Source organism: Glycine soja, chromosome 2 (assembly GCF_004193775.1).
Source record: "Glycine soja cultivar W05 chromosome 2, ASM419377v2, whole genome shotgun sequence".
Classification (NCBI taxonomy): domain Eukaryota; kingdom Viridiplantae; phylum Streptophyta; class Magnoliopsida; order Fabales; family Fabaceae; genus Glycine; species Glycine soja.
The window spans coordinates 42,299,884-42,411,711 of NC_041003.1; the positions used below are offsets into that span (position 1 = coordinate 42,299,884).

Sequence of the window (111,828 nt, forward strand, 5' to 3'; positions counted from 1 at the left end):
TCATCTTAATTCATTTTTTTATTTCACACTAATACCAAACAATTGTTTTTATAATTAGTACTCCCTCCATCCTTTTCTATAAGATTTTTTCATAAAATTATCTGTTTTTTTATATAAGACACTTTTTCTAATTATTAGTTGTATTACTATTTTTTTCTGTCTAAAGTACCTTTAAATAATTAAGAATGTTACTCTGCCTTAGTTTAGAGTTGCTTAAATTATTATTTTTAGTATTTTTTCTAATTAATCACCTTGTAAGTATTTTTAGTACTAAGTTTAGAGTTGCTTAAATTATTATTTTTATTGAGTTTAGAATGTTACTCTGCCTTAGTTTGATTTTCGATATTAATATTTGATAAAATCCGAATGTCAAAGGAATCTTAAACTTCCATTAAATTGCCTTGCCTTACTTGTCTTTTTATTTTCCTTTTAAAATCAAAACCCTTAAATTAATCTCACAGCTCATACTATAGCTGGAGACGATCCAGATCCAACGCTCCCATACTGGTGCAACTCTTTCAAAACAAAAGTGAAATATATATCCTTTCGTCATGCTTTCAGTGTTCTCTGGCTTCTTTAGTCGGTGTTGGTTAATTTTCTTCATACTAGTACACCACCACCATCTATATTTCCTTAATTATAATTAGCATTTGCTGATCTATTATTCATCACATTCAGTTGATTGCTTACGATTTGGATCGAGTAGTGACAAGTAAAGACAAATCACAACTTACGGTCATCCAATTTCAAAGAACAAATCGATCAGGTTAATTTGTTTCCTTTGTATATTATAGCTTAGATTTTAAGAAATTTCACTAATACAAAGATGAATAGATACCGTGCATGTTTGGATCTTTCAAGTTTCGACTGTCATGACTTTACAAATATTACGAAGTTACCAAAAAATAATACTGTATATTATAATTTAAGCCACAATTTCTAGAAATGCATTTAATCCAATAATGAGTTTTACATGGCAGCATCTTCAAAAAGAGGGGAATATTTAGAAGGGGGAAGAAAATACGAGGTGGGACGTACAGATGCAAATCATACAAGGAGGAAAAAGAAATGAAAAAGTGGAGTAGTTGCTGCTGGCGAAGAATAAGGGCTCATTGATTTCTTAGTAAATTTGTCTCACTGAAGGTAAAATCCTTATTACACCCTTGCTCATCTTCAATTATGTTTACAAGTCAAACTAAGTTTGTTATTTGGCATAATTAATTGGGTCATTTTGGATCAATTGGGTTAAAAAATAATTGAAGATTTGCTTAGGCATTCATTAAAAAACCAACAAATTCTTCAACCTAATAATTTCATGTGAAACTAATTATGTCCAAGGGTTAATTAATTGCTTGCGGTGTTTTAATGGATCCATTTATGAAATAATTTAATTTTCTTTTGAACTAAGGGGAGGAAGGGATCAGATCTATATCTATAAGGAAAGGGTGTCTTAGGAAATAAAATTTACTAAAAGTCATGTGAGTTACACATGATATGGACTGTCAACATTTTTAACAGTGTTAATTTGTGAGGGAGCAAAGTGTAAGGATTGTTTAACATTTAGGGAGGATTTTATAGGGGTTCAAAATAGAGAAGAAATGTGTATAATTTCATAAAAATTTGTGTAACTTACTTCTTTTTTTTTTTTTTTTTTTTTAACAATTGCACATGCATTTTCGGCTAATAGGTTCTCCAACGTACTATTAGGATCCATGTTAGTTTTAGAAATTTTTTATCATTGTATTTAATAACTAATCAAATTTTCATTTTATTTTGTTAATTAGAAAATTTAAAATCAACAAAAAAGATGTGTGTATATATATATATATATATATATATATATACACACACACACACATTATTGACTTTTGAATTTTCCTTTTTAAAACTATTCTATAAAATCATATAAAAAAAATTAAAAAGGAACTAATGTTATTTTTGCATTGATGACCTAAGCTGGAAGTTTATTTTTTTTTTTTGTAATTGTTATTATAATTCTCAACTTAATTAATATTATTTTATCCCATGTAATATTATACTGTCATATAGCATCTATATGTTTTATAAACAACAATAATATTTAGAAATAAGAACATGCATTATACTACTATAATTTGAAATTTTCTATATTAAAATATATTTAATAAACTATTTTAAAAATAATAAAAATGATGATGTTGTTTTTGCATTGACACTTAAGTTGGGAATTTTTTCTTAAATTGTTATTATAATTAAAAACTTAATTACTATTGTTTTTTTCTTATATTATATTATATTGTCATATAATATCTATATGTAATAAGCTATTATATTATATACTTTGTATTAGTTTCATGATTATTTAACTAAATTACATGGAAAAAATAACAGTAATAATTTTTTTAAAATAATATTTGCAACTGATATTTGATTTCAATATTTTGGTTTTAATCTAATTACTCTTTATATTTTAAATTATTCAAAGTATTATTTATAAATCCAATTATTTTTTATGATTTATTTCCCTGTAGTGCAAGGTTGGAAATCTAATCATAAATTTAATAAACATCATTGTATATATATAAGGGTAATTTTGATAAAATAATATAAATTTTTAATAAATTTAATATTATTAACTATATTAATCAATTTTCTTAAAAAAATACAAATTAGTTAAGAGTCTTATATTTATGGATGGGGTGGGAATATAAATGTCTCATGTGTGCTCCCTAGTTAGTGATAGCAAAGTATCGGAAAGTATTACATGCTATACAATGAGCAGTAACTCCATTGAAAGAATAACTCCAAATCATGGTACAAGACTATCTTACAGTAACTTTATTTATTGTATAAAAACATTAAATGCTTCTAATGTTTCCATAAATATTAATCAATTAATTTTTATTTGATACTTTCTTCGTAAAATATTAGAAAGATTTGGTAGATAACTTGTAAAAAGACATACATTACTCTAATGATTTAAAATTTGAAATAAATAATAAGGGTTTTTAAATTGTCAAAATTACATTTTAATATTTTTAATTATTACCTTATCATTTAATTGACGACAAAGATAAAAAAACAAAATTTTTAATATATCAAGAATTTAACATAATTTATTTTATTAGAGATCTAAAATAAAATTTGATAATTTATTAATAACTTAAAACATATTTTAGTGTACAATTTATATATTTAGATAAGTATTTATTATAAATTTTAGTTTTATAAAATAAAAATGTGTATAAGATATTAAGCAGGAAGATTTTCCGCCCCTTTCCGTCATTGTTGATTTTATTATAATAAATGTACTTGTGATTTTTTATTGATGAAATATCATTTATTTTTCTTAATTAGTTGTTGGGGGAAGAGATGTAGTCGTAATATCACAAGAAAAAGCTTGAAGAATGGAGTCTGCTTTGTCCACAGTAGTGGAACGGGTGATGAATTTTGTGTTGGACCAAAGTGTTCGGCACGTGGCTTACATTGTACGTTACGGGCAAAACGTTGATGAACTATACCATAATGTTAAGGATCTTGGACTTGAAAAAGAGAGGATAGACCATCAACGTGACGAAGCGGAAAAAAATCTACACAGAACTGAAGGCACGGTTAAAGAATGGTTTCAGAAAGTGGATGAGTTTGAGACTACGGTGGAGAAGTTTAGGAATGACGAGGCTCACTGTTATGGAGGCAGTAACACTAAGCAAGTTCCACCACTAGCCTTGTCTGCCATTTGCTTGTGTGTTTTCAATCCTGTTAGGATATGTTAGAACAGAATTACAAATTCTGTTATTTCAATTATCAGTATAAATATAGCAGCGGTGTAATAAGGTAGGATACACTACTACAAAAGCAGCTTACTACGTCAGCAATTCAACGACGGTTTCAAAGAAACGTCGTAGAAGCTCAACCGGTGGCATATCCGTAATTAAGGACTTCAGAACGACGACGTTTGCCGCTACCCGTCGTAGACATCCAGCTGTTGTGGCGATTCGTATTTAGCTGGGTAAGTTACAAAGACGGTTTTTGTGGAAAAAACCGTCTTTGTATCGTAAATGGTAGCACGTGGCAAGCATTTGAGTGGGCCGACGAGTATACAAAGACGGTTCACTGGCGAGACCGTCGTTGTTTTTAAAGTACTTTCACGTGGCAGCCACGTGATTTGAGGATTTAAAATCCAAAGACGGTTTTATCCAAATACCCGTCTTTGGATTGTTGGTGGTTTCACGTGTAGGCCACGTGATTGGAGGCGTTAAAATACAAAGACGGTTTTTGGCTAACACCCGTCTTTGTATGGTTACAGTATAAACACGTCATCAAAGACGGTCCTACCGCAACACCCGTCTTCGTATTGTTTGTGGTACACGTGGATTGCACGTGATTTAATGCGTTAACATACAAAGACGGGTTTACCCAAAGAGCCGTCGTTGTATGTTTAGTATAGACACGTGGCGGCCCCCTGGTGGTTGTTGTTGTTGTCATTCAAAGACGGTCTTTGGTAGGACCCGTCGTTGTATCCTAAATTGTATCACGTTTACGACACGTGCTTCTTACTATCTCTTACGTTGGCGCGCCGTATCACTTCTTTTCTCCATTTTTTCGACTACTCATTATTGCTTTGGCGCCCTAGCTACACAGAGCATCTTCTCCGACAAAGACCATCGTCTCCGACAACCACCATCTCGTGTCCGTTGCGTCTCGTTCCGTTTGAAGCCGCCGCCGACAAAGGTATGGGTGCATTTAGCTCTTCTTTGTGTATCCCTTCATTTGCATGTGTTATATTCCTTCATTCATGTTATGATTCTGCTTCGTTTTCGTCTCAGGCCCTTGGTTGTTGTTGGTTGTCTTCATCGTGGTCTACATTGTATTGTTTAAGGAAGATAAGCTGGTTCCATAAGGTAAGATACATTGTGTGTTTTGTGAGAGAAAGTACGATTTTTGTCTACCTTCTTATGTAATCTGCAGCTATGGGTTGTAAATTTTTTTTTTTTTTTGCGTTTCAGTGGGGTTTATGTGGGGCTCGTTGATGAAGCTGACTTGCGGGCAGTGAGTGAACGACTTTCGGGAACAGCCTGCTGCCATCCTTCATCAGTGGTGTGTCATCCTGTGCCACATTATCAGTTTCGTTGAGCGTTTGGTTTAAGTTAGTACACTGAACTTGATGAAACCCATGATATTTAATTTGAGCTTCAGATTTACTGTCTTCATGTTTAGTTGTGTCTGTAATTGAATAAACTGGAGAATAAATTATATATAAGTATGTTGTTTGTAAAAGTTTTATTTGATGAATTACATAAGTAAATTGATTTATTTTATAATTGCCGTTAAGATGAAACATTTTGGTAGTTGCAGTAGCTTGTATGAAATGTTATGAGTACTGATGGAAAGAGTTGAATCTCCCTCTGAACCCCTTTTCAACTCATCCCCTAACTAACTCTCTAATTATTCAACTAACTATGGGGGTTACATATTAATACTGGTGATTTCTGATTCTGATCCTGGAAAGGTACTTGAGCCACTTCTAGAAGTCCTAGAATTAAAACTGAACATCTTAACTTCATCAAAAGAAGGGTAACCACTGTATGGTAAAGCACATTCAGCTCTAGACCACGTAGTAGCTGATCTTATTTTTCCAAGCAAACTCATTTCCATGTTATCTTCATCAGACTCAATGCTGTCAATTTCCACCTCCAAAATTTTCACAACCTGCCTCATTGTTGGTCTAATACTAGGGTCTGTATGTGAACACAACAAACCCAAATGAAGCAATCTCTCACCTTCCTCTATGGTGTATCCCCCTTTAGCCTTCAACCTTTCATCAACTGCACTGTGCAATTGGCCTTGCACCATTAAGGACATCAGCCATTCAATTAGCCCCGGCTTATGTTCTTCAATAGGTCTTCGTCCGCAAATTACTTCCAACACCAATATTCCAAAACCAAACACATCAGACAAAGTTCACGTTGTTCCTCTTTGAATCACTTCAGGAGCAATGTATCCTAGTGTCCCTATTACTCTTGTTGTGCTGACCACTTGTCCCTGATGATCATGCATACGAGCCAATCCGAAATCTCCCAGCCTTGCATTCATGTCCTTATGAAGAAGAACATTGTTTGCTTGAATGTCCCTATGCAAGACCTTAACTTCCCAACCCTCATGCAGGTATAGAATCCCTGTGGCTACATTTTTCAAAACTTGAATCCTCTCTTCCCATGTTAGCATCATTCCCTCTTCACACTCAAATATCCATTTGTCTAAACTTCCATTTCTCATGAAGTCATAAACTAGAATCAAATTTCCCTTTTCTTTTTTGCACCAGCCTCTTAATCCTACTAAATTTCTGTGCTTCATTCTGCCAAGGCTTGAAACCTCGGCCAAAAACTGTCTCATCCCTTCTTCCCTTTCTTGAGGAATTCTCTTGACTGCAACTTCTACCCCATGCAAAACCCCTTTATATACCTTCCTGGTCCCTCCTACAGCAACCACATTCTCTTCAGAAAACCCCGTTGTTGCTGCATCGATCTCATGGAAACCTATCCTGTGAGGCCAATACTCCAGTTCCCAATCTTCAACTTCTTCTTGTGTCTTTCTTCTGCGAAGAACGAAAAATGCGACATAACCAAAACCAATGATTAACACAAACACAATACTGGTGACACCTACCGCGAAAGCTTGTGCTCCAGGAAACCACTTTTTATGATGAACAAATGAAGGCAAATTTTCTGTCACTAATGCATCACCAATTGAAAAATTTGAATCACTAAAACTCCAAGCAAGAATCTTAGCACTGTCTATTATCCTCCCTGTTGAATAATTATTTGATATCAGTAGTGATGTTTTTGTTCTTCAACTGGGTGTTGACATCAGCCACAAACAGTTCACTTTTCCTGGTTCCTGATGCTGTAGTAGTCTTCGTATTGTGAAATTTGAAATTAATATTGTTGCAAAGGCAGAACAATGGAAATTTCAAAATATGAAAGTGCGAACTCACATGTGGAAATCTATCAATGAATTTTGCTGCATTAGCAACTTCAGTGGCAGCTCTGATTTCTTCATTTGTTGCCCCATCCTTACCATAGGCAATGTTTTCTTTGATGCTGCAACTGAAGAGTATTGGTTCCTGACTGACAAGGCCTATAAGCTTTGGTTAAGGATTGACCCTAGGCCTAAACCAGCAACCACTCCATCTTGCATTGCAGTCCTGTAAGCTTTGGTTAAGGATTGATTGTATTGAGCTATAGCTTGACTCTCGCCTGTAAATGATGCAACCTGCATTGGAGGAATGTGTATCTTTTATATTCTACTGTCTACAAACATGTAAAAGAACAAGATTGACAAGTTCCATTATGAAGATTGGCATACTTGTCGAATTGAATCAATTGTGCGCTCTACTACAGTTGCTGCTTCAGAATAAGCTGCTTGTCCATGGGATGGCAACTTTGCAAAAGTAAAGCTCATCATGGAACCAGAGATTACAAGAGGTGGAATACAACATAGAAGGACAAGGGTTAGAAGCCAACCCTTGATGAATGCTATGACTAAACGTCCTAAAAAACATGCCACACACTATATGAATTTTCCTACTTGGTATTATCACACAAAGGATAAAGAAAAAGTTAATTTTTATTTTTATTTTAATTTTGTTGTAGAGGAAATAGTGATGATTTGGTAGTTGTAGCTTTTCATTAATACCTTCTCTCCCAGGGCTTCTTGAATAAGAAGTGTGTCACCTGACATCCTTCCAACAACCTCACCAGTATTGGTTTCCTTGTCAAAGAAGCTGATATCTTGCCATAAAATTGCTCTGAGGTATAAGCCTCTTATTCTTGCTGCTTGTCTCTCCTCGGTGGACACCCAACAAGCAACCTCTGAGTAATCGTTTACCCAACATATCCAACCATGAACACTCCTTCATACTTGATTCACTTCTTGTTTGTTCTTTTAATTGGTTACTTTCATCCGATAGTCTTCATGATGCAAACCATTTACCTTTCAAAATTTAACCTATACCTCAATTTTTTTCTTGTGTTTTTCGTGTAATTATATAATGAAAAGAGAATTTATCTCTAACTTAGAGATTTTTCATTTGTTGTTTGTATAAATGCTGTTAATAAAAATACAGAATATATATCCCTAACTTTTGGCTTGTTGTTTACATAAATGCTGTTACGAATCGAACGTGATTGAAATGAAGACAGTAAGACACAAAAATACTTTGTATAAATACTGAGGCTTGAAATACTCCTTGTGATTATTATTAAGAGAGTGCAAACTAAAGAAAATATTACTGAACTGAAATGGAACAAAACACTTTGGTTAAAAAACCTTAGACTTGATTTCAGCTGCTAGCCCTTATGGGTAATCCATTATTCATTATAGTAAATGTTAGTTAGTATCTTATCACATCATGCTAAAAATGATTAGGTTGCTCTAGATCAGTATTTGTCTATGATCTATGGTTCCGATTTATTTTATATGCAACTTATGAAATTATAAGACTGACTTGGTAGGGTTGAATTGTCGATCTAAATAAAAAGAATTTTGTTTCAACTTGAATCTAATTTAGGAACATCTCTAATAAATTATAAGGTTGTATAAATGAATTAAAATTTATATATTCTCTTTTATGATCTCTAATTAAACTATGAAAAATTAATAAAATAACAACTAAGAAGCTGTCTATACTAGTATATTCAATTTTTTTCTTCCTACCCTTAAAAGTAAGAATCTGTCTTAATTTATTTTGCTTTTCTCAATACATCACAGGACCTATTTTTATTCATTATACCATGTGTTTTTTTATACATGTGTGTGACTTGCTTGGTCGGCTTTTCACTCAATGAACAATACTAGTGGCACTGTTTTTTTAACAGTATTTTTATCATTGATTGAAAAGGTTTAAAATTTATTAGGTGATGAGTACTACTTCTAAATATATATACAAAAAGAGTTATTATATATACAAAAAGAGTTATTAAATGGCCTGTGTGATCCATCAAAATTCAAGATTTTTAATAATAATATATTTGAACCAATCATATAGATAATGTTGAAGAAAAAGATCCAGATAAATACAGTGTTACTAAAATGATCTTCATTCCTATTAATTATTTAAGAACTTCAGTTTAATTCTAAACCATCATTTTGTTGAAGTTAGCAAGAGAAACAGAAGGGTACAGCAGAGGGGGCTTGGTGGGGGCTTGTTGTCTATTGTAGGGCAGGGTGGGGGCTTGTTGTCTATTGTTTGTTTTTGTTCCTGCTAGTACATGATTCCTTCTATGTATATCTTGAAGTACCTCTGGTACTTTTTATTAATATAAATTATCTTTGCATTTCAAAAAAAAAAATTTACTATTTAATACCTTCAACAACTAGAAAGAGTAAAAAAAAATAATAAGAACAGAAATACCAAGATATTAATGGATGTATAAAATTATGAATGATTCATATATTACTAGGATGTTCTTATATGATAGTATTGATATACTGTTATACAATGTACAAGATTTATTTGTTTAATCATAATAAGTGCAAATTATTGTGATTGCTTTACTTAATGGATGTCTTACGATTGAATTTCATTGTGACACACAATATGTTATGCTTAATTTTGGACACCTTGTGGATTTTGCATTAATTTGTTGGATATTTTGTGCAGTCTGGATGCTGTAAACCTGCAGAAGAATGCTAGTTTAGCTATGTGAATCCAACGACATGGACAAAGCCCACAAATGTGACTAATCAGAGCAATCCAATTGACTCTTGAATTTGATATTGAGTATTGAGGTGATTATTACATAACTCTCCTCATTAACCCGTGCTTAGGACAAGCTATATATAAGACCATATAGGTATATACAGTTCGCTAAATATCTAAACATAGCAAATGATTACTACCTTTTTAATAAGTTGCTTTTTGACAATATTTTAGCTTTTTTTTTCTTGTTATATATGCTCTGATCTAATATGAAGTGGAAATTGAACTCCTGGTCCCAGAAAATCCTGTATTTAATCATCATAATAGTATTGTCTATGAACAAGCTGTTTTGCTTTATTTTTTTCTGGGTTGATTCTGATATGAAAGCATTGACTTGAACCTACTGATTTCAAAGTATATTATGTGCTTAAGTATAGTTCATGTGATATTGAAAAATAATAAATTTGGTAGCTTTGTGTTTAATTTTCTTATAATCAGCAGTATGCAACTTGGATTAAAAAATTAAATTTCAATTTATTGTTGGTTGTAATTGATATGGTTAAGGACACTAGCATAACTCCTATCTTATAACTGTGAATTCAAGTATCCAAAGCTACCTTCCTCAAATAAAGTGCCTCAGATAAAACAACCCCAAATGAGTACACATCTGATTTCTTGGTCAATTGATGCCTCCTGAAATATTCAGGATCCAAGTATCCAAAGCTACCTTTCAAGGGTGTACTAACATGACCTTGATTGCGGATTTGATCTTTTGATAGCCACTTTGAACCCATTATCAATAACACCCTTGTAAACCTTTCCAAACCCTCCTACCCCTATCACATTTGGCTCATCAAAATTGTTGGTCGCTTGTTTCATCTCTTTTAAGGACAAATAACAGCACAATCCTTGAGCCATGGCTGATATGTTGGCACTACCAACCCTCCTACCCCTATCACATTTGGCTCATCAAAATTGTTGGTCGCTTGTTTCATCTCTTTTAAGGACAAATAACAGCACAATCCTTGAGCCATGGTTGATATGTTGGCACTACCAACTAACTAAAAAAGGTGATTTTTCCTTAATTCATTCAGAATAATCGAATCATTCATTTTTAATAGGATTTTGATCGAAAACCAAACCAATTTACCAATAGGTTCAGCAAAAGAACCTACTGAAGTCAACATTCATGCTCATCTAAACAACTACTTTCCAGCTTTGCCAAATACTTTACAACTCCTACGCAGAGGATTCAGGATGGCATTTATTGACAGAACATGACCAATATGAGATTATCTTATATGAGATTATCTTATATATAATTGAAACATATTATTCCTATGACATGAAGGACCAAATGCCTTAGCCAAACCATATACTTCAAGACTGCTAGTCACTTCAATAGACGATAGCAATATATCAACATAATTAATATTCATGGAGTCTATGATGCCAATTTTAGATTTCAGTTTAAAAAAACTAATTGACACTAGATAAAGTAGCTCAATAGATATATAAGTTAAACTCAAAGAATTGGAATAATCTATGTCGGACTTTTTAACAACCAAGATATGATTGATACCAGAAAATACATGTCTTTCAAGTTTCACCATGATCCATATTATACTCAAGTTTAGAAAATAAAATATATGTTTCATATATGCATAAATGTTATGCAACCACAGTTTTTCAATTTCAGGGTTAGGTTCATTCTTATATACCAAAAATTTGTAGATGATTAATAAAGAATTCATCTCGTAGAGGCAACCACAGTTTTCTCATTACATGATGAATAAAGAAATAATCTCATAGAGGAAATCACACTTTTTCGATTTCAGGGTCAAGGCCATTCTTGTATATTGGAATTTTGCAGATTATGTGTGTTTCTGTTTGAGAAACATGCTTTTCAATTTCAGAATAGGTTTCATTTTACTCTCTGAATGCAACAATGTGTGTGTTTCTGTTTATGTGTATCATATATAAGTGCTGCATAACCACTGAATGCATAGAGAAACAATGCTAACAATTTGTGTGCAGTAATCGTTACTTGGTGACTACTTAAGACTGCATGTATTTTTTTTCAGCAGGGTCATTCGAATGACGACACCCCCTCCATCTCCCACACAGTCCGAGATTCCTTCTGATGGGACGTCTAGGAAAACTAGACAAGCCACTCGGCTAAGAAGGTTGACAGCAAGAACATTGGAGCAAGCAAGGGCAACAGTCAGTGTGAATCCAACGACTGGTAGAGGATCCGGACCTCACAAGGATCAGTTTCACAGTTACCTTGGAGTTGTGGCACGAGACAAGATTCCAATTGTTCACGCTAGCTGGAATGATGTACCTGAAACACTGAAGAACATGATATGGGATGACATATTGGTAAGTCCCTCATGCTGGTCATTTAATATTTGTTACACACATTCATGTTTATGCTTTTTTGTTTGACACACATGTTTTGTAGGTAAAATTCGACATCCCCGAGGGTGATAATGCCAAAAAGCAGGTGATGTCAACTGTGGCAACGCGTTGGAGGCAATTTAAGTCGGCGTTGACAACTAAATATGTGTATGGTAACACTGACGGCCAAGCAAAAGATGATCCTTTGGTTAAATATGGCATTAATGAAAAAGATTGGGCCGAGTTTGCAAAAATGAGGCAAACCCCTACCTGGCAGGTTATTTCCAATTTTAATGTTTTGATTATGTTACAAACTGTTAATGCTTTTCCTTGGAATAAATGTTTTGCATCATAGTTGACAAATGCTTATTTTTTGATTTCAAGGGGATACGGAAAAAGGCACAAGAAATTCAAAAGTATAATGACTCTCCGCACCTGTTGTCTAGGGGAGGCTATGAGCTGCTAGAAAAAAAATTAATGGCTGAAAAAAGGAAGATACGAGAAGAACAAGCCGCATTTACCGAGGACCCTTCATTGTACCTCCCACCATCACCAATTTCTAGACACGAGAAATGGAAGAGTGCACGCACAAAACAATATGGCCAGATGACATCTCAAGCCGCCAAAGAAATTGCTGACAAAATTGTAAGCAACTCTTATCATTAATTGTTACTGACAAACAAATCAAAGTTTTAAATGACAACTTCCTTTATGCCTTGATCTTGTTTTGTGTTATATGAACAGGACTCTTTGGAAGAGCAAAGCAGGCAGGGCAGCATTGTGCCTTCCGGACGTGACGATATTTTGAACATGGCTATTGGAAGACCGGAGCATCCTGGTCGTGTACGTGGGGCTGGGACAGGGGTTACAGTTACGCAGTACTTTGGTCCATCATCGCGTCGGTCTACCAGTTCATCAAACATCACTGTAGAACAGTTGGCTAATATAATTGGTAACCTAAAAGAAGAATGGCAAAGACAGGCTGAACAAGAAAACATTAAAAGAGAGGAGGTGTGGATGAGGAGGGTTGAAGAGGAAAAACAGCGCACTATGGACACATTTAAAGGACAAATACAAGAAGCTATCAAGTTGGAGTTGTCACAAATTGTATCACAACATTCAGCCCCACTTCAGCCAAATGATATACAAGTATTAGCAGCAAGGGTAAGCACGAAGGGAAGCTGTGCAGCAGCAGAGACAAATGCATTAGCTAAAAAACCCTCTTTGTTGAATGGTGACAATGTCAGCCTGCATGTAACCGTTGAGAACTCCAACAAATTAGTGGCAGTGGGCAAACGGTGCGACAGTTTTGGCACCATCCACAACGTGCCCTATGCTGATGATGTTGTTCGCGTGAGTGTGGTGGAAGTTATTTTCGGTGATGCGGAGGTTCCAATCCCTACATCAGAAATAAAGTTTGTCAAAGAAGCTTTAGGTAGTTTTGTTCCATGGCCAACACATTTGGTCAAACCCATCTTGCCTGAGGTACGTAATAACATTAATTCCTATAATTTAAAATGGTTACTTACGTAAGTCTTTTTTAAATGTTTTGTACTCCTGTAGGAAGCAGAGAAGGATGTGAGCTCACCATTGAAGACTGTTGAGGAGGAAAAGGCAGCTGAGGTTATTGATCCATTGGGAGAGTTGGTGAAGAACTTGTTCGACATTTACCAAAGGCCTGTTGAGGTGTCATGGGATGGTGCTAAATTTGGGATCAATAATGTCAAAGATGGCTTCTTCATCACACACGCTGATGTGAGCGAGATAATATTAGGAGACAAGTGTTTAAACATCTCCATTCTACAGCTATGGCTTATGTAAGTGTATACCCATATTAGCTCAAACATTTGTACACTGTAGAATTGAGTTAGCTACCTTAAATAACCTATTAACTGTATTTTATGACACCATGAATTTTACATAGGTTTATTCATGATTGGAGTGCGAGCATTGGTTATGGACCATTGTATGGGTTCCTTGAACCTCAGTGTATCCACAATGCAAGCAGTAGACGTCAAGAGTGTGAAAATTACATTGGAAGGTGGTTGAAGGAAGCAGGAAAACAAATTTACATAGCACCTTATTTAAACCAGTAAGTTGAGCAAATAATGTTGGTCGAGTACGGTAATGTTTAACATATTGACTTAATGAAGTATCTTTACCTGTTCAGGGCCCATTGGCAGCTCGTTGTATTGTGCCCAGGCGACAATGTAGTGGTTTGGTTTTGTTCTTTGAAGAAGAAGCCGGATGCTGCCATCAAGGGTGCAGTAAACAGGTTAGTGCTGCCTCTACCGTGCCTCAATACTCCTACAGCAAACCACCAATGATCGTAATGCTTTGTTTCTATTTTGAAATTAGTGCAATGAAATCAGTCACCAAAACTGCAGAGGGAAAGCCACCTCAGCATGGGCCTCAGTGGATTGAAGCAAAGGTACATGTTTATTTAAATTCCAAATGCCATATGGATGTCATTTCTGTTTGCGTTGACTGAATTCACAACGTAATGTGTGTGCGTATGTCGTGTAGAGTCATGTTCAAACAGGAAATTACGAGTGTGGATACTATGTTATGCAATGGATATGGTGCATCGTAAGTGGTGGATTGAAGGATGACTGGATTCACGTATGTTTCTGATTATTGATTTACTTGTTAATGTAATTAGACGTCATTACTTTTTACCTGATGCTATGTCATTTACTAATAAATTCATATATACATGTGCAGTGGTTTTCTGATCGATCACCGCTAACAGAAGAGACCATGACCACACTCCGGCATAAATGGGCGGCCTATTTTATCCAAATAAAGAAATGCGAACCAAGAAAAAATTTGATAACTTAGGAACAATTTTCGTGTAGGCCAGAATTTTATTTGTCTGCTGAGAACAGTACATTGTTTAGATAACTTGAGTTGTATATTTAATTTAATTTTCTCTCAGCTTGAACAATTTCCTATCCAACCCTTCAATGTGGCCGTGTGCCTTGAACAGTATATTGTTTCAGTTAATGCTTGAGTTGTATACTGAATTTAATTTTCTCTCTGCTTTTTGTTTCACTTAACATTTGATAACTAACTTTTTTGCTTGTACTTAATTGTCTATCATAATATTGTCGTGTCATTAACTTTTACTGCTACAATTGCTGACTTTAAACCCAGCTAGGTAACTTACACTCAGGGTGGTGCTGACAAGGACTACAAGGAGTGTTATGAATGTGGCTGATTTAGAGGTTCAGCTCCTCCAGAGCAAGAAAGGAAGACCAAGAGAAGAAGATCTAAGATAAGGAATTCCCAGCTTTTTCATTATTAATCCTTCTGTTATTTACATAGTATTTATAGATCCTAGGAAGGAATAATTTGCTTCTAGAATTGGTATAATCCTAGGAATATTACATAACTAATTCTGTTATGGCTGCTTCCCCTCAGATATGCAGCATCAGCAGGAGGATTGTGGAAGATTGCGTGAGCTGCAAAATTCTCACTAGATTCCTTCAGACGAAATCCTTCAAATAGGTGGGCTTTTTGACCTTTCTTTTGAGTATTATTTCCTTCTGCACCCCTGTGTTTGTGAGTTCACCCTCTGTCATTGCTGTTATGTCTCTGCTGCCCTCCATTGAAGCTTCTCTGTTCATAACAAGGAGGTACCCCCATGCCACCTCCTTTGTTTAAACCTGCAGGTGACCTGAAATTACCATCAGGGTGGTGGTCACTTTGTTGTTCCTCTAAATTACCATATTTAAGTCTATGATCTATTGGGTTTGTTTGTTCTTGTTGTTGCTACAGGGGGACACATCAACCAAGCTGTGACCTTCAACAGATCTTATTACAAGGTAATCACTTCAATGAACAAATGGTTGAGTCACTAGGGATCCTTAATTAAGCTCTGTGTCTTAATTTAATGACTTTAAAATCAACAGACATTATATATCATGCATGTATCCTTCTAAGAAGCATTTTCATCTGCTTTTACGATTTTCAAAGTGCTTATATCATCTTTTTATTCCTTAATTATGTGCTCTTATCATTAAATTTGACTAATTAAATGTATATTTCTCCCGATTATTATGATCAGGTTCAAATTATAGGACAATTGTGCACGTACTATAACCTGAACAGCCATCCACAAGGCTTGGGTTAAAAATAAAACCGTGGAACCAGCACATTATTACTGCACAATTTGCTGTTAAAAAAAAAAAAAAACATTCCACGACGGTTCTAAGGAAACTACCGTCGTAGAAACGTGATGTTTCTAAGACGGACCTACAAAGCAAACCGTAGTAGTATTAATACAAGTCTACGACGGTCCATGTCATACAACCGTCGTAGAACACGTTTATCTCAACGACGGTGTTGTTACGTGACCGTAGTAGTATTAACACCGTCTCTTACGACGGTCGTCCGCAACAAAACACCGTTGTAGTGATAGGACCCTTCTACGACGGTTCTGGGAAGACAACCGTCGTAGTCTGTTGTTACTTCTACGACGGTGGGGTCCCCATGCCCGTCGTAGTCTGTTGTTACTTCTACGACGGGGCTGTTGACAGCCGTGTTTGAATTGTGGACCTTACTACGACGGTCCTTTGGAAACAACCGTCGTAGAACAAGATTATGTCTACGACGGTGTTGTCCTTATGGCCGTCGTAGTCTCTAGTAAGTTCTAAAGATGGGGCTGACCGACAGCCCGTCTTAGAATTCTGTAATATCTATGACGGTTTTCTATAACCGTCTTTGAAAGCCATCGAATTTATTACGTCGTCGCAGACAACGACGGTCTTCAACCGACGTAGTATACCCATTTAAACCGACGTTGAATTCTGCTTTTGTAGTAGTGATATGAATGAAAATTTTCTTGAGTTTTCCCTTCTTGTCTCTAGAGGTACCGGTCCTCGAAGCCAGCTTCTTTTCCATCGTATAACAATTTGGTGCTTTCATTGAGCTCTAATGACTGCCTTCCATGGCTGCCATGCCAGTGCAAACCATCTCTTTTCACGACATCCTCTCCACACAGCCATCCATCAGCAACTACTTCTGCCGGAACTTCTACCTCTACCCCTGCCATCAACCATGTCCTCTCATTCTAGCCACCAAACCACCATGGACCGCCTTGAAGAGGCTGTGTACCACCTCACCCAGAACCTATCCACCATGACCACCAAGATTTTGGAGATGAATGCCAAGCTCGATGTCATCCTTGACCGCCTATCCGCTTTCACACCCACTCCATTCCCTCCCAAATCACCCCCACCTGTGGAGACCATAATAATGGAACCACAGAACATAGACATCAACCTCTCCCGTCTTAGCTTCGATTTCACCACCACCACGTTCCACGTTGACAACACATCTTTGCAACCAGTGGACACCATGAAGTCACCGCCAACAGATGATTCGCGAAGGTCACCTAAGGCTTCCGCAACACCAACGGCAAGTTTTTGCAGCTATGGGAACTGTAAACTTAAATTCCCATAATTGGAAATATTGATTGTGAAAGAATGCCCCAAGATAGAAACATTCAGAGAGTCGCATAACAACTCCAAGGTTACAACATATACTTAAAACTGATAAAGGAGAAAAGGATGTGAGATGGCAGTTGGAAGGTGACTTGAATGCCACCATACAAAATGTTTTCCAATACAAGGTACTTAATTTTGTTCATTCTTTCAAGAGTAAAGTATGTTTTTGTTCCATATAAAATGTTTCGTCCCATTTCAGTTCCTAAAAAAATTCTAGTTGTTGCTATTCATTTTCATTCAGTATGTTAACTCTGTTAGTGAATCTGCTTAATAGCAGACATGGTTGAACATGAAAGTTAACAGTTCAAACAAATTTGGATGTTATGAAAAATTAAATAAAATTCTAAATATCAATCCTTACCGACCCTCATAAATAATTAATTTCATATCTTTATTTATTATTTTGCGAGTGCAGATTTCGGCAAATGCAAGTTGTGTATCAAGACTTGAACTTGACTGTGACCCACTACTACAAAGGATATGGCACGGCTCACTGTCGATCCCAGACTTGTGCTTCAGTAACTTGACACCTTGAATATGTATGGGTTGGGTTTCTTATCAGATGTATTGCAGTTCGATTTACTTACTCTGTTACCTAAATTGGAAACATTGGATGTTCGAAGATGCGATCGTGTGAAAACCATATTTGATGTGAAATGTACCACCCAAGACAGAAAAATGAAAACAATGGAACCAGCAGCCCTCTTCCCCCTCCCTTTTCACCTGAAGATATTGACTTTTAAGTGGCTGCCTAATCTGGAGAATGTCTGGAATGAAGATCCTCATGGAATTCTAGGAATGCAACTTCTACAAGAAGTGCATATAGAGAAATGTGAAAGCCTTACCAGTTTGTTTCCTGCGTCAGTCGCCAAAGATCTTGTGAAACTTGAGGTGCAAGACTGCAAGGAATTGATGGAAATTGTTGCAGAGGATGATAATGTGGATCCAAATGGAACAAATCTAGAGCTTACGTTGCCCTGTCCCTGTGTGAGGTCATTAAAGCTAAAGGGCTTGCCAAAGTTCAAGTATTTTTGCTACTGCTCTCTGTGGTGTGACATTTTGAAGACATATACACTTCTAGAACCGCACACTGAGGATCAAGTCTGTATTGAAAAGGTACTATTGTTTTGCTAATTTGTCTTTGCCTGCAAATTGAATTTAATTGCACTACTTTTATGTGAATTGAATTGGCATCATTATGTTCAATATCAATGGTACGAACATGCTGTTGGTACACGTTGCAACAATAATATTTGAGGTTTGAGTTTTATTCTCATTAATACAGTCAATTACATAGATTCTCACACACACCATTGTACTTCATCATATATCATGTATTAATGGTTCTCAAATAGTCAACTCTTTTTAATCAATCTCCTACCATCTAAAGGATTTTTTAATTATGATCTTCTCCATACGAACCACTACAACCTTCCTAACGGTCTCATTTATCACTTTTTCCATCTTAAAAGTTTTAAACTCAATAATTTTTTTAGGCATATATGATATCAAATTGATTTGTTTGCACCTATGCATTGAAATAGTTAATTTGTTACGAATTATCAGGCATATGTTAGCTTGAAAGTTTCGTTATTTCATTGTATATAAAAGAGCTGGATCTTTAACTTCCCTAATTAACCAGCTTTTGCTTGTGCTTTTTTCTTGGTTATTGCTTTCTCTTCGAAGCCTACTCCCAACTTACAGTGCCTGTCACTCAGGGAAAATGGACTGAAGATGATTCGTCATGGAGAATTTCAGAGAAACCACTTACACAAGTTAAAAGTTCTTACTCTGTGCTTTCATATAGAGTTGGATACTGTATTTCCATATGAAATTCTACAAGAGGTGCCAAATATAGAGAAGCTTGGGGTGTCTTGAAGTTCCTTCAAGGAGATTTTCTGCTGTCGAAGTCCTAATAATGTGGATTATACTGGACTCCTATTACAGCTAAAAGCATTACACTTGGAGTCCCTTGAGGATCTCGTTTCCATTGGGCTTGATAACTCTTGGATTGAGCCCTTTCTCAGAAATCTAGAAACCTTGGAAGTAATGAGTTGTTCTGGTTTAAGAAACTTGACATCATCGCAGTTATGTTTCTCCAATCTGAATAGTTTGATTGTAACTGGATGCCATGGATTGATAAACTTGTTCAAGTCCTCAACGGCCAAAAGTTTGGCTCGACTCAAAACAATGAAAGTAGAAAAGTGAGTCAATTCAAGAGATAGTGTCTAAGGAGAGGGGTGAATCTGATGATGAGGATGAACAAATAATAAAATTTGATAAGCTCCAGTTTTTGTTTCTTGAAGAATTGGATCAGCTACGGTGCTTTTACCCTGGGAATTTTACTTTACACTTTCCATCCTTGAGGGAGTGTACTTAATCAACTGCCCCAGGATGAAAACTTTCAGTCCAATCAACAAAATAAATTCAACTGAGTGGTTTTTTTGACATATACGACACCCAAACAGGAATGCGATCTTAATCTTGCTGTGCGCAGGACGTTTGACGAAAAGGTACGTATCAGATCATTATCATTCATTTTGTTTGTGTGAATTCGTATTTCGTGAAGCACCTAGACAGACAATTGCTCCTGATTTCTGTCAAAGCTCTAGTTTTTAATTTTCTTTTAAGAAAATTAATATCTGTCGAATGATTTTAAAACAAGTGGATTCATTCTAGCTTCTTGCAACAACTTAGTTGTTTTATTTATTCTTCTGCATGTGCAGATTTCAGCGCATGCAGGATTTGTATCTTGTCTTATACTCAGAGATAATCCGCTACTACAAGAGATATGGCATGACTCACTGCCTATCCCTGACTTGTGCTTCAGATACTTGCACTCCTTGATAGTGGACGGGTGCCAATTTTTATCAGAGGTACTACCGTTCAATTTGCTTCCGCTCTTACCAAAATTGGAAACATTGGAAGTTCGAAAATGTGATTCTGTGAAAATCATATTTGATGTGAAATGCACTATAACACTAGACAGAATAGTGACAACTATGGGACCAGCTTCCTTCCCTCTCCCTTTTCCCCTGAAGAAATTGACTTTATCTGAGCTTCCAAATGTGGAGAATGTCTGGAATGAAGATCCTCGTAGAATTCTAAGGATTCAACTTCTACAAGAAGTGCATGTTGACAAATGTGAATGCCTTGCTAGTGTGTTTCCCGCATCAGTAGCCCAAGATCTTGTGAAACTTGAAACTCTAGTTGTGCAACACTGTGAAGAATTAATGGCAATTGTTGCAGATCCAAGAGGAACAAATCCAGAGATTAAGTTCCCCTGCCTGAAATCATTGATGCTATTGGATTTGCCGAAGTTCAAGTATAATGGTATTTGTTGCATTCGTGACGCCACAATGACATTTGAGGTTTGGGCTTTACTCTCATTAATACAGTTAATTACATAGATTATTACACACACCATTGTACTTTATAATATATCATGATCCGTACGAATTGAAGACTGGTATTAGGATTTATAATAACTCAAGCACCTTGTTCAACAACAGAGACCTCCTTAGTGCATAGGGTTCTCAACATTGTTTTCACATATTTTTGTTGAAAAAGTTGACTTCGTTAATTATTGGACATCTTTTAGCACCAAAGTTCATTGTTTCAATTATATATAAAAGAGCTGGATCTATATAGCTGCTCTAACCTGCTTTTGCGTGACTATTGGTTTCTCTGTGCAGCTTATGCCAAACTTGCCGCATCTGACACTCGTGAAAATGAACAATAGATGATTTTACCTAGAAAATTTCAGGGAAACCTCTTCCACAAGTTAAAGGTTCTTACTCTGTTCTTTCATATTGAGTCCAATGTATTTCTAGAACATGTGCCCAATATAGAGAAGCTTGTGGTGCACGATGGTTCCTTCAAGGAGATCTTCTGCCTTCCAAAGCTGAAAGTATTATGCTTGGAACCCCTTGGAGAACTCATTTCCATTGGATTAGAGAACTCTTGGATTGAGCCCTTCCTAAGAAATCTAGAAACCTTGGAAGTAATGAGTTCTTTTAGTTCCATAAACTTGGTACCACACACAGTGTCTTTCTCCAATATGACGTATTTGGAAATAAGCAGTTGCAATAGCCTGTTATATTTGTTCACATCCTCAACAGCCACAAGTTTGGTTCAACTCAAAAGAATGGAGATAAAATGCTGCAATTCAATTGAAGAGATAGTGTCTAAGGAGGGGGGTGAATCACATGAGGATGAGATAGTATTTCAGCAGCTAAATTGTTTGAATCTTTGCTAATTACAAAACCTCAAAAGTTTCTACATAGGGAGTTTAAGTTTCCCATCCTTGGAACAATTGTCAATAACCGGTTGCAATAGGATGGAAACTTTATGTCCAGGTACAGTAAAAACGGACAATTTGTTTGAAGTTAAACTTCAGAAGGAGACAATGGCTATCACATTGGAAATTGATCTCAACACGACGATGCGGAAGGAATTTCAGACAAGGGTATGTGTTTAATTAGTTTTTTATATTGAACATTATTTTTTTATATTGTTGTCATAATACACCATGGTCGGTAAGTCAATCTTTTGGATTGAAATATAGGATGTGTTTGGTAGACAGGAAAGAAATTGGTGAGAGCTGAGAAATAGAGTGGATCGAAATAGAGAAGAGAGAAAAGGAAAATGGAAATAGCTAAAAAATAAGATGGAAATAGAGGTATTTGATATGAGAGAAATAAAGAAGAAATGGGAGAGAGAGATAAATAGTATCACTAAAATTGAACTTGGCACACAGCAATTGACTATTGCATATTATTACATTTTATGGCAGTTTTTAACTGCCAAAAAACACTAAAAGCTCACCACAAAATTTCACTTTCTGGTTGTTAAAACCATCAGAACAAAAACTGCCGCAAAATGCGAAAATCAGCGCCTCACCTCCCAATTTCTGTGCTGAACTGCATGACAAAAAGTAACGCGCTTTTCTCCATTTACTATCAAACAACCCTACCTTCTAATTTCTCACCTCTCACCCCTATTCCCTATCAAATTGATCTCTGCCAAATGAGCTGATAAGTTTTTGACGAGGAAAGGCCACTGAATCTATGAGTTTGCCTCTTATATAATTCCTAAATATATTGTGACTAAGAAGTATGTTAAATTAAGGTTAAAAAAATTACTAAATCAAGTTTTGATTCATGAGAAAGTTTCGTGGAAATCAGATTTTTTTTCTTCATTATTTTATAAAACTGACACAGTTGTTATTACAATTTGTGTAGGCTTAAGACCACATTATTGCCGTAACAGGAGATTGGTGGCAAAGAGAGTTTGATGAAGACAACTAGACAAAGTGGCCTTGTTTTACACTTTTATTAAGTTTGTTTGCGTGAAAAAAAATATTCTTGTGGTTTTTTGTGTGTAAAAAAAAAGTTATGTGTGTGGTTCTGTGAAGTTGATGATGAAATACATTGTTCTATTCTATATATTAGGTTAGGTGTGAGAATATAAGTGATAAGCGTTCATGAAGAACAAGGATGAAATGATGAACTGTATCGCTGAGTATTGACTGTATTGTTTAATACACAAATCAAAATACAAAAATAAAAGAGTGTTGGAAGTTATATTTGTTTCCCTTATTGATTCAAAAATTACAAGGAATATTCAAATTCATTCAAGTAATTTGCAGCATGAGATCGCATCAGGTTACATCAGGCATCCAATATTTCGAAGAAATACATACATACATATATATATATATATCACTGGTGTAATTTGATCCTCTATATATCTCTGATAGTTAGATGATTCATTATTACCAAAATTATAGGTTTGATTTATAAAAAGAAGAAACATGTGCCTTTACAATTGACAGTTTCTGTCACCGGTATACTTTTCCAGATTGTGCATCAAAATAGTATTCTGCACTAATTCTATTAGAATACTGACTCATAATTATTAGAACTTGCAACCAATAGCATGACAAACAAAAGAAACCACAGGAGGGTTCCAGTGAAATGTAGATAAAGCACACAGATTATTTTTAGTAATGAGACCAGCAAGGTGATAATTTTGTTTTGGCCTTCCACGGTTCAATTAAATATACACATATATGGGCTTGATATGTACTAGAAAGAATGGCCTCCAAGGAAAGGACAAGATACAGCTGAATCGCCAGCAGCCAATTCCTTTATCCTGTCATGGAAACATATGTGCATTTTGAAGAAAGACAAACAGGTAATAAGAAATATGGAAAATTTAAATTTGGAGTTTCTAAATCCAGATGTGTAGTAGAAAGCAAATGCAATCAGCACAATATCTTCCCACTTCAAAAGCGTCATGTTTTACTTCTCCACAAGGGACACAAAATTAGTGCAGTCCTTTTGAAACGCTGAAGCTCTCTGGGTCCGCAAATTCACAATCCTCTTCATAAGCATTTAATTTCAGATTTCCTGATGGTTAAGAAGAATAGCTTAACCATGTGAACCATCTGATATATAATCAAATTACTACCTAGAAAATACCAAGGGATATTAGTTTTATTTTATGTCAGTCATTATATGGAAAGCAATCATTTGGAGGTTATCAAGTATGAAAGAACAAACTATGGTACTGGAAGTACACTTCAGGCATGCCCTTTCTAGTTTCTTCTGAGTGCAGTAATTCCTATCCCCTAAACATCCACACTCACCGATATGTTTTGGGTGCAGTAAATATAAAATTGCATACATGATAGTATAAGACTAGCAGTGTTTTGTACCAAGACAGTTGCATCAGGGGAGCTAGCAACAGATTATACGAGGGAAAATGCTACTTGTTATGAAAATGTTTTTGTAAATCAATATATGACGGAGCTGATTGGTTTTTTTTTTGAAATTATAGTGTGCCTTGATTTCTGTTGGTTGTAATCATATGCATGCTATTAACATGTATGTGTTCGTGCAATTCATGCGTGAAAACTTTCGTACGCAATAGCAATGCTCTTGTACAAGTCATCAAACCCTGAAGATGATGAGGAACTCAGGATGCTTAATATGCACTTCATCGATCCCAATCAAGTTGATTAAAAGAAGCAAAGGTTGCATAGTAGAGTTTAAATTTCATAAGGAGGGATTTAGTACACACTCATAACATTGAAGAACACTTGCCGTAAAAGAAAATTTGGGACTTCGCCTCTAGGCCTCTACACAAATGGGCATACAGCTCTCTGACAGAATGTAACCTTGACTTCCTTCAAAACAAAAACAAAAAAAAAATTAATTTACATGTCAACATATTAATATGTATGTGTGTGTAGATTATTCCGATCACCGTCTAAAGAAAATGGCAAGGGCGATTTTATCCTGTTAGTAGTTGGATTATGGGTTTAATGGGATACGGCTTGCTTAAAGAAATATCATTCTCTTCACCGTCTAAAGTTTCTTCCAATAATGGGTACCTCATTTCCAAGCCATTTTGATTTTTGATCAAATATTACAACCTGAAACAGTGACTTCTCACATATTTGGACACCAATAGTTGGTTTGATCAAAGAATAAATTTTTGCTAATCTCTTCCATTGATTGATGAACCAAACGTCAACATAAACTTTTTTCCAATTCACTTCTCATTTAGGACTGCTAGGATTGGAAAAAATCTAAGTTTCATATTGGCTAAAGATAAAACCAAGTTAGAGTATATAAGTGAGAGACAATCCTTATCCCTTGAGTTAGCTTTTGGGGTTGAGTTAGATCTAAACTCACTTTCTAAAGATTCTTAGATGGTATCAGAACATATCTTTGTGAATAAGACTATGTTACCAATTCCTTATTTCAAATGATGTCTTCCTCAATCTTATTAAAAAAATGAATCTCACTGCCTTGAGAAGACATTGGTTAACGATGAACAGAGTTCGGCGCCTCAAAGGTATAGTGTTCCAGCTTCAAGACTGTGCCGATCTTTAAGTCCAAAAACAAATTAGTGCTTATTTCGTTATGAATAAATTAAAAGAATACTTGAAAACGGAGGTGAAGAAGTCAAATGATGACCCAATTAATGCTTATATGGCATTTGTCCACCTTGTTAGATCACCTTGCAACCAATAGTATGACAAACAAAAGAAACCTGCAGGAGGTTCTAGTGAAATGTAGATAAAGCACACAAATTATTTTTAGTCATATGAGACATGCAGCAAGGTAAGAAATTTGTTTTGACCTTCCACTGTTCAATTAAATATACACATCTGTGGTTTATCCGGTGTGCTCGAAATGAAGTTATCTTAAATGACTACAACTGGTTCGAGATGAGTTTGGTAATTGGATTATGGGTTTCATGGGATACTGCAGCTTTACTACTAACATGACAGCGGAGTTGTTTGGCATCTTCAATGGTCTTAAGATTGCAAAGTCTGCTGATTTTTGCACTGTTATTTATGAGACAGATTCTCAAATTGCCTTGCAAATCAACATGCACCAATCATCTCTTCTATTCAGTCCTTTCCTGACCACGACTGGGATTTAACTTTCAAGCACCCTCTATGGGAAGGAAATGCTTGCGTCGATTGGTTGCCTAAATCTGGAGCCAATTCTCAAGATCATTTTCAATTGTTCAAAATTTTGTCCCACACCCATGTATCACTAGTTAATTACTGATGTCATGGGTTCTGTTTGCGTTAGAGTTTAGCTGCTGTTGTTCGTTTACTTTCATACTCAAAAATAAAAAATAAAAAAAATCACCTTGATCAATTTTTAAGCTGAATCACTGGCTAGCTAGGTTTCTTTTAGGCTGAGATTAGGCCATCCAAACTACTTAGGGAATTTTGATATGTTTTGTAACCTTTTATAAGTTTTATTCAAATGCTAATTCCAACACAACAAACAAGGAAATCATACATTAATAGATTTGTATTCTACATTATAATTAAATAATAAATTTGGTTTCAAACTAATAAAACTATCCAGTATATTAATATTAATATTTATATTGTTGCAACAGTTATTGTTCCATATATAAAAAAAAATTGCGTCTTGCACGGTGACAAAACTAGTGCAAGTAATCTTTTAGCTTGTGCAATGCACAGAATTCACTACTACAAATGTGATGTTTTATGACACTGGTTCTAAGGTGGTTCTATGAGAACCGTCTTAGAAAGTATTACAGTGGCAAATTTTTAATTAATGAAATGAGAAAAACTTTTTACGACTGACATTCTAAGGCGGTTATTAAAAACCGCCTTAGAATGTATGTTAGTGGCGATCCTGTGCTTTTGTGAAATGAAATTACGACGGATTTTACTTAAAACTCGTCTTCCTTCACATTCCCAACATTAAAGTCCTACATACCTCTCTCCACCTGTTTGTTTTCGCATTTTCGCATTAATTCTCTCATATCTCAATCTCTTCTCTATACTTCAATTCCCCCTCATGTCTCCACTGCAGCCCAACCGCGTCGACCCCAAAATCTGGTGGGCATGTGTCGGCGCCGCTGTCCACATGGAGCATGCCTCTCCCTCGCATCACCTCAGCCCTCTCATCCGCAGCGCGACGGGGAGAGTGACCGCGGAGGCCGTGGCTAGAGCTTCTACAGTACAGACTAGCTTGAGCTCAGTGACTGGAGTTCTCTTTCACTAGCTCGCCCAATTTCTCTCTCGTTGGTTCGTTTCTCTCATCTCTACAATTCCTCTTTAATCCGTAATCTAGGGTTTATTGATTCACGCATTTTTTTATTTTGTTAACAGAAAATAATAAAGTTGCAAATAACTCTCTCCCTATCCTTGGTTCGTCTCTCTCTCATCTCTGCATTTCTTCTCTAATCTAGGGTTTAGTACGGTTTTCATGGTGCACAAAAGATTTCATATGTTTATCTTGACCCACTGCATTTAAATAAGTATTTTATTAAGTCTGTATCTTTTACTTGTGACCTACTGTATTTGTTGATATTATACAGGTCATGATTCTATGATATATTTTGTTGATGATGTTGGTCCTTCTCCTTTGGCCCAAAACGTTGTGCTCCATGATGTGGGTTAGCATTCACTCTGGCTAACCATTTTTAATTTCCCATGGCCTTTTCACGGATAATTTACTGATATTTATGGAACTGGTGGATCATTGTATTACATGTTTTCAGGTATTATTTGTTTCGGATATTTGACTGTAACCCAATGGTTTTTGCCACAGATGAAAGGGGAATTTGGTATGTTCAAATTCACATTTTGGTTTTCTAAGATTGGCGTTATCGATGTGACTTGTCGAATTTGTGTGCAATATCTAAATAATTGTGCTTTTAATTATCTTTCTAGGTGGAAGAAAAGCGATTATTTTGGTTCCTCATTTATTTTTCCTTCTCTTTTGATGTGTTTTTTTTAGGAGTTTTGTCAGATATTTGGGAGAACGAAAAGCAGCATCTTCTAGACCAAGATACGGCTCACAGGTAACTGAATTTCATGCAAAAGATTCTTTAATATTGAGCTATGAGAAACATGAATTTCCAGCTCGAAATCAATTTCATTAATCTTAATGCCTGACATGGAAATAATCATGGAGTTGTAGCATGGGTAGCTTGATATAGAGAGAGTTCTTGATCTCCGTAACTCCTTAATACATTTAGATTTGACAAATTAGAAAGATCAAAGAGAAATATCAGGGAAAAATAATTCTGCTAGCTCAAGGGGACTATAACTTCCATTTTGATGTCTAATGAATATACTCTTGTCATGACAACATTTAGTAGAACCCCACTAACCATGAATTTTTTTTAAAGAATGTACATGGATAGGTATCTATAGTTGAGATTTGCTGATTTGGCTTCTAGTTGTCCTACTCCCTACACAAGGCCTGACATCACTTCATTGGTACTTAATTTGTTGTTTTCACAATTACTACATTCTTTTCTTCTCGCATTTACCTTCCTTCTCTATTTATCCCCTGTTTTGGTTGGAGGGATCTTTTTAGGAATAGCATTTAGCATTGTCATTTTGATTTTAATAGGATGAAGGAGATACTATTTTAGAAGGTTGCAGACACCCTTGTGTAGAGCCACAAGACTGGGTGAATTTTATACCAAATGATTGCAAGCTTGTAAGTATTCGTGACTCATGAGATTCATGGAAAGTAAGCATTTGTTCTTACCCAAGTATGTAGAATTATTAATTTTTGTTGTTATCCTGACTCTGGAGATCTGCAGTTTAACCATATGTTTTATGGAATTGTTCAATTACAACATAGTTCACTTTTTAGTAAATATTAAAATGAAAGTCTACTTGTTTTACAGAGATAAATAGATGTTTTGCATGGTTGAATTTTGTTAATTAGTGTGAGCTTGAAGATGTATGCTAAAATGACTCTGTTACTAGTTAAATTTGGCAAAAAATAAAAATAAAAATCAGCATTCTACATCTACATCGGTTGTAGACCAAAAAAATGTAGAAACTCTACATTCTACATCGGCTGGATCTCATAACGATGTAGAAACTTCACAATTCTACATCGGTTGCACCTCAGAACCGATGTAGAAACCTCAAGATTCTAAAACGGGTCTCACATCATGCTTGTTTTCGTAACCATGCCCTTTTAAGACGGTTTTTCAACCGATGCTGTAGGGCCTAGCATTTTCAATGACTCCTATCTACGACCACGCGTTAAAACCGATGTAGAAAGACTCTCAAAACCGATGTAGAATACCTATTTTCTAGTAGTGATTGTACGAGTTTATTTAATTTTTCACTACTTTACTTTTATAGTCAACAAAAAGGAATTTGAAAAAAAAAATAGATAATAATATATCTCATGAAATTATAGATTATATTTTTTAAAAAAAGAAAGAAAATATGGATAAATTATACAAAGTATTAAAGAAGAAAAGAAGCAGAAATAATGGATCGAAAAAAGGAAACTGTATATGTGGATTAATATTTGTTACTTAATTATTTAATTTCAACATGTATACTGTTGGAGTTAGAAAAAATATTCAAAGAATGAAATTAGTAATTAAATAATTAAATTTATATTTACTAATTTTAATTATTTAAAACATTTTATAATTGAGTAGTTCTTGATATTTTAAAAATACTATAAATACTTTTAAAACTGAAAATAGTTGAAGTTAAATTAGTAATTATAAGATCTTATTATTAATAAGCAATTTTGATTCATATATCCAATATTTTTTTCTGATAATTTATATCCAATATTTTTAAACTGACTAAATCATTTTGTTTATATATTGTTACATATGAATTCAAAAATGTATTTCATATTTCCCAAAATAAAAACCCGTCATGCATCTCACGGAATACACAAGACAATAAATTTCGGAGTTAAAAAATAGAATTGCAAAAATTGACAAAAAAAGAAAACATAATATAAGATGTGTAAGTTTCACAGTTTAACAAAAAAAATGAGAGGAGGTGGAAGAGTGTGTGGAGTGGAGCAATGAAAACACAAATAGACTTATTCATTTATATATCAATTAGTACATTAATATATATAAAAGGAGATTTCAACAACAAATGGCATGAGAAATTCAAAATAATGATATGCTTAACAAGCTTTTACATATTAAAACTATTTAAACAAGGGCTAAGATGGAGAAGACATCTTTTCCCCTGTTTAACCTACTGACCACACCAACTTGGACTTCACGATTTTTGCGGTCTCAGATTTAAGTTTGTTATGAAGTTCGTCTAAGACAGCATGACAAAATCCTTTGATCACAACAGTCAATCCTGCTTCAGAGTCTATCCCCCTTTGTTGAAAGTAAAATAATTGATCTTGTCCAAGTTTGGATGTAGTAGTATCATGCATATGTTCAATTCTTGCTGTTGGATTTTTCACCTGCAAAATATATAGTTTGTGATTTCATGATCAAATTAAACAAAAGTATCATGGCAATTTTTCTGGATAATAGGGGAAGCAGGGAGAAAATAAAGAAAAAGTGAAGAAAATTGGGGTTAAAACTGCACAATTTCTTATCCTCTTGCATGCATTCGCACCTTCCTATACATTTTTTTTGTTTGTCAAACAACAAATGCCAACAAAAGTCACTTTTTGAGTTTTGAGCATATAAATGATATAAATAAGAGTTGGTTGAAACTTATACTATTACTATTATTTTTATTTTTACTGTCTCCGTCCCTTTTTTTTAATAAGAAATAAGTTTTAATATAATAGTACTAAAACTTGTTTCTTAGAAGAAATATCATAGGCACAACCAAAAATTCTTTTAATCTTAATTCAAACTTAAGGAGACAAGCAATCATGTAGCTCATACATTAGCAAGAGCTTTACGATTCAAAGTTGGGTCTCTTAAAAAAGAAAAAAAAGAGGGAGTATTATTTTACCACGAGACTCCTCTCCTCTTAAAATTATACATATATCCCACACACATAAACACAAGAAAAGAAAATGCAAAACCTGGATGTAAGGATAGGTATTGGCAGTTGCATTGTCCCCAATAAGCATAGAGTCACATTGCGAGGAGTTAGTTAAATTCTTGACTATAGAGTGAACCTGAACAAGCCCTTTGTAATAGTTCTTAGAACTCCCAGCACAAATACCCTTTGCCACAGTCCTACTCCTGGTGTTGTTCCCTTTATGCATAATTTTTGTCCCCATATCCACTTGCTAGTGGTTATCCATCGCCGCCACGGAATAAAAGTCCCCAACACTCCCATCCCCTTCCAGAACCATGCTCTGGGTACTTCCACGTGATTGTCTACCCAACCTCCGCCTGCACCTACAATATCCTTGACCCTGCCCCGCCGCACACCCCTCTCTTTGTCACAAAGTTGTACACTTGCCCTTTCCACTCCCATCCCAGGGGTAACAATTCTGCATCGTCGAGTACTTAATCTCCGCCCCCTCCCCGCAATAATACATCTCCACCATCGCCACATGAAGCGGGTTAATGTCGTGAGAAGTCGTCGTGCAACTCTCGTAATACTCCACTGAGCTCTTGTCGTCAGCAACAACCAGTGTATGGTCAAACTGCCCGGTGTCCCATGAGTTGGTCCTGAAGTAGTTCATGAGCTTCATGGGGCACCTGGTGAGAGATATAATGTTGGTTTGATAATAAAGGGTGAAGGAATTGAGAGATACGTCACTGCTCATGGGTTCAAATTTCTCACTAAAAAAAACTAACAGACTAACTAACATTGGTTGATAAAAAATAAATAGGACACCTGGTGTCCTTGGGCAAGACTACAGAGTTCAACGTGACGAAGTAGTTGTCGCTGTTGGGCATGACCTTAGCTATGTACTTCCTAACCAAGTTGGGGTACAGTTTGATAGCCTCGGAGATGGAGCAAAAGATGACCCCGACCTTTTTAAGGGTTTCTTTAAAGGTGGTGGCGATGGAGACGCTGTGGAAGACGCAGCTTACGGCAAAGTTGGTGTCGCTGTTGAAATTACTAAAAATTTCTAGAATATTCTTAAATATAATATGTATGAAAATGGTAGAATATCCTAGAACTATAGTGTGTATGAATATAGTAGAACAATCTAAAACTATAATGTGTATGAATATGGTAAAACAATCTAGAACTATAAGTGTATGTATAAGATAGAAGAACCTAGAACTATCATGATACTAATCTATCATGAAAACTCTAGAAAGACCTAAAGTAATGTAGAAACATTCACCACTATTGAGAGGTTGGTGACTTGAGCCTATAAATAGGCAATTGGTATGTTGTAATTGATCATCTAAGAAATCAATGACATAGCCTTCTTTCTAAAACAATTCTCTAAAACTATCAACTATCATCTAATCAACTACCAACAGTCGCAGTCGAGTGGGACGCCGAGGTTTTCAAAGGCTTTGCGGATTTTGGGGTTGGTAGATTGGTTCTCGTTTTGGTTCTTGGGCGTGGTGTAGTAGCACAAATCTTGGAAGTCGATGGGGGGAAGGTGTTGTTGGACCAAATGGGGGGTTTCATGGCGAGGAAGTGGTCCAAGGCTTTGAGGCAAAACTCGAGCATCCAGTGAGGTTCATCTTTGAGTTTCGAGGTGATGAGGTGGATTGTGTCTCTATAGAGGCCTTTGGGGATCAAGAAAGAGTCGATGTTGATGGTGAAGCCAAACTTCTTGTCGTAGTCACGGTGATTGCGATGGAGGCTTTCGCCGATGTCATCATCGCTTGAACCTCGATGCCATCTTTCGAACCGTTACAAGGCGACGTGAGGGTTTTTTGGGGTTAGGGTTTGGGAAACTAGGTGGAGAGAGAAGGAGTTTGGAGGAATCGCGAGTGGGTTGTAGAGGAGGTAATGATAATGAGCATACCCCGTTGCAAATATCGAAAGTTAAAATATGAAAACATGAAAAAAAAGTTAAAATATTCCAAATTTAAATTTAAAATATCATGTAATAACTATTAAATCTAAGATTTATCAAATAAAGATTAGTTTATAAAAAAAACTTTTTTAAAGGCGATATATATATATATATATATATATATATATATATATATAATCTTAACTATTATGTTAGAGAATATCACAATTGAAAAAAAGTGGTCTGATGATTTAGATATTTTAAGATATCGTTGTTGAGATCTTTTAAAATGAATATAATTTGAATAATTTTTAAAATTATTTATTGTACTTCTCAAAATAAAACAACAAATCTTTTTGGATATTTAATTTATTTACTATTGCTGCATTTTTTTAAATATGAGAATTCTTATTAAAAATAAGTTCATTATTATGAAAAAGTATTTTTTTTATCTTTTCATTTTATATATTCTTATCTGTTTAGTTCAACTGAAATCTCTTAAAAAAAAAAGAAAAGGTTAAAAAAAAATAATCATTTATTCCTAGGTATCATCTTCAACGGCTGTTTTTAAAAAAAATCAGCGAAAAATATATTGATAAAATAGGTACCAGTAGTACCAAATAAAATTTTTTTAAACATCCAAAGATTATCAAATATTGTATAACCGAATGAATTCTAAACAACATTGAATCACATTGTTTCTAGTACCCCACCACTCACTAAACTATCCCAACTTCAGTTATTGACAAAACAGAAACAACAAAGCACCTAATACCAAAGTCAATCTAGCATCATTATTCTACACCAAAGCATGCCATAAGATTGTGTGCCCAGAGCGCAAAGGAACTGTTAAAATATGAAAAAAAATACCGATGTAGAGTTTAGGTTAAAATTGATGTGGTATATGACTTTCAACATTAATTTTGGCAAAAATCGATGTTGTATATGACTTTTAACATTGGTTTTTAGGAATCGATGTAGAAAGCGCTTCAGAATACACAATTTTGGTCATATTTCTACATCAATTTCAGCCAGAACCAATGTAGATAATAATTTTTAACATCAGTTTTAAAACCGATATTGAAAAATGTCTAGTTTTAATGGCGGTCAATTCAACATCAATTTTAACACCGATGTTGAAACTCCTCTAGAACCGATGTTAAAGTCCTTTTATGTAGTAATGATGAAGGGGGTGAAAATAGGTGTTTTGTCCATGTTCTTTGTCTTCACATTTTTTCTTCTTTCTTCTTCTTTTATAGGTACATATTAGTGGGCTTCTTGGACTAAGTCCGTCTTTACTCTCCTTAATTAGTTAAGTTTTCCTTAATTATTATGTTTTCCTTAATTATTCTTCTTTCCTTAGTTAGTCTTGCTTTCCTCAATTAGTTTTTTTTCCTTACTTAGTCTTGCTCTCCTCAATTAGTCTTCTTTCCTTAATTAGCCCTACTTACTCATTTAACTGTTTTCCTTAATTAGCTCGCTTTCTTGGGCTTTATTTTACTCGCTAAGCATCATAAATTCATCACTTTTAATATTCTTTGCACAAAAACTGATGTTAATTTAACAATTATTTGCTCAAAAAGAAAAAATTAGGAGAAAAAAATTACAAATTCCTATATAATTTAACCACAAAATATACTCATAATTGACAATTATCAAAAATCAATCAATAAAAGTTTTTTTATCCTAATTTCTTAGATAGAAACAGCCTTAGATAACTCCTCTAACCAAGATCCCTCAAAGACTCGAGGAAGGCCCTAATTGTAAGCTTTCTAACCATAAGATTACCAAAAAACTTAGTTTCATTCCTAGACACTAAGCCTTGTGGATATTTTGTTCAATTCAAGATAATAAAAGTGCTTCCCAGCATCATTCACATCCCAAAATCGTGCCCTTACTGACCACTCCACAACAAGCATTAAGAAAAGACAAAATGCAAACATGGAACATAAATATGTGAAACATATATATCATTTATATCAAAAGATACATGAGAGTTCAAAACTGTCTACATCTACCCCTTACAACAATGGAAATCATGGAGGTTAGTAGCTCGAATTTACACATGAAAATGTGAGAAATGGATGAAGAACACATGAACACTTAAGAGTTTTTCTCCCCCAATAGAATATTACGAAAAACTCCAACCGATACAGTAATGATACAAAGAGAGAGAGGAAATTAGAACATATTCACAAGTCAGGCTTAAAAATACAAAAAAAGCAGTATTTTCATTTTGAGTGCAAACTTGCTCAGCCATGGATCCTGGCTTGACCAAATGTCAATTTTCATTCCTCTTGAATTTTTTGTTGTCCAAGTTGATCATATTGGAGCTTCTATACTCCAAACTTGCTCTTTGAGAGGATTCTTCCATTTCAAACTCTTTATCTACACAAGGATGAGATAAGTCACTACAAAGTAGCCAAGAAATCAAAATATTAAACTAGAATTCATAAACTAATAAAAACAACACAATTAGAGTCAAACCAATGCTCTAAGTCTAAGAAAAGTAAAAAAAAAATGGCTTAAATAATATCTTAAGAGTACGTGCATTCATCACTTAATAATTCTTAATTTAGCAAACCAGATCATACTAATTGCTCTAAACTATCCACTTTAATAGAAATAAGTGTCTTACACAAAAGATATAGTATTTATAGACTTGAGAGAAATTGAATCTCTACTTGTTTCATTATCATTTTTTGTTCCATAGACCCAAGTTAGTAAACCTCTTTTAAAGTTCAAGATAAACATAAAAAAGGTTATCCTCATTCAAAAAGTGGATCATTTAGTTTGAGGAGATTCTTTTATTTTGATCTACAATCCAAACCTATACCTTTTTTTTTTCAATTCCATATTTTCTTGACAAATTAGATTTACCTTCTTATGCAATTCCACATTTTCTTGGTGTATGAGGTTTCCCTACATAAAATAAAAACAATATTTCATTCATAAATATTAAGATTATTAGTTTTTTTTTGTTTAAAGATTGTCCTTTCAATTTAGCTCTTGTATTTCATCAATTAAGAGTTGATCATGCATATCATATTCCAATACCATGTTAAATATTATGTCTTTATCTTCAAACTTGAGCATTGCATTTTTGGAAGAAAATACAAACCTTTTTTCATAAAAACAATCCTTAATTATGGTAACTATTGACTATATGAATCCATTGATTGATGAACAAGTTATTTATTTGTTTTATCCAGGCTTGATATTGTTGTTGGTATATTTTTTGCTTGCATTGACGTTTAAATTCATGTCACAATAGTATTTATTTTGCTCACATGTTACTTTAAGTGTCTGCTCTCACACATTTGAAGCCCAGTAATAAATTTTTGAGTTATTTTTTTTATCCTTTGGTTATGAGGTTTATAAAAAAAAGCTAACAAATTTCTTGAGGAAACTTGAGAAATGCTGAAACAACGTAGCATTACGAAAGAAAAAGTTTTTGCATTGCTACGTATACAAAGTGCATTGTTGCAGTAATATTTCTTATCCTAGATTGTATATTTTGTAGTTTAGGAGAAGCATTCTTCTTTAATGGCGTGTTGCATTGCTATGTATATTATTATTTCAGTCACAAATTACATGATAATGTGTCCAGTCGCTAGTTTGATGATGACATCTTTTATAAAAGTTACTTACTACTTAATTTGTAAGGGGATAATTTTGTCCCAATGATATAATTCATCTATCCCAAATTACAAAGGATTAAGTGTGACAAACCTATATGTGATAGAAACAATTCTTCACAATTTGTGAGGGATGACACTTCACAAACAACAAGGATTAGTTGTGATGAACTTATAACTTCTTGCTATCTAGTATTTGCAACGCCAAATAATTCATCACAATTTCATCACAAAAATTCTTCACAATTTGCGAGATTTTTTGTTTGTCACAAAAATTCTTCACAAAGTCTCGCTATCTAATATGTGTAAAGTTGTTCATTAACTCCATGAAGATTTGCACTGTGTGAGCAATTAATATAGGCCCATCTCTTAACATAGTATTTACTTAGGCCATTGAGGAAGTCCTATAGTTGATGTTGTAGATGAAGGGTTATTTTATCGAAAATAAATGAGTGTGAGTATTAACTTATCTCGATAATTAAGGCTTGTAGGTACCATAACCTCAATAGGAATTCAATCATCTTAATTTCTATAGGAGTTTGCTCACTCATCTATTCTATAGGTCTATTCAATGTTAGTCACCACAAATTCACCCAGCACAAGGTTGAAGGTCCACCAACACCCTCAAGTTACATACTTGTTCACAAACACCAATAGCTAAATGCCATACTTGGATTCCCTATGGTCCTAGATATAACACCTTCATGCTTACCATCTCCAATGGCCTAATTAAGGAACCAAGTTTCACTAATAACAACTATGCACCATATAGCACTTGGATTCCCTTGCAGTCCTAGAAATGGCACCTCTATATACTCTCCATTTTCAATGGCATGACTTTAGGATCCAAGTTTCACCACCAACAACAAGAATCATCCCTTATACATTTAAATGAGTCAACTTCAATATTTATGAAATATTTCACCACTTTAGAAAGCCATTAAAGTCTAAAACGTTGATACTTAGGAAGATGTCTGCTAAGTGAGACCCTTAGGTCTCTTAGTGGATCAAATTTCTGGCGCCCAATGAAATTCTTCTTCCCTTGGTAGCTATTTCTAAATTTTTATCATAAAAGATTTATTCACAATAACACATTTCCTCACCTCAACAACAATAAATTCACCTCATCAATATACAAGTACTGAACAACAACATAATCACTTCGTTAACAACATGTAGTCATCCAAACATTAATACAATCACCTCATCAAGGATATGATCTTCTCAACAACAAATAATGTTCTCAACAAATAATATAAACATTTCACAACTTTAAAATAACACATGGATATTGGAAACAACAAGTGCAATTTTTTTTAATATATATATATATATATATACAACATCAAGCTCAAATCGTGCTTTTAATTATTTTAGCTAACCTTCAAAGCCTTAGAAACCTCTTATAAGTTCATATTAAAACTCTCTAATGCAAGAAAAGACAATATAGGCTAATACTCAATTGAACACTTCTCCTTGCTTAAGTGAACACTAATTTTTTTATTAGGTATATGTTTTTCCTAGCTTAAGTGAGATGAAACTCGCTTAAGCAAAAACTAGATAGAGACTCACCAAGTCCCAATATCCTTCCCCTCACTTAAGCAACAAACCAAACTTGCTTAAACACCTTTCTTTGCTTAAGCAAAAATCAACCTCGCTTAAGTAGAAACTGAATAGAGATTGACATTTTCTTGCTTAAGAAAAAACCAATTTTGCTTAAGTGCCCCCCCTCCCCTTTGCTTAAGCAAAAACTGGACAAAGGCTCACTCTCCCTTTGCTTAAGCAAGAATCATCTCTTGCTTAAGCGAGTGAGCAATTCAATTTTGTAAATGCTGCGTAATCGCTATCCCAAACCACATGACTTCCCAACATGCCCAAACCCTCAAAGAAACATGTACATACAAGATTTTAATCAACCAACAAATTCACAAACATTTTAAGATCTCAAACACAAATCAAAGTTAGGTAGAACTTCTCTTACCTATGGATTTCCAAGCTTAGGTCTTTGAGGAAAAGAGAGAAAGGACAAATTGAGCTTAACAAAAGAGGGTTTTCTTCAACAACAACACCACCTCACCTAAACTCACGAAGAACAAAAACATCCAACAAAAGAGTCACAAGCTCAAGAAAATGACGAAAAACAACTCGTCTTAAAGGGAGATTAAGTTCCATTCTTGAGATAGCTTCTTGTGGGTGGACGAGAACTTGAGAGAAGAGAAAACCTTGAGAGAAAGAAGGAAGTAGAGCACCAGGGATCATGAAATGAAAGTATCTCATAAAAAAGATAATGAAAAGGGGGAAGTGAACCTTTCTCACTAAAGTCCAACCCAAAGCCAAAACACACCTTTCTCTCACAAACATTATAAACTATAATTCATTAGATTTCTCTTTTTTTTTCACTGATTCTATCTTATTTTTTAACAACAAAAAATAAATTTAATTCCCCTTGTGATTTAATTGAAATCACTTAATTGTGCATTAAGAAAATTACAACATTAAAGAAAATGTTTGTTCGAATTTGCACAAAAAAAACTTTAACCAATACAAAAATAGCATTGATCAATCAAGGTAAGAGTTAGACTTAATGAGCAAGAGAGACAATTAAAACATCAATTTTATCTTACAAATTTTGTGTTTGTAATATTTAGCATATATATTTTTTATTAATCCTGCCAACCGCATAGGTAACTATTAAAGGATCATCTAGCTCAATTAACTGAGTATTATGTGAGTTATTATAAACTCTGTAATACTTATTTTTGATTCATATGGATATAAAATAAATTCACTTAAGTATCTATGATTGTATGGCTATAATGAACAAAGGCATAAAGCTATAGTATCTTTATTATATTTCATTGTGTTACTTTCTGGGTTTGTCATTAATATCAGTTCTTTTCTTTATATTTAGTAAAATTACAAGTTATTTTATGATATTTATTATGTTTACTTTAGTTGATAATAAAATGACATTATTAACATTCATCAAAAGTTTTTGGATTTTTCTTTTTAAATATTTTTTATTTAGAAATTACATTAATTTTCAATTAATGCACCTTAAGTTAGGTAAATTAATTACTCAATGATGTTTCGAAAAAAAAAAAGTTCACAAAGTTTAAGTCTGGATTAAATTGAAGTTTGTAAAAACAACTCAAATCTTATTTTTATAAAACTAAATTTTCAGACAATTTTTTATGGTCATTCCATCTTGATAGGTGATGGATTATGGACTATGATTCCTAATCATTAGATTAATCTTTGTATTGTAGGTAATCTCACACCAAATTCCCACCCTTGCCAGCAATCGTCATTTGTGGCGATGAAGACGTTTTTTAATTCAGCCACTGCACACCCAATCCCCACTCCCTCTCAACAATTCTCGAATAAACTAGGTCATATGAACCATTCCCCTCCCTCCGCAATGTCTCCCTAATTAACGGTGTTTCTGTCCAAGGCAAATGGGTATGGATTTGAGTGACAAACAAGTTCTTCAATGAAGGAAGCTCTATCTCTATTGAACATGAACGTGCCATCGGAGCTCAGGATCCTAATGTGGTCTGTGCGACGCTTTCAAGGACTCCATCAATGAAAACTGAAAAGCGATGTTGGCTCCAATGACAAAGATATGTTATGTTGTTATGAAAGCAATAAAGCAACAACAATGAACTTAACAATCGAATAATACTAAAACAAAAATTGCTAAAGGCAGATACAAGGGAGACAAGCACAAACCAGAGGTTAGAAGGAAAATCATCAATCCTTAGCATTTGAGGGATTTTTATAACTAATTCGACAAGGAGCTGAGCTGACAGAACTTAATTGGCCAAAGGAGCATGTGTTGTCTGTCATTTATGCTTTTTCTGTTATTTGCCAAATTCTGTTAGTGTTGTTTGTTAGAATTTGCTAGAATGGGATAACAACCTTTAGTATTTGATACTTATATATATGAATGAATCATGTAATAGAATCAAGCAGAAAATAATACAAGTCTTCCCTTCCTTCACCTTTCTCTTAGGAGGTTTCTAGGCCTTGAACACTAGGAAAATTCACTGAGTTGATCTCAGCTCATAACATATGTCGTCAACGATGTGAAGGGTCCATCGCTACTACCATCTCTTAGTTGGCGGCCACCGTAGAAAGAAGAAGTCCACCAATGATGAGAAAGTGATGAAGGCTTTTAGGAGAGAAGAGCGGTGATAGGCAGGGAGAAAGAAAGAGTGCACAAAGAAGTTGGAGAAGAAATGCATGACTAAGTTGTTCTCTCATTCTCTTTCTCACCAGAGAAGAAGGTGGAGGGTTAATGCTGTTGCCAAGGTGATTTCCAACAATTGTTGGGAGGGGTAAGGATTTGATGTGAAGTAACCTACAATTCAGAGATTAATGTAATGATTTAAAATGAACCACCTATCAAAATGCTCCACCAAAACAATGACATTTTTTTTTATATGCAAACATATTCTTGAAGGTAATCAAATAAGTCAAAAATTAAGTTTATTCTCTAAACTCAGTTTGGATCACCCAAAAAGAAAAATCATGTATAGCCCTACATTGACAATTTTTTTTCAACGTTTAGATTTTTATATACCAAATTCGAATATAGAACTTCCTTTTTTAAAAATATTAAACTCGTTATCACTTACATTTGGTTTGTATAGTAACTTACATTGAAACTTTAAATACTACATTACATTAAAAAAGTAGAGAACGTAAAGAGAGTTTTTTTTTTTTTCAGTTAACATAGAGTTAATAGTAATGTATTGTAGGGTGAATAAACAAATAAAATAAACCATGTTGCTTTTTGGTCAAAGATTGGAACATTAAAGTGGTTATTAAACATCAAATCCCATGGGGCATGCTTATTGGGCCTGGAGTGGGCAAGCCTCGTAAATATCACCATCAACCTGGTCACTTTTCAATTTTCCCTTTTCCTGAATCAAATTGCTGTCTTGTCCTTCTCCTTCCCTCAGCTCCTCTTCACTCCCTTTCATTTTCCCTCACACTCATCATTCTCAAAAAACACGCCCAAATTCTAATCAAATTAGGGTTAGGGTTTTCAACTCCCCTCGAATTATCCCTGTAATGCAGTGCGATTCCCGGGTCCTACCATGGAGCCATCAGCAATGTACGGACCCTCCCAGCCCCTGAACATCCCCTCGCGGATCGGCGCTGGCGAAAGAGACGACGGCTCCGGCAACGAGCCCGCCGTCGACGGCCACCACCACCACATTCAGTACGAAACGCACGCGCTCGATGACGGTGCCGCCGGTGGCGCCGTGGTTGTCGAGGATGTTACGTCGGACGCGGTCTATGTCTCCGGCGGTGGAGGCCCCGAGGAGTCCAGCCAGCTTACGCTGTCGTTTCGTGGCCAAGTTTACGTCTTCGATGCCGTTACGCCTGATAAGGTACCGTTTCCCCCTTTTCAAATTTATTATTATTCAATTTTCTCTTATTTTTCGTTGTTTAGGCGTTGCAATTGGATGAATACATTGAAGATAACGTGAATTATTTTTTTCGAAAGTGTTTATTAATCTGTGTTTGGCTTCACGTGACAGGTTCAAGCGGTGTTGTTACTTTTGGGTGGATGTGAACTATCTTCGGGTGGTTCGCCATGTGTGGATCCTGGGGCTCAACAGAATCAAAGGGTATTTTCTGATAGTATAAGGATGTAATATTAATGTTATTCATACACATTTGCACTTGCATCTCTTTACCATTTATTTATTAGTATCACCTGATGCAGGGTACTTTACCCCACCACCAGACATAATAAAGTGAGAGTTTGTAATTTTTATATTCATCAATTGGAGTTAGGTAGTAAATACTAAATAGTAACTTTGGTGTTGAGTGATAATTAACATCAAGCTATGTGGTGAGCATACCTAGTTTTTTTTTTTAACACCCTTCACCCTTCCCTGACCATTGGACCAACCTTATATCTCCTGCGAACAGACCTAGGTAATACATGCTTTCCCAACTTTAAGGCTTGCTAGCATTGGTTGACAAAGTTTGTTAATGTTTGGTCGCTGGTAGTAGATGTATCATCAGGTGAATCATGATTATTATGTTAAAGCTACTTAGCCAATGATAAAGTGACGTGAGTGGAAGTAGTTGTGAATAGCATTATTCATGGTAGAACTTTATTAATGTTCAACTGTTGTGTGTTGAGTGGTATTTTCTAATTCTTTGGGTCTTGTTGCAGGGTTCAATGGAATTTCCTAAATGTAGTCTACCACAACGAGCTGCCTCATTAGATAGGTTCAGGCAGAAGAGGAAAGAGCGATGCTTTGATAAAAAAGTGAGATATAGCGTACGGCAAGAAGTTGCGCTCAGGTTTGATAATTAGCATCTGTAATAGAAACTTATGGGGATTTTTACTTGTTCATTGTGGAGGAATCTCTAACCGACACTGTACTGAAGCATGTCCTTTTTGGGTTGTGGAAGAACTGAATTTAATGTCTAATCTTGTCAAGCTATGTTTACATATTAATGAAAATCAATGTCTAATAAACTTTTCAATCTCAGAATATAATTTAAACACTTAAATGTAATAATAAATAGTGTGATTTTTTTCCCTTCATGTCATTTATTTTGAATATTACTATGAACATATTTATTTCCTTGAAATTATTTTCCTTTCAGATTTTCAAATTTTAGAAAGTGTAGTTGGTTGATGGGGGAAAAGAGGATTACTTTAGTACCCCATGTTTCTTTACAAGGGTATTGGTGTTCAGGTTGATTGTCAAACATTTATTGTCTGTTTTGTTGTTGATTATATGGTTTTTGTCAATGTGAAACCACTAACCAGCAATTGTCTGGTGATTCACTTTGGGTGTGGTACCCTTATGGGTACTAATACTGTCCCTTGGCTCATTGTTTTTATTATGATTATGAAGTTGTTTGTGTTTTCAATTTCCTGTTTCCAGAAACTATGAAAACTTCCTTTTTAAAAAATGTTTCATAAGCATTTTCATTAAAAACTGAGGCAAACACATTTTTGAGCCTGTTTTCTATTTTTATTGAAAATGAAAGATTTATATATACAGCAAAAATTTTAAAAGCTACTTCATGGTGTCTCTTGTAAATGACTGATTTTCATGTAGAGATTTGAAATTCGGATGAAGGATTATTTTAATCTTATGTTTGTATTGTTGTGAGACAAATATTGCATAGTACAGTTAACGAGAAACTACGGCCAGGGCATTAATGTTCTCCACTGTAACAGCATCATCCATCAGTACATTGGAAATATTGGATAGATCATACATTGATAGTTTAAATCTGCTAGAGTGAAGGCTGAATAGTTCCTTGTGATTTGCTAGGTATATTGGTATGTATAGTTGCATGCATTGTTTTAACAAATGCCTTGAATTCAAATTTAACATATATTAACTGTCTTAGTGTGAACTTTTCTCAATAATTGCTTCCATTCCATATGTACCTAAAAGGAGTCTTTTCATAATCTCATTAATTTTTCAATGTTGTCTATGTTTCACTTTTTTCTTGTTGCTCATCGTTTTAGCTGTTATATTTTTTTGTGTCAGTGCCTATTTGTTACTTATTTGATGAATATATGTAGGATGCATCGTAACAAGGGTCAGTTTACTTCATCTAAGAAACAAGATGGAGCTAATAGTTATGGTACTGACCAAGATTCAGGACAGGATGATAGTCAATCTGAAACCTCGTGAGTTTTGTGTTGCATTTTCTTTTAGCTAAATGATTTGTTTCTTTCTGAAATTTTGTAACTTATTTGTGAGTTTCTAGTGTTTCCTTTTTAGTTGCCATCTATTCTAGCTTAGGGTTTATTTAATACAGTTTTATAGTATTTCACCTTATCAGAGACTTGCATTATGAAGTTATTACTCGATGAATCTAATTTCCCTTGGCTAGGAGGTCTCTAACTGGATGTTTTATCATCCTCTTTTTTATTGCATGTTTCTATAGATGTAAACATTGTGGCACTAGTTCAAAATCCACCCCAATGATGCGGCGAGGGCCATCTGGTCCAAGGTCACTTTGCAATGCTTGTGGGCTTTTTTGGGCAAATAGGGTATGTATTTTCATCAAATGGCTTTTGTTTTTGGGAAAATATTTATGTGAGTTTTAATTCATTTTTTAGATGTATATATTCCTATAACTAAATTTATATATATGACTGACTAATGAGTAATGACTAATATATATACTTTTCTTAAACATGCCATTTGTATTGCAATTTGGAAGGAGTTGGTTTATAAAAAAGCTACAATTTCAATTTGTTTCTTGTTTGTGTATGCCATAAGGTTTTTAAAACCTATTTTAGCTTTAATGTCCATATTGGAGTGTTTAGTTTTATCTGCATAGAAGTATTTATGAGTTATGTCTGTTGGTTTATTATAGATGTTCTAATATGTACTGTAGTTACATGCATGAATGATCCAATAACCATGCTGGATATGATGTGAAATACATATGACCTGAAGCTGTGCCTTTTGTGTTCTTGATTCTATTTCCTCTCCCTGCTGCATTGTGGACTTGACAGTGTGGGGGGGGGGGGGGGGGGGGGGTGGTTGATACATAATATCTGGAGTTTCACTAGAAAGTGAGGGAAATATTGTGTGTGGTCTTTTCTGGCAGTATTTGTGAATACCAAATTCTTGGGAAGTCTTGTTGAAATTTCTTCTAAACTCATTTTGAACTGTTTTATATTAAAAGTCATGGGGTGTAATTTAATTTTTTCCCCCTTTATCTTCAAGGTGTGTTATCTTGCCCAGAGGGAGGCGCAAATATATTCTTCATTAGCATGAATTCAAATTTGCTCAATTGTGAATTTGCAATTTCTTTTTTGCTGATTGCCGAGTTGTTAGTGTTCCACCTTTTGACAATGGTATTCTGCAGGGTGCTTTGAGAGACCTTTCTAAGAGAAATCAGGAACACTCTCTTCCACCAGTTGAACAGGTATGCTTTCATTTACTATCTTAATCAAAATGGTAATATGTGCATCCTTTTAACCTTATTTTTTTTTTGCACCTGATAACCAGGTTGATGGAGGTAATGACCCAGACTGTCGGACTGCCGCTGCCGACCCTGCACAAAACAATCTTGCTGCTTTCTCAGAGCCTGTTAATCCAGCTTTGGTAGCTGATCGTAAGGTTTTCCAATCTCAGAAAATGTTGGAGTAGTTGACTCTGGCATAAGTAGGTCTATAGTTATTCCATTCAGATTGACCAATAGGAATGTACAGATATAACAATACTCCCATCAATGCAAGAACTTTGTTTTTATATGGTTGGATCAGTGGCATTAACCATTGATCTCTGGATGTATCACCTGAAACTTAAATGATGACTTGGTGATGGTCTCACCCAATACCTTGAATTTAATTTTACATGTAGATTTTTTGTTCACTGGGTTTCTGTGGGTTGCCACAATTAGGACATTTGGCAACACGAGTTTTACAGATGCTAAGCAAAACCCAACAATTTCGATTCCTTAATTTTACAACTGTCTGAGGCTATATGCAATCTATAGGGTACATATGATGTCCGAATCGTAGACGATAGATATCATGGTTGTTGGAGAAGTTGCTGCAAAATGTTAACGATGGAAGACAGCCCTTGAAGTATTTTTTTTATATTACGCAGGGTAATAAGTTACGCTGTGTTAGTCATGCTAGTTATTTGACAATCTTACAAAAAACAAATTCTCTCCCAAATTATTTTCATCTTTCCTTTACAACACATCCTTAGTAGTGTACAAGGCTGAAGTTAAGTACCCAATCTTTATCTTACCCAGGTAAGACCCCTAGGAAAGAGGAAAATATATTTTATTTTAGTTTTCTTTTAATCTTTTAATTTTTGTTTTCATTTGTCATTAGTCAAGTTACAACATCAATTGATGGCGGACCAACAATGATATCATGTAGGAGTCTAACAAGGTAATCATATATAATTGTTTTGCTAAATTTTATTTTTGATTTTCTAGTTAATTAGTATGATGTATCAACTGTTTTGAATAGATGAAGATTTAAAAATATAATTTATTGAGTTATATGTAATTATTTTATTAAACTTCTTGATTATATATAAATCAATGGATTGTCAACGTCATTATTACGTTAGGTATAATCAATACAACAATCTTTAAAGGATTATTTAAGTCTATAAAATATGTACTTTATAAATAAAGTTGAAGAATATTGTAGCAGTATTTAGAATTATTCTTTAGGAAAAAGAGAATAAATTGCTCTAAGTTCTTTTTATTTTGCATTTTTATTCAAAACTCTTTTAAAAAAATTATAATCTCACAAAAAAAGATATATAATTTTAAATATAAATATGATGCACTTAAATTAAATTTTTTATAATATAAAAAAGAACCGTTTGTCAATATTTAGCATAAAAATATTTCAGTGGATAAAAACGTTCGAAGATAACTTAATCAATCCGCAGGTAATTGTTATAGAGAAAAAAAAAGTTTAAAGAACAGAAGGATTATATTACTAATCCACAGATAAGCTCTTATTTGTTTTGGATTTTACCCTTATTTTCTCAAATATCATTTGGCCTAGACCTTAGTGTGTAATTTATCTTGTGCTTAATCAAGATAGTGTGACATAATTAATAAATAATAATATGTTTTTAAGCTTTTAATTAATGTTTTAAAGTACATTATTATAAAAATATCTTAAAAGACATCAACTTCTTAAAAGAATGTTACATTTTGAGAAAATAATTTTTAATTTCTAGTAGAAGGATACCTCGAATCTAAAAATAAAAAAAAAAGTTGTCTTGCATTTTGCATTGTGCTAGGGGTGGAAATGGGATGGGTTAGGCCAAGCCCCACCTAAGCCTGGCTTTCATATTTTTATAGTCCAAGCCGTTATCCATCACCCACCTATCTTTAGGTCCATTTAAATGCATGTTTCATAAAGTAATTTTTAAACAAAACAAAAAATTATCATTAAAAAATAATAAGACAATTTTAAATCACAAGATATTGACAAAATTTACTTACAAACCATACATGTGATATATTAGCAAAGTCTTTTAAGTTTAGCTAAAAGCAAAGAGTCTATATTCATTGCTACTCATTTATATTAAATTAACTAAAATTATTCAAATTGTTAAACTATTAAAATAATTTGATAATTTAAATAAAATAATTATAATATTATATATCACATTAATAATAATATTTTTATTATAATATATTATTGTTAAACAGGTTAGCCTGTCAGACATAATAAATTTTTCTTAAGGTATGTGGCTTGACTTATTTAACTAAATAGATTTTTAAAAAAAAACTTACACTTGACTTATTTTCTAAATGAGTTGAACTAGACCAAACTTTACCTTAAATGAGACAAGCCATAGAATCCCAAAGGACCACTTGATCTACTTCCACCCTTGTGGTGCATAATACTTTGTGGACTTCAGGACATGTAGAACAAAAGGAGAAATATAAAGAATAGAAAAGAAAAAAACTAACTTCTGCCTATTGTCTCCATTAGGCATTTCATTGAAATGTTTGTTATATTTTTTTTATGCATGAGAATCGAGTGAGAGAATTTATAATATTGTACACATTTTTTTTCCGTCAATTGAGCTAGATTCTATTTTGTCATTTTTAAAGCAATATTGATAATTTAATCAGGTTAAAATAATCACTACATTTGTGACATAATTATTATACAGAATATTTTCTTGAAATACATTATGCATAAGTAACAATATATGGTATGCACAATGTTATACCAGCTATTTTGTAAAAAAATAAAATGTGTCCTGTACCTATATATTTTATTCGGTTTTCTTGGAGCAAGACATATTTATTTGATATCAAACAGATTTTAAAACATTTAATTTATTAGTGCACTTGCTTTTGCATATTTGTTTTGGTAACTTTGGCTAGCAAAAGGAGATGATAAGATTAATTGCAAATGGCTTATAAAAAAAGATTAATTATATATCTGGCATCTAGTATCTTATTTGCAATTTTTTATTATATATTCTAATATATTTTGAAATTTAATGTTTGCACTGCATATTAAACAGAGATTGGTTTGGAAATTTGGAGTTAATGGACTTCGGTATATTTTTCTCATTCGTTGGCATTGTGTGCTTCGAAAAGGCAATGATATATAACGTCACCTCATGCAAGACACTGATGACGTTGAAAGAAATAAATGCATGACGCGTACAAACACAATTATCGAAATAAATGAAAGGAGGACGAATTTTTGCTGAATATTTTGAAGCCACTTAATGGATATTTATATATATTAATTAAATATTTATAAATTCTAATTTTTAGTCTCTTAAGATTTTGTTGATAATTTTTAATTTTCCATTAATATTTTTAATACTTTTAGTCTTTTTTTTAAAAAAAATTTCTCCATTTTCACCTTTATTTATTTTTATTGTTTAAAATTAGTTTACATTTTATCTATTTTTAGTCTCTCATTTATTTTATATTTAAAACTAATTTTGATCAATAAAAATAAATAAAAAACTAAAAATAAACACAAAATTTTATAGGAACTAAAAATATATATAGAAAAAATTAATGAAAGAATAAAAATTGTCAGCTTTTTTAAAAAAGATTAAAAATTAACCCTTATGTCTATTTTAAAAATAAACAAGGAATCGGAATGGAAGGAGGAGGTTTCATGCAACATTAGGTAGTGATATAGAGACAAACTTGAGAAGCACACACTTGAATATATCTCTCCTTGACCGCTATCTTGGTAATTACATTTATCACTTCACTTTCATATACAAAATTTTTGGAAGCTATTTAAGAAAGACTATGACTCTTAAAGAGATGGATCACTCATTTTAAAATGAAAAAATATTTTTTCACACACTCTTGAATAACATATATAGGATCTTGTTTTGAGTCGAAAATATTTCTGACAAGTTTTATTTGGTAACAGTGAATTAAATGTGGACCTTTTATCAACGTGAATTTGCTTATGATTTTATTGAATAAAATAGTTTAAATTAGATTTCGTATTTTATATGTTTTTCTCATTTATATGTGATAACTACTAATTATGAGTATATTTTGGGGTTAAACTATAGAGAAATTTATAATTTTTCTCTCTTAATTTTTCCCTTTTGAGCAAATAATTATTAAACTAATATCATTTAAGTTTTTGTGCAGAGAATATTAAAATTTATAAATTTATGATGCTTAGTAAGTAAAATAAAGCCCAAAAAATAAAGATAATTCAGGAAGGCATGAATAATTAAGGAAAACAGAGCTAATTAAGGAAAACATGACTAATTAACGAAATTAGGCTAATTGAGGAAAATAGACTAATTCAAGAAAGTAAAGATGAACTTAGTGCAAGAAACTCATGACTAATCTCCACATATAAAAGAAGAAGAGAAAAGAAGGAAAAAACACACACAAGTTCAAAGAGAATACAATTCCTTATTAAAGACAAATGCTAGAAGTAGCAAACATTATGAGTCATTCATTCCCTCCATTCCCTTTCTTGTCTTTTCTCCCTTTACTAAATATTCTCCTCTTGCAATTATAAAGTCTCTCTTACAATGAGAGGCTAAACCCCATTTGCTGGGATTTGACAGCCAACTACTATTGATGTAATTTCTCTTCCTATCTATTTATGAATATTACATTCGTATTATCTTTTCCTATGATTAATATTATTATTTGTGACTTAATCATCCATTTGCATGGTAAGTTTTAGAGGTAGTGTTGGGAAATGTTATTTTCTAATAGAACCTGGAAAGGATATTGTTAGTCATTATTTACGACTAACTTTTGTATTAAATAACTTCATTAAATTAACATCTTTTTTTTCCAATTTATGGTTCTTTTTGTAGGAGTTGTACATATTTTTATGTTTAGTTTGGTTTTACTCAGCAGATACTCCAATTTTGTGAATTAATGTTAATATCACTTTAGTTTCAAGCCAAAAGAAGAGAAGGTCTAGCAGTTGGTGTCTTGCTAAGCGAGGCATATGCGCTTAGCGAGTGATATCCGCTAAGCAAGGTACTCAGCTTGCTTAACACATTGGGGAATCCTAGAAGAAGATCAGTCTTAGATGCCCACGCCCAGTGCACCATCAGTTCGCCCAGCGAGTCATTTGTCCCTTCTCGCGCTTAGCGCGCCCAGCTCGTTAAGCCAAAATTCACTTACTCTTGCTTAGCGAGCCAATCTCGCTAAGCGAGCCTTCAGAAGCTGAAATATCCAAGTAGCCTTTAAAACACTGAAGTTGACGAAAATCAAAAGAGGAGTCAAAAAATAGAGCCAAAGGAGAAGCTAGAGCGACAGAAATGAAGCCACCAAGAGAGTTTAGGTTATATGAGTGAGATTAGGGTTCTAGAGGTTGAAGGAGACATTCTTAACCCTTCTTTGCCATTTTTCTTCACTCAAAATTTGTTCTTCTTTGTATTAAAAGCTCATTACTTGTAATGGAAAGCTAAACCTCTTGGTTGGGGAGTTCTGCTGAACCTTTGATGTAATATTCTTTTACTATCTATTTAATGTTATTTTTATGTGTTCATTGCTTCTATCCATGCTTATTTTTACATGCTTGTGGCTTGATCACCCATTTGTATGTATAGTTAGAATTTTTAGCATTGGAAAGCACTTTAAAGCCTTAGAACTTGATAGAACAAGCTAGAAAACTATATGTCTAGGAATGGAGTGCAGCGATCTAGTCCATATTATGCTGTAGACTTAATGTAACTCTTTTAGACTAAGTTTGTTGAGGGATCAATGACAAGATTTAAAGAGAGTTAGGCCCATTCACTCGAGGGATCTTGATTTGGGTAATTTCTCAGCATAAGAACACTAGTATAACATTAAATAGAGAAAAATATTTAACAACATCAAGGTAGAGTCAGTAGAACAACCCAACGTTTTTCACTTGACTGTTTTTACTTCTCAAACCGCATATATTAAGTTTATAGTTAACTAGATTTCCACACAAAAACCCAACTTGATATTTACTTGCTTTCGTTATACACAAAATGTTTGCTCAATGAATATACATTTTCTGAGTGAAACAAATTCCCTATGGACTCGACACTCGGTCTTACCGTTTTATATATTACTTGTGAACTCAGTACACTTGCCAAATAGCAGAGAGCGTAACAGATATCTAAATAAAATCATCACTAGGGATAGGTTGATATTTGTTTAGTCTTCTATACATCTTTATACTCTTAATGTAATTTATTATTTTAGCTCTACAAAGGGATTTGACAGAGAAAATAGATAAATTAAGCTCTTTGATGTGGGGGACCAAAGTTAGAGTATACTAGTAAATGCATGCGTAAAGTAAAATAATTATAAATAGAGAAAAAAATATTAGCATTACATAAAAAGTAACTCTGGTAAGCTAAGTTTCCAACATTCTCATCTTTTGGATTTCCTTCTACAATAATATTGGATTTTCTCATCTTTTATGTCTTTAATTAATTAATTTAAATTCTTTTTTAATTTCTTCTCTTATTTGATTTAATTTTCTATCAATTTAAATTACTGTTTTACTATAATCTTTCCAAATATTTTTCTTAATCAAATATTCATCATAAGTACAAACAAAGTCTCTGTGAATACAATACTCGAACTTCTATTTTAATTTTACTGCTTGAGATAAATTGATACACTTGTCAATCCATCAACTATATGCACGTTGGGGTAGAGGGTGTCACACTCTCCGTAATATTTTTTTTGTTAATTACAAAGGTAACAATACACTATTTAAAAAATAAAAAAATAAAGCTATTTTTTATTTTTTTTTATATTAATATAAGTTTACTATAGTTTAGATGCATCCCAATGTAATTAATTTCTAATAAAAAACTATGATGCTTCATGGGTGGAGGCTTCATTTCCACCTTTCTTCATTCCTTATATTTTTTTATGTTAATGTTTTTAGATCACTTTTAGTTTTATTATTATTATTTGATAAAACTAAATGTAGATTTCGACCTATTTCGTGTCAATTAGAATTAGGTTACCCTTATTTTTCTTTAGTTATCATTTAGAACTCTTGATGTTCTTTTGTGCGGTTTTAGACTTAAAGGAGGTTTGAAACTCGGTATATCTTGCTTTAAACAACTTGAAAGATGAAGGCTTTGAGTGATTAAGAGTCAAGAAGTCAATTAGGACCTTGTTTGGAGCTTTGATCAAGTAAAGGGAGTGGCCATCGCCTTGTAAGCATGAGCACACCTTTTAAGAAATTAGTTTTTTTTTTCAAGTTGCCTTCATGTTAGAAATTGGAGTTCTCATAAAAATCATGTTTTGTATTTACTACCAATTAAAATGGAATCTCATCGATCGTTTTTCTTTTACTTTTCTTTGAGATAAGTTAGCGACCCGAAACCACAAAGTTGTTAGTTCCTTGTCACATAATAATGACATGATTAAACTAAATTGATACTGACAAAACACACAAACATACAAAACAATAATGATAAGTATATAGCACAAATGGTTACACTACATACATTTCTTTCTCCTCTTAAAAAAAAAAACATTTCTTCCTCTTCCCGTCACCTCTCATTCACATTACATGATAACGTTCTAATTCCTTTCTATTTATTTACTTTCATAATAATTGTTATTGCCAATGTAATCCGTTTGTCTATAGTAAATTTAAGAGCCTAAAACGTAAATTTAAGAACACATAAATTCACAAAAAGAAAAGACGACATTCTTAAATCTCATGAAAAGACGACATTATGCATAAGTAACAATATATGGTATGCACAATGCTATAGCAGCTATTCCGTAAAAAAAAAAAAAAATGTTATAGCGCAGCTATCCGGTGTCCTGCACCTATTTTCTTCGGTTTTCTTGGAGCAAGACATATTTTTTGATATCAAACAGATTTTAAAACATTTAATTTATTGTGCGCTTGCTTTTTGCATATTTGTTTTGGTAACTTTGGCTAGCAAAAGGAGATGATAAGATTAATTGCAAATGGCTTATAAAAAAAGATTAATTATATATCTGGCATCTAGTATCTTATTTGCAATTTTTTTATTATATATTCTAATATATCTTGAAATTTAATGTGTGCACTGTATATTAAACAGAGATTGGTTTGGAAATTTGGAGTTAATGGACTTCGGTATATTTTTCTCATTCGTTGGCATTGTGTGCTTCGAAAAGGACCTCATGCAAGACACTGATGACGTTGAAAGAAATAAATGCATGACGCGTACAAACACAATTATCGAAATAAATGAAAGGAGGACGAATTTTTGCTATGAATATTTTGAAGCCACTTAATGGATATTTATATATATTAATTAAATTTTTATAAATTCTAATTTTTAGTCTCTTAAGATTTTGTTGATAATTTTTAATTTTTCATTAATTTTTTTGATTACTTTGTCTTTTTTTTTAATTTTTTTTCCATTTTTTACCTTTATTTATTTTTATTGTTTACAATTAGTTTACATTTTATCTATTTTTGTCTCTCATCTATTTTATATTTGAAACTAATTTTGATCAATAAAAATAAATGAAAAACTAAAAATAAACACAAACTTTTATAGAAACTAAAAATAGAGAAAAAATAATGAAAGAATAAAAATTGTCAGTTTTTTTTTAAAAAAAGATTAAAAATTAACCCTTATATCTATTTTAAAAATAAACAAGGAACCGGAATGGAAGGAGGAGGTTTCATGCAACATTAGGTAGTGATATAGAGACAAACTTGAGAAGCACACACTTGAATACATCTCTCCTTGACCGCTATCTTGGTAATTACATTTATCACTTCACTTTCATATACAAAATTTTTGGAACGAAAGACTATAACTATGAAGCTTGACTTAAAGATGGACACTCATTTTAAAATGAAAAAATATTTTTTGACACACTTGAATAGCATATCTATGTTTGACCCCTATTTTGATAATTACATTTGCCGTCTCTACTTTACTTTGAGGTATATATATATATATATATATATATATACTTTGAGAAAATTGATTTACCGCAAGAGTTTAGAATTACTATATTTTTTAAAATATAATAATTACAATAAATAATTAATCTTATATCAAGAAAATGAATTCTAAAAATAAAAAGTAATTCTAACTTAAAATAAGTACATCCCTCCTTTTTAATATATATTATAACACAATTTTTAAAGCTACTTAATGAAGACTATAAATATTAAGCTTAACTTAAAGATGACACACTCGTTTTAAAATCTAATTGGGAGGAATTCATTGTGAAAGAGTGGGTCTCATGCTTCCAAAATTAAAAAGTGGTCTTTAGAGTTTTGCTAGGTGCACCAGCATTATTACTTGTGCATCCAGAAATTTTATTTAATTCCCAAAATGCCCATGTGTTTTCTTTTTCTTTTTAAGTTTGTTTTAGTTATGCTTTCTTTGCTTTCTCCCTTTCCTCTTGGTTTTTCATTGTTGAGAGACGTGCCACTTCGATCGAGGTGAAAGTGTTACGGAGGTTCGTTGGTGGTGACTTTTGTGACAGTTGGTTCGGTTGTTAAAGGAGATACGTCGGAGGTACACCGTAAAATTTTTGTGTTTGCGTAACATACAGATTATGTAATCCGTTAGTTCTAATATAACTTACGAATTAAATAATCCATATAAAACATACAGATTATGTAATTTACGAATTACATAATCCGTATGATTTATATGGATTACATAATTTGTATGATTTATACAAATTATATAATCCGTATGAGTACATCAACCTCTTTGGTGGCATAGACAGATTTGTGAAATTAAAGATGTCCCTACATGTTGATGGATTGTCCATGGTATGTAATTTATGTTTTGTTTTTTTTTTTTTTAAATCTAGTTTACATAAATGTAATCTGTATAGCTGGTTCATGCAGGTTACTATGGATAAGTGGATGGATATAACCAACATGGGATATGTCATTGCATCAAGGTATAATGTTATCCATGTATCGTTGTCTTTGCAACAAAGCATGACGTTTTTTCCGCTTAGAAGTCAACCACCAACAGATTCTTCTGTGCATCACGTAATATGTATTGCTCACGTATTTGACAATCATTTTGTCCAGGTACACTCATTGTGTTCATATTTTTTAATTAATGAAATTAATTGTGTTATCATAACTTGAAATTGTTTGTGCATGTGCAACATGTTTATTTAAGAGACCATTGTCCCCTACCGCCTCTAGCTTTGTTATGGTCTATGAATTATCATCCTCAAGCAAAACAGTGACCAACTCCATATATTAGTAGAATGCAATAGTACAAAAATTCGATGATGTTCAAAAGAGACTACGTTGATTTAAGCAAACAGTGAATATGTAGATGCCAATGACATTGTAATGTACTACATTAATATATAATTGTTTCACTGGAAATTCACGTAATTATGTATTATACCTTACGTTAAAGTTAACTGTTTAGGGATACTCCTTAACTTAAGGTTTAGTCTTATGTGCATTATTAGAGTTAACTGTGACGTCAAAACCAGGGTTTAGTGTTACACTTTAGGGTTAAATAATTTATGTTTCTCAATAGTAACATAAAAATGTTCAAATAAAATTGGTAAAACAAAAATGTTGTCAAATACAATAAAATGATAAACATAGTCTAAAATTTTTCCTTAAAAGTTGTAAATGTCTTCAAGCGTGATTCGTGCGCCGCCTTTGTCGTGACCTGACATAAACATGGTGCTCTACAGTGACACCCCTAGCGATCCTTAGGCAGTCTTGTATGACATTGTGTGCTTTTGTGCCTTCAGTCATTATCCTTAGGTTGAGCAACCGCTCCAACCTTTTTGTAATTGCTTGGCAAGCCTCATATGACTCTGACAACAACATATAAGGTATTACCATATTGCATAATTAAATTAAATGAAATTAAAAATAACATGAATATATATGTTACCACTACATGTCTAAGCTGCTCCACATCAGAACATGTGCAGGTACTTCCTCCATAGCTGCTGCCACCACCGAGAACTTAGGCATATCTAGTTCCACATATGTCTCATCTTGCATGACAGGTGGATGTATGAGTGGATCCCTGGGTTGTGTCAGCATCATGAATGGATGCAAAATAATGTAGAACTAGTGGATGTAGTCTGGTGCACATTGTCGAGGCACAACACAAACCTAGCCCACCGGTGCAAGGTATTCAGAGAAATGCATTCATTTGTCATCAATATATTTGAACGATAACCTTGATCCCGGAAAGTGTGGAGAAATGGTCTGAACATGCCCAAATTGTCGCACCACCCTCTTTGGTCGGTGTATGACGACAATGGAACTCCATCAGATATATCCAGAAAACATGAAATGAGGTCAAACTCTCAAACTGCACGGTGATCACCATAAGGCATCCAACAAACATCAGCAACCGTTAGTCGATCTAGATGCTTTCGATACGTCGATGCTGGTAATGCCTTCGTAGATGTCCAGTGACAGGCACGTGGTGACCTTTCATCATAGTTTGAGTCCGTAAAAGCCTCAACAATAGATGAAAAATCCTCATAAATTCAACACTACACAAATTTGATCAGAACAAAAAAAATTTCAAATAAACATATTAAAATCAATTAAATAAGAATCATTGACAATTACCTGTAATAGTGTGATATACCCAACAAGTTGTTTGTCGCCGCTCTTGCAAGCATAATTCAAATTATCGTACATATGCACTAGGGCGGTAACTCCCCATTCATAGCTTCCACTTTGACTAAGGTCTCGGAAGGCATCCAAGAACACGACATGCACATGTGTTGCACCCTTGTTAGCAAAAAAAGTGCAACATAACAAATGCAGCAAATAAGCTCGAGCTGCTACAGTCCAGTGTCTTGCCTCACATTACTATGATAAATATCTCGTAGCCACAATAGGTGTAGGTATGCCTCATGACACTGTACTGTCTCAGCTCTAGCTTCATCTCTAATGACTTTAAGTAACTCCACTAACATCAACACCACTTCGTCGACATGAAGAATGTCGAAGCTGTGGAATGTGCCTATGATGGGCAGATGAAGCAAAAAGGCCACATCATCGAGGGTGATGGTGACCTCTCCTACCGAAAGATGGAAATTGCTCATTTCCTTATGCCACCTCTCCACAAAAGCCAATATAAATCCTCGATTACCAGTGTCCAATGAGCATGCGATCACATGACTTAATCCTGTGGCAGTGACTAACCCTTTAATCTCAGCAGCAGGCATCCTGAATTTCTGAACCTTCCTTCCATGGGAGGATAGCTTCAATTCAGGACGTTTCTAAAAAAAATTTAAATAATTTTAACAATTTTAACAATAATAACAAATACTTATTGAAAGACTATAAATATCTCTCCATTCCAAACAATGACTGCAACATGATAAGCATAGACAGTCAGCACTGATGCGTCACGCGGCACGCCTGGAAAATCCTGGGCATCAATACCAGCTTCTTAAACAAGTTGAAAGACCTCTTCAGTTGCGTCATCCACGTGAGGAGTATCCTCAGCAACAGCAGCAACTTCCCGTTGCCTATGTGCGGATGTTGTGGGCCTTCGTCATTATGGAGCATCATTTGAATCACAATTATCTTCTCTTTCAAGGACTCTTCCTATAACTCTGCCCAAGACACGACCTAAACCTCTAATTCTAACCATAATGTGCAAATTTGCACATACATACAAATTTATGTCAAAATTCAAAAAATACTTAAAATCAATTACAATACAATCATTCATAAATAAAAAAATTATTTTAGAGTTAAAAGAAAAGAAAAATAAAATCAATATATTTAGAATTAAAACAAATAAATATTTAAAAACGTAATTCAAAATAAACAATTTTTTATTTATCTAATAAACAATAACTATTTACAAACAAATAATAAAATAATATATTTATATTTCATACAAAAAAAACTATTTAAAAATAAATACAAAATTAGCATATTTACAATTAAAATAAATAACTATTTCAAAACACAATTCAAAATAAACTATTTTTTTTATTTAAAACACAAACAATACCTATTTCTTTAAAAAAAATTAAAATTTAGATATTTACAATTACAAAAAAAAACTATTTAAAATCATAAGTCAAAATACAATATTTTTTATTTATAAAATAAAAAATAACTATTTACAAACAAAAAAGAAAATAATATATTTATATTTCATGAAAAACCTATTTAAAAACAAAAAAATAATACTTTTATATATAAAAAACTTTTACTATTAAAAAAAATTTAATTCTTTTTTTAATAATTTAAAAACAACATGATTATGTAATTCGTATGATTTATACAGATCAGGTGAGCCATATAACTCATACGGATTACATAATCCGTATGAGTTATACATATCACTTGATCAGTATAGCTATATGGATTATGTAATCTATATGAGTTATACGGATGAGGTGATCCGTATAACTCATACAAATTATATAATTTGTATGTGGCATACGGAACCCAACCACCACCCAACAACCATTAACAAAGGAGAATGAAGCTTACCTCGATGGTGGAAGCGACACAGTGCGATGGAGACGTCCTCAATGCCGACAACAGAAGCAGCCAACGGCAATGACGCAGAGGAAACCAAGGAAGAGGAAGCAAGAAGAAGAAGGCTCGACGTGAATGAAGTGGAGACAATGGCGTATGGATGAGGGACGAGGAACAGTAGTGTGCAGGAAGTAAAAATTTTAAATTTTAATTGATAAACATTTTTGTCACTTCACTTAAATTGTTGAGTGCACCAACAATAATGCTGGATACACCTAGGAACACCCTTGTCTTTATCATATAGTTGGATTGTGATTGCAAGTCACAATATTGATTTTTTATTTTTATTTTTTTTACATTCATGGAGAGTACTTTTGTCCTACTTTGGACAAGGTTATGAAATAATGGAGAAAAAGTTTTCTTGAATGTGAATCCACAAAAGTGAGTCTTTAGCTATGAAACCGATATAAAAAAAAATTGAACCAATTCAGAGTTGATGAAAACCAGTCAATAATCAGTATACAATTGGTTAAAATCAAATCGATGTTAAATTAGTCTTTTTAATTTTTAATTTTTATTTCATCTAAAATATTTTTAAAAATAAAAAAATACATTCTTAAATATTCCTCTTGAGTATAAATTATTTTTCTCACCTATTCTTAATTTTTATGTTATGACACATATAATTTAGTCATTTATTTTGTGATTCTACATTATTTATCATTTAAAATATTATATAATATTAAAAATATAAAACTAATTCAATTACAACTAAACCATTGTTTCAATCATTCTATCTGTCCTGATCATTTAAAAACATTTTCTTTTTACTCATGGTTTTCTCTTATAAATATCCCCTCCTTTCCCGTTAGTTCTTCACCACCCTTCCAACTTTATCTTTTCTCTATAGCTCCGTCCAAACATGACTCTCCGCAACCACCAAGAGCTCTTGGTTGCTCTTGCAATTCTATATTTTCTTGCCACCTCACTCCCTTCAGTTTCAGCTCATGGCCCATATGCATGGGATGGGGAGGCCACATATAAATTCACTACTTACCACCCTGGCCAAAACTACAAAGGTTTATCCAATGTCAAAAACTACTTCCACCATCTCGGCTACATCCCCAATGCACCACACTTCGACGACAACTTCGATGACACCCTCGTATCTGCCATCAAAACCTACCAAAAGAATTACAACCTCAACGTCACCGGCAAGTTCGACATCAACACTCTTAAACAAATCATGACACCCCGGTGTGGCGTCCCCGACATAATAATCAACACAAACAAAACCACATCGTTTGGCATGATCTCGGACTATACCTTCTTCAAAGACATGCCGCGGTGGCAAGCTGGAACCACACAACTCACCTACGCTTTCTCCCCGGAGCCAAGACTTGATGACACTTTCAAAAGCGCGATTGCAAGGGCCTTCAGCAAGTGGACCCCAGTGGTGAACATCGCGTTCCAGGAGACGACGTCGTATGAAACAGCCAACATTAAGATTCTTTTCGCGAGTAAGAACCACGGTGATCCGTATCCTTTTGATGGTCCAGGTGGGATATTGGGCCATGCATTCGCTCCCACTGATGGGAGGTGCCACTTTGACGCCGACGAATATTGGGTGGCGTCTGGCGATGTCACCAAATCGCCGGTGACAAGTGCGTTTGACCTTGAATCTGTGGCAGTGCACGAGATCGGGCACTTGCTCGGATTAGGCCACTCGTCGGACCTAAGAGCCATCATGTATCCTTCTATACCACCTCGAACTAGGAAGGTGAATCTAGCGCAAGATGATATAGACGGGATTCGAAAGCTCTATGGTATCAACCCCTAATTATTATAGCTAGGTGTTGTTTGTACTAGAACTAGAGTTTTATTTCGGTAATTTGCATTAAAGGATTTTGAAAGTTATCGAGGTGAAATTATTCTAATTCAAGAACAACAAAAATAGCATGTAAGATATTGTATTTTAGTTTTCTCTTAATTAAGAATAAACCAGCTGATACTAGGTGATGCATATATGATAATGAATAAATGTGACAAATTTACCTTAATTTATCTAATCTATATAATGTTTTAGCATTTACATTAACAATTAATTACTGTCTATTGATCACTCTTGCAAGAAAATATCCTTGTTAGAATGCTAGCTACAAATTTATCTTTTCATTTAACAGTATTGGGACAAATAGTTATTGTTGTCCTTAAATGTATGCGCTGACAAATTTCTTTCTAAAAGATGAAAATTCAAATTTTAATTTTTGAAAATAAAAAAAATACAACAAATTCATTCATTCGTTAACTTTCGTCCATTACTGTTAATGAAATAGCCTAGATGACACATTCAAGGACGAATTTGTCAGCGCTCTACATATTCAGGGACGAAAATAATTATTTACCTAAAATATAATTTAATCTTCATCTTCTCCCTCATTTTTAATCGTTCCAAACATAACATTACAATAAATACTTAAAAAAATAGGAAAGCAAGTATAAGTTAGAACAAACATAATAGTAAACATAATATTGATTAATAAACATAATCTATCTGTTGTTTTGAAATTTTTATTATGACAACATTAGGTAGTGACAAAATCGAGTTGGATCTTATTTTTTTTTGTAATTAAGGATTAACTTAATAACATTGCATTTTTGTTTGAGTCTCATATTTTGAATAATGTATTGCACATTAGAAATTTTAGAGTAATAGACGTGTTATGTTCATTAATCAATATTATGCTTATTATTATGTTTGTTCCAACTTATGTTCGTTTTTCTATTTTTTAAGTATTTATTATATTGTTACACTTACAACGATTAAAAAAGGGGAAAAGATGAAAGTTAAATTATATTTTGGGTAAATAGTCATTTTTCGTTCATGAATCTGTAGAGTGTTAACAAATTCGTCCCTAAATGTGTCATGTATGTTCTTTTATTAACGGTAATAAATGAATAAATTTGTTGCACAATTTTTCACTTTCGATGACTAAAATTTAAATTTTCATCTTTCATAGACGAATTTGTCACCACTCTACATATTTAGGAACAAAAATGATTATTTATCCTTTTTTAATTCTATGGAAAGTTGAAAACAACTAAGAAGGATTAGCCAAATCTGTCCTTGAGTTGAGAAGGATGGTGTAGGGCACGAGGAGGAACATTCCACGAGCACAGAGGCTGGGAGATTTCCGTTTAACAGTTTAAACAATTAGTGTTAATTGAATAGTTAAAAACAATACTATTTGTGCAAACTTATGCTGAATATGATTTTATTTGTTGTTTTTTTAAATCAAAATTAGATTTTAACTTTAGTCACTCACCAACCCTCAATATTAATTTTTATTGCGCAAACTATCACATTTTTTTTTTGGTGAACTGAAGGGCCTAAGGCTCCCCAGAGAAGAGATATATTGAAGCTATATTCACGATGAAGCTAATATATGGTTTTGATAAAATAAAATCATTTAAAATAATGAACCTATATTCACGATATAAGGCACTCTTGATATGGTTTTGAAAAAATCATCATAGTTCACTAATTTTTACTGTGCAAACTATATTCACGATGAAGTTATATACGATATTGATAAAATAAAATCATTCAAAATAATGTACCTATATTTTATCATAATTGATGTACATTGAATTCCTTATATTTGATAGTATATATAATGCTTTATTTACTCAAGTTTATTGTTGCTTTTTGGGAAAATGCTTTTGAGTTTTGGGTGAAATTCTATTATCTTTGGTTTTCTATTTGAAGATTTTAGCATACAAATTAGAAATATATATAATTAATATATTAGAATCCTTTTCAATACACCTTTATCTATCTATTTATTTATTTATCTATATTTTTTTTAACATCTCACTTTTCATAAAATAAATAAAAAAATTATTTAAAAATTAATAGAATTTTTAAAATTTAAATAAATGAGAGAAAAAATTTTGTTAATTAAAATAAGGGTTTGACAGTACTAGAAAATAAATAGAGTAAAATGATGTTTTAGAAAATAAAGGAATGTTTTAATTGATTATTTATTTAATGAAAGAATAGAGTTTCTTTTTATAAAATAATAAAGTAAAAAAATAGAGTAAATAATAGGTTCAGAGTAATCCAGTTATAAATAGAGACATATTAAGTTAGTTTTTATATTTACGATATTTTTCTCTCAAATTTGTTCACCTTTCTTCCTTTCCCAAAACACTCTCTTTTCTCACATACACTTACACCTATTTCAGTAAAATTACGATCATGAACCTGTTAATTGTTCGATTATCTTGAAATTTATGATCATGAACCTGTTAATCGTTCGATTATCGTGAAATTTGGACACTCTCTTCGGAACTCATTTTCACACATTTTCATTGTTGGAATTTGTGAAATAATGTCTGTAGAGAGAAAGAGAAAGAGAGAGAGAGAGAGAGAAATCCCCCTCACACAAAGATAGTGAAATTGAGGCTCCAATCCCTTCTTAATGCTTGGAGACCCTAGCAGAGAAACCAGAGGAATAACTTGAGAAATCTTAGGTAACCATTAGAGGCGCCACTATCGCTGTCAAACTACACTCGTGAGCCCGTTTAGAAGTAAAAGATGAGTTTATCACAATTGGGATTAGAGTGAACATGTGTAGGAATCCTTAGAGGATCAAATTGAGGTTAATTTTGGGGTATTTTATGTGTTTTAATTTTGTTTGTACAATGATAATTATAAATTGCTCATGTTAGACAGGTCAATTGATGCCCTGATGCAAATAGGATAGTTCAATTGAGTGTTTGGCTTTGAATGTTAGAAACCTAGAAATTTGGAAATTCTTGATTCTTGCATGTTTTGTTGAAATTGATTGAGGGGTTTTGTTCCTCATGATGTGATCACATGTTCTATGCTATTTGTTTTGAATTTGGGTGTGTTTTGAGGTTTGAATTGTGCCCTTTTGCTTCACAAAATGGAGGTTTTTCGCAAAGCATGATTGTGCTTGATGAGAGCACGTCCATGCTTAGTGCAAATCAATTGTTTTAAGCTCGTACTATTTCCTAACAACGTGAGTTAACTTGTAGCCTAAAAATGACTAAGAAAATGATTGAATTCAGTTTTGTGGTCTTCATAAAAGTTGTATACTTAGATATTATCTAACAAATGTCATTGGTTTCACCCAATTTGGAGTTGTATAGCCCCCTAGAGAGTCAAATTACTGAGCAAATGTTGAACTATCATGATTAAGCAATGATCCAATGTTTACCTTAGGTTTAGACATAGTTCATAGTCCAAAGGGTTTTTGTGATTAACATAAGAGTTGTAGATAATTGTCTTAGCTTTCAAACAAGATAAGTAGGAACTGTGTGTGGGGGGAAGGGGGGTGTGTGTGTGCGAGTGGATATGTGTGTGTGTGGGAGGGGGGTGGGTGTGTGTGTGTGAGAGAGAGAGATTCAAATTACTAAGCAAATGTTAGACATAGTTAATGGTCCAAAGGGTTTTGTGATCGATAATTGTCTTAACTTTTAAACAAGATAAGTATGAACTTTGTGTGCGTGTGCGTGTGCGTGTGCGTGTGCGTGTGCGTGTGCGTGTGTGCGTGTGTGTGTGTGTGTGTGTGGAGAGTTTACATAGAATCGTGAGAGTTCCATAGACTGAACTTGTAAAGTCAAGTCTACTTCATATAAAAATAATAATAAAATATTTATAAATAACATACTAATTAAATATTTCAATAATATAATAAAACAAAACAATAAATCATAAAGTTCAGAATATTTGAATAGCCAAGTCTAGTAATAATACATAACTACTAGATAATAACTTGCAAAAGTTATAGTAGTGGTAGATCATTCTTATCGAAGGTTTGATGTTATTGGAGAACAAAAGTTTGATATTATTAAAGGTGGGAATTTTGTATTTGAGAATAACACACTAAATGAAGGTATGTTGAATGGTAAACAGACAGAAAACAATCCAAAATGACTTAGATTTTGGTCTAATTTTTTTAACTTGCTAACTCGTTGACTCGGTGGTAAACTTGAGAGTCTACCAAGTCTACTTAGAGTTTGTCCAGAGTCTACTAAAAAAAGAGTTTATTTAAGAGTCAACTCGTAGAGGACAAGTGAACTCGTAAACTCGTAAAAGTTAGCGAGTTAACTCGAGAGTTTGATAATCATGTGTGTGTGTGTGTGTGTGTGTGTGATGTATGAAAAGTGATAATGTGTTGGTGAAAAGGTGTGATGAGACATGTGTTGTGAACAAGTGTCAAATTAATATGTTCTTCAAGGTGATTATACATGTTATTGTGAAGTGTAAAGTGATGGCGTTGAGTTGTGAGTTATGAACTGTACAATCACACAACTGTAAGACCCTTTAAGGGCAATGAGTTAATGTACGACGAGTATTGTGATGAGATCCACTATAGGAACTCGACGAGTTGAATCACTTTGAGGCATGACAGGTTAAAATGATTTTGAAAATAATTGAGTAATTGTGTGTATTGTATAGTTCAAACTTCAGTGACACATACATGATTTTAAATGCCTATTTTAATGAGGTGATTAGTCATATGAACATAACATATTAATATTATTAATGTGTGATATATATATATATATATATATATATATATATATGCATAAGGTGTGATAACATGATGTCTTGGGATTATGTGTGATAAATTATGTGTGAGTGACAAGTTGAGTATGTGTTAAATTTTGAGATTACACGTGTATTGAAACATTATGTGCATTGAGTTATGAACCGTACAATCACACAACTATAAGACCCTTTTAGGGTGACGAGTTAATGCACGACGAGTATTGTGATGGGATCCACTATGAGGATTCGACGAGTTGAATCACTTTGAGGCACGACGAGGTAAAATTATTTTGAGAACAATTGAGGAGCGCGAGTCATGTGTTTTGTATAGTTCATAAATAAAGTCTGCATGCTAAAATATTTTCTGGGTTGAACATAAATCAAGAGGGAGAAGCCCTAATAGACTATTCGAAGTCTAGGACTTGGAGGTAAATACACCTGGTTTGAGTGCTCCTTTAAGCCTGTGTCGATCCCACATGGTTGGAGCATTCTTGCAAAACAGCGTGATCATGACTGATCTCTTTATGATTTTACCTACTGAGTGTGACTTGACTTACTAGTGTATGATCTGTGTTGTCATGTACTCTCAGGCGCTCGACAAGGTTTTTCATTGACATGATACCACATTACATATATGATTGAGTTTTAGTGTATCTATTGCATAACGCCTGTGTAATGATCATTGTGACTTGCTATATGATGTTGGGTAATGAATTGTGTAAGTGTGAGATGTAGTATTGTATTTGAAATGTGTTATCTTGAATATATGATTAATCGTGAAAGCATGTAATGTGATTTTTGATTAAATTCTAGGACAAGTGATGTTACATGATGAGTGTTGAAATGATTCGAATTGTGCCAAAATTAAGCCTTGCTATACCTATATTGTTGTTATAATTATATTATTCTCATAATTATATCATACCTGTATGCTTTCATTTATTCGTCAAGGAATGTGATGACTTACTCCCCGTGTGTTATTTGTGTTTGGATCCTGTGATGATCTCGAACCTTGTGTTTGTGGGAATAGATGACTAGGTGGATTACTTTAAGGAACTTTGTGCTTAAGGATATTGAGACACTTGCTCTGATAGGATATGACATTGGAGTATGAATTTCTGTTTAAATTACTGATGTTCTGAACATGTTATTTTACTTTATTTTATTCTAGTGCTTAACTCAAGTTCTTTTGTAAACTTGAAGGACTTTGTTTTGAGTCAGAAATGTTTCTAATAAGTTTTATTTGGTAACAGTGAAACGAATATGAACTACTTATCCACGTGGATTTGCTTACGATTTTGTTGAATAAAATTGATTTAATTAGAATATGCAATTTACATGTTTTTCTCATTTATATGCATTTTACATGTTTTTCTCATTTATATGCATGTTGAGATAGAGGGTGTCAACCTCTCCTTAATATTTTTTTTGTTAATTACAAAGGTAACAATACACTATTAAAAAAAATAAAAAGAATTTTTTTTATTAATACAAGTTTACCATAGTTTAGATGCATCCCAATGTAATTAATTTCTAATAAAAAACTATTTTGATGCTTCATGGGTGGAGGCTTCATTTCCACCTTTCTTCATTCCTTATATTTTTTTTATGTTAATGTTTTGAGATCACTTTTAGTTTTATTATTATTATTTGATAAAACTAAATGTAGGTTTTGACCCATTAATATTTCGTGTCAATTAGGATTAGGTTACCCTTGTTTTTCTTTAGTTATCATTTAGAACTCTTGATGTGTTCTTTTGTGCGGTTTTAGACTTAAAGGAGGTTTGAAACTCGGTATATCTTGCTTTAAAAAACTTGAAAGATAAAGGCTTTGTGTGATTAAGAGTCAAGAAGTCAATTAGGACCTTGTTTGGAGCTTTGATCAAGTAAAGGAATGGCCATCACCTTGTAAGCATGAAGACAACTTGAAGAAATTAGAGTTTTTTTTTCTAAGTTGTCTTCATTGATTTGTCTTCATGTTAGAAATTGGAGTTCTCATAAAAATCATGTTTTGTATTTACTACTACCAATTAAAATTGAATCACATCGATCGTTTTTCTTTTACTTTTCTTTGAGATAAGTTAGCGACTCACCAAAAACCGGAAACCACAAAGTTGTTAGTTCCTTGTCACATAATAATGACAGGATTAAACTATATTGATACTGCCAAAACACAAAAACGTACAAAAAAAATGGTTACACTACATACATTTCTTTCTCCTCTCAATATATATATATATATATATTTCTTTCTCTTCCCGTCACCTCTCATTTCCATTACATGATAACCTTCTTATTCCTTTCTATTTATTTACTTTCATAATGTTATTGCCAACGTAATTCGTTTGTCTATAGTAAATTTAAGAGCCTAAAAGGTAAATAAGACCACATACATTCACAAAAAGAAAATACGACATTCTTAAATCTCATGAAATCATCACCGGACGTGTAAATCAAACAGAGTTATTCTAACTTAATTAGTCTATGTTTGAGTAAACATTTGCAACCTCAAAATTACTTCTGCGAACGAATCAGGAGCGTTACTTTTGCTGTGGTCCTTTAGATTAGTATTTGAACGTGTGCTGCGACAAGTCGGACGACAACACAATTCGACAACTCAAGCATGTCTTTAGTATTTTTGAGTTTGAATCTTAGTTGTGGTCTCTAAAAAAAATCTCACGAAGTCGCATTATATTCTCTCGTCCTGTGAAATATTAAGGAGCCCAAAATTGCAAATTTTACCTAGATACTAGAAGAATGCAAGGCTCTTCATCAACAATGATTGAGGTTTCCAGAGAATAATATACTGAATAAAAATCAACATCAATCACACATTATCCAAATTTTAAGTCCAAAGTTCTATTTCTTCCATTTTTGGTGTCCCTACCCTCAAGTTTTTCTGTTAATTTAGGTGTTTATCTGAGGTACGTACCTGCTGATTTAGTGATTTAAGAATAAGATAAAACGTGCTTCATGATCAACTGAAAAGTAAGAATTCCTTTAGATAACCTATTCATGAAAAGCTTCATCATCAGATGAGGATCCACTTGAAGAATCACTGTCAAATGTAATGGTCTCCTCTTTTGATGATGGTAGTGCTTCTGCTTGTTGTGAGGAGGAACCTGTAAAACATTTACTATTCAGTCCTTGAGCTATTAAGTCATGAAGATTTGAATGGCTTACATAAATCAGCAAGATTAGAAAGTAAATTATAAAAAAATAAGTCATTTGATGGGATTTATTTTCATAGGTACAGACAGATAATGCCGGCTTGTTTTAAGGGTTAGATTCAAGAAGCCAATATAATCCGAATCTTATGGTATTCAAACTACTCAAGTAAATACATAACTCGGAAAAGAGAAAGTTAGATCGAATAGATAACCAAAGTAAGTTAGTGGGTAGAACACATAGCAAACAGAATAAAGGACAATCCTGAGCTGAAATACATTAGTGTTAGGGAGAGATTAGATACGTTATTGAATTCTTAAGCCATTTTGACTTGCTTTTATTTTTTCTTTGAGGAGGATTGATTTCCTTACCTCACAAATAATATACTTTTGGCCTAGAACTAGAAGTGCATTATCTTTTTGTCTTGCTAATGCTAATTTTTTAATCTTATCCAAATAATTAAAAATTATTCACAAATCATAATGAACTAAGTAGTCAAAAAACAATAACATGGAAGTGACTCTAGAGCAAACCTTTTTGTGCTTTAGACTGCAACTTCTTGGTGTGCTTCCTAATAAGCTTTTTAGCTTGTGTGATCGTGAGCTGCCTAGCAAAAGGAGCGATCTGATCTCCATCATTTTCACCAGAATCCCCTTGAGTTTCATTCTCTGCTTCTCCTTTCTTTGTCTTGTGCACTAATGCCTTTGCCTTGCGGCGCTGATTACTAAATATTCCTTTAATGGATGTTACAAATCCATCACCTGCTCCTTCATTTGGACGCTTAGGCCAAGCTGGTGGAAGCTTATCAGATTTTCCTGCTTGGCCTTCATTGTCACTCAAAGTAAGGTCCATTTCTGGAGCACCAGCACTAGGGAGCTGAATCTGACCTTTGTCTTTAAATTTCTTACCCTACATGATCCACGACAATAGGACATTTAAACGAATTAAGCAAAATCAGTTAAATAATTTCACCAACTTGAGTATAAAGGAAATGAAAAAAACTAAATATTGCTCCTTGATACTGAAATTGTACATAGCATTACAACACATTCCCTCCGTTCTGAATTGATTGATGTTTTTGTATTAAAAGAAATCATATTGACTGATATTTTCGGTTTTTAACGAGATATTACAATATTTATTTTAATTTTATCCTCTAATAAATACTACTATTATTTTGAAAGACTTAATAATATATTTATTGAAATTAAGAAAGAGAGTCAAGATATTTTATTAAAATTGCCCCCTAATAAATATTATTGTGTTGAGATACTTATTTTTCTTAATTTGTGTGAAAAACCTAAACATTAGTCATTTTGGAATGGAGGAAGTATAAGATAAGCAATCATAAGTAAGATTCAAAATGTTGTAACAAGGTCTAGCGCAGAAGCAGAGTAGGAAGCCATGGCGTCAGTCAATAGTGATATTGTCTAGCTCAAAGAGTTGCCTAAAGAACTAAAGTTTAGGAATACTAATTTGTGATAATTAGGATGCCTTGCACATTACTTCATATTTGATATTCCATAAGAGGACTAAGTACACTTAGGTAGATTTATCATTTCGTCACAGAGAAGATTTTATTGGGTGATATCACCACTAATTTTGTCAATTCCAACGAATAACTGACAGATGTCTTCACCAAGTTTTTGAGAGATCTTCAAATTGATTATATATATAACAAGTTTGGTGCATATGATTTATATGCTTCAACTTGACAGGGAGTGTTGGATATCATTAGATATCTCTAATTAAGGAAATCATAGGATCTACATAATTTGGTAACTAAGAAATTAGAATATTTGTAGTTTTGTTGCGCGTGTTCTTTTCCGCTCAGCAATTGGCAAAAGCCATTTTAAAGGGAGTCACAAGCAACAATTTCACTCAAGTTTGTTTTAGAATGTCGTTATAAATTTGCCGTGGCAGTTAGGTATGAATAGTTGTCTACAAAGATAAACACGATGGGTATACATTCATTCTTGTTAACAACAAATTGAAAGGAGATCAGGAAACAGTAAGTTGTTCATTACCTGCATTCCAGTCACGGATTTCAGGACTCCCCATATAATGTGCTTCTTAATTCGAGAGAAGAGTCTCCGCCAAGTCCCGGTAAACTCAACTCGGTGAAATTGATCCATCAATAATTTCATATCACTCACAACAAATCTTGACCCTTCATAGGTAATACACAATTCCACCTGCAAGAAAGAATATGTGATTCATAAGAAATTGGAATTATTTCAACAAAGTTGATGAAATGTGATGAGTGACAACTTCATCAAATGGTCCAGAACTACTACCAACCTGACTAATTTTGATGTTGTGAAATTCCATTATTTTTTGTGGTCTAGATTTCTTCTCTTCAGATGGCATAGCACCTTTGCAATCTTTTAGTTTATTCTTGGATGCTTCATCTTGTGAGACAAGTTCATCGGCTACAGATTCTGCCACGGTATCTTCCTCTGTCTTATCAAAAGAAGATGCCTTTTTCAACTCGGGGGTTATACCAGTACCAGGGTTAGCTTTGACATTTTGTGTTTTGGATGCCTGCAAGCATGTTACCAAACTCCTTGTGTTAGATCTATCTTGTTTCTTAAAATGTCATAAAATTGGATGGTGAGAATAAAATAACAAAAGTAGAAGAAGCTATATATCTTTCCCTAGCTTTCCTACCAATGTAGTATAGCATTAGCCTTCTCAGGTTCTTTTATTATTAGAGGAATGCTAGCAACACATTTCTTGACAATCCCTTTCCAATACTTTCTCCACTATTAGGTGAAATCTTATGCTGGCCCCTTTAAATATCATGCGTCCATTCTCTATTTGTTGGCCAAAATGAGATTTCACCCAATAAAAAGTGTTAAAGAATGCGTTACTTGCATTTCTCTTAATATTATTACTTGAAAACCATATACTAGAGAATGGACTCACTTGGGCAGAATCAACTTGAGCAGAAGACTGATTGCTTGAGGGAAATAGCATTGCAGTGATGGTGGATTTGGATGGGGCTTCAGACTCTTTCGTTGCACTTGAAGCAGAAGCTTCATTGACCGATGAACCTTTTTTCAAACGCCTTGCACCAGCTGTCGTCGAAACCTTCCAAACCTCCTATATGAGCAATCATAATTTTTACTTAAACACATAATATCTATGAATTTTATCATTGTTGTGGAAATAAGTCAATGAGCACATTGAAATTCTAAATTAACCTGTCGGCGTTGTGACTCCTTTTTTTCTTCCGGGAAGAAATACCCCCACATCATTCTGTACATCGTTTCTGTCAAATGGATCTTAAGGGGATAAATCTCTACCTATATAGAGTAAAGTATGTTCATGTTAGGAAACAAAAGGCACAAGTATTGGCTTTCCCAGCAAATATCTCCAGTAATATTTTTACTTCACTCATTTTCTATGATTCCCAGTTCTCCAGACAATTTCTGAGTTCAGTTGTATTACTGTTACTGTATAATAACAATTTCTGATATTAGAAAAACAAATTTCTTCACTTTATTTTCTTTTGTTTCTTAGAAACTGTCTCATTTTTCTCTCTCATGAACTTCAATAGATTCGCTTCCGTAATTATTGCTCCTTAATATTCTGCTCTCTCCAATATGTAGAGACATTGTACATTTGTAATCAAATACACATAAAATATTAATTTATATTTATAATCTTGGGCAGGGTCTGCTTAACAAAACTCTAACATATTACACTTGGTCTCAATTATTATAAGCATCAGACATAAAAATATGAAAAACCCAAATTAGAATAAGAGGTGGATTCTATTATTCTGTACTGAACTTTACTAATTTTAATGAGAAAAATAACCATAAGAAATCACTTACCTTGAAAAGTTCAAAGGGAGAACTTCCATCCTTTGGAGCTCCCTGTCTCGCATCAACTTGAAGCATCACTTTTCTGGGAAAAAAAACAAAACCATAAGCAAACATGCAATATCATGATACCCAGAAGATAAGGAAAACATAGAAAGACACTAATCTTTATTGAAATAGAAAAGGTAATCAATCTTATAATCAAATAAATTATTAAGAGGTCCTTTTTTCCTCCCATTTCATCTACATCAATAATTTCAACAGCACATGTAAATTTTATTATTTTAGTTGTACTTTTCCAGGTTATCTGTATGCCTTTTCAGTTGAAGCTTAAAGAGAGGAAGTAGTATGGAAACCTAAGGGGTGAATGATGCAGTTGAACTTGAACTTAACAACTAATCAGATTTTAATTAGCAATTAAGAAAATGCATGTAACATCAAAGCAAAAAATATCAGAAAATCAACTTGGAAGCACCAGTATGTTGAAGAAAAATGCCTGGAAAATTACATACTTTCCCCAATCGGGTGGGGGATTCCATGCTGACAGAATTGTATCAGATTTGGCATTAGATAGGCAATTTTTGAAAACAATATATTTTGTTGTGAACAGAGAAATGCCGACATCCTTATAATCCCGGTCGAAGTCGTAGATCTAAGTGATTAGCAAGATGAAACTGAATTAGTATATTCTTGCAAATTGAGAGAAAAGAAATAAAAAAAAAAGTTAGAAAACTAGGAATTAGAAATGAATCATTATAAGCTCAGGTTCATAGAAACAACGACAAGAAAGAACAACTAAACTAGAAAGAAAAAAAAAAAGGATATGCGCTGATATAGTATCTTTACACTATTGTCTAATCACAAGTTTATTAACTTTGATAATAACAGCTTGAAAATTCATATTAAACATGATTTCAACTTAATTGATAGTGTAAAAACTTTTATATTAACACTGCATATCATTAAACTTAACTAGAAAAGATCATGGTAATTTTTTCCATTGTCCCCCATAACATGCAGGGATAAAGAAATTTGCAGATTCAATTTTTTGGTAAATAAATATATTGATATTTATTAAATGTGTATTTTAAGTTTTTATAATTAATTGAATTAAGTAAATATTTTGGGGTGAGATATTAAGTTGAAATTGGGTTTTTAATGATTAGTCATGTGAACCACAAATTAGTAGAGTTTTAAAAAAAATTAAATAAATGAGAGAAAAGAGTTTTTGTTAATCAAAATAAAGATTTCATAATATTAAAAAAATAAATAGAGTAAAATAATATTTTAGAAAATAAAAGAATGTTTAATTGGTTATTTATTTAATAAAACAGTAAAATAAAATTCTCTTTTTATGAAATAATAAAATAAAGAAAAAATATAATAAATAATAGACTCAGAACCCTAGCTATAAATAGAGACATATTGGGTAAACCTTTACAATTACGATCTATCTCTATACTATTTCTTCTTCCTAAATTTATTCTCCCTTCTTCTTCTCCTAAAACCCTGCATAAACCCTCCCCTAAAGAGATATGCCCCTCGCACAGAGACAATAAATTTGAGGTCATAATCTCTTCTCCTTCTCTTTAATGCTTGAAAACCCTAGCATAGCAACGGCTTGAAGAATCTTAGGAAATCGCTAGAGATGTCGCTATCGCTGCCGGATTACATATGTGAGTCCACTTAGAGGTAAAAGATGAGTTTATCGTAATTAGGGATAGAGTGGACATGTGTAGGGATCCTTTGGGGATCAAATTGGGATTAATTTTAGGATGCTTATGCATTTTAATTTTGTTTGTACAATGATAACTATGAATTGTTCATGTTTGACGGGTCAATTGATACCCTGATGCGAATTTGATGGTTTAATTGAGTGTTTGGTTTTGAATGTTAGAAACCTAGAAATTTGAGAATTTTTTATTCTTGCATGTTTTCTTGAAATTGATTAAGGGATTTTGTTCCCCATGATGTGATCACATGTTTTGCGCTATTCATTTTGAATTTGGGAGTGTTTTGAGGTTTGAATTGTGTCTCTTTTGCTTCATGAAATGGAGTTTTTTTTCGCAAAACACGACCGTGCTTGATGAGAGAACGCTCGTGCTTAGTGAAAATTAGTTATTTTAAGTCTGTGTTACTTTCCTAACAATGTGGGTTAACTTGTAGCCTAAAAATGACTAAGAAAATGATTGAATTAGGTTTTGTGGTCTTCATGAAAGTTGTAAGATCCTTTAACATGTTGTTTTAGGATTATGAAATTGTGATTGAGATTGAGTATATAAGTGACAAGTTGAACATGTGTTAATTGATGAGATACACGTGAACATGTGACAGTGGATTGTGACGTTGTGAGATGTTAATTTGTGAACATGGGATATGATTGTGAATAAGTGGTTGGTTAATACTTGATGCGATATTACTTGTGTTGTGAATTGTGAATTATTCAATAACACGACTGGTGTTTGCCTTGAGAAAAATGTTTATGCATGAGGTGTTAAAAGAAAAGTGTAGGGGTTTCAAGTTAGGAACCTAACATGTTAAATTGTAGCACAATGTATTAGACGTGTTTGAAAACAAGTGTGAGGTCATGGGTATTGTATAATTCATAAGCAGTATTTGCCTGCAAAAGTTGTTTTAGGCTGTTGGACCTGAATCAGGAAGGTGAGACTCTAACAGATTCTTCGGAGTTTAGGTCTTGAGGGTAAATACACTCAGTTTGAGTGCTCCTTTAAGCTTATGCTGATCCCAAATGGTTGGAGCATTCTTGCAAAATAGAGTGACTCTGACTAATCACCTTATGATTCCACTTAGTGAGATTGATCTGACATACTCATTGTATTGTGTGTCTTGTTATGTACTCCTAGGCGTCCTGATGTTGTTTTTCACTAACATGGTACCATATTGCATATAGGTTTGAGTCTTAATATAATTGTTGCATAACATCTGCGAATTGTTTATTATGAATTTGGTGATTAAAAAAGTGAATTTTAAATGATAAAGTGGTGAAGTGATGTGGATTGTATTAAGTTGAACTATGTCATAAATATTTTCATAATGTATTTTGCTTATGTCTTTGTTTATCCATATTTTATTTAGAAATGTTATAACTCACTTTCTATGTGTTGTTTGTGTTTTGATCTTGTGATGATTTCGAACCTTGTATTTGTAGGAGCAGATAACTAGGTGGATGACTTTAAAGAACCTTGTGCTAGAAGACGTTGAGACACAATTCTCTGATAAGATTGGGGCAAACATGGATTTTTATTTCAATTACATGATGTTCTCAACATGTTACTTTATTTTATTTTATTTCGCTGTTTAACTTAAGTTCTTTTGTAAACTTAGATGACCTTGTTTTGAGCCGAAGATATTTTTTAATAAATTTTATTTGGTAACAATGAAGTGAATGTGATCTTTTTACTCATATGAATTTGTTTACGTGATTTAAATAAAGTTAATTTTATTAAATTCTATATTTTTATATATTTTTTTACTTATATGTATGTCGAAATAAAAAGTGTCATATTACAATGCATTTTATAAAAAGTCAATGGAGTAAATTTGGGCCATTAAGTTCGCAATTTTTAGAACCTATCTAATACATATGAAGTCAGACTCAGTGCTGAGAATATTTGATGCTGGGACAGCAGTTCATACTTTGTCAGAAACAGATTTTTCAGGGGACTGGATGAGCTTTGAAAGGATAAACAGAGAGGAAAATAATTCTTACCATGTCATTGATCTCAATTTCAGCAAAGGATTTACCATCAAGGAGCATGCTCCAAACAACTTTGTTAATTTGCATAGATATTCGCATAGCATAAGAAGGACTTTTGTTCTTCTCCTTCTCCATTAACCGCTGCTGTGCAGCTTTTTGCATTGCCATTCTTAATGATGCATATGCTTCTTTCCTAGATTTTCGCGCATTTACAACTTCTCTCTTCAGTTCTTGGACCTGCCAGTGTTAGACAACTTTTGATTACACACGAAAATTTGTCGTATACTAAAATCACCATATAACTTCTTTTTTTTCTTATACTTTTTCTCTGTTAATAGTTTTAGTTGTTAATGACGTTAGCAGGCCATGCATTATAAATATAAATAGTTCTATTTTACTAGTTGTGGGGTTAAAACAATTTATGTACAAAAAAAATGACATGTAGTTGTTCCATTAGACTCCTTGTTGCACTATTACCTCATTAGTTAGTGATTATAATTGACAGCAAGGACTAAAACTAAAATTATTAGCAAAGAAAATATATAGGGATCAAAAATATTAAAAATCTTGTTTAGCGACTAAAAGTAATATTATAAAATGTATAGGAACCAAAAACATAATTATCTCTATTTGACGTTTGTAACAAGTTGTGCGTAATGAACAGACATGATCAATTTGTGTTTATTAGGTTATTGTTGAAACTACAAGGATTTTTGGAGGAAGGAAAGACAAATAATCTGAATCTGATATTGACAAATCTAATTCAAGAATGACGATTCAGATTTATAATACATGAGTGGATGTTAAAAAAAGAAAAGAAAAAAAAAGACAGTGTCTTGTTGATTGATCTTTTTTCTCTTTTCCAACAATGGACTTAAAGTATCCATTTCCCAACTTGTTCTCAACTTCTTATTAATTAAACATTAGTTTGATCCATGTTGTCTTACTTGAGCTAATGAGTCTAATCAAATTGTTCATGAACTTGGTCTGAGCTGAACTTGGGCAACAAAAATGTTTCGTATCAAACTGAACTTGAGACGAATTTCAAGTTAAGACTATTTTCTATTGAGCCATGCCAAGCAAGACTTAGCTAAGCTGAGCTAAGACTCATGTCCAGACCTAATTGTAGCCATTCAGCTACTGAAAGAAGTTCTCTCTCACACACACAAAATAAATAAATAAAGCTATAGGAAGAAGTTAACCCAATAGAAGAAATTAACTGTGAGAATGTCAGATATGTTGACAACCTGTAGAATATATGAGCTAAATTAATTGATGATATCCTCATACAATTAACATTTGGGCAGCATAAATAATGAAATCATGGAATTCCTACTTTTAATCAGTTTCATACTGTAGAAAGCATTGCTATTTCTTAATGGTAACAGATTCTGTATCAATAGTTTCGATTGTACTCAAGGTGTAAGCTTTAAGAAGGCTAACTTGTGCTCTTTTTCTTACACACTACTTTCCTTCTAAAAGAAGACTATCTTTTTATCATCAATTCACTATTACAGCTAATAAGCTTATCAACTTCTGCCAGTGGATACAAATATTTAAGTACCACAATCATAAAAATATCACCAGGCAGAGCACTAGCCTAATCTGTTTTTCGCAGATACAAACAACTTAATTCAAAGAACAAGCATCTATAATTGGACTCGAACCATCCAATTACATACATTTAAAGGATTTTTAACAAGATTCATTTCTTACCAGCATGGCTATTTCACCGTCTATCATCCACAAGTCTGCTTCCTTTTCTGGATGCGGATTTCTAGAAAGGTCATAAGAAAGAGACAGTTTTCTTATATCATCAAGAAGCAACCTTAGTTCCCTCTCTTTCTTTTCAAGGTTGATTTTTTCAAGTTCCACCTCTTCAACACCATCAGGTACCACCTCATCGGCTTCTTCTTCGACCATTTCATCATCTTCAATAGAAAGTGTCTGGCTACTTTTTTTAGGCCTAAGTTGTTTATGATATACTTAGTTAATTTAAAGAACTATTCATATTGAACAGAAAATCTCGAATTTAAATTTCTTGAAGGGAAAAAAGAAACTGCATCAAGGTAAGAATCATATAATTCAACTACCTGGATTATCTAAATTAAACCAAATTCATGAATATGAAACATATCTGCCTGATAAATAATTTCAGAGTAAATGAACAATAATTTTAAATAGAAATTAGAAAACTATTGCAGCATCAATTAACATCAAACACTGTATCAGGTTACTATCCACTGATTCACCAAAAAAAAAAAAGAGGCTACTATCCACAGTAAAAATGTAACTCGGAAATTGAAAATATATAGAGGTAACGAGGAATATGTGACTTGACCATGCCAAATAACAAGACTGACAAAAAACCTGATTGATCTATCCATATATAACAGCTAAAGAATCTGACCCCTGAATCTCCGAGAAGAAATTATAGTGGTCCTAGACTCCTAGCAATGTAGTCATTTAGATGGAGTAACCAAATTTACCTGACACTGTTAAATTTGATAGGGTACTAAATGGTGTAGACATACAAGAATATCTGATGTAGGCAAACAGATACAAGTAGATTTTTAATCAGTGTAAAGCAAGAATGGTTATCCATACTTTGGAACCCGTGCAAGGAGAAGATTGCACAACACGTCCAGCATGACCTGAAACTGGCGAGATGTCATTGTTGCTGTTATATTATGAGAATTGAATGTGAGCTCCTTCAAGGGTTTCACCTGCAGTATTAAATTATGAATTTGACAGAGATTATTGACCACCACAGCCATGACAAAAGACTGCAAACTGGTGAAAAACACTCATAAAGATATGCATTTACTAAGAAAGATTAGGGTCATTTTTTTTTATAGAAAAGGTAATTTCGTTAGAAGGGAAATGTCTATACATAGGAGAATAAGATGACATTCAAAATAAAACTAAGAAAATAAAAATAAAAATAAAACCAGCAAAACTTAAGAATAGCAGTGCACATTGATAACCCAAACTCTACATAATAAATCTGAAATGGAAATACCATGAGCCAAGCACCAAAGAGAAGCCAGAAAATAAAAATCTTATTCTTCTCCATAAAATTTATAAAGAAATAGTGAAAACTGCACAGTTCATGACCTCTTTTCTTCTAACAAGCCCTTTAAACCTTATTGTCAAAAAGGTATAAAAAGATTTAGCACGAAACCAATATTCCCCAAAACACTACAAAAGAAATTAGCAATAAAACAATGTAAAAACAGATGTTTAATTGATTCAAAATTGTCCATGTACGTAGCACAAATATTATGGAGATGGCTGTTTCTATTATCCGAATGTGCAGCAAATCATTCACCACAGATAAAAAGACTTCATCTTACAATGAGCTTTGGATTTCCCAATAAATTGATCACAGGCTAGGATATGATAGAAAAAAATTACCTTCATTTCTGGAGTGCCTCCTTTGTGCCTTGTGAACTGAAAGTACATATCACAAGGCATAAAAACTCTCTCAAGAAGAGCACCTGTACGCATTACTTTTGGAGAGCCTCTGAGAATTTTTGGTAGCCACTGCACTCCAGCCCCTGGATCAACATCTGTTGGTGCAACATGGGCCTGCACATGCTCCAACATAACAGATAACTCCCATCTTTTCCATGCAATTTCAGGCTGGTATTCACTACCATTTACATCTGTAGTACTAAGAGCTTGCTCAATCATCTCGTAACCAACATGAAGGACTGAGTGAAATGACTGGGCTAAAATGCGGCCACTTACAGCAGCAAGCAGAAACCTACCCTATAAAAGCATGAGTACACACATAATCTTGGCACATTCTTTTGCAAATTGATAAACAAAGGAGAAACAACACATGAAAAAAGATAAGGGAAATCAAGATACAAAAAATGTGTTAATTGTTGGATGGCTGTCTTAATTCCAGTTATTTGCGGCCTATTAAATTTTAGTGGAAATTCACCTTAATTGTTGTCACCCTGACCCGCCTTAATTGTGGCCTGCTAGAATTGGTTGTAGGGTCTTGGAAAGGGATAGCTATGGAGGGCTGACCAGAAAGGCTGAGTGAAGATATGGCATAACTAGTGCTTATAAGGCTTGGACTGTTCTCCTCTAACAAGCCAGTTTTGTGGAGTTGAGTTATGTCCTAAGCGCAAATTCTAAGAGAGTTGGTTGTCAATGTCTTTGGTTTTGTAGGATTGAATTAGGTTCTATTAGAATTCAGAGAAAATATGACACATGCTCTTCAGAGTTATACAACTAATTATCCTAACACAAACTAACAGGAAACAGAAAACCAAACTGTCAGCTGTTCTCAAAATAAGATCTGTTGAAAAAAAATTGAATAAAAGGAAATTGTTTTAATCTAGAATCAAGTTACCATATAAAAGGCATGCACAATAATTAAAATGCTCTGTGTCTCAGCCCATAAGCTCTATTTAAAATGAAAAAAAAAAAAGTATTCTATAACTTACATTTGCGTCCTCTGAGTGAAGATTAAACTGAGGTTCAATAATATTAACCATGAAGTGTCGAATCCCCTCCTCAGTGTCGTCAGCATTCTCATTTTTAGCTGGCAGGAGACAAAAAAGGGAAATAAAAGAGGGTAAACAAATCTGTCAGTAAAAATACTCAAGAACAAATGGTGCTTACCAAAATTACATCAACGATCTGGCAAGCAGTGAAAATATTTGTTGTGACACAAGGCATATTAATTGATGTATTTTTTTTATTTTTTTGTGTGTGTGTGTGTTTGTGTGTTCTATTTTACTACTTGCATGTTAATTTCCTGAAGCTTATGGCACATACTAGATGGCAAGTTGTCCGCATTATCCAAATGTGGTGGGGATGAAGGTAATTCAGGATTCTTGGCAGCCTGAGAAGAGGGAGAATCCGAGATGCTGTTAGTGTTAAGGGATGTTGAAACTTCATCTTTATGTGTCTCAGCTCCTTCATCTTGACAGGTTTCAGCTCCATCATCTCGATGGGATTCAGCTTCATCATCTTGCTGGATTTTGGCTCCATCATCTTGATGGGTTTGACATGCATCATCATCTTGATTAGTTTCGGCTGCATCATCCTTTTTGTTGTCCTCATGTAATTTTCTCTGTGCATACTGCCGAGAAGGAGAAGGCTTGGCAGGTGCAGCGGCTTTGGAAAGAGCAGCAACCCAGAAACAAACAGCATTTCTGTTTTCAATATTCCATAGAAGCTTCATACCATAGACAAACACGCGCTGGCAACTGTCAGCTATCACCACATTGTAGCCATCATCGTCGTCGCTTGGGTCTGATTGCGTATGCTCATTAGTTTCGCTCTGTTTACCACGCTCAAACTGTACACACGTGGTCTTCTCAGGATTTATTTTTCCCTCTTCACGCCAGGCTCCCAAAGTATCAGGATCGGCCTTTGCGGACTGTTTTCTTATACTGAAGTAATCACAGGATAAAATAAATCCATCATCAGGATTTTTCTGCGTCATGCAACCTTTTTCAGAGGGAACGTTATCCTTGGATGCAGATTGTGAGCTTTTTGTTGCCATGCTAATTAACTTAGAAACACTACAGCAGTCTTCTTTACTTAGGAAAACTTTGGGCATATGAAGGTCAATACCTTGGTAAACAAGATCAAGAAGGCCACGGTAGCTTTCAAAAGTAAACTTTTGCTTACCCCTGCCAAAACATAATTCAATCTTCAGCTTTGTCATCATGAAGGTCAGTCCTCTGGCTGGATCATCATCATGTAAAGGCATGTTCTTTATACAAATCGGTGTGGAATCTATACGAATCATAAACTCGGTCATTACTTTATCTAGTGCAAGATTGCCTGATCTGATAATTCTTGGAACACCAAAACGAGGCCAGCGTGAAAACATCCGCAGTTTATGTGGGGGAAGGTACATCAAGTTCCAGAATTTTGTAATCCATGCTAGATCATGAGCACCAAGTTTTATTGTTGGGGAAGCCGGTGAAACATTCTGAGAAGTGTGAGGAGGCTGAGATAGAGTAGCATATCCTTCTATACTATCTCTTGCAACAGAGGGTGGACATTGTTTTTCTGATGAAGGAGGAAGGGATCTAAAAGATAGGTTCCATCGAAGTGAAAGAGCAGTGGATCTGAAGGGATCAAATACGAACTCACGAGGTTTTCCTTCATCTGGAAGTGAAAATAAATAATGATTCAATGGTTTGCCAGAGTCACAATCCCAGTCCATTGCAACTTCAAGTGTAAAAAGTGGGACTTCAAAAAAAGCACTAGAAACACCCGGCGGAATTTTGGAACCACGCTTTTTTGCCATACTCTCCAAACTGCTCAAAAAAATGTTGAAATCTTTCGCGGAAAGAAGAATGCGACCATCTGACTGGTGAATTTCCATAGATCTAGTCAGAAGTATAAGTTTATCAAGCTTTTCATAAGGATCTGTACTTGCCAAAATATGCCATCTTGTTTCAGAAAATAATAAGGAAATTCTTCCATGAATGTAATTTCTCATGTCATCCCACCATGGCAAACTCTTCTCCTTTTTTGGTGGCACAATAAGTGGGCCGGGGTTTATAACACTTAGATTAGCCCTCCGTAGCAACACAGTGAAAGCATAACTAATATCAGCAAAAACTGGTTCATAACTCACCCCAAATGACACTTCGCCTTTCTGAAAATGCAAGGACAAATCTGTGTATGTCTTCATTGGCGGAGTAGTACCAGTAGCAGATCGAAGCATGCATACCTTTCTCCATGCCCCAACATAGACATCTTGAAGCATTTGAGGCTGAAAGCTAGTTGCCTACTTGAAATAAATAGCAGAAATAAACAATAATGACCAAGAAATATTATCAGGTTAATCATCATTTAGTAATACCCCAAATAACACAAAAGAAACAAATACAAAGTTCAATTCAAGTAACATGTAGCTTTTTCTTAAAAGCAACAGGAAACCTATAAATTCATGAGCACATGTATGAGTTACGACCGAGTTTTATTGGATCCTTTCAAGATCATGATTCTATATTTTGATAGGATCTTCATAACTTAAGGATGACCACAATATGTAAACAAAAAAAAAAACTAAAGGTACATATATGAAAGAAATTGGATTCTTCATATTACCTGCTGAGCCATCACAAGACGACCTTCACATTTACCAGAACTTCCAGCAAAAAGAGGATATGTGTAATCTCGAATCTGGGCCACAAGAGAACCTGTGTTTAAGAGAATATTTGACCCATACAGTCTGGAAAATGGTATGTCACATTCAAGACAAACAGGATCAAGCTTCCTCAGAACTTCAATCATCCCATCATCTCCACCATCAATTTTTGTCAAGCTTACATCTAAGTCTAATGCAGATATTGAAAGAAGAGAAGTCCTTGAAGTACTAGGTTTGAAACCAGCTTGAAAGTCATCATCAATACAAGCACCTGACCCTTCAGATAACACTAGGTTTTGGCATGCCTGGTAATATGATCGGAATGATTTTTTATAAATTTCTTCTCGCATTGATTCAATAGTCGAAGGATTGTTTACATCAACCTCAACATCATTAAAATAAACCTTTTTTTCTTGAGGAGAATTATTGGTGTCATCAGTAGGTTTTGGATCTTGCTTTGCCTTGGATATAAATTCATCTAAAAAGTTTAACCGGACAGCTAATTCACCAGCTTCCTTCTTCAACAAATGGTAGTGTTCATCAAGCCATCCCTGAATTGGTTCCTCTTCAATATCAAAAGTTAACTTGCGTACGAAAAGCTTTACGCATCCAAATTTTACTGAACTAGGCTTTTTCGCTTTAGAACTGTCTTTCTTCACAGGAAAAATCATATTGGTCTTTGCAGCAACAATAAGTTTCAATGCACGCAACATATCCTCTAGAGCATCATCAATAGCACGCAATTGCAATCTGAATGGCAAACAAATGTGAATATCCAGACCTTGAATTACCCAATCCCATATTGTGGCTACAGGCCCCTTTGCATCAGATGCACTAGCAGCAGATTTACTAGGAATTCGTGAAATTTGCATCCGGCTACTCTTGATGATTCTGGCCCCATTAAAATAAAACATGAGTCCTTCAAGGAGCACTCCTATACGAGCATTCTCAGAGAAAATTGACTGCACCTGAACCATAGCATCAACTCCATCTCCCAGCCCAGCAGATATATTTAACATTTCTACATCAACAGCAAAAACAGATTCTTTCTTCTTTTCTGAATGCCCTGATTCCACAGTAGCTTCATTTTTCCTATTAGTATCTTTTACATTAGACATGTCTTCGACATGTTCATCATTACCATGCTCCTGAAGCTTCGTATTGTGTACCACTAATTTTAGCTGGAGAACCAGTTCAATTAGTGATAGATGCACATCAGGCTCCCACCTCATTGTAATTTCTGTAGCACTGAAAAGAGAACAGGCAGCATTCTCTTTAAGGCCGCCTAAACGTTGTACAAATTTAATAGTTTGCATATTAAACAATGCCACTTTTGATACTGGCCTATTTTCATCCATATATTCCTGATAGATAGATCTAGCCCTTCCAAGTTCTACCTGTTTGGATCTTTTCTCCTTGTTCACACTCAACTTAAAATGAAAGATTTCAAGAGAAATACAGTACTTTAGCTTCCGGTAGTCATCGGAAACGGTGGAGATTATGTTTGCAGTGCGCGGGGTACCATCTGCTGACACATTTATTATAACTCTACCACCTTGTGAACCAAAATTGACTCGCTTGGGATCAGGAACAACTGCATTTTCTATTCCAGTCTCCCCCAGTACATATACTGAACACTGTTCAACATTGAATTTCAACATTTGAGTTCCCTTCCCTGAACTTTTTGATGATCGAGCCCGGGTTTGCGTTGTTTTTTTCTTTGAAGCGGAAAGGCTTTTGAATAGAACTTGAAAGGATATTGCAGTTGATATGAATGATTCTACTCGCTTGAAAGTTAGATAAACTCCCATGCTGGTCATATTAACAGATAAACCTAGCACACACTTAGGAGCACCTTCTTCAGAGGATTTCAAGTCCTTTTTGCCCCAATCCAAACTAACTTTAGTAATGTGCAAAATGTAGCCAGACTTTGACTCAGCACCAAAAATTCTTTCTTTCAAGCATTCTTCATTTTCATTAGCCAAGTTGAGGTTTAATTCACCAAGTTCTGTATGCACTGTAGTCCCCATATTCGAAATGTTGTTTGCAGATAGATGTGTTGATTGTAAGCAACCCTAGATTTGGAAAGCAATAAATGGATGCTTTGTGGTAAATGTCTTTACTCAAAAGCATTTGAATTAACATATAAGGTAACTTCATCCAATAGAACTTAAAATGGTCAAACATTGGAGATATAATCACTTTAATAAAAGAAATTTAAACAGTCAAAGAAAGCAAAACAATCCATTCATAGCTTTCATTTGATGGAAATGATCAGTTTAGTGCCTTTCCAAAAAAGACTCAACCAATAATTGACAATGATCCTTTGAACCTCAAATCTAATCCAAGTAGCTGTCACTCTTTTAGTAGTTTATAATAATAATAATAATAATAATAATAATAATAATAATAATAATAATAATAATGAGCATTGGTTCCTCAAAATGTTGGTTTTAGTCCCTAGAAAAACAAGTGTTTAATACGTTTTTAGTTCCTGCATTTACCTAAGGTGATATGGTTGTAGTCCTTCACCAAACTAAAAGCTGTGTTTTTGGGTAAACGTAGGGACTTAAAATGTATTATATTATTATTGGGACTAAAACCAACATTGCAAAATACTTTGAGGGAACAAAAGCATATTTGATCCTTTTAATGATTGTACATACATCATTATGCAAGCGATGAACCTATAAAATTTGGAAGCTTTTAGTTTGTTATTTTCATTGACATGTTTTCATTAATAATTAAAAAAAATGTTACCTAGTTTTTACTTCATTTCCTGTTTTCAAGAATAGGCAAAGGAGAAACGGAGTGGAAATAAGGTGACATTTTTGAAATTATTTGTAAAAATATATTACATAAAAATGAGGCCAAAAACAAACCAAATGCACCCTTTTAAGAGCCAAAAAAATATACAATTATACTCAACTAGGCTCTTTTTCATTAGTAGACCCCCAGACTGTCTTGGTCCTCACATTTTGCTTTTTCTTAAGGTGTTAGAGGCAGCAAGGTTATAAACCCGGCAGTACCACTACTCAAAGCCCAAAGTAATATTAGAGATTTATTGTAAAATAATAAAATTTATTAGAGGGAAAAGAAGCGAAAATGAGAGGGAAGACTGAAGAGCAATAGCGATGCAGGATTAACTAGCACCAAAAAGGATAAGCTTACAGATCAAATGATCTGATCAATATTTGGACTTAGTTTTGATTTTGGGGATTATTGTATTCTTCAATAATATTTACTAAAAGCTGTTAAGATGTTATTATATCAGACTAATACTAGTATTTAAGTAACTTCTGCGTGCAATATTTATTCTGTCATCCCAAACTAATAACTAGAACCAATATTTTTTTTTATTCTGTGCATAGCATCATTGTTGAGCTTGTTTTGGTTCATAAATAACGAAAGTATATATAGTTGCCAATACTTACATGATACAGTGGAGAATCAGCCATATTGAAAAGAATTATTGTCATCTTAGGAGCTGAGAAATTACATGTCCACACGATGATCTTACTACTATCAGTTGTTGGTTTTGGTTTTACAACAGGAGCTTCTTCCCGAATAACCATTTTTTTCTTCTTAGATGAATGTAGGAGCAGCCAAGGCTTTAATCTGCTTATTACGATGTTGCATTGTAAACCTCCAAGCTTGAATTCTATGTCAGCTCTAATAGGCATAATTGTCTAGAGGAGGGGACCCAAAAAATCAAAGTAAGTTTGCAGAAAATACAATAAACAATAATTATAACTAAGTCTAATAGTCCATATCAGGCATTCTTGATTCATATTATGAGTGCATTGTCCTTTAGATATAAACTTTTGCAGAAATTCTATTATAAAATATTATGGCTATCAACAAACAACTCTCCTAAAAGCTTAAGTTGTCAGGTGAATGCTTAAAATTGTCATAAATATCTCCAAAACAAACCACTAGGAGTTCTGTAGGCTTGAAGCATGAACAACGTGCAAGCACACTATCTTGTGCTAAAAGTTGAGTTTTGTCAGAAGTATGAGATGGAAAAGATCAAATTCTTCACCACTATATCAAGAAGACTCTCATTCCTTATCGAGGACTAACCCTCCTAAAAGCTTAAGTTGTCTAATGGTGGTTTTGCAAGATAGTTTCATGAATGTCACAAATCAATGTGTAGGCCCCCAAAAATTACCACCTGCCGATTAAAGGCTATGATGCACAGATTCAATAAGCTGACAATATGTATTCGATGCGGCAATATTATTATTTTTAAAATATATAAGATGTGAAGATTACATATGTAGATATGTACAAAAATTAATAAAACATAATAAATATATAATTTCAATTCTGCAAATCCAAATTAAGAGAGAACTTTTTTGACATTATTAAATACTAAATAAACATTATAAACCATTGTCATTATAAATCACTGCCTATTAATAACAATAGTATCAAACTCCCTTGAGCTATCATCCAGAAAAACCGAAACTTCTATTTTTGGATCATCTAGAGACAATGCTTTCATGTTTCTATCTTATACTTCTTTGTTTCATATCCCTTTATTTATATCAAATTTTCACAACATTTTTTTAAATGCTTAGATACTTTATAGATATATACATATTCGTGAAGTTTCTAAGAGTATAAGACAGGTATCCATATTGGATATGAGAATCAAATGCAAGTATATGTGCTTCATAGGTTAAAGGTTATATGACTTCAACAGGAAGATTGCTTTCCAATAAATTTCTCCATATAAATTGTATTTTACCCTTTTATTGCTCTTAATATTAAGAAAAGTTTGCTAGGTTGAGAAAACACTAAATGATACCAATTATACAAAGATGCAAAGGTGTGTTTTATGGATGGCAAAATAACTTACCTGTACTGGGACATACACAAAAGTGACCAAATTCACCCTCAATATCTCCAGGATGGAAGAACCAGCTTCTCTAAGAAGCTGTAATATCAATAGAAAAAAGTTGTCAGCAAGAAGAAAATTGCAAAAATGGAAATCATATGAGCTTCAAAAAGTCAATAGACACACTCCGTACATGAATTTCACTAAATTCAAGTTGAAAATGAAGACGTGTACTCTCCCCAGCATCTTTTGAGGGTCGTGATTTGATGCTTTTGAATTGGATGCCCATGATGTTATTTTCAACAGAGAGACCACGTTCACGATGCACAAAACTCACATTTAGCTTTGGCAGATTGAAGCTGACCTACAATAAAAAAAAGCATAATTAACAGCTGAAATCAAAACTATTTGAAAAACCTGAGAACAATTTCTATCTTTGGTTAAATATAAACAGAAAATGTAACAGAAACTGATTGTCCGATTAAGTACCACAAAGTTATCATAATTTTGTTTTCAATAGTGGCCTACAATTTTATATCAAATTGCCTGACAAACCAAAAATCACCAAGAACATGAACAAGATATTCAGAGAGACTTACAAGTGAAGGAATCACATTAGCCACAAAGCCAAATTCTAGTGTTTAAGAAAATTGAAAATGCCTCTAGAACTATCTACAACAAGGCATCTAATTTCTGATGTGCCATGAAAAGAACTTAAAGTTGGTGAAAAGCTCCACAAAGATGCATCACTATGCCACACAACCTACCAGCAAGATAAACTGAAGATATAATGCACTTTGCTAAGATGGACCAATATTCACCACAATCAAAGAATAGGACCTAGCAACATTCTTAATTGATAACACTAAATGGAGATAAAAGAAATAAGAGGAGTGCTAAGAACTCACTCTCTAGCACACTCTCTCAAACGCACTCCCCCTAATTGGTTAAAATATACTGAAAACTACAACATCAAGAGAGAAAATCATTAAATATAATGTGGAGTTCACAAAATTTTGTAATTTTTAATAAATTTCAACCAATAAAAAAGAGTATGTTTAAAAGAGTGTGTTCTTAGCATTTCTCAAATAGATAATAAAGAACTACTAGATGACAATTAGACATAAGTATTAGAATCAAATTAGGCCTAACTCAACCTCAAAACTCTGTTGAAGAGAGAAGGATTGTCCAAATCTTATAAGGAGTACTTTGACCATATTCCTAGTCAATGTGGAACATCTTGTTTGAGTTATAATCAGTATTGTGTGGGTTCTGTTGTAAACAGTATATTTTATGTTATTTTGTTATGTTTTAGTTGTTTCTGTAACTAAATGTTGACTCATGAGTAGTCAGTAAGACACCTATCATATAAATACCTGCAACCACTTGTATGAACACTTAAGAAATCAGTTTTGCATTCACTTGAACACACCTAGCCAATAGTTCTGGCTACAACCAACATGCAGCTAGTTAGTTAAGACCCTACATGTGCACGCATACACCATTGTATCATAAATATGATGATGAAATAAAATCAATTCTCTTCTGAAAAAGTTCTCCCTCTATTATTTTTCATCTTATCTCTGGTTTTTTCAAAGTATGACTACAAATATGGCAATATCTTTCAAAGGAGAGAAGGCCTACTATAAGAGATGCCTTTTCTCAGCCTCCTCAATAGCATCCAAATTAATAAATTTCAATCAAGTTAGATTTGTTTATTTACTGCTATAAGAAATAGAATTACAAAGAACAAGAAGACATAAGTCATGAATTTCAATAAAATACATGAAGTGATGCCCTATCCTTGGGGAGGGTTAGATGAATCATGAATACTTCCTTACCCAAATAAGCCAAGCTATTTCAGTAACTTGAACACAAAGCCAACACAACTCAACTACCCTATCGTTGCACCAAGGCTCGGGAAGAATATGTGATGATTAGAAAAACAAAGCATGTTTAATTTTGCAAACCTTTTGAGGAAACTTAGAAATATAGCCTATAATTTTTTCCCGCTTCTTGGGAGGCTCTTTTGCGCTCATAGAATCAACATTTGACCCTACACTTTTCTCAGAGCCAGAAGAAGATTCCACTGAACTCTTTTTCTTCACAAGCAACCCCTCATTCAAATTCACTGTGACTTCCCCAATGGAAATGTCCACACTCTTTATAAGTATACCCACTTCCCTGCATCCAAAAAGAAGAAAAACAACAACTAAGAAGCCCTAGAAGGATAAAAAAAATGAAAATAAGGAAAGGATGAGGGTGTCCAAGTCAAGTAATTTTGCAGCAATGCTGCATAACACAAGAATAAGTAATTTTTTTCCTTTTAAAATACGAGGACATTTATAGAAACTGCAAAGGGGAAAACCAGGTATAATTATAAAGATTAAAAAGCAAGTTCCTTTTGACAGATAATATTATTTAAAATATATTCTTAGGAACAAATGGTGCACCACCTGAATTGTGAACCAAAGCAAAAGAAAGTTTTCATTGGTTTGGAATTGTCAAATTCGGGTCCAAGAATGCAACATTTATCAAACTAACAGCCTATTTCTAATGGATTAATTCAGAGATATGCACCATGTGTACACAAGATCTGTCCCTTATAGTTGAATCTTCTCACTTCAAAATTTCCATTGCCTTCAACCATAAGCTTTACATTATATAGCTTGTTAACATCTTGCATACCAATTCACTTCCTTTTCTCCAACAACCACTCAAACAAGTGGTGTGCATGATTTATATTATAAAAAAAAATATACAAGAAAGATTAGTACCTATCATGGCCAAATTCACATGAGACACAGAATTTTTCACAAATAAAAAGTGCAGGAGCCTTTTTTATTGTAGCAATAGAGGCCTGGCTAGAAGCACTGCATTCTCCACCACTTAAATCAGACAACTGATTACAACTAACTTGAGGCTCACTAACAACAATGGGTAATATGTGTACCCTAACTAACAAATCTGACTCGGATCCACCAACTTTAGATATATCCACATTCAACTTCCCAATCTCAACAGTAGCTTTAGGTGTCTGCAATATTCAAAAGAGATTCTCAGTGACCAAAAGAAAATTTTCAAATAAGATCTCAGTCACAGTAGAATCAAAAAGAAAATAAATACAGATTAATTCAAATATATGTGTAGCATATGGTTTTAAATTTTGGTTGTGATGAGCCAAAAAACCTTTACATCGCAGGCAATTACGGGAAAATGCGACTGATGTGGTCGCAATTGCGGTCATGATGCGATTGCAGGAGTATCAAAATACCTTGACGTTGTAACCGCAATTTAAAACTGTAAAGATATGTCGTATTAAACTTTGTTTTACTCCTCAATAATGATAACATACTACTATCTAACTATCATTGTAAACATATCTATTTTCTATCTGTTAAGTGTTATATATTAAAAACTATTAACCTTAAACATCATTGTCATTTTTAATGGCCTCACACGTGTTGACATCTAGTTGTTAAACAAACAAACAAGAGATACCAGTGTTGGAAGTTGGAACTTGGAAATACTAAAATCATGCATGTTTGGCCAAACAAAAAAATTAAAATGATATAGAGATGCATGCATACCTTCAAAACAAGATTTGTCATACAAACTGACAAATATCGTGCAATGTTGCTTATAGTCTTCCACTTTCCCTTGCCGGAAGATCGGCCACTAGATTTTCGAGTTTTCTTCTTCTTCTCGGAACTTTTGTTTGAAGGCCTAGTAACAACTTCTAAGTTGCATACTATTAGTTGCAACTTTGGATCCCAAGTACTAAAACCCACACCATGCTCAAGCAAGGAAAGGCGTAAGCTGAGTTTAATCTCACCAATAGATACATATTCAATAGGACCCTGTACATGTCATATATCAATAGAATATATTGCTATGGCACATTAGAGATAGAAACAAACATGTCACATATATCTTTTCTCACTAGTACTTAGTAACCTTTTGTAGTTAGTCAATTCGTATTTTCTACAAACTTCATGTGATAGTCATTGACATGATCCAATCTAAATACTAATGCACATCAAACAATCACCAGAACAAGACTCTATATGAAGACAAAGGCCATTTTCAAATTATGGGTTTTACGTATGCATATTAAGTTGGTTTTCCCTCAAATAATTGATCAACTGTAGGCCATTAGGTACTAAATAGAGGCAAGCTTATATTGTGAATGTGAAAGAAATAGGATGTTGTTTTTAGATCAAGTACAGAAGTAGAATGTCAAGACATGGCAGCATGTTAACTTATTTGGAGATGTAAAGCCGACAGTGAATTTGCCTGATATTTCTTCAATTTTCATGTTTTATAAACAAACCAAACATACAGAAGTGGATTGGAAATTTATTCGTGAAAAATTGTTTGGATGCATTGTTACCAATTTTGTCAAATCTAATGATCAATTGGTATATGTATTCACAAAAGCTCATCCAAATCCTCAAATTCATTATATCTATAGGAACTTGGATCGTATGACTTATCAGCTCCAGCTTGAAAGGGAATGTAAAAATAGATTTAATATACAATGTACAAGTTACTAGATTTATTGGTTATTGCAAAGTAACTAGGTTTTATTATCTATGTCCTGGATTCCTTATTTACGATCATTCATTGTTGTGTAAAATCAGTGTACTTTATTGTATAGATTTAGTATAAAATTATAAATATGATATTAGAGTTCGGTGTTTTTCATTGAACCATATTCATGTAAATTTGGACCATTTATAATAATCCTTCTATCTTTGCAGTAGTAATCACAACTTTTTTTATTTGGGTGTTGGGCAAATGGGAATTTGAGACAAAAAAAAAATCCTATTCAACACGAAACTTGTAGAAATTTTGTAATAGAAAACCATTTACTCATGTATTGTACGCCAATTACCGTTATAAAATCCAATTAATGAATGAGGGAATTTTAATTACTACATCAAGCAGTTGGCAGATAGCATACCAGGCCCTAATTCCCTTAAATTTTTCCTAAATTCAAAATAAGGAAGTGAATGAAGGCAAAGAAAAACCTTTTTAAACTTCACTTCCACGTCTCTTAAACTGTTACATCCACCAATGCAAAATCCAACGGATGCACCAAGTACCCGGCTCAAAATCCAAGACAGCAATGCAAAAGAAAATCTAGTATATAATATGTGTAATCAGAATCAATTAAGTAACAAAATGGTTCAAATTAAATAACAAATCTCTGTAGCACTACCTATAATGAGAACAAAATAATTGCAACATAAAAACCAATCTTAAACCACAAATCATAATAAGTTTTTCTACATTCATAAAGCATTATATGGTATCATCATTTGCACCTAGGCAAACAACACAGTGACAATGAATCATCAACGGGTGTATAATTTGATAACAAAATTTTGGGTATTCTTCCAACCAGGGACAAAACTAAAAAAAATAGTTAGGGGATAAAATTTTAACATGATATAAGCAATAAGCAAACTTAATAATGATTTATAACATAACTTTACTCATAAATTAATTTATCTACTATAGTAAAAGAAATTTAAAATCTAACTTATAAATGCATATTGTACAAAAAAATACCATATGATTGCTAAAATTATATAGCAGATGAAATAAATAGTGTTGTCACAATTAATATGAGGTGAGAACTTTGATTTTTAGCAAACTTTGAACAAGATTACTTTACCAACATCTAAGAAAAAATAGTGTCTTTGTCTAGTATTTTTTTATGCCTTTTTCTTCTCTATTATAAATAGTCACCAACATCTTTCTTTACGTTCTAATACCACTTCACCTTCTCATTGTTTCCAGGTTAACATTCTATTTTTTCGTAAAATAAATAAAATAATTTTATTTAAAAATTAATAAAGTTTTTAGAAATTAAATAAATGAGAGAAAAGGATTGTTATTAATTAAAATAAGGGTTTCATAGTATTAAAAAATAAATAGAGTAAAATGATATTTTAGAAAATAAAGAAATATTTTAATTGGTTATTTATTTAATGAAATAGTAAAATAGAGTTTTTTTTATAAATAATAAAATAAAAAATAGAATAAATAATAAGCTCAGAGTACCCTAGATATAAATAAAAACATATTAGTTTTTACATTTACCATATGTTTCTCCACTCTCTCTTCCTCTCAAATTTGTTCTCCTTCTCCCTCTCGCAAAACTCTATCTTTTTTTTGCATACACCCAAACTTGTCCCGATAAAGTTATGATCTTGGATTCATCAACTGTTGGATCGTCATGAAATTTGAACACCACTTTTGAAACTCATTTTCGCACATTCTTACCGTCGAGATTTACGAAATATCTGTAGAGAAATATATACCTCTTGCACAAAGATAGTGAAATTGAGACTTAAAACTCTTCTCATTCTCTCTAACACTTGGAAACCCTAGTAGAACAACTAGAGGAAAAGCTTGACAAATCTTAGGAAACCACTAGAGATACCACTATCATTGTCGAACTACACACGTGAGTCCACTTAGAAGTAAGGGATAAGTTTATCACAATTGGGGTTAGAATGAACATGTGTAGAGATCCTTAGAGGATCAAATTGGGATTTATTTTGGGATGTTTACTGTATTGTAATTCTATCTATATGATTATAATCACGAGATTGTTATGTTTGATTGGTCAATTGATGCTCTGATGCGAATTGGTTGATAAAATTGAGTATTACTGGTGTTTTCGTGTTTTGAACCTATGATTTTGATATGATTACATGAAATTTTTTGAGGAATTTTAATCCTCATGCTGTGAAAAATATTTTTGTATAATTCATTTGTGTTTTGTACAAGATTTACTAGATTAGCGTAAGAATTAGATTGTTGGAAATCGTTTTTTGTCATGTTTTGGTCTCACAAGCTTATTACCTGTTGATGATTATAACACATATATCTGTATGTGAATTGTTAAAATAAATTAGGAATTAATAATTCAAATAATACTTTTAATATATTAAGATTCAATGATAAATACTTTTAATATATTTTTAGTTTAATTATTTATTAACTCTTTTAATTGAAAATAATATAGTTCGATTTAATATATACATGTTTTGTGTCATGTAAATATTAATATTGTCTGATGTGTATATGATTCATGGGGCGTGATAACGTGATATATTGGGATTATGAAAGTGTGATGAACTGTGTGTAAGAGACAAGTTGAGTATATGTTAAATTATGAGATCACGCGTGTATTGAGATATTGTGTGGATTAAGTTATGAGTTATGAATTGTACAATCACACGACTGTAAGGCCATTTAAGGATGATAAGTTAATGCGCGGCGAGTATTTTGATGGAATCCACTGTGGGAACCCGACAAGTTGAATCACTTTGAGACGCGATGAGTTAAAATTATTTGAGAACAATTGAGGAGTCATGTATTTTATATAGTTCATAGATAGAATCTGTGTGTTAAAATATTTTGAGTTCAACCTGAATTAGGAGGGAGGGGCCCTAACGAACTCTTCAGAGTCTAGGCCTTGGGGGTAAATATCCCTGGTTTGAGTGCTTTTTTAAGTCTATGTCGATCTCACATGGTTGAGTGACCTAACTTACCAGTATGTGATTTGTCTTGTCATGTACTCCTAGGCGTCCAACGAAATTTTTCATTGATATGGTACCACATTGCATATAGGATTGAGTCTTAGTATATCTGTTGCATAACGTCTGTTTAATGATCATTGTGACTTGTTACGTGATGGTGAATAATGAATTGTGTGAGTGTGAGATATTGTGTTATACTTGAGATGTGTTGTTCAGAACACGTGATTAATGTGAAGGTGTGGAATGTGATTTTGGCATTAAATTCTTGGGACAAGTGATGGTACGCAATGAGTGGTTAAATAATGCGAATTGTGCTAACTTGAGTTTGTGATACTTATATTATATGTGTGTATGTGTGCTTTTGTTTCTCTCTACATGTTTAGGAATGTGATAACTCACTTCCTGTGTGTTGCTTGTGTTTAGATCCTGTGATGATCTCGAACCTCGTGATAAAGGACGCTGGAACACAATGCTCTATTAGGATGTGACATTGGGACATGGATTTCTATATTAAATACATGAAGTTATAGACATGTGGTTTTTATCATTTTTGTTTAACATGTCAAGTCTTTAGTTCATTCTCTCTACCTGTTTCGGAATGTGATAACTCACTTCCTGTGTGTTGTTTGTGTTTGGATATGTGATGATCTCGAATCTCGTGCTAAAGGACGCTGGAACACAATGCTCCATTAGGATGTGACATTGGGGCATGGATTTCTGTATTAATTACATGAAGTTCTAGACATGTAGTTTTTATCATTTTTGTTTCATATGTCAAGTCTTTAGTTCATTCTCTGGAGTTTTTGACGGTCTTATTTTGATCCGAAAATGTTTTTATATCCTTAATTAATAAGTTTTTAATTTGGTAATTAACGCGAATGTGAACCTTTAAACCACGTGAACTACTTTATGTTTATTGAATAAAATCATTTTATATAATTCATCATTTTCATGTATTTTATTATATAAATATGTGCATCGGGGTAGAGGGTGTCATAAATGACATCTCCTTCGATGTCCCTTTGTGACACCGTGTCACATCTTTACACAAGGGGCTTAGTGAATAACCGTATTAGTGGCCTCACCACCACATTATATTTTCAAGAAAAGCACTTTTGTATAATTAAGGAAGAAGGAATTTTCATAGTTATGTCCAAAAATTTGAGTAAAATATTTGGCTACAAGATAAACTATAAGACAATAGACACTACCTTCGGGACTAACTTAGTTTAAAAAAATGGTATGATTTGATTCCAAAACTTGCATTTCCTCAATAATTTCGTAACAAAATATTGGATAAGAAAGAGCTACCTAGATAGCTTTCAAGAGTAGAAAACATACAACAAAGCATAACTGAAAGTATATTGGACTAAATAAAGGTGGTGATAACATAAAAAAAAATAATGAGATGAGGATAATAAGATAAGTGACTATCATTATGAATAGTAATCCCTCTATTCTTAATTATAAGATCATTTGTATAAATGTGTTTATCCATTTTTATAATATTATTTTTTAATTTTTAGATGTATTAATTATTTTTTCTCTTATATATATATCCTTACTTAATTATTCTATCCCCAAATATCAATCAAAATCAATTAAATAGATAAAGAAATAAGAAAAGAATAATTTTAAAATGATAATATAAATAATTTACAGATTTAATAATTAACTAAATCAACTATTTCTCTTAAGGAGTTTGAATTAGTTAAAAGGGACTTATAATATAGGAAAGAAAGAAGTAATTGAGAAGTGAGACAAAGGTGATAACTAAACTAAAGCAAGTTAAGATATTAGAAAAGGCAATGAAGCATCAAAAGATTTGTCCTTCGAAGGAGCAAGTGATTTTCAAAATTAATGGTTAGAAACTACTTTACTGTATCAAGAAAGACAAATGACTCCTCTAAAATGCTAAAGTCACTACTCTAAATCTGCAACACAACATGATATATAGTGAAAGAAAAGATGAATATAACTTTCTAACTTTTAATAGTGCACACATATATAGATCAGAAGCACGAGCCTTATGTGACCTACGAATTTTTTGTAGGTCATTTGTGTTGATCCTATCAGAAGCCAAAGTTCAAATATGAAAACTTAAATTTTAGGTGCAGCTTTGACCTACCTAACAAAAGTATTAAGTACATCTTGAATCTATTAGATAAAGCATATTTATCACATGTTTCAAGTTAATAGCTTATTGTATGTAAGTAGGGCTTAGATTCAGCATCACATTTGTATTCAATGTTTACATATTTTAAATATAGTATGTAAAAATTGATTAGTCAAACAACTTTTCTATATGGTATTAGTAAGTCACCCATCCGACTAACTAGTGGTGCTCCATACTGTACATAGCCACCCTTTTTTTAGATACCACCACTGTCAACAACCTTTTACAATGAGTTGCAACCACCACCAAACTTTTCAAATGGCTTTCATGGTGAACCTCGATGAACAAGATTACTTTACCAGCATCTCAGGAAAAATATTGCCTTTGTTTAGTATTTTTTATGCTTTTTTCTTCTCGATTATAAATAGTCATCAACCTCTTTCTTTACGTTCTAATACCATTTCATCTCCTCATTGTTGTCATCTTAAGTCTTAACCTCTAATGGCATCTCCTTCAATGTCAACTTCACCAATGTCCCTTTGTGACACCACGCCACATCTTTACACGAGGGGCTTAGTGAAGAACAATATTAGTAGCCTCAACACCTCATTATATTTTCACTTACATGACCCACACTTGGACCATTCCATACCAATAGGTAACTTTCTTCACTCACACCCTCTTTTACTTAAATTCCCAATAATCCAAGCAAACCTTTTACTCTTCAAATTGATTTCAACCAAAAATGTCTAACAAGTATTCAAAAATCAATCTTACCCTCTAACATTTGTTTACACCATACATTCTAATCAAAATTGCATAAAAACAATAATAATTGAAAATCAACACTGAATATGTTAAAATTCAATACGAGAAACACATTTATCAATAAAATAAATAATGGTCGAAGACTTACATGAATACGAACAACAATATGATACAAGATAACGTGAAACCGTAGAGGAAACTGGCCGGAGAAATTTCCATTTTTATTCGATGCAAAAAGTCACTTCTATGTCAAAAAGGACAATGAAAATCAAAACACCTGATCACGTTCAGAAAATGGCACATTCCGAAAGAAGAACATGTTTCTTTAATCATGTAACACCATTGCATAGTGCACCAAAGAAAGTACCATGGAATGAAAAGAAATATAAAGTAATTTTTGCTTGAAAAAAAAAAGTCATGGAGACCAGACTTGGTCTTTAAAAGCGTGCAGTGTGTGTTTTAGAATTAAGATCCGCTCCGTGAGGTGCTCGATGATCAAAGGCATGCCACTAGTGTGTTGTTATAATAATATGAATTTATTTTTATTTTTTAATCAAAAAAATATTTTTTTAAATAATTGAATAAAAATTCATTCACCTTTAATTTAATTTAAGTTACATAACAATTTTAGCTTGCAAATAATTTAAGAGTAATATACTACTATTTGTTTATATTACACATAAGATCAATGATGAATAACAATAATAGAGAATATTTTGGCTTGTTTATTTCATAGTCTCAAGTGTGTATATATACAATAGTTTTGAATCAATTTGATTCTACAGAATCAATGCTATTTAATTCTTGATTCTACAGAATCAATGCTATTTAATTCACATAAAGCTATTACTAAAAATATAATAGACAAGGAATATTACAAAGAATATTTTATATTCTAATACACCCCCGTAGTCGAAACGGGAGGAGGACGAATGTTGAGACTATCTCTGAAGTCGCTGAATAGCTGCAGCGGAAGGCCCTTTGTGAAAATGTCAGCTATTTGGTAGCGTGAAGGAACATGTAGAACGCGTATCTGGCCACGAGCAACCTTTTCACGCACAAAATGAATATCCATTTCAATGTGTTTAGTGCGTTGGTGTTGAATGGGATTTCCTGATAAGTAGACAGCACTAACATTGTCACAATATACTAGTGTGGCTTTCGCAATAGGACACTGAAGTTCTAAGAGTAAATTTCGAAGCCAACAGGATTCAGAGACAACGTTAGCAACACCACGATACTCTGCCTCTGCACTAGAACGAGAAAGAGTTGGTTGACGTTTGGCAGACCATGAAACTAAATTATCTCCAAGATAAACACAATAACCGGACGTGGACCTGCGGGTGTCCGGACATCCCCCCCAGTCAGCATCAGTATATGTGGTGAGTTTGTCAACTGAGGAGGGAGAGAGATGTAAACCTTGAGTGATGGTGCCTTTGATGTATCGAATGATTCGCTTCAAGGCAGTCATGTGTTGTGTTCTTGGATCATGCATGAAAAGACATACTTGCTGAACGGCATAAGAAATATCAGGTCTTGTGAAAGTAAGGTATTGCAAAGCACCAGCAAGACTTCTATATTCAGATGGATCATGATATGGGTTGCCAGAGGTTCCACTGAGTTTTGCTTTTGTATCCACTGGAGTTGAAACCGGTTTGCAGGAGGACATGGAAGCTCTCTCAATGATTTCTTCAGCATATTTATGTTGAGAGAGAAACATACCACTGGAATGCCTGGTAACTGAGATACCTAGAAAATAACTAAGAGGACCCAAATCTTTCATAGCAAATTCGGAACTCAGTTTAGACATGATAGATTGGCGTAGAGTGTCAGAGGATGCAGTGAGAATGATATCATCTACATAAAGAAGGATGTAGGCCGTGTCATTGCCATTGTGGTAGGTGAATAATGAGTTATCACATATACTATGAGAAAAGCCCAAGGTAGCAACAAAATCAGTGAAGCGTTGGTACCAAGCACGAGGTGCTTGTTTAAGACCATAGAGAGACTTCTTCAACAAGCATACATAATCAGGGTATTGCGGATCGCGGAAGCCAGCAGGTTGGTACATGTACACGGTTTCATTGAGATTACCATGTAGGAAAGCATTTTTGACATCCAACTGATGAAGACCCCATGATTTGGAAAGAGCAATACTGAGAACCGTTCGAATAGTTGCTGGTTTAACTACGGGACTAAAGGTTTCTCCGCAATCGACACCAGTCTGTTGATTCGAACCATTACCTACTAGCCGAGCCTTGTACCTTTCAAATGAACCATCAGCTTTCTTTTTATGCCTGAAAATCCACAAACTTCGGATAACATTAGCATCAGTTGGACGGGGCACTAAGTCCCACGTCTTATTTTCAATAAGAGCATTATATTCGTCGGTCATGGCCATTTTCCAATTAGGATCTTGTAATGCATTAATGGGATTGGTAGGCAAGGGAGAAATTGAGTGTGAAGCTGATGCGTGGAGATTGAAAAGTTTGCGAGGCTTAAAAATGCCATGTTGTGCTCTAGTGGTCATTTGAGGGGAAGGGGGTGATGGTGATGATGAGCTGATTGGTTCGGTAGTTTGTGTGGAGGAAGGGACAGAGGTTGATGATGGCATATGTTGGGAGGTGGGGGTCGTAGTAGTGCGATTGGGTAATGAGATAGGTGTTGGTAATGGGGTAGTATTTGGATGAGGGGAATGTTGGTTAGGCGTTGGTGTCATGAGGGGTGAAGAGGTTGGGTCGGTGTTAAGAAATGGTGTGTCGCTTGTATCCAAAAAATCATAACTAGAGGTTGGAGGAGCATTCAAGGCAGAAAACGGAAACGTATTTTCATCAAAAATAACATGCCTACAAAGAATAATTTTACGACTCGACAACTCATAACATTTATAACCTCGGTGATTTGAAGGATAACCTAAAAAGACGCATGGAGTTGAGCGAGGCTGTAATTTATTTCTAGTTACAGAGGGAATAAGAGGGTAACAGAGACAACCAAAAACTTTAAGGTGAGAATATGACGGATCTTTTTGGTAGAGAATTTTAGTAGGGGTTTGTAGGGCAAGCTTTTTGTTAGGGAGTATGTTGAGGAGGTAAGTAGCCATCTGTAGTGCATGATGCCAAAAATGAGATGGGAGAGAAGCATGGGCCAGGAGGGTGCGAATGATATTATTGATGGTGCGAATTTTTCTTTCGGCTTTTCCATTTTGGGGTGAGGTGTATGGACAAGAGAATCGAAACATCATTCCATTTAGTTCACAAAATTTATGAAAATGTGCATTGTCATATTCTTTTCCATTATCACATTGAAAACATTTGATTTCTCTTTCAAATTGTGTTTTAATATGAGCACGGAACTGAATAAAGATGGAATGGACTTGAGATTTATTTGCAATTGGAAAAGTCCACAAAAAATTCGTGAAGTCATCTAGGAACAAAGCATAATAACGATGTCCACCTGAGCTGAGCACAGGGGACGTCCAAATATCACTGTGAACAATATCAAAAGGCATCATAGTATAAGAAGAAGATTCATAAAAAGGTAATTTTGTGTGTTTTCCAAGAAGACAGGAATGACAAAAAGAATGCTTTGGAAGCTTATTACATAAAATAAAATTGTTTCTTTGTAGAGAATTAAAAACTGGAATGCCTGGATGTCCTAAACGATTGTGCCATAATTCTTTGGATAAAGCGACAAAATTGGATGGGTAGGTAGTGGTTGGTCTTGAGGTGAGTGGATATAGATCGCCTGAGCTATCACATCTCATTAAAATAATCCCTGTCTGAAAATCCTTCACAGAAAAACCAAATGGATCAAATTCAACAGAAATATCATTGTCAATGGTAAATTTTCTTACAGAAACAAGATTTTTAATTAACTGAGGTGCATGTAAGACATTATGTAGGGTTAAGGGGTGGTGAGAATTTGGGATTAATGCATTTCCTCGACCAATAACTGGAATATTATGACCACTACCAACGATAATATTATTGCTCATATTGGAATAAGAAGTGAGATTACCTCCATTTGCAGTCATGTGAGAGGTGGCCCCGGTATCCATGTACCACTGATCATCAGGAGGAGCCATAGAAAGAGTATGCATCGCAGCTTGAATGTCGGTTGATGCATATGATGGTTGAGCATTATTTGCTGATGTGGCTGCCATATGAGCTTGTGGAGGCTTTGGTCCAAGAATTCCTTGCTGGCGAGGAGTGGATTGATGTTGCCAATTTGGCGTAGTTGGGTACGGACATGGTGGCGTGGCCCATGGTTGCCACGGTGCAGCCCAAGGTGGAACAGCCCACTGTTGTTGTTGCGGATATTGGTAATATTGTGACCGATTATTGCGGCGCTAGAGATTAGGTTTGGAATGAGAGATCAGTACCAAACTTACTGATACCATGATGAATAACAATAATAGAGAATATTTTGGCTTGTTTATTTCATAGTCTCAAGTGTGTATATATACAATAATTTTGAATCAATTTGATTCTACAGAATCAATGCTATTTAATTCTTGATTCTACAGAATCAATGCTATTTAATTCACATAAAGCTATTACTAAAAATATAATAGACAAGGAATATTACAAAGAATATTTTATATTCTAATAATCAATTTAAAGGAACCATTTCTTAATCAATATCATACATCATGATGATTAAGTTCTTATCAAAACATCAATATTTTTTTCTAAAAAAACTAAAAATACATTAAACAAAAATGGGGCGTAAGAGCATATTTTTTCTTAAACCAACATTGTCTCGCATCCCAATAGATTAAAACCCAAACCTACTTAGAATATGTAAGATATAAATATATACACACTCTCTCAAACACATGCATACATATAACGGTATATCTAATAATATGATCATTTTTATAAGAAAGTGAAAAAAAATGTAAGTAATACGATCAAACATGAATAATTAGAATTTAATGTCATGTTGTTTTTTAAAAAAACATACCAATTTATATTTTAATCTTGATGATTCATGATAAGATCTAATGATTAAATTTATTCCTCTCACACACATACAAATATTAGTCACATATATTTGAGAGACACCACACCAAAGGTGTTCAATTTGATCAATTTGAATTTAATTTTATCCTAAATTCAAACTAATCTGTTAATACCCATAGTTGGACTAATTCATGTGGAGATATACAAATTATTTTAACTCGTATATAGTAATTTTATATTTAATATTATACAATAATAATAATATGATTTAACTATATTATGGATCCATGCAAATATAGAAATATTTACTTCAGTATCTGAAAAAATATAACACTTAGTCATCTTTTATGGGAAAGTATCATATGTATGGTCATTGTTCATCGGTGTCTATTTGTAATCTTTTGTTTGTGAAAATATACGTATTGCACATTTCCATGATCAAGAGAATAAAAGAAAGCATTTTTTAATTAAAAATAAAATAATTCTATCACTACTAAAAAAAGTGTTCTTTACAACGGTTCTGAGAGATTTGTTATGATAATTTTCAACTACTGTTGAAATTATCATCATAAAAAGTTAAGACTTTTATCGACGATTTTCAAATTGTTAGAAGGATACAATTTTTAAGATGATTTTGTCCCAGAACCTTCTTAAAATGTTTTTTTAAAAAATTTTGAAAAAATTGACAATTCTAAGATGATTTTTAAAAAATCGTTTTAGAATGTAGATTTTTTAAAATGATTTTTCAAATAATAATCTTAAAATATATTTTTTTAAAATTTTAAAAAAATTAAGAATTTTAAGACGATTTTTTAGATAATCCATCTTAAAATGTCTTTTTTTAAAAAAAGAAAATATTATTTTCCTTATAGATATAATAAAAAAAATTATTATTAAAAAATTATATAAATATAATAAAAATATTACTTTCTTTATATTTTTAAAACAAGAAATAAAATAAAAATAAGATGATATTTTTAATAATAAGGAAAAATAAAAAACACTTTCTTAATATGTTAAACATCTCGAGTTGAACCTCTTGACTGCACAATACATGAAGACGAACATAGAGTGATTAAATAGAACCCGTCAATTCAATCACTATTCAATGCTCATGATTACTCAAGAAACTACATGCAACCCCAGATTTAAATGTTATCATGTTCCCTTTTAATCATACTTATGCACCTCCTCATATAAGTCCAGATGTACAAAAAGTTTCCACAAGTTAAGTACATCAAAACAAAATGAACTTAGACACTATTGTTAATCAGTGACCATATAAATAAAGTTTAAGCTACAGCTAAAATATAAATATTCCACCATTTAAGGCAAACTCAATTGTTGTTGATAAACTATAATCAACAAATTGACAATAGAACACAATTGATGATTGATGTCGTTCTAAAGTTGAAAAACCTCATACCTTTCAAATAGCATCATGAAATTTCGACTTAAGGAATCTGTAATGGGTATATATCCATCACCTCGGGTCCTCTAATCTTGTTCAACATTAGCAAAAAGGTCTCTCACATTCTTTTCAGTTTCACCGACAAATTTGCTCAAAACTTCAGGACCATTTACAATCAAGTACAAGTCATAGAAAAAGAAAAATTAAGACCACAAAAGAATATTACCGACTACCAACCTACAAAAGGCACACACTTTCCATATATCAAATTTGAAGCTATTCAAGCATGCCAATTATTTAAAGAATCTTGAACAGGACAAAAAGTAAAAAATGTCAAAAAAATCTAATAAGTATAGAAGGCATAAATGCAACATGAGAATTGATAACATGTAAGAAAGTCACACCCACCCCAATTAAACTCACACAAGTCACAATATCACATTAATAAAAATAGAGAAGAGTGGACCACAAACAATGAGATTCAAATTCAATACTGTCAAATCAAGCACAAATTCATTATCGATAACATATGCATGATTTCTTTGATAACACATGAAAACAATCATGATGTAAAATTTAAGTAAAAAGAAGATAGTAGATCTATAAAGTAACAAATAGTGAAAACAAAAGCATATTCCAGGCCAATTATTATTAGCCCACTAATAACAATAATTAGGAGACTAAATGATATTAAAAAAAAAAATGTTTGATCACTAAACTAGGTAGACCTTAGACCTTAACAGCATCAATGTAGCAGGGGCACCTAATGTTGCCATATTGAGAATGAAGGAATCTATAGCAGTCAAAAAGAAGGTCCACTAATAAAAAGGTTGTTCCAGCAAAGAGTATTAACTGATTGGCAAGTGTACCAATTTGCATAAGTAGTAATTAAAATAGTAAGTCTGAGTATCGTGTCCATAGGAAATTTGTTATACTTAGATGTCGCATATTCAATTTGTAAACATTTTCAATTATTATGCATGTTTCAAATTCTTTAATTAATTTTTCTAAACTTAAAAACGCATAACAAAATAAACGCAGAACTGTATAACAGAACAAATATCAAGATAAAAACGTCGGAGAGTATTCTACTGAACTTTCTCTTGACGTAACTAAATAAGTTTTTCTCTATTTAATATTATTCTAATGTTCTTGCACCGTCAAATTACTCTAGCCGTAATTCCTCACATGAAAGAACCTAACCCTCTTAGTTTTGTTCTTGATTCCTCGACAAACTCATTCTAAGCGAGCTACACTACGCACAAGATGCAACATTTACTAGATTACTGCACATTATTCCTATAAATGCAGACTTCTAGCTGCTTTACCAAGTTCCAAGGACTTTAAGCATTTTCCAATACTCAAAACCTAACAAAGCATATAAATGCGTGATCAAGCCACAAATATGTAAAATAAACACAGATAAAAGCAAAGAACACTAGCAATAACATTAAATAGATAGTTAAAAGTTTTACATCAAGAGTGCTCACTAGAAAAACTCTCCAACAATGAAGTGTTTAGCCCTCCATTAGCAAGGAGGGCTTAATACAAAGGTGAAATGATGTTGGAATGAAAGAAAATGGTAAAAGCATGAAGAAAATGTATTCTTTGTAGCCTTGGTGCCTTCTTCCTTCCTTCTCACGCTGCTTGTATGTTCACTTCTCTCTATTCTCAGTGTTTTAAAGACTTTTGGGTTTCTCAGCTTACGAAAGCATGCTCAGCAAGCATGTCTCGCTGAGCGAGAGTAAGTGGTTATGTGCTGAGCAAGCTTGGACTTGCTAAGCGCAAGAAGAGACAACGTCCTCGCTGGGCGGGCTGCACTACTAAAAAAATACAGTTTAGCGACCGAAACCACTCAGTCGTTGTCCATGACCGAAATAGTGACCGAAAGTACTCAGTCATTGTCCATGACCGAAATAGCGACCAGAGTAATGTTGTCGCTAATTGCGACATAATTTGCGGCCGACATTATAGTTAGTAGCTAAGTTGCACCAATGACCGTATTGGCCACCGAATAAAAACGTCACTGAATATGTCGGTCGCTACTTCCGTCGCTATGCAAACATAAATTCAAAGGCATTTTAACGACGGAATTAGCGACCGATTAGGACTTACGGTTAGCCATCGAATATGTTTCGGTCACTATGTTATGCTGATAGCGACCGAGTACTGGTCGGTCGCTATTACAAAAAAATATTTTGAAGTTAGCGACCGAATTTGAGACCAAATTTGTTTATTTTTCTAGAAAAATTATGAAGCTAAATTTTTAATTTATTATAAATCATAATAAATATGTAATATTTTTAAATACTTTTGTTAGATTTCATCTTAAAACCAATTGGCATTAAGTGAAGTTGCCCAACAGATATATAAGCTGCACTCCAAGGATTGAGGCAGTCGATGTGGGACTTGGGTATTTCCCAATACACCCCCTTCACGTCCAACACTTATTGGGCTTGATGCGTGAACAACAAATGATGGGTGCTCGTCGCAGAGGAAGCAAAGGCGAGGTCCCAAGTCAGAGCCTGCTCTGATACCATGTTAGATTTCATCTTAAAACCAATTAGCATTAAGTGAAGTTGCCCAACAGGTATATAAGCTGCACTCCAAGAATTAAGGCAGCCAATGTGAGACTTGGATATTTCCCAATACTGAAAGAGTTTGAATCCGTGCCTTTTCTCATTAGTAACGTGAGAATATATACAATATACAAGAGCATAATTAGCCTAGAAAGTAGGACACTAATTAACTAAGAATCTGGACAGAATATGCACAAGATTAATTACATAATCAAAATAGGAGATATACATAAATATAGAATATATGTATCATATATTCTAACACACCCCGCAGTCGAAACGAGAGGTTCACGAATGCTAAGACTGACTCGAAAATCTTCAAATAAAATACGAGGTAGGCCCTTGGTAAAAATATTGGCAATCTGATAACGGGAAGGAACATGTAGAACTCGTACGTCGCCTTTAGCGACCTTTTCCCTGACAAAATGAATGTCCATCTCAATATGCTTGGTACGCTGATGTTGTACCGTATTTCCTGATAAATAAATGGCACTCACATTGTCACAATAAACTAAAGTAGCTTTAGGAATAGGACAATGTAGTTCAAGTAATAAATTTTGGATCCAACAAGAATCAGAAACAACATTAGCTACTCCTCGATATTCAGCCTCAGCACTGGAACGTGACAAAGTTGGTTGTCTTTTGGACGACCATGATATCAAGTTGTCACCTAGAAAAACACAATAGCCGGAAGTAAAACGTCTAGTATCCGGGCATCCTCCCCTGTCAGCATCAGTATAAAAAATGAGCTTGTTGAAAGAGGATTTATACAAGTGTAGACCATAAGACAAAGTACCCTACAAATAGCGCAAAATACACTTAAAAGCACTCATATGCTCGTTCCTGGGGTCATGCATGTGAAGGCAGATTTGTTGAACTGCATAAGAGATGTCAGGTCTAGTAAAGGTAAGATATTGTAAGGCACCAGCCAGACTGCGGTACTTTGTAGGATCCTCATAAGGTGGATCCTTCGATGCACTAAGTTTTGGTTTGGTGTTAATAGGAGTGGGACAAGAGCCGCAATTATCCATACCAGCTCTCTCAATGATCTTTGTGGCATACTATTTCTGAGATAAGAACATACCATTAGCACCGCGGGACACAATAATCCCCAAAAAGAAGCTTAGAGGACCTAGATCCTTCGTAGCAAACTCGACACCCAAGAGAGCCATAAAATGCTTTCTCAATCGATCTGATGAAGTTGTAAGAATAATATCATCAACATATAACAAAATATATGCCATATCCAAGACCAATGAGTGATAAGATTTACTGTGAGAAAAACCAATGGTGGCAACAAAATCTGCAAAACGCTGATACCAGGCCCGCGGAGCCTGTTTAAGGCCATAAAGAGATTTCTTTAGTAAACACACATGATTCGGGCGACCTTTGTCGCGGAAACCCATGGGTTGATGCATATAAATTGTCTCATTGAAATAGCCATGTAAGAAAGCATTCTTGACATCTAACTGGTGAATATGCCAAGATTTAGAAACAACAATGCTAAGAATAGTACGAATAGTAGCCGGTTTGACAACCGGACTAAAGGTCTCATCACGATCAACACCCGGCTGCTATGTTTTCCCATTACCTACAAGATGGGCTTTATGCTGCTTAAAAGAACCATCAGATTTTCATTTATGGCGAAAAATCCACATAGACCTAATTACATTCCCATTTTTAGCTCGAGTTGTCATAGGATGAGGGGTAGGACTTGGCAACAGTGTGGGAATGGTTGTAGGCCGATGTGGGGAGGGATGATGGGCTTGCTGGTGGACTGGCCCAGTTCGCATAGGGAAAGAAGGGGGCAAACCAGGCTACTGGTCAAGAGCGTGCAATGTGACAGTACCGGAAATAGAGGAGTGAGTGGGCTGAGGTGGGTCTATTGACGCCACAGGCCTAGGACGGGAAGTAGGGTCAGCTTGGTGTGCCAAATTTGGAGGAGTATTGCTTTGGTGGTGCAAGTGATGAAAAATAGGATTAAAATCCAGAAAAGTATTGTCATCTTTGTGAGGGGAGTGAAACTTAGAGAAAGAGAATTCAGTTTCAACAAATTTCACATGACGACAAATAATAATTTTTTTACTTGACATTTCATAGCATTTTAAACCTCTATGATTTGGGGCGGGACCAAGATAGACACAAGGAGTGGACCTTTCTTGTAATTTGTGAATAAAAGTGGACGGGAAGAGAGGAAAACATAGGCAACCGAAGACACGTAATTCCAAGTATATTGGATCACATTGATATAGAATTTGAGTGGGAGACATAAATCCTAGGACCTTGGTTGGGAGAATGTTTAGGAGATATGTGGCCATTTCTAATGCATGATGCCAAAAAGAAAGAGGCAAAGAAGCATGAGCAAGTAAGGTCCGTATGATATTATTTATTGATTTTATGTGGCGTTCGGCTTTTCCATTTTTAGGGGAAGTATGGGGGCAAGATAGACGAAAAAGCATGCCATGTTGATAAAAAAAAAAAAAACTCTTGTAAAGTGCCATTAATATATTCCACACCATTGTCACATTGAAAAGTCTTAATATCACGGGTAAATTGTGTATGAATTAGACTATGAAAACATTTGAACAAGTGTTTAACTTGGGATTTCTTTGCAATAGGATAAGTCCACAAAAATTTACTGTAATCATCAAGAAATAGAACATAATAACAATGGTCAGAAGAACTCATGACAGGCGAAGTCCAAAGATCACTATGAATTATATCAAAAGGAGAAGCAGTGTGCGACATAGAATCAAAAAACGGTAACTTAGAATGTTTCCCGAGAGGACATGAGGAACAAAAGGTTTTACAAGCCTTATTATAATTAATAAAAAATTTGCTATTAAGAGATCTAAGAACAGCATCACCAGGATGGCCTAGGTGAGTATGCCAAAGATCGGATGAAATAGCGGTAAACACTAAATTATTGACTGGAGGAGTGGCTTGAGTGTTTGAGAAGAGAGGATAAAAGTCACTGGTACTATCACATCTCATTAGTCTGGCTCCCGTCTATAAGTCACTCACAGAAAAACCAAGGGGATCAAATGCAACGGAAACTGAATTATTAGTGGTGAATTTACGAATAGATATTAAATTTTTAATCAATTTAGGAGCATGTAAGACATTGTTCAAGTGAAACGGAGGGTAAGGGGATGACAACGTAATACTACCGTGACCAACAATTGGAACCAGATGTACACTACCCACAACAATGTTATTATTTTTAATGCTCGAATTGAAATAAGAAGAAAAAATACCTTGGTCCGCAGATGTAACATCCCATTTTTTTCATAAATAAATTTAAAAAGTTTTTTAGTAAAAATAATATAAATAAATAAATAGAGTAAATAATAGGTCGTAAATGCCCCTAGCTATAAATAGCAACATGCTAGGTTTTTCAGACTGACTCCTCAGTCTCCTCTGCTTCTCATTTTCGTTTTTCCCCTTCTCCTCTCAAAACCCTTTCATTTTCCCGCAGCTCACTAATCCTGTCTCAGAAAAATAACGATCTCGGACTCATTCACCGTTGGATCGTCTTGAAATTTGGATATGTTGTTCAAAATTCAATTGCACACACTTCTACCGTTGGGATTTGCGAGATAATATTCTTGGAGGGAGAAAAAGGAATCGCATGAAGACAGTACAAGTGGAGGTTTCAATCTCTTCTCCGTCTCTCTGACGCTTGGGAATTCTATCGAAGCAGTCGGAGGAATAACTGAAGGAATCTCAGAGAACCGCTAGAGATGCTGTTATCACTGGCTGAAGACACGTGAATCCGCTCAGAGGTAAGGGATGGGTTATTCACGATTGGGGATTAGTGAGAACATGTGCAGGGATCCTTAGAGTATCAATTGGAATGGGTTTTGGGGTGTTTCTACAATTTTTACTTTATCCTTATAATTATAACTATGAGTTATATATAAATTATATATGTTTGATGAATCATTTGATGTCCCAATGAGAAATTTTTGTGAAATTAATGTGCTCTTGTGTTGAGTGTGAACCGTAATTGATGAAATTAAGTAAGGAGATATTGAGTTTGTATTTTTCCCCTTTTCATGCTTTTTAGTTTTTTTATAGTTTAAAATTGATATTATATTTGAAATTGAGAAAAGAATTCTAATAGACTATGTGTTGTATTCTTAGATAATATATATATATATGAATTCATGTATACTTATATATATGAGAAAGTGTTTATATAATTATTTAGAATTGGTACATTGAAAACTTTCTTAAAATTCATGATCAAATATGATATACGT

At 33.7% G+C, this 111,828-nt stretch overlaps 4 protein-coding genes, 1 long non-coding RNA gene and 2 pseudogenes across 5 annotated transcripts; 4 read left to right on the forward strand and 3 right to left on the reverse strand.

Moving 5' to 3' along the window:
- Positions 1-5,430: 5,430 nt before the first annotated feature.
- Positions 5,431-10,473, reverse strand: LOC114376447 (annotated as a pseudogene).
- Positions 10,474-13,129: 2,656 nt separating this feature from the next.
- On the forward strand, positions 13,130-14,920 carry LOC114376456. The gene is made up of 7 exons (XM_028334580.1): positions 13,130-13,564; positions 13,643-13,896; positions 14,004-14,171; positions 14,250-14,354; positions 14,438-14,510; positions 14,606-14,701; positions 14,804-14,920. The coding sequence occupies exons 1-7, from the start codon at positions 13,130-13,132 to the stop codon at positions 14,918-14,920; spliced, it is 1,248 nt and encodes a 415-aa protein (XP_028190381.1).
- A 15,217-nt stretch (positions 14,921-30,137) lies between these two features.
- On the reverse strand, positions 30,138-41,424 carry LOC114376459 (annotated as a pseudogene).
- On the forward strand, positions 41,319-45,822 carry LOC114395574 (GATA transcription factor 25-like). Its single transcript, XM_028357397.1, has 7 exons — positions 41,319-41,838; positions 41,989-42,078; positions 42,636-42,766; positions 44,013-44,120; positions 44,381-44,486; positions 45,314-45,373; positions 45,457-45,822. The coding sequence occupies exons 1-7, from the start codon at positions 41,542-41,544 to the stop codon at positions 45,595-45,597; spliced, it is 933 nt and encodes a 310-aa protein (XP_028213198.1). The 5' UTR covers positions 41,319-41,541; the 3' UTR covers positions 45,598-45,822.
- Positions 45,823-49,847: 4,025 nt separating this feature from the next.
- LOC114371735 lies at positions 49,848-50,963 on the forward strand. Its single transcript, XR_003658074.1, has 2 exons — positions 49,848-50,028; positions 50,315-50,963. It is a non-coding gene; the product is annotated as an uncharacterized LOC114371735 (long non-coding RNA).
- An 8,792-nt stretch (positions 50,964-59,755) lies between these two features.
- Positions 59,756-60,981, forward strand: LOC114395582 (metalloendoproteinase 1). The gene has a single exon (XM_028357409.1). It carries the CDS (start codon positions 59,812-59,814, stop codon positions 60,727-60,729), a length of 918 nt encoding a protein of 305 aa, XP_028213210.1. The 5' UTR covers positions 59,756-59,811; the 3' UTR covers positions 60,730-60,981.
- Positions 60,982-68,222: 7,241 nt separating this feature from the next.
- On the reverse strand, positions 68,223-85,392 carry LOC114395592 (protein SABRE-like). Its single transcript, XM_028357420.1, has 15 exons — positions 83,284-85,392; positions 80,986-82,960; positions 80,652-80,749; positions 79,606-79,962; positions 78,796-78,914; positions 77,905-78,154; positions 76,201-76,425; positions 72,983-73,122; positions 72,483-72,555; positions 71,847-71,948; positions 71,569-71,745; positions 70,942-71,184; positions 70,668-70,835; positions 69,174-69,549; positions 68,223-68,594 (listed from the first exon to the last, which is right to left on the reverse strand). Exons 1-15 carry the CDS (start codon positions 85,351-85,353, stop codon positions 68,482-68,484), a joined length of 6,486 nt encoding a protein of 2,161 aa, XP_028213221.1. The 5' UTR covers positions 85,354-85,392; the 3' UTR covers positions 68,223-68,481.
- Positions 85,393-111,828: the final 26,436 nt, after the last annotated feature.

What these genes read in the sequence shown, in the direction of transcription:
- LOC114376456 (XM_028334580.1), top strand. Translation starts at nt 13,130, where the DNA reads ATGGACACATTTAAAGGACAAATACAAGAAGCTATCAAGTTGGAGTTG. An exon ending in TCAAACCCATCTTGCCTGAG is followed by an intron (nt 13,565 to 13,642) that starts GTACGTAATAAC and finishes GTACTCCTGTAG; the next exon opens with GAAGCAGAGAAGGATGTGAG. An exon ending in ATAGCACCTTATTTAAACCA is followed by an intron (nt 14,172 to 14,249) that starts GTAAGTTGAGCA and finishes TTACCTGTTCAG; the next exon opens with GGCCCATTGGCAGCTCGTTG.
- LOC114395592 (XM_028357420.1), bottom strand. Translation starts at nt 85,353, where the DNA reads ATGGGGACTACAGTGCATACAGAACTTGGTGAATTAAACCTCAACTTG. An exon ending in ACAACATCAAAATTAGTCAG is followed by an intron (nt 70,836 to 70,941) that starts GTTGGTAGTAGT and finishes TCTTTCTTGCAG; the next exon opens with GTGGAATTGTGTATTACCTA. An exon ending in GCAGTCTAAAGCACAAAAAG is followed by an intron (nt 68,595 to 69,173) that starts GTTTGCTCTAGA and finishes AATGTTTTACAG; the next exon opens with GTTCCTCCTCACAACAAGCA.
- LOC114395582 (XM_028357409.1), top strand. Translation starts at nt 59,812, where the DNA reads ATGACTCTCCGCAACCACCAAGAGCTCTTGGTTGCTCTTGCAATTCTA.
- LOC114395574 (XM_028357397.1), top strand. Translation starts at nt 41,542, where the DNA reads ATGGAGCCATCAGCAATGTACGGACCCTCCCAGCCCCTGAACATCCCC. An exon ending in GGGCTCAACAGAATCAAAGG is followed by an intron (nt 42,079 to 42,635) that starts GTATTTTCTGAT and finishes GTCTTGTTGCAG; the next exon opens with GGTTCAATGGAATTTCCTAA. An exon ending in GGCTTTTTTGGGCAAATAGG is followed by an intron (nt 44,487 to 45,313) that starts GTATGTATTTTC and finishes GGTATTCTGCAG; the next exon opens with GGTGCTTTGAGAGACCTTTC.